This window comes from Pseudophryne corroboree, chromosome 4 (genome assembly GCF_028390025.1).
Source record: "Pseudophryne corroboree isolate aPseCor3 chromosome 4, aPseCor3.hap2, whole genome shotgun sequence".
Lineage (NCBI taxonomy): Eukaryota > Metazoa > Chordata > Amphibia > Anura > Myobatrachidae > Pseudophryne > Pseudophryne corroboree.
In genome coordinates, this window is record NC_086447.1 from 37,948,109 (window position 1) to 38,092,287 (window position 144,179).

The window sequence follows — 144,179 nt, forward strand, 5'->3', positions numbered from 1 at the left end:
CCCTGTGGCTGAAATGATGGGTTTGTTAAACTGTGCATGTCCTGTTTATACAACATAAGGGTGGGTGGGAGGGCCCAAGGACAATTCCATCTTGCACCTCTTTTTTTTATTTATCTCTGCATCATGAGATGTTTGGGGCTAATTTTTTTTAGTGCCATCCTGTCTGACACTGCAGTGCCACTCCTAGATGGGCCAGGTGTTTGTACCACCCACTTGGATCACTTAGCTTATTCATCCAGCGACATCAGTGCAAATTTTAGGACTAAACATAATATTGTGAGGTGTGAGGTGTTCAGAATAGACTAGAAATTAGTGAAAATTATGGTTATTGAAGTTAATAATACTATGGGATCAAAATTACCCCCAAATTCTATGATTTAAGCTGTTTTTGAGGGGTTTTTGAAAAAAAAAACACCCGAATCCAAAACACAACCGAATCCGGAAAAAAATTTCAGAGGTTTTGCCAAAACGCATCCGAATCCAAAACACGACCGCGGAACCGAATCCAAAACCAAATCACAAAACCCGAAAAATTTCCGGTGCACATCTCTTGTTAAAATAAAAGCACACTGGTCCTGTGTGCTGTAAAAATACTGGGGTGCTGGCCCAGTCTTGTATGCTGTAAATATTTACGGTTGCTTCTGTTTTTAAATTAATATTATACTGGCCCTGTATTCTGTAAAAAATCAGTGGTGCAGCTGTTGTTAAAATAAAAGCACACTGGTCCTGTATGCTGTAAAAATTCAGGGGTGCAGCTGTTGTTAAAATAAAAGCACACTGGTTCTGTATGCTGTATAAATACAGGGGTGCTGGCCCATTCTTGTATGCTGAAAAAATTCAGGGGTGCTTCTGTTGTTAAAATAATATTACACTGGTCCTGTATGCTGTAAAAATTCAGGGATGCAGCTGTTGTTAAAATAAAAGCACGCTGATCCTGTATGCTGTAAAAAGACAGGGGTGCTGGCCCAGTCTTGTATGCTGTAAAAATTCAGGGGTACTTCTGTTGTTAAAATTATATTACACTGGTCCTGTATGCAATAAAATTACAGGGGTGCAGCTGTTGTTAAAATAAAAGCACACTGGTCCTGTATACTGTAAGAATACAGGGGTGCCTTGAAAATAAAGGGGCACTGTTCTGTGTACTGTAATAAGGGGCATAGCGAGGGTGGTGCCAGTTGAGCTCCTGCTTTGCGAGGAAGATGAAATATGACAGCAGTCACCCTGTTGCAAAGTGGATTACTGAAGCCATAACAACTACTATATGCTGGTGTTAGACATGCATCAGGTATCCGCCAGTAGTTCAGTGGGATTTAGACAGTTGATGGACGTATGGACATTTGGATAAGTGGAATATTATGAATGATGATTAATACTGCGCTATTGTTATGTTTGTTTCAGCAGCTCCTATAAATTGTAATAATGAGTGATGCTAGGGAGCACTTAAATGAAAAGTTTCTGATTTGTTATAATAGGGAGCAGCGCGTTGTGGTTAATGGATCTTTTTCAACTTGGACTGAAGTGCTAAGTGGTGTGCCGCAAGGCTCAGTATTAGGACCGCTATTGTTCAATATTTTCATTAACGACCTAACAGAAGGTCTAGAGAGCATGGTGTCAATTTTTGCAGATGATACCAAATTGTGTAAGGCTATAAATACAGAGGAGGATGCCGAGTCTCTTCAGAACGACTTAGTTAAATTAGAAGCATGGGCAGCCAAATGGAGAATGCGCTTCAACACAGACAAGTGTAAGGTAATGCACTGTGGTAACAAGAACAAAAATAACACCTACCTACTAAATGGGGTAAAATTAGGGGATTCTGTACTGGAAAAGGACTTAGGTGTCCTCATAGATAGCAAACTAAGCAGTAGTACCCAAAGTAGGACTGCAGCAAAGAAGGCTAATAAGATATTAGCATTCATAAAACAGGGTATTGATGCTAGGGACGAGAGTATTATACTCCTGTTATATAAATCACTAGTGAGGCCACACCTTGAATACTGTGTACAATTCTGGGCACCGTACTACAAAAAGGATATCCTGGAGCTAGAAAAGGTTCAGAGGAGGGCGACCAAACTATTTAATGGCATGGAGACGATGGAATACAAGGAAAGGCTTGAAAGACTACGCATGTTTACATTGGAAAAGTAGAGACTAAGAGGGGATATGATCAACATCTACAAATATATAAGGGGACAATACACAGAGCTTGCGCGGGACCTGTTTTTGGTTAGATCAACACAGAGGACTCGTGGACACTCGTTCAGGTTAGAGGAGAGGAGATTCCGCACAATACGGCATAAAGGCTTTTTCACGGTAAGGACAATACGTGTTTGGAATTCCCTGCCTGAGGGAGTTGTAATGGCGGAATCTGTCAACACCTTTAAGAATGGGTTAGATAAATTCCTAATGGATAAGGATATCCAGGGGTATGGTGCATAGTCATGCATTATAGTTACTATAAATAGGGATAAAATGCAACGGCTGGCAGCAGCATCAGTCAGAAATTTTAGTCAAATCATCATGCATAGGAGACCACAAATAGGTTGAACTCGATGGACAATTGTCTTTTTTCAACCTCAGATACTATGTTACTATGTTAATGAATATTTAGATATTTAACATAAATAGTTTGTAGTAATTTTTAAATAAAAAAATCGTGGATGGTGTGAATATGGTGTAAATGCAGGGTTAATATTTTTTGCAATACCTGTAAAAAAGAAAAATTGTTAGATAAATGTTTAAGCTCCTTTTGGCATATTTTGTTGTAGCAGTTCGTTTAATGCAGTTAAGGGTCCCGGTAATTGCCGGCGGCTAGAGCCGCAAAGGTAGTGGCTGGGCGCAGAGCTCCCTAGCTGTCCCTGGCTAACTAACCTTTGTATGACGTCCTTAATCACTCCGGCTGGCTGGTTCCCTTGATGTCTCCGACGGGTAGTGCTTCACTGCACGTTCGTGGAAGCTGCGGCGGCGGTGGCGCTGTTCTTTGAAGTCACTTCCCTCTGTCTCCACTGCATCCACGGCTTTGCTAGGCGTCCAACGCTTTTCGGGCTATTTACAGCGCTTTGTCTAAACAAACTGCTATAAAAAAATATGCCAAAAGGAACTTAAACATTTATCTAAAAATTTTTTTTTAACAGGTATTGCAAAAAATAATAACCCTGCATTTACACCATATTCACACCATCCACGATTTTTTTATTTAAAAATTACTACATACTATTTATGTTAAATATATAAATATTCATTAACATTGCAGAAACTTATCATTTAAGCGCTCCCTAGCATCACTCATTATTTGGATAAATGGAGAAGGGCAAACTAAGGACTACATGTCTGTGACAGCACACTGGGTAGATGTATTGCCTCCCGCAGCAACAACAGCCGCGGCATCAGTAGCAGCATCTCACAAACGCCAACTCACTCCTAGGCAGGCTACACTGTATATCATCGGTTTCTGTAAGAGGAACACAGCTGACAACCTCTTACGGAAACTGAGGGACATCATCGCACAATGACTTAACCCACTTGGACTCTCCTGGGAATTTGTGATATCGGACAACGCCACCAATATTGTGCGTGCATTACATCTGGGCAAATTCCAGCACATTCCATGTTTTGCACATAAAATTAATTTGGTGGTGCAGAATTTTTTAAAAAATGACAGGGGCATGCAGGAGAGGCAGTTGGTGGCCCAAAAAATTGTTCCCACTTCTGACATTCAGCCACCACATGCCAAAGACTGCAGCAACAGAAAACACTCCTGAACCTGCCCTGCCATCAACTGAAGCAAGAGGTGGTAACGGGTTGGAATTCAACACTCTATATGCTTTAGAGGATGGAGGAGCAGCAAAAGTCCATTCAAGCCTATACATCCACCTACAATATAGGCAAAGGAGGGGGAATGCACCTGACTCAAGCGCAGTGGAGAATGATTTCCGTGTTGTGCAAGGTTCTCCAACCCTTCGAACTTGCCACACGTGAAGTCAGTTCAGACACTGCCAGCTTGAGTCAGGTCATTCCCCTCATCAGGCTTTTGCAGAAGCAGCTGGAGAAAATGATGGAGGAGCTAAGACAGAACGATTCTGTTAAGTATGTGGGGCTTGTTGATGGAGCCCTTCATTCGCTTTGCCAGGATTCAAGGTTTGTCAATCTGTTAAAATCAGAACACTACATTTTGGCCACCGTGCTCGATCCTAGGTTTAAAGCCTACGCTGTATCTCTCTTTCCAGCAGACACAAGTCTGCAGAGGTTCAAAGACCTGCTGGTGGGAAAAGTGTCAACTCAAGAAAAATGTGACCCATCAACAGCTCCTCCTTCATTTTCTCCCGCAACTGGGACTGCGAGAAAAAGGATAACATTTCCTAGCCCACCCGCTGGCGGTGATGCAGGGCAGTCAGGAGCAAGTGTTGACATGTCGTCTGGACTGATGGAGCTGCCAACAATTACTGACATGTTTACTGTCACTGCATATGATTGTGTCACCAATGAAAGAATGGTGGAGGATTATATGGGTGACAGCATCCAAGTAGGCATGTCAGACAGTCCGTATGTATACTAGGAGGAAAAGAGGCAATTTGAAGGCACAAACTGGCTTGATTTTACCTAAGTTGCCCCCCCCCCCCCCCCTCCAGTGTGTACTTCGAAAGAATGTTTAGTGCAGCCGGTAACCTTTTCAGCGATCGGCGTAGGAGGTTACTTTCATAGAATGTGGAGAAGATGATGTTCATTAAAATGAATTAGAAATTCCTCCAGGAAGACCTTTACCAGCAATTGCCTCCAGAAAGTACATAGGGACCTGTGATGGTGGATTCTAGTTGGGACGAATTACTACTCTTTGAGGATGAGGATGTACACACTGAAAGGGGTGAGGAATCAGAGGATGAGGACGACATCTTGCCTCTGAAGAGCCAGTTTGTGCAAGGAGAAATTAATTGCTTCTTTTTTGGTGGGGGCATTAATTGCTTCTTTTTATGTGTGGGCCCAAACAAACCAATCATTTCAGCCACAGTCATGTGGCATACCCTGTTGCTGAAATTATTGGTTTGTTAAAGTGTGCTTGCCCTTTGTATAAAACTTAAGGACGGGTGGGAGGAACAAGGATGTTTCCATCTTGTGCCTCTTTTTTTTCCTTTGCATTATGTGCTATTTGGGGCCTAGCTTTTAAAAGTGACATCTTGTCTGCCACTGCAGTGCCACTCCTAGATGGGCCAGGTGTTTGTGCCACACACTTGTGTCGCTTAACTTAGTCATCCAGCGACCTCAGTGCAACCTTTTGGCCTAAAAACAATATCGTGAGGTGTGAGATGTTCACAATAGACTGGAAATGAGGGTAAATTAATGTTATGGAGGTTAATTATACCATAGGATCAAAATTACACCCAAATTCTGTGATTTTAGCTGTTTTTATGTTTTTTTCAAAAATCATCCAGATCCAAAACCAAACCCAAAAGGGTGCCTTTGGCAAAACCAATCCAGATCCAAAACACGAGTGGAGATTCAGATCCAAAACACAAAACCCGAAAAGTGTCCGTCGCACATCTCTACTTTTTATTTAATTAGTACTGCAAATCCCTCTTTCCTTTTTTTTATTTGGACTGTTTATGGACACCTAAACACTTTATTTGTTGGAACTGATGTATTATTGAACAGCAAGTACCAGAATAAGAAGAATTTGATGTACTGTGAACCCTTTCCCAGCAATCCCCATAAGCTTTAGTAGTTAAACTCATGTGGAACATGGTGGAACGCATTAGAAGGAAATACGGAGGCCATCTACCAGTTACTGGACACCACAGAAATTTCAGGAATGGTGGCGGCACTGGGGGAGGAGAGAGGAGTGTTTGGTTTATTGATGTGGGTATTTATTAGAGATAAGCGGGTTCGGTTCTCAGAGAACAGAACCCTACCGAACTTTGCCTTCCGAGCCTAGATCCGAGTCAGGCTCGGGTTCTCCCGCCTGACTCGGAAACCCGAACGAGGCAAAACGTCATCATCCCACTGTCGGATTCTCCCGGGATTTGGATTCCATATAAGGAGCCATGCATCGTGGCCATTTTCACTCCAGTCTCGGAGACTTTAGTGAGAGGACGTGTCTCCGTCCTCCAGTGTCTGTGTGGGGGTGGGAAAGTGGGGTGGAAAGTCTTGTGCTGTGTGGTGCTGCTCTGTCCAGTCCAGTGTATTGTGCTGCATCAGTCCAGGCAGTCACAGTGTTGGTGTCCTCTCCAGCCAGTGTAGCTGTATAAAGTGTTGTTGACTGTGTTACGCTGCATCAGACCAGTGGTAGTGTCCTGTCTCATCAGTCATTCCAGTGATGATATACACTCCTGCGGTATGTCCACTGCTAACGTATAATAATAACAACCACAAGTCCCTTACAGTCTTGTTGTGTTTGTGCTGCATTAGACCAGTGGTAGTGTCCTGTCTCATCAGTCCTTCCAGTGACGATATACGCTGCTGCGATATGTCCACTGCTAACGTATAATAATAACAACAACAACCACAAGTCCCTTACAGTCTTGTTGTGATGTGCTGCATCAGACCAGTGGTAGTGTCCTGTCTCATCAGTCATTCCAGTGATGCTATACACTGCTGCTATATGTCCACTTCTGCTGTATAATAATAATAATAATAATAATAACAACAACAACCACAAGTCCCTTACAGTATTGCTGTGTTGTGCTGCATCAGACCAGTGGTAGTGTCCTGTCCATCAGTCATTCCAGTGATGATATACGCTGCTGCTATATGTCCACTGCTGCTGTATAATAATAATAATAATAATAATAATAACAACAACCACAAGTCCCTTACAGTATTGTTGTGTTGTGCTGCATCAGACCACTGGTAGTGTCCTGGTCATCAGTCATTCCAGTCATTCCTGTGAATATTGTCTCATATAACTCCCAAAAAATAATGGAGAACAAAAATTTTGAGGATAAAATAGACATGTGGACAAGTGGAACAGGGCAGACTAAAGACTATATGACTGTGACAGCCCACTGGGTAGATGTATTGCCTCCGGCAGCAACAACAGCAGCGGCACCAGTAGCAGCATCTCGCAAACGCCAACTAGTTCCTAGGCAGGCTACGCTATGTATCACTGCTTTCATTAAGAGGCACACAGCTGACAACCTCTTACGGAAACTGAGGAACATCATTGCACAATGGCTTACCCCAATTTGACTCTCCTGGGGATTTGTGATATCGGACAATGCCATCAATATTGTGCGTGCATTACATCTGGGAAATTCCAGCATGTCCCATGTTTTGCACATACAATTAATTTGGTAGTGTAGAATTTTTTGAAAAATGACAGGGGCTTGCAGGAGATGCTGTTGGTGGCCCAAAAAATTGTGCCCACTTCTGACATTCAGCCACCACGTGCCAAAGACTGCAGCAACAGAAAACACTCCTGAACCTGCCCTGCCATCAACTGAAGCAAGAGGTGGTAACGGGTTGGAATTCAACACTCTATATGCTTCAGAGGATGGAGGAGCAGCAAAAGTCCATTCAAGCCTATACATCCACCTATGATATAGGCAAAGGAGGGGGAATGCACCAGACTCAAGCACAGTGGATAATGATTTCCGTGTTGTGCAAGGTTCTCCAACCCTTCGAACTTGCCACATATGAAGTCAGTTCAGACACTGCCAGCTTGAGTCAGGTCATTTCTTTTGAAGAAGCAGCTGGGTAAATTGAAGGAGGAGCTAAGATGAAGCGATTCCGCAAAGTATGTGGAAATTGTGGATGGAGCCAGGATTCAAGGGTGGTCAATCTGTTGAAATCAGAGCACTACATTTTGGCCACCATGCTCGATCCTAGGTTTAAAGTAGAGATGAGCGGGTTCGGTTCCTCGAGGTCCGAACCCCCCTGAACTTCACCCATTTTACACGGTTCCGAGGCAGCCTCAGATCTTCCCGCCTTGCTCGGTTAACACGAACGTGCCTGAACGTCATCATCCCACTGTCGTATTCTCGTAAGATTTGTATTGCATATAAAAAACCGCGTGACGCCGACATTTTCACTCGTGCATTGGAGATGATAGCGAGAGGACGTGGCTGCGTTCTCTCAGTTTCTGTATTCAGTGTGCTGCAAATATCTGTGCTCAGTTTGCTGCAAATATCTGTGCTCAGTGTGCTGCAAATATGTGTGCTCAGTGTGCTGCAAATATCTACGTTCTCTGCCTGAAAATGCGCCATAACTGTGCTGCATTGCAGTATATAGTAGGAGGACAGTGCAGAATTTTGCTGACCACCAGTATATATATAGCAGTATGGTACAGTAGTCCATTGCTCTACCTCTGTGTCGTCAAGTATACTATCTATCCATATCTGTGCTGCATTGTAGTTGTGCGCAGTATATAGTAGGAGGACAGTGCAGAATTTTGCTGACCACCAGTATATATATAGCAGTATGGTGCAGTACTCCATTGCTCTACCTCTGTGTCGTCAAGTATACTATCCATCCATATCTGTGCTGCATTGTGTATGTGCGCAGTATATAGTAGGAGGACAGTGCAAAATTTTGCTGACCACCAGTATGTATATAGCAGTACGGTACAGTAGTCCATTGCTCTACCTCTGTGTCGTCAAGTATACTATCCATCCATATCTGTGCTGCATTGTAGTTGTGCGCAGTATATAGTAGGAGGACAGTGCAGAATTTTGCTGACCACCAGTATATATATAGCAGTACGGTACATTAGTCCATTGCTCTACCTCTGTGTCGTCAAGTATACTATCAATATCTGTGCTGCATTGTAGTTGTGTGCAGTATATAGTAGGAGGACAGTGCAGAATTTTGCTGACCACCAGTATATATATATATATATATATATATATATATATATATATAGCAGTACGGTACAGTAGTCCAATGCTCTACCTCTGTGTTGTCAAGTTAACTATACATCCATATCTGTGCTGCATTGTAGTTGTGCGCAGTATATAGTAGGAGCACAGTGCAGAATTTTGCTGACCACCAGTATATATATATAGCAGTACGGTACAGTAGTCCATTGCTCCACCTCTGTGTCGTCAAGTATACTATCCATCTATATCTGTGCTGCATTGTAGTTGTGTGCAGTATATAGTAGGAGGACAGTGCAGAATTTTGCTGACCACCAGTATATACAGGGTCGGACTGGCCCACAGGGGTACCAGGGAAACCGCCGGTAAGCCCCACTGCCTGAGGGCCCACTCCTTCCTCTAGGGATGAGGCTCCAGACTGTATACTTGTATTATACATGGTAGATATGTTGCATTATACTGCACTAAACTACTGTGTATTTCAAGCCTCTGTGGAGGCTGGTCACACCCCCTTTGTAGGCTGGCCTGACCCCTAAGTATGGACCCCTATAACTGCATTCCCCCGGTGGGACCTACATGCCCCAGTCCGACACTGAGTATATATATAGCAGTACGGTACAGTAGTCCATTGTTCTACCTCTGTGTTGTCAAGTATACTATCCATCCTTATCTGTGCTGCATTGCAGTTGTGCGCAGTATATAGTAGGAGGAAAGTGCAGAATTTTGCTGACCACCAGTATATATATAGCAGTACGGTACAGTACTCCATTGCTCTACCTCTGTGTCATCAAGTATACTATCCATCCTTATCTGTGCTGCATTGTAGTTGTGCGCAGTATAAAGTAGGAAGACAGTGCAGAATTTTACTGACCACAAGTGTATATATAGCAGTACGGTACAGTAGTCCATTGCTCTGCCTCTGTGTCGTCAAGTATACTATCCATATCTGTGCTGCATTGTAGTTGTGCGCAATATATAGTAGGAGGACAGTGCAGAATTTTCCTGACCACCAGTATATATATAGCAGTACGGTACAGTAGTCCATTGCTCTACCTCTGTGTCGTCAAGTATACTATCCATCCATATCTGTGCTGCATTGTAGTTGTGCGCAGTATATAGTAGGAGGACACTGTAGAATTTTCCTGACCACCAGTATATATATAGCAGTACGGTACAGTAGTCCATTGCTCTGCCTCTGTGTCGTCAAGTATACTATTCATATCTGTGCTGCATTGTAGTTGTGCGCAATATATAGTAGGAGGACAGTGCAGAATTTTCCTGACCACCAGTATATATATAGCAGTATGGTACATTAGTCCATTGCTCTACCTCTGTGTCGTCAAGTATACTATCCATATCTGTGCTGCATTGTAGTAGTGCGCAATATATAGTAGGAGGACAGTGCAGAATTTTGCTGACCACCAGTATATATATATATACATATATATATATATATATATATATATATAGCTCTACGGTACATTAGTCCATTGCTCTACCTCTGTGTCATCAAGTATACTATCCATCCATATCTGTGCTGCATTGTAGTTGTGCGCAGTATATAGTAGGAGGACAGTGCAGAATTTTGCTGACCACCAGTATATATATAGCAGTACGGTACAGTAGTCCATTGCTCTACCTCTGTGTCGTCAAGTATACTATCCATATCTGTGCTGCATTGTAGTTGTGCGCAGTATATAGTAGGAGGACAGTGCAGAATTTTGCTGACCACCAGTATATATATATATATATAGCAGTAAGGTACAGTAGGCCATTGCTATTGATATATTACTGGCATATAATTCCACACATTAAAAAATGGAGAACAAATATGTGGAGGGTAAAATAGGGAAAGATCAAGATCCACTTCCACCTCGTGCTGAAGCTGCTGCCACTAGTCATGGCCGAGACGATGAAATGCCATCAACGTCATCTGCCAAGGCCGATGCCCAATGTCATAGTAGAGAGCATGTAAAATTCAAAAAACAAAAGTTCAGTAAAATGACCCAAAAATTTAAATTAAAAGCATCTGATGAGAAGCGTAAACTTGCCAATATGCCATTTATGACACGGAGTGGCAAGTAATGGCTGAGGCCCTGGCCTATGTTCATGGCTAGTGGTTCAGCTTAATATGAGGATGGAAGCACTCATCCTCCCGCTAGAAAAATGAAAAGACTTAAGCTGGCAAAAGCACAGCAAAGAACTGTGCGTTCTAAATCACAAATCCCCAAGGAGAGTCCAATTGTCTCTGTTGCAATGCCTGACCTTCCCAACACTGGACGGGAAGAGGTGGCACCTTCCACCATTTGCACGCCCCCTGCAAGTGCTGGAAGGAGCACCCGCAGTCCAGTTCCTGATAGTCAAATTGAAGATGTCACTGTTGAAGTACACCAGGATGAGGATATGGGTGTTTCTGGCGCTGAGGAGGAAATTGACAAGGAGGATTCTGATGGTGAGGTGGTTTGTTTAAGTCAGGCACCCGGGGAGACACCTGTTGTCCGTGGGATGAATATGGTCATTGACATGCCTGGACAAATTACAAAAAAAATCACCTCTTCGTTGTGGAATTATTTTAACAGAAATGTGGACAACAGGTGTCAAGCCGTGTGTTGCCTTTGTCAAGCTGTAATAAGTAGGGGTAAGGATGTTAACCACCTAGGAACATCCTCCCTTATACATCACCTGGAGCGCATTCATCAGAAGTCATTGACAAGTTCAAAAACTTTGGGTGACTGCGAAAGCAGTCCACTGACAACTAAATCCCTTCCTCTTGTAACCAAGCTCCTGCAAACCCCACCACCAACTCCCTCAGTGTCAATTTCCTCCTTAGACAGGAAAGTCAATAGTCCTGCAGGCCATGTCACTGGCAAGTCTGACGAGTCCTCTCCTGCCTGGGATTCCTCCGATGCATCCTTGAGTGTAACGCCTACTGCTGCTGGCGCTGCTGTTGTTGCTGCTGGGAGTCGATCGTCATCCCAGAGGGGAAGTTGGAAGACCACTTCTACTACTTCCAGTAAGCAATTGACTGTCCAACAGTCCTTTGCGAGGAAGATGAAATATCACAGCAGTATAACTCAGGTCTTGGCAGCTGCGGTGGTGAGAAACATGTGTACGGTACCCACTGTTAATTCACAGGGAATTAGAGAATTGATTGAGGTACTGTGTCCCCGTTACCAAATACCATCTAGGTTCCATTTCTCTAGGCAGGCGATACCGAGAATGTACACAGACCTCAGAAAAAGAGTCACCAGTGTCCTAAAAAATGCAGTTGTACCCAATGTCCTCTTAACCACGGACATGTGGATAAGTGGAGCAGGGCAGACTCAGGACTATATGACTGTGACAGCCCACTGGGTAGATGTATTGCCTCCCGCAGCAACAACAGCAGCTGCGGCACCAGTAGCAGCATCTAGCAAATGTCAACTCGTTCCTAGGCAGGCTACGCTGTGTATCACCGCTTTTCATAAAGGCACACAGCTGACAACCTCTTACGGAAACTGAGGAACATCATTGCAGAATGGCTTACCCCAATTGGACTCTCCTGGGAATTTGTGACATCGGACAATGCCACCAATATTGTGCGTGCATTACATGTGGGCAAATTCCATTACGTCCCATGTTTTGCACATACATTTAATTTGGTGGTGCAGAATTTTAAAAAAAACGACAGGGGCGTGCAAGAGATGCTGTCGGTGGCCTGAAGAATTGCTGGCCACTTTCGGCATTCAGCCACCGCGTGTTTGGAGCACCAGCAAACACTCCTGAACCTGCCCCGCCATCATCTGAAGCAAGAGGTGGTAACGAGGTGGAATTCAAGCCTCTATATGCTTCAGAGGATGGAGGAGCAGCAAAAGGCCATTCAAGCCTATACATCTGCCTACGATATAGGCAAAGGAGGGAGAATGCACCTGACTCAAGCGCAGTGGAGAATGATTTCAACGTTGTGCAAGGTTCTGCAACCCTTTGAACTTGCCACATGTGAAGTCAGTTCAGACACTGCCAACCTGAGTCAGGTCATTCCCCTCATCAGGCTTTTGCAGAAGAAGCTGGAGAGATTGAAGGAGGAGATAAAACGGAGCGCTTCCGCTAGGCATGTGGGACTTGTGGATGGAGCCCTTCATTCGCTTAACCAGGATTCACAGGTGGTCAATCTGTTGAAATCAGAGCACTACAATTTTGCCACCATGCTCGATCCTAAGTTTAATGCCTACGTTGTATTTCTCTTTCTGGCAATCACAAGTCTGCAGAGGTGCAAAGACCTGCTGGTAAGATACTTGTCAAGTCAGGCGGAACGTGACCCATCAACAGCTCCTCCTTCACAGTCTCCCGCAACTGGGGCTGTGAGGAAAAGGCTAAGAATTCCGAGCCCACCCGCTGGCAGTGATGCAGGGCAGTCTGGAGCGAGTGCTGATATCTGGTCCAGACTGAAGTACCTGCCAACGATTACTGACATGTCGTCTACTGTCACTGCATATGATTATGTCACCATTGAAAGAATGGGGGAGGATTATATGAGTGACCGCATCCAAGTAGGCACGTCAGACAGTCCGTACGTATACTGGCAGGAAAAAGAGGCAATTTGGAGGCCCTTTCACAAACTGACTTTATTTTACCTAAGTTGCCCCCCCCCCTCTCCAGTGTGTACTCCGAAAGAGTGTTTAGTGCAGCTGTTCACCTTGTCAGCAATTGGCGTACGAGGTTACTTCCAGAAAATGTGGAGAAGATGATGTTCATCAAAATTAATTATAATCAATTCCTCCGTGGAGACATTCACCAGCAATTGCCTGCAGAATTGCCTCAGGGACCTGAGATGGTGGATTCCAGTGGTGACAAATTAATAATCTGTGAGGAGGGGGATGTACACAGTGAAAGGGGTGAGGAATCGGACGATGAGGAGGAGGTGGACATCTTGCCTCTGTAGAGCCAGTTTGTGCAAGGAGAGATTGATTGCATCTTTTTTGGTGGGGGCCCAAACCAACCAGTCATTTCAGTCACAGTCGTGTGAAAGACCCTGTCGCTGAAATGATGGGTTTGTTAAAGTGTGCATGTCCTGTTTATACAACATAAGGGTGGGTGGGAGTTTCCAAGGACAATTCCATCTTGCACCTCTTTTTTTATTAATCTTTGCATAATGTGCTGTTTGGGGCTAATTTTTTAAGTGCCATCCTGTCTGACACTGCAGTGCCACTCCTAGATGGGCCAGGGGTTTGTTCCAGCCACTTGGGTTGCTTAGCTTAGTCATCCAGTGACCTTGGTGCAAATTTTAGGACTAAAAATAATATTGTGAGGTGTTCAGAATAGACTGGAAATGAGTGGAAATTATGGTTATTGAGGTTAATAATACTATGGGATCAAAATGACCCCCAAATTATATGATTTAAGCTGTTTTTGAAAAGAAACACCCGAATCCAAAACACACCCGAATCCGTCAAAAAAATTTCAGGGAGGTTTTTGCCAAAACGTGTCCAAATCCAAAACACGGCCGAGGAACCAAAACCAAAACACAAAACACAAAAAATGTCCGGTGCACATCACTAGTTTAAAGCTTACATTCCAGCAGACACAAGTGTGCAGAGGTGCAAAGACCCGCTGATTAGTAATTTGTCAACTCAAGTGGAACGTGACCCATCAACAGCTCCTCCTTCAATTTCTCACGCCACTGGGGCTGCAAGGAAAAGGATAAGATTTCCTAGCCCACCCACTGGCGGTGATGCAGGGCAGTCAGGAGCGAAAGCTGACATATGGTCCGGACTGAAGGACCTGCCAACAATTACTGACATGTCTACTGTCACTGCATATGATTCTGTCACCATTGAAAGAATGGTGGAGGATTATATGAGTGACATCATCCAAGTAGGCATGTCAAACAGTCCGTACGTATACTGGCAGGAAAAAGAGGCAATTTGGAGGCCCTTGCACAAACTGGCTTTATTTTACCTAAGTTACCCCCCCTCCAGTATGTACTCCGAAAGAGTGTTTAGTGTAGCCACTAACCTTGTCCGTGATCAGCGTAAGAGGTTACTTCCACTAAATGTGGAGAAGATGATGTTCATCAAAATAAATTATAAATTCCTCCTGGAAGACCTTTATCAGCAATTGCCTCCAGAAAGTACACAGGGACCTGAGATGGTGGATTCCAGTGGGGACAAATTAATACTCTATGAGGAGGATGTAAACAGTGAAAGGAGTGAATAATCGGAGGATGATGATGAGGTCGACATCTTGCCTCTATAGATCCAGTTTGTGCAAGGAGATATTGATTGCTACTTTTTTGGTGGAGGCCCAAACAAACCAGTCATTTCAGCCACAGTCGTGTGGCAGACCCTGTCGCTGAAATGATTGGTTTGTTAAAGTGTGCATGTCCAGTTTATACAACATAAGGGTGTGTGGGAGGGCCCAAGGACAATTCCATCTTGCACCTCTTTTTCTTCTTTGCATCATGTGCTGTTTGGGGACTAGTTTTTTTTTTGTGCCATCCTGTCTGTAACTGCAGTGCCACTCCTAGATGGGCCAGGTGTTTGTGTCGCACACTTGTGTCGCTTAGCTTGGCCATCCAGCTACCTCATTGGACCTCTTTTTCGTCTTTGCATCATGTGCTGTTTGGGGCCTATTTTTATAAATCTGCCATCCTGTCTGCCACTGCACTGTCACTCCTAGATGGGCCAGGTGTTTGTGCCTCACACCTGTGTCGCTTAGCTTGGCCATCCAGCTACCTAATTGCACCTCTTTTTCTTCTTTGCATCATGTGCTATTTGGGGACTAGTATTTGAATAGTGTTATCCTGTCTGCCACTGCAGTGCCACTCCTAGATGGGCCAGAGGTTTGTGCCGCACACTTTTGTCTCTTAGCTTAGTCATACAGCCACCTCGGTGCAACTTTTAGGCCTAAAAACATTATTGTGAGGTGTGAGGTGTTCAGAATAGACTGGAAATGAGTGGAAATTATTGTTATTGAGGTTAATAATACCGTAGGAGCAAAATTAGCCCCAAATTCTATGATTTTAGCTGTTTTTATGTTTGTTTTTTTTGCCAAAACCAAAATCAAAACACGAAAGGGTGGTTTTGGCAAACCAAGCCAAAACCAAAACACGAAAGTGGAATAAGAACCAAAACAAAAACAAAAAACACAAAAAATGCCAGCCGCACATCTCTAGTATTTATAGGCAATCTGCATGCAGCTCACCACAGTGGAGGTCTGCTAACAAGTCTGACCGGCTCATATCCAGTGGTGTGCTAAATGGTTCCATAGACCTGATTGCTCACACTGACAGCATCTGGCCTGGTGAGAAGCCTGGTACCTTGAAGCAAAATACCTCAGAGATACTTCACTTGTTAGTGGTTTGATATGCTTTTAACTGTGTATAAAATGTGAGCGTACCGCATAAATAATATTGCACCTTACTATAAAAGGTGTTGCACTACTATTGCTGTTTACTAGTCACATTTGAGAGTAACTATTATTATTATTATTATTATTATTATTATTATTATCCTATATTTATATGGCGCCACAAGGGATCCGCAGCGTCCAGTTACAGAGTACATAAAGAAATAAGCAAAACAAGAAAACAGTGACTTACAGTTCAAAACAATATAGGACAACTACAGGGTAAATAAATATATCTGCATCAGCAGACGGCACTGAAATAAGTATTGGGGTGTAGAAAACCAAGAGATTTGGAGCCTTCATGGGGGGTATGGAGTAGAAGAAGGCTTAAGTTAGAGAAAGAAAGGCACATGAGGGAAGAGGGCCCTTCTCGAATCAGCTTACATTCTAAACGGGAGAGTCAGACAGAAAGGGGTGACACAGAAGGGATAGATAATCTATTTTGGGCAAATAATGACAAGTCTTGGAATCATGGGGCAGATGTATTAACCTGGAGAAGGCATAAGGAAGTGATAAACCAGTGATATGTGCAAGGTGATAAAGGTACCAGCCAATCATCTCCAATATGTAAATTAACAGTTAGGATCTGATTGGCTGGTGCCTTTATCACCTTGCACAGATTACTGGTTTATCACTTCCTTATGCCTTCTCCAGGTTAATACATCTGCCCCCATGGGCTGTGTAACATATATTAAACATTTATTTTAATATGTAATTAACTTGCATCTTTCATAACTGTATCAAATTCTATAACATACAACATATATAGAATTTTCCCAGAAGTATTATCATGATTTTGTTTTGTTTAATTATATTATCAAATCCAATCCCATAATCTTCACAATGATAAAATTTAGTATCTCTGATAATGATGTAGATGAGGATGATGATGATGATGATGATGATGAGGATGTTGACTATGATGATGATCCTCCCGTGGGATAGATGGTAAAGTCATCATTTTATTCACAGCTGTAGGAAACCGCCAATCCATCCACCTCTTCAGCTAAGAATACCTGAGTCCTCAATCTCATTTTTATAATTATGCTGCCAGAAAAACCCTCTTACAGATTACTTACATTTTGAAGCCCTTTCATTTTACTTTTTCACTTTTCACTCTTAATAAATTCTGGAGATGCATGTACTGTTAGTGGATGGATGGATGGATGGATATTTATTAATACTAACAGCCTCTCTTTCTCTACAGAATTGTGTAAGCTTATGATGGATTTATACTGTATGTAATCATTATAAAGTCTTGGGAAAATTTAAAAAAATTATTTGGTAAACCAGTTTCAACCTTGATCTAATTCTAATAAAATAAATAGCAACTGCTTATTCTCTCAGGAATATAAGAAATAAGTAATTTTTTTAGACAATGATCAGTATTGATTTTTTTCTTACAGATGTACAGTAGCCAGGCTTGTTTTTGCCACGATGTGTACACAAAGTAGTCATGCCATGTGTGCCCACAAATGCCCACATGTGAGCACATGCTCACGGCCATTGGCCATGTGCCGGGCATGAATAGTCACAGCCCAGTGCACAAAGTCGCATCTGTGATGCGTATTTCCATGCGGCTGCATTACAGGATAAACCAGCATGGCTATACAGATGGGTCCTCCATTATCTCGGCTGTTTCTCTGCTTAGACAAAGGTTTAGTTATGCCTAGGTGATAGCTTAGGTTGCTGAGTTTAATCACGGATCGGCGCGTTGATTCACAAGCATGCAATACACATCTCCATTACTGGGTAGCTAATAGTCCACTAATCCAGTACTTTAATTTGAACATCGGCAGATTGATCTATAGTACAAGCTCTGGCAAATGGTCAGTAATGACTGTAATGTTAATATACAGTCCTGTACTGCATAGTGTACACACAGATGGAGACCAATGGTCAGACAGAGAGAGAGCATTTATTTTTATTCAGATGCAAATGAACGTGTTAAAACACTTCTGTATGCAGACACAACTAATGTTTAAATGGAATAATGTAGCTCATTGACTTTAAATTATGTACATTGCACTAAATAAGCAATATCAGAGTCCTAATCACCTAACAGCATAAGCAAACACCAATGGGAAGGAATCACTGCTTGCATTACTTTTACACATGAACTTGTGTAACTTCCATGCAGCAATGTGGGTGAGCAAGTGGTGAAGGCTCCCACCTCCCACGCTGAAAGTCCCGGGTTCAATTCCCAAAGTGCCAATCTATATTTTTTCCCCTAACATTCATTTTATTATTATTTTTTATCTTTGTAATACATTCAATGGAAGGGTGCACACAGGATTTACATAAATCAGAGTAAAGCTGCAGGAGCGACTCATTCTACTATGTAAAATAAATAGTGGTAATGTGCACCAGTAGACATACAGTACCAGTTAATATAAATTAGTGTATTCTGATGCAACCAACTGTTCGAGCAACCCAGTACTGTAGATCATCGGTGTTAGAGAATCTGTATTGTACTTTATAAAACTCAGTAATTTACTATGAATATTTATTCTCAATCACTGTCAACAATAGCCAAACACTGCCGGGAAAGCATAGAATTCGTAAAAAAAAAAGAAGCTTTCAAATAGACCTGCTTTTTGCTGGTGTGTTCATATAGTCATGCATGTATCTGTGAGATCCATGCATGCTTCTCTGTGGAAAAGGGTCAGAAATAGTTAAAATTGTCCAAAAATTTTTTTTTGCGTGGGGTCCCTTCCTCTTAAGCATAACCAGCCTCGGGCCCTTGAGCCAGTCCTGGTAGTTTAAATTCTGGGGGGAAATTTACTGGGGACCCCCTGTATTTAAACAACCAGCACTGGACTCTTGGGCCAGCCCTGGTCCCAAAAATATGGGGGAACAAAAGACGTAGGGTTCACCCATATTTTTAAAACCAGCACTTGGTTCCACTAGCTGAGAAGATAAAGCCACAGCCAAGGGACAAATTAATGTAGGTCCCTGCAGCCATAGCATTACACCCCCAACAAGTCAGCCCTGGTTGGGGTACCCTGGGGGAGTGGGGACCCTTTAAATAAAGGAGTCCCCCCTCCAGACACCCAAGGGCAATCGGTGAAGCCAGAGGCTGTACCCCCAATCTCTGGGCGGTGGATGGGAGATGACAGTCTTTTTGAGTGTAAAAAAAGAATATTGTCTTTTGTTTGAGAACTGCAAGTCCCAGCAAGCCTTACCCACTTGCTGGAACTTGGAGAACCACAATTACCAGCATGCAGGGAAAATAATGGGCCAGCTGGTACCAGTAGTTCTACAACAAATGAAATACCCAAATAAAAACAAGACACACACACCGTAACAGTACAATTTTAATAAAACACACTTACACACTCGTACATACTTACCTACATCCCAAGCCGCCCAATCACGTCCCCTTCTTCATGTAGAATCCAAACATATAACCATATATCCAAAATTCCAATATACTCATCTATTATCCAATGATGATCGGTCCTCTTCTTTCCTGAAGTGATCCACAGACTTGTCAAAAAAACAAAAAAAACAAAGTCTGATTCATGTCAATAAATGTTCACCGAATGCCGGGACCCCCCATGACTCCTGTCACTGGAGATCCCAGCAGCCTATCAGGGAGTGCATGTCATGACACTCTCCTGCTTGGCTGTGCGCTTCTAGCCTGTCAGTCAGGAGTAGCGCACCAGCTAGAATGGAGCTTATCGCAGCTGCATTCTAGGTTATGATGGGAATTTTGCAGTCTGCAGCTAACCGCTGAGTTAATAGGGGTCACTCTTGTATAATGTATAATGAATAATGGAGAGAGATCAAAGCTCCTCCTTAAGTTCCTGGATGCAAAATCACTATCTATAATATCTTTGTACAGTATGTTCTATTTGACTACTAAATAGCACAAATAGCTTGTAATGTTCCTGGACATCAAATCACCATCCTTAGTATCTCTGTACAGTATGTTCTATTAGAGTATTAAATAGCACGAACAGCTTGTAATGAACAGCGGCAAGTGTAATATTTCAAAGTATAATGGATAGAGATAAAAGCTCCTCCCTAAGATCCTGGATGCCAAATCACTGTCCTTAGTATCTCTGTACAGTATGTTCTATTAGAGTACTAAACAGCACGAACACTTGTAACGTAAAGCTACAAGTGTAATATTTTTAAGTATAATGGAGAGAGATAAAAGCTCCACCTTAAGTTCCTGGATGCCAAATCACCGTCCTTCCTATCTCTGTACAGTATGTTTGATTAGAGTACTAAATAGAACGAACAGCTTGTAACATACAGCAGCAAGTGTAATATCTATGTGTATAATAGAGAGAGAGATAAAGCTCCTCCCTAAGTTCCTGGATGACAAATCACCATCCTAAGTATCTCTGCACAGTATGTTCAATTTGAGTTCTAAATAGCACAAACAATTGTAACGTACAGCAACAACTGTAATTTTTCTAAGTATAATGAAGAAAGATAAAAGCTCCTCCCTAAGTTCCTGGATGCCAAATCACCATCCTTAGTATCTCTGAACAGTATGTTTGATTAGAGTACTAAATAGCAAGAACAGCTTGTAACGTTCCTAGATGCCAAATCACCGTCCGTAGTATCTCTGTACAGTATGTTCTATTTGAGTACAAAATACCACAAACAGCTTGTAACGTACACCAGCAAGTGTAATATTTCTAAGTATAATGGAGAGAGATAAAAGCTCCTCCCTAAGTCCCTGGATGACGAATCACCTTCCTTAGTATCTCTGTATAGTATGTTCAATTTGAGTACTAAATAGCATAAACAGCTTGTAACGTTCCTAAATTCCAAATCACCATCTGTAGTATCTCTGTATTGTATGTTCTATTTGAGTACAAAATAGCATGAACAGTTTGTAACATTCCTGCATGCCAAATCATCGTCCTTAGTATCTCTGTACAGTATGTTCTATTAGAGTACTAAATAGCATGAACAGCTTGTAACGTACAGTGGCAAGTGTAATAGGAGACCACAAATAGGTTGAACTCGATGGACAATTCTCTTTTTTCAACCTTAGATACTATGTTATTATGTATTATTGCCAAGTATAATGGAGAGTGATAAAAGCTCCTCCCTAGGTTCCTGGATGCCAAAACACCGTCCTTATTATTTCTGTACTGTATGTTCTATTAGAGTACTAAATAGCACGAACAGATTGTAACATGCAGCGGCAATTATAATATATCTAATTATATTGGAGAGAGATAAAAGCTCCTCCCTAAGTTCCTGGATGCCAAATCACCATCCTTAGTATCTCTGTACATTATGTTCTATTTGAGAAATAAATAGCATAAACAGCTTGTAATGTTCCGGGATGCCAAATTACCATCCTTAGTATCTCTGTACAGTATATTCTATTTGAGTACTAAATAGCAAGAACAGTTTGTAATGAAAAGCGGCAAGTGTAATATTTCAAAGTATAATGGAGAGATATTAAAGCTCTTTCCTAAGTTCCTGGATGCCAAATCACCGTCCTTAGTATCTCTGTAACGTTTTTTCTTTTTGAATACAAATAATCAAGAACAGCTTGTAATGTTCCTGGATGCCAAATCACCGTCCTTAGTATCTCTGTACTGTATGTTCTATTAGAGTACTTAATAGCACAAGCAGCCTGTATTGTACAGTGGCAAGTGTAATATTTGTATGTATAATGGATAGTAAACCTCCTCCCTAAGTTCCTGGATGCCAAATCACCATCCTTAGTATCTCTGTAAAGTATCTTCTATTTGAATACTAAATATAACGAATAACTTGTAATGTTCCTTACTTTCTCTGTACAGTATGTTCTATTTGAGTACTAAATAGCAAGAACAGTTTGTAACATTCCTGTATTCCAAATCACAGTCCTTAGTATCTCTGTACATTATGTTCTTTTGGAGTACTAAATACATGAACAGCTTGTAACGTACAGAGGCAAGTGTAATATTTCTAAGTATAATTGAGAGAGATAAAAGCTCCTCCCTAATTTCCTGGATGCCAAATCCCCATCTTTAGTATCCTTTGTAAAGTGTTATCTATTTGAATACTAAATATCGTGAACAGCTTGTATTGTTCCTGAATACCAAATCACCGCCCTTAATATACCTGTACAGTATATTCTATTTGATTTCTAAATTGAACCAACAGCTTGTATCGTAAAGCAGCAAGTGTAATATATCTAAGTATAATTGAGAGACATAAAAGCTCCTCCCTAAGTTCCTGGATGCTAAGTCACCATCCTTAGAATCTCTGTACAGTTTGTTCTATTAGAGTACTTAATAGAACGAACAGCTTGTATTCTACAGTGGCAAGTGTAATATTTCTAAGTATAATAGAGAGAGAGTGTAAAGTTCCTCCCTAAGTTCCTGGATGCCAAATCTCCGTACTTAATATCTCTGTACAGTATATTCTATTTTAAAACTAAATATCATGGACAGCTTGTAATGTTCCTGGATGCCAAATCACCATCCTTATTATCTCTGTACAGCAGGGCCGGTGCCACCATTAGGCAGCTTTAGACAGCTGCCTATGGGCGCCGGCCACTGGAGGGCGGCACCGCACGCTGCAGAGAGAAGATTGCTTCCTTTATTGTTCATTCTCTTAGCTCCTCAGGGATGCAGCAGCCGCTTAACTGATGTCTGTGTGGCATGGGTGAGTCACAGTGTCGTGTAACCTATCAGGTGATAAGCAGGGCGGCTTTTGTAAAATTCTGTAGCACTGTCTGCTGATGCTCCTCTGTCTGCAATCCTCCTCCCACCCGCGATAGACCCCAGTATTTTCCTGCCCCCCACCACAACAGAACCCACGTTAATGCAGACTCCAATGTTACCTGGTGCCACCCCTACCGCGATTACATTCCGCTATTTATCTTCCCCCACCTCCCGTTATTGTCTTCGGCATGTTACCCACCTCCCGCAATTACACCCTGCTTTTTACCCGCCCCCACCTCCCGCAATGACATCTCGTGATTTCATCCCGCATATTACCCACCCGTGATTGTCTTCCATGTTACCTGCCCCACTCCCGCGATTGGATCCCGCTTTTTAGCCTCCCCAGCCTCCCGCGATTGCATCCAGTATATTACCCTCCTGCAATTGTCTGCCACATGCTACCCACCCCCTTCCAGCGATTGCCTCCCGCATATTACACACATACAAAACTCACTGCGACCTGCCTTCAGCATGTTACCTGCCCCCTCTGTGATTCACTGCTGCATATTCACCCCCTCCCTGCGAGTGCCTCCCACATGCTATCCTCCCCCATCCCTCATATTACAACCCCCACCAATTCATCCCACATATTAACACACATCCTACTACCCCCCTCCTCCCTTCCCCATAGCCTGATCATCCCACATATTGTACAGATGTTGCTAGCAAGCTGCCGGTACTGAGTGGTTAAAATCAATGATAGGTTTGTTACTTTCTCATAACTTGAGTGCCATTACAATGATACATGCATGTTCTTTTGATGCATGTAACAGTTTCTAAATTGAATGCCAATATAGCTATTCATAGATACTGTGTATGTGTATATGTATATGTGTATGTGTGTGTGTGTGTGTGTATATATATATATATGTGTGTGTGTGTGTGTGTGTGTGTGTGTGTATGTGTATATATATATTTATTCATGATTATATGTATAACAATAATATTTGCATGATTACTATATATATATATATATATATAATTATATATACATACATTGTGTATGTATATATATATATATATATATATATATGTGTGTATTTGATTATTTGCAGAATCTTCTTTGATGATAGAAGAATATTATTCACTTACAGAGGGACTTTAAAAAAAAGGAACAAATTGAGACAGGAAAAAATATTAATAGTTTGTATAAAAATATATATATATTTTTTAAACAGCAGCAATCACCTTGGGCTTTATGGAAAAAAGTAAAAAATTAGGCATGTAAAAGAACGCTACTGCCTGCTAAACATGGTGTTAAAAATACAGTATATCAAACGATAGCAATAAGAATTTGTGACAGCTGTTAGTACATTACATTGGTCACCTATCCTCTCAGCCGTCTACAGAGTCGGACTGGGGCATATAGGGCCCACTGGGGGAATACAGTGCTAGGGGCCCATGTTTAAGGGTATGGCTAGTCTCTAGAGGGCTAGTCTCTAAATGGTTTTCCTAACCATTTTGCAATTGTTGGTCCCCTAAAAAAGTATGTACAGTAAATACTGTAGTGCATGCATGATAAAGTACTAGATAAGTACCAGTATAGTCTGGAACCTTATCCCTAGAGGAGGGGGTGGGCCCCCAGGCAGTAGGGCCTATTGGTGGTTTCCCCTGTACCCCTGTGGGTCAGTCCAACCCTGGCCGTCTATGAGAAGAAATACAGTCAAGGGGATATTGTGGTATTTCTTGGCGCCACCAAACAGGAAGTATTTTTCATGATAGCTTTATTGGCACATTGCCAGAAACACCTCCTCAGCGGCAACAGGGGATTAGCGCGACGGAGAAGGGTAATACATCCCGGCCAATGGGAGACCCTCTTCAAATCAGTGAGTACAACTGCGGCCTACATACAGAGGTGTCCTGATATACCTCGTACAGATATAGCCATGCTCATCATTGCTGCTCACACCATTAAAGCTCTCTATACATTATGTTCTATTTGAGTATGAAATAGCACGAACAGCTTGTAATGTTCCTGAATGCCAAATCACTGTCCTTAGTATCTCTGTAGAGTATATGCATTTGATTACTAAATAGCATGTACAGCTTGTGATGTTCCTTGATGTCCAATCAGCATCCTTAGTATCTCACTACAGTATGTTGTATTTGAGTACTAAATATCAAGAACAACTTGTAACGAACAGCGGCAAGTTTAATGTTTCTAAGTATAATGGAGAGAGAAAAAAAGCTCTTCCTACGTTTCTGAATGCCAAATCACTGTCCATAGTATCTCTGTACAGTATTTTATATTTAAATACTGAATAGCATGAACAGTTTGTAACGTTCATGGATGCCAACTAACTGTCCTTAGTATCTCTTTACAGTATGTTCTTTTAGATTACTAAATAACACGAACAGTATGTAACATTTAGCGGCAAGTGTAATATTTCTAAGTGTAATGGAGAGAGATAAAAGCTCCTCCCTAAGTTACTGGATGCCAAATCACCTTTCTTAATATATCTCTTTACAGAATGTACTTTTTGAGTACTAAATAGCATAAACAGTTTGTAATGTTCCTGAATGCCGAATCACGGTCCTTAGTATCTCAGTACAGCATATTCTATTTGAGTACTAAATAGCATAAACAGCTTGTAAAGCTCCTGGATTCCAAATCACCATCCTTAGTATCTCTGTACAGTATGTTCTAATTGAGTACTATATTGCATGAACAGTTTGTAGTGTTCCTGGATACCAAATCACTGTCCTAAGTATCTCTGTACAGTATGTTTTATTTGAGTAATACATAGCGTGAACAGCTTGTAAAATACAGCAGCAAATGTAATATTTCTAACTCTAACGGGGAGAGTTAAAATCTCCTACCTATGTTCCTGGATGCCAAATCACCATCCTTAGTATCTCAGTACAGTATGTTCTATTAGAGTACTAAATAGCATGAACATCTTCTAATGTACAGCGGCAAGTGTAATATTTCTAAGTATAATGGATAGAGAATAAAGCTCCTCCCTAAGTTCTTGGATGCCAAATCACTATGCTTTGTATATCTGTGCAGTATAATCTATTTAAATAAAAAATATCATGAACAGCTTATTATGTTCCTGAATATCATATCACCATCCTTAGTATCTCTGTACAGTATGTTGTATTAGAGTACTAAATAGAATAGTCAGCTTGAAACATACAGCGGCAAGTACAATATTTCTAATTATAATTTAGAGAGACAAAAGCTCCTCCCTAAGTTTCTGGATGACAAATAACTGTCCTAAGTATCTCTGTACAGTATATTCTATTTGAATAGTAATTAACACGAGCAGCTTGCAATGTTCCTGGATGACACATCACCATTCTTAGTTTCTCTGCACAGTATGTTCTATTTGAGTACTAAATAGCACAAACAGCTTGTAAGGTAAAGCGGCAAGTATAACACTTCTAATTAATATGGAGAGAGATAAATGCTCCACCCTAAGTTCCTAGATGCCAAATCACCATCCTTAGTATCTCTGCACAGTATGTGCTATTTGAGTGCTAAATAGCACAAACAGCTTGTAACATAAAGCGGCAAGTGTAATATATTTAATTAATATGGAGAGAGCTTAAAGCTCCACCCTAAGATCCTAGATGCAAAATCACCATCCTTAGTATCTCTGTACAATATGTTCTATTTGAGTACTAAATAGTGCAAATAGCTTGTAATGTCCCTGGATGCCAAATAACCGTCCTTAGTATCTCTGTACAGTATGTTCTATTAGAGTACTAAATAGCACAAACTGTTATGCACACCAGTGCCTGCAGGAAAGTACTGGTGTCAGAACTGTTATGCACTCCAGTGTCTGCAGGAATGTACTGGTGTCTGAACTGTTATGCAAAACAAATGGACTCACAGACAAACTGGGGAATATGACATAACGTACACAGAAGGTAATAGGGCAACAAAACACACACAAAGTGAACAGAGAAGCCCAGAGGCTAAGGAACTGGGTATCTCCCTTGTATTAGAACTGCACAGATGGAAAAAGCAAGATGTTGTGTTTTAATACGTAGAGAACCCGAAATGCTGTTGCTAAGGGCAACAGCAAAACCCTAAAGGGTTACCAACGGGTGTGGCAGCAAACTCCTTGGTCAGAGATGGAATGATAGACACAAGGAGAGTCTCCACAATCCTATTTCTCACTTGCAGTGCACAGGTTTTAGCTTACTGCCACTAAACTGACCCCTGACACCTAGCACAGTGAGACAGGATTAGACAGGCAAGTCTTAGAATACAGCCACAAACTTGCTAAGTTCACAGAGTAGTAACAGAACCCCAGCAAGCCAAACGACTGACTCCAGTCTTACTGCTAGGTCTGGACTGGCAGAGTGTAATACCAAATCCCCAGGCCTATTTGCAGTAAGCAACAAACAAATACAAAGCTACACAGTACTGGCTAACTTTCATGAACTGACTAACCAACAAAGATTCAGCAGCATCTGCTTACCCTGAAAAGAGGCCTTATAAAGCAGGTGCTGTCCACGCCCCACTCAGACCTCACAGACTGTGAGCACAAAAACCAGCACCGGATCCCCTGCCGTGCACAGAGCCTATAACCACTGCACAGCAAAAGACCCGAACCGGAGTATCAGCTGCGCTCAGGTTACTTCACTAGCACTTGTCTCCCGGTTGCCATGACGACGTGGCAGCACAGGGCAGGAGACCCTAACAGTACCCCCCCTCTGACGAGGGGTCAAAGAACCCCTACCACCGGGTTTATCGGGGAACTGCGAGAAGAAAGAGCGTATCAGTCTGGGGGCATGAAGATCACAACTGCGCACGCACGACCGCTCCTCCGGGCCATACCCCTTCCAGTGCACCAAAAATGACAGCCGACCCCGAACCACCTTGGAGTCAAGAATCCTTTCAACAACAAACTCGCTCTGGCCACGTATCAGAAGAGGGGAAGGTCTTCCACTGGAAGAAGGATTACTAATCGCCCGTTTTAAAAGGGAACAATGAAATGTTTTATTGATACCCAAAGAACGGGGCAGATCTAACTGAAATGCCACCGGATTGATAACCCTGGTGATCTTATAAGGGCCGATGAACCGGGGCCCTAACTTATGAGATGGCTGTCTCAACTTCAAATTCTTGGTAGACAACCAGACGAAGTCTCCTAATTTGAAGCTGCAGGGTCTTTTCCGCTTATCAAAAACCCTTTTGGTCACTAATGACACAGACACAAGGGCTTTCTTCACTTTCCGCCAAATACCTCTAAGGACCGAAACCACAGAGGAACCACCAGGCGTGGAGTCCAGGGGGTCAAAAGAATTGGCCTTAGGATGATGCCCATACACACAAAGGAAGGGAGAGATCCCTGTAGCAGAGTGAGCCGCGTTGTTATAGGCAAACTCCGCCATGGACAGATGAGCAACCCAGTCAGTCTGACACTTGGAGACATAACACCTGAGGAACTGCTCCAAGGACTGGTTCACACTTTCAGTCTGCCCATTAGACTGCGGATGGTAGCCTGACGACAAGCTGACAGAAATCTGGAGATCGGAACAAAATGCCCTCCAGAATTTGGCCACAAACTGGGATCCGCGGTCAGAGACCACATCAAGTGGCAACCCGTGGAGACGCACAACATGCAGCATAAATAATTCAGACAGGCGTCTGGCTGATGGCAGCCCAACCAGTGGAACGAAGTGCGCCATCTTCGAAAACCTGTCAACGACAACCCAGATGGCTGTCATCCCCGAGGATTTGGGCAAGTCCACCACAAAATCCATTGAAATGTGGGGCAAAGCCTTAGATGGGATAGAGAGTGGATGTAATGGGCCAACAGGAACCCCTCTAGGAGTCTTATTTCGGGCACAGATGTCACATGCCCGAACCCACTGATCCACATCCTTAGCCACCGAGGGCCACCACACCGCCCTAGATAGCAACTCCCGAGTTCTGGCAATACCCGGGTGACCTGCCGACTTCTTGGCATGGAATTCCAGGAACACTCGCTGTCTTAACCTAGGAGGCACAAACAAAAAACCTACCGGAAGGTCTGGAGGAGCCTGCTCCTGTGCTCTAAGGACTAATGATAAGAGGTCCTGGGTAATGCCCACTTTAATACATGATGGGGAAACAATGGGCAACGGCTCCTCGGTGGTCTCCTGGATTGGAGCAAAACTCCGCGAGAGCGCATCAGCCTTGATGTTTTTTGACCCAGGGCGATATGTTATCAAAAAATTAAAGCGAGCAAAAAACAAAGCCCATCGTGCCTGCCTGGCATTGAGACGCTTCGCTGACTCTAAATATGCCAGATTCTTATGGTCAGTGAGAATTGAGACCACAAACTTAGCCCCCTCAAGCCAGTGTCTCCACTCCTCGAGTGCATCCTTAATAGCCAACAATTCCCGGTTACCCACGTCATAATTCATCTCGGCAGGCGAAAATTTACGGGAAAAGTAAGCACAGGGATGAAGGCGATTATCAGACACTCCCATCTGAGAAAGCACTGCCCCAATACCCATCTCAGAGGCATCCACCTCCACCACAAAAGGACGCTCTGGATCTGGGTGTCGCAGCACCTTGGCCGAAACAAATGCCCTTTTGAGACGGGCAAAAGCCGCTTTAGCCTCACAAGACCAGTGAGCAACATCCGCCCCTTTCTTAGTGAGTGCCACCAAGGGCGCCACTATAGACGAAAATCCAGCGATAAATCGTCTATAAAAATTCGCAAAGCCCAGGAAACGCTGAAGCGCCTTCAAACTAGTGGGCTGCACCCAATCCAGGACTGCCTGTACCTTGGAACCCTCCATTTGGAAACCTTCTGGGGAGATAATATATCCTAGAAATGCGATTTGCTGAACTTCAAATTCGCACTTCTCCAGCTTCGCCCCAAGCCGGTGGTCTCTGAGTTTCTGGAGGACTAAGCGTACATGCTTCCGATGTTCCTCCAGGGAATGGGAGAAGATTAGGATGTCATCTAAGTATACAACTAAGAATCTATCCAAATATTCCCTGAGCACATCATTCATGAAATCCTGGAAGACTGCCGGGGCATTACAGAGCCCAAAAGGCATCACCAAATATTCATAATGCCCTGAGTGGGTATTAAAGGCAGTCTTCCATTCATCCCCCTCTCTTATTCGGATTAGATTGTACGCACCGCGTAGGTCAATCTTAGAAAAAATGGTGGCAGTACGAAGCTGGTCAAACAAGACCGAAATGAGAGGCAGTGGGTATGAGTTTTTAATCGTGATACGGTTCAATTCCCTGAAGTCGATGCAGGGTCGCAACGAACCGTCCTTTTTACCCACGAAGAAGAACCTCGACCCAACTGGAGACTGTGAAGGTCTGATAAATCCCTTAGCCAAGTTCTCCTGAATGTACTCTGCCATAGCCTGAGTCTCAGGACGTGACAGGGAGTACAACCTGCTCTTGGGAAGCTTAGCATTTGGCAACAAATCAATGGCACAGTCATAGGGGCGATGGGGAGGTAGTACCTCTGCAACTTTTTTGGAGAACACGTCCGCAAAATCTGCATAACACCCTGGCAATCCTGGCAAACTTAGCTGCGAGAGCCTGACTGGAAGGCTCAAGCAACTCCTGAAACAATCAGTACCCCAACTAAGAATCTCCCCAGAGACCCAGTCAAATTGAGGATTGTGGGCCCTTAACCAGGGTAACCCCAACACCAATGGGGCAAAAGTACAGACAGTCACATAAAAGGACAATTTTTCAGAGTGTGTGGCTCCAATAAACAAAGAAATCTGGCTAGTGCAAGAGGTAATTTTACCTTGGGATAATGGTTCCCCGTTTAACCCACAAATCTCAATTTCCGATGCCAAGGGTACTAAGGGAACAGAGTGTTTCAGGGCGAATTGGCGGTCCATAAAAACCCCGTCAGCCCCACTGTCCACAAAGGCCTCAGTCTTGACAGTTTGACCGAGGATCTTCAAGGTCACCGGAATGATAAAAGTCTTCTTGGGAAATTCTGACTTCTGGCCTGACAGGATATTTCCCATCACCCTCAGGCCCTGAAGTTTTCCGGCTTTTCTGGGCATGATACTACCACATGACCTTTATTCCCACAGTACAAACACAACCCCTGCTGTCTCCTCCGCGTCTTCTCACGCGAGGAGAGGCGGGTAGCCCCAATCTGCATAGGCTCCTCAGAAAATTCCTCGGAGTCTGAGGTTCCCTTGGGAAGGAAGGAAATCTCAGTCTCCCTTTCAAGCCTACGCTCTCTCAGCCGTCTATCCACCCGGATGGATAACTGCATGAGCTGATCCAAGCTATCAGGCAAGGGATATTGTACCAGTTGGTCCTTTATCTGGTTAGAAAGACCTCTTCGGTACTGGTGTCTCAGGGCTGGGTCATTCCACTGGGTATCATGGGCCAACCTCCGAAACTCCGTACAGTAAACCTCAACTGGCCTTCGCCCTTGCTTAAGGATCGAAATCTGAGCCTCGGCTGAGGCCGTCTTGTCAGGGTCATCATACAACATGCCCAGTGCCGTAAAAAAAACATCAACACTTTTAAGCGACGGACAGTCAGGCTGCAACCCATATGCCCAGACCTGTGGGTCTCCTTGTAGCAAGGAAATCACTATGCCCACCCGCTGAATCTCCGACCCAGAAGACTGAGGCCTAAGCCGGAAGTATAGCTTGCAGCTCTCCTTGAAACAAAAGAACTGCGAGCGATCTCCAGAAAAACGATCCGGGAGATTTACTTTCGGCTCCTTAACCCCTGCAGGTGCTGCTGCTGCGGGAGCTCCGCCAGCAGCCTGGGAGGTGTGCATTTTAATGGACAAATCATTAAATTGTCGAGTCAGGACCTGCACCTGATCGACCACCTGTTGCAACGTATTTTGAGGGGTATGCTCCATATTCACACAAAATTTCAACAGGAGTATTAGGCTGCTGAATATGTTATGCACACCAGTGCCTGCAGGAAAGTACTGGTGTCAGAACTGTTATGCACTCCAGTGTCTGCAGGAATGTACTGGTGTCTGAACTGTTATGCAAAACAAATGGACTCACAGACAAACTGGGGAATATGACATAACGTACACAGAAGGTAATAGGGCAACAAAACACACACAAAGTGAACAGAGAAGCCCAGAGGCTAAGGAACTGGGTATCTCCCTTGTATTAGAACTGCACAGATGGAAAAAGCAAGATGTTGTGTTTTAATACGTAGAGAACCCGAAATGCTGTTGCTAAGGGCAACAGCAAAACCCTAAAGGGTTACCAACGGGTGTGGCAGCAAACTCCTTGGTCAGAGATGGAATGATAGACACAAGGAGAGTCTCCACAATCCTATTTCTCACTTGCAGTGCACAGGTTTTAGCTTACTGCCACTAAACTGACCCCTGACACCTAGCACAGTGAGACAGGATTAGACAGGCAAGTCTTAGAATACAGCCACAAACTTGCTAAGTTCACAGAGTAGTAACAGAACCCCAGCAAGCCAAACGACTGACTCCAGTCTTACTGCTAGGTCTGGACTGGCAGAGTGTAATACCAAATCCCCAGGCCTATTTGCAGTAAGCAACAAACAAATACAAAGCTACACAGTACTGGCTAACTTTCATGAACTGACTAACCAACAAAGATTCAGCAGCATCTGCTTACCCTGAAAAGAGGCCTTATAAAGCAGGTGCTGTCCACGCCCCACTCAGACCTCACAGACTGTGAGTACAAAAACCAGCACCGGATCCCCTGCCGTGCACAGAGCCTATAACCACTGCACAGCAAAAGACCCGAACCGGAGTATCAGCTGCGCTCAGGTTACTTCACTAGCACTTGTCTCCCGGTTGCCATGACGACGTGGCAGCACAGGGCAGGAGACCCTAACACAAACAGCTTGTAACGTACAGCAGCAAGTGTAATATTTCTAAGTATAAAGGAGAGAGATAAAAACTTCTCCCTAAGTTAATGGATGCCAAATCACCTTTCTTAGTATCTCTGTACAGTATGTTCTATTTGAGTACTAAATAGCATAAACAGATTGTATTGTTCCTGGATGCCAACTCACTGTCCTTAGTATCTCTGTACGGTATGTTCTATTTGAGTACTAAATAGCATGAATTGCTTGTAACAAACAGTGTCAAGTACAATATTTCTAAGTATAATGGAGAGAGATAAAAGCTCCTCCCTAACTTATTGGATTCCAAATCACCGTCCTTAGTATCTCTTTGCAGTATGTTGTATTAGAGTACTAACTAAAATGATCAGCTTGTAATGTACAATTGAAAGTGTAATATTTCTAAGTATAGTGAAGAGAGATTAAAGCTCCTCCCTAAGTTCCTGGATGCCATATCACCATCCTTAGTATCTCTGTACAGTATGTTGTATTAGAGTACTAAATAGAATAGTCAGCTTGAAATATACAGCGGCAAGTGCAATATTTCTAATTATAATTTAGAGAGACAAAAGCTCCTCCCTAAGTTCCTGGATGACAAATAACTGTCCTAAGTATCTCTGTACAGTATATTCTATTTGAATAATAAATATCATGAGCAGCTTGCAATGTTCCTGGATGACACATCATCGTTTTTAGTTTCTCTGCACAGTATGTTCTATTTGAGTACTAAATAGCACAAACAGCTTGTAAGGTAAAGCGGCAAGTATAATACTTCTAATTAATATGGAGAGAGATAAAAACTCCACCCTAAGTTCCTAGATGCCAAATCACCATCCTTAGTATCTCTGCACAGTATGTACTATTTGAGTACTAAATAGCACAAACAGCTTGTAACGTAAAGCGGCAAGTGTAATATTTCTAATTAATATGGAGAGGAATAAAAGCTCCACCCTAAATTCCTAGATGCCAAATCACCATCCTTAGTATCTCTGTACAGTATGTTCTATTTGAGTACTAAATAGCGCAAACATCTTGTAATGTCCCTGGATAGCAAATCACTGTCCTTAGTATCTCTGTACAGTATGTTCTATTAGAGTACTAAATAGCACGAACAGCTTGTAACAAACAACGGAAAGTGTATTATTTCTAAGTATAATGGAGAGCGATAAAAGCTCCTCCCTAAGTTCATGGATGCCTAATTACCATCCTTAGTATCTCTGTACAGTATGTTCTACTAGAGTACTAAATAGCACGAACAGCTTGTAACATACAGTGGCATGTGTCATATTTCTAAGTATAAAGAAGAGAGATAAAAACTCCTCCCTAAGTTCCTTGATGCCAAATCACCTTTCTTAGTATCTCTGTACAGTATGTTCTATTTGTTCTATTTGAGTACTAAATAGCATAAACAGCTTGTAATGTTCCTGGATTCCAACTCACTGTCTTTGGTATCTCTGTACAGTATGTTCTATTAGAGTATTAAATAGCACAAACAGTTTGTAACATACAGCGGCAAGTGTAATATTTATAAGTGTAATGGAGAGAGATAAAATCTCCTCTCTAAGTTCCTGGATGCCAAATCACCTTTCTTAGTATCTCTGTACAGTATGTTCTATTTGAGTACTAAATATCATAAACAGCTTGTATCGTTCCTGGATGCCAAATCACCATCCTTAGAACCACTGTACAGTACAGTATGTTCTATTTGAGTACTAAATAGCATGAACAGCTTGTACGAACAGTGCCAAGTTTAATATTTCTAAGTATAATGGAGAGAGATAAAAGCTCCTCCCTAACTTACTGGATTCCAATTCACCGTCCTTAGTATCTCTGTACAGTATGTTGTATTAGAGTACTAGCTAAAATGATGAGCTTGTAATGTACAATGGCAAGTGTAATATTTCGAAGTATAATAGAGAGAGAGATAAAAGCTACTCCCTAAGTTCCTGTATGCCAAATCACTGTCCTTAGTATCTCTGTACAGTATGTTCTAGTTGACTACTAAATAGCATGAACTTCTTGTAATGTTCCTGGATGCCAAATTACCATCCTTAGTATCTCTGTACAATATGTTCTATTTAAGTACTAAATAGCATGTACTTCTTGTAATGTACAGCGGGAAGTGTAATCTTTCTAAGTATAATGGAGAGAGATTCCCCCTAAGTTCCTTGATGCCAAATTACCGTGCTTAGCATTTCTGTGCAGATTTTCTATCTAGCCAGAAACCCTGCATCCCGTAAAAGCTGGGAAGACAACTGGAGGGGACCCGACACAAGGTTGCCTTCCATATCCTCTTTTGTATGGTACCAGCCCTGAGTCTTTGGAATACCCAGAGCCAGATATATCAGTATGCAAATTGGACCTATTTTCCAATAGACTATAATGGGCCCATTAATTCAGACCCACCATGGGTTCTGACACTTACCATGAGCCTTGTGGGGGTCACAGAAATGTAGCGTTGGTATTCTCCAGTAGCTAATTGTCTGCCCTTCCATACCAACCTTTTCCCGATCCAATTAGACCCTCAGAACTGGAGATATTGGTGGCAATTCTGAGTTGTTCGCTCGTTGCCGGTTTTCGCTATGCTGCGATTTGCTGCTAAATGCTCATGCGCATGGTACGCAGTGCGCATGTGATTAGTTATTTTACTAAAACATAGCAGTTTTGCTGTGGCTTCAACTGAGCTTTTCAGTTGCATTGCTAATCGGTGAATTATTGACAGAAAAGGGGCGTTTCTGGGTGGTAACTGAGCATTTTCCGGGAGTGTGCTAAAAAACGCAGGCATGTCAGGGAAAAACGCGCGAGTGTCTGGAGAAATGGGGTATTGGCTGGACGAACGCAGGTCGTGTTTGTGACATCAAAATAGGAACTAAACAGATTGAGCTGATCGCAATCTGTGAGTAGGTCTGGAGCTACTCAGAAACTGCAAAAAAAAAATTTAGTAGCAGTTTTGCTAATCTTTCATTCTCTATTCCGCTAAGCTAACATACACTCCCAGAGGGCAGCAGCCTAGCGTGTGCAATGCTGCTAAAAGCAGCTAGCGAGCAAACAACTCGGAATGAGGGCCCTTAAGCTTTAAGCACATTTTAATTTAATTTAATGTAATAGTTCACATAAACTGAACATCAATGGACCATTGCTTTAACACGTTTGTTTGTGTCTGTCCACACTACTTTTATTTATTGATTTATTTTTTTATTTTTTTGGGTCCCGACAGACAATTAATATTTTCGACAAAGTCTCTGACTTCCGCTGGTTAATCCCCAACTCCTACTCTCCCTTCCCCCTCCCCTTTAAACTGTTAGGATGCTCATATTTCAAAACACAGCAATTTTCACAGCCTCCCCTACCCCCATCCCCCTTCTCAAAACCTCCCCCTACCCCAATCCCCCATCATTGTGTTATGCCGGACATAACACAATGAAGCCCGGTGGATCCGTGTACAGTATTGAAAGTGTTAAAAGACTTAAAAGTGTTAAAAAATTGTGTGGGGTCCCCCCTCTTAAGCATAACCAGACTTGGGCTCTTTGAGCCAGCCCTGGTTGTTTAAATACTGGGAAGAAATTGGACAGTGTTTCCCCGTATTTAGACAACCAGCACCGGGCTCTGCATCTAGTACTGGTTCCAAAAAGAACGGGGGACAAAAGATGTATGGGTCCCCAGTATTTTTAAAACCAGCACCGGGCTCCACTAGCCAGAGAGATATTGCCACAGCCAAGGGACACTTTTATACTGGTCCATGTGGCCATGGCATTACCCCTCCAACTAGTCACCCCTGGCTGGGATACCCTGGGGGAGTGGGGACCCTTAAATTAAGGGGTCCTGCCCAAAAAGCACCCAAGGACCAGGGGTGAAGCCCAAGGCTGTCCCCCATCCCTGTGCGGATAGCCTTTGTTTGTGTAAAATAAAGAATATTGTTTTTTTGTCATAGAACTACAAGTTCCAGCAATCCTCCACCTCAAGCTGGTACTTGGAGAACCACAAGTACCAGCATGCGGGGAAATAATGGACTCTTGTTAGGTGACCCCAATTAACACCTCAGTTAGCAGACAACAAAGTTCCCATCATAGGCTAGAATGGAGCTGCGCTAAGCTCCATTCTAGCTGCGCTAAGCTCCATTCTAGCTGGTGTGCTACTCCTGATTGGCAGGTTTGTAGCACACAGACAAACAGGAGAGCGCCGGGATGTGCGCTCCCTGATTGGCTGATGGGACCTCCAGTGACAGGAGTCACAGGGGGTCCCGGAATTCGGTGAAAGGGGTTCCATGTGTAAACATGGAACCCCTTTAGTGACGTGGATCAGCCCCCCATCCACCGCCCAGGTATAGGGAGGACAGCCTTGAGCTTCACCCCTGGCCCTTGGGTGCCTAGAGAGGAAGACCACTTGATTTAAGGGGTCCCCACTACCTTAGGGTACCTCAACCAGAGGTGACTAGTTGGGGGCATAATGCCACGACCTCAGGGACCGACATTAATGTGTCCCCGGGCTGTGGCATTACTTCTCAGCCAGTGGAGCCCGGTGCTGCTTTTAAAAATACGGGGACCCCTGCACCTTTTGTCCCCCGTATTTTTGGAGCCAGGGCTGGCCCAATAGCCCAGTGCTGGTTGTTTAAATACACGGGGACCCCAGTCAATTTTTTCCCAGTATTTAAACTCCCAGGATGGCTCAAGGAGCCCGAGGCTGGTTCTGTTTAAGAAGGGGGACCCCACACACATTTATTTTTAACTTTTTAACTATTTCTGACCTTTTTCCACAAAGAAGCATGCACAGATATCACTGATCCGTGCATGACTATCTGAACACGCCAGCAAAAAGCAGGTCTATTTGAAAGCTCCTTTTTTTTGTTGAATTCTATGCTTTCCCGGCAGTGTTTGGCAGTGATAGAGAATACAGATTCTTAGTAAATTACCTAGTTGTATAAAGTACAATGCAGATTCTCTAACGCTGATGATCTACAGTACTGCGTTGCTCGAATAGTTAGTTGTGTCAGAATATACTAATTTATATTTACTGGTATGTCTACAGGTGCTCATTACCACTGTTTATTTTAGATAGCAGAATGAGTCGCTCCTGCAGATATACCCTGATTTATGTGAAACCTGTATGCACCATTCCATTGCATGTTTTACAATGGATTACACAGAAAAAATTAAAATAAAGTGACTGTCATGGGAAAAAATATATAGATTGTCATTTTGGGAATTGAAACTGGGAACCTCAGCATGGGAGGTGGGAGCCTTAACTGCTAGCCCACGTCGCAGCATGGAAGATACACAAGTTCATGTGTAAAAGTAATGCATGCAGCGATTCCTTCCCATTGGTGTTCGTTTATGCCATTAGGGGACTCAGACGCTCATTTAGTGCACTGTACATACTGTAAAGTCAATGAGCTACATCATTCCTTTCACACATTAGCTGCGTCTGCATATACAAGTGTTTTAACACATTAATTTGCGTCTGTATAAACTGTTCACACAGTGATTTGGCATCCAACAACTTAAGGAGGAGCTTTTACCTCTCCCTATTATACTTAATACTACGGGACTTGGATGCTCATATATCCCTAACATCAATAGGCCATACTGTACCTGTAACACGTTCATTTTCATCTGTATATGCTGTAGTATTTGCATCTGTTCTGTATATACTGTTATATACTGTATGACATACTGAAGCATAATGTAGCATAATGACACGCACAAGTAAAGTAGTTCTTACGCTGTAGTTCAGTATTGTATTCTAATGGAGACTACACACATGCACAATGGTGATTTTAAAAAACAGCATCTGGTGGATGATCTTTGGTATTATACTCAAAGGTAACTCCAAACGCTCTGTGCGCCTCCCTTCGACTAGGCGAACCTCCTTGCACCTAGGCACGCTGCGTATGCCCGATCACGACCAATGCCTCAGTCAGCCCAGATATCGGAGGACCCATCTGTATCTGAATGTTGTTGACTGTTAATGTATTTGGTTCGCTTCATCCTCTTGTGAATCATTTTGTGTTGAACCCCACTCTTATATTTTAAATAGTTCAGGTTGGTCATCAAATATTTCTCTAGGATCAGTTCCAAATTCTTAAAATTCTTAATTGTTTGCTTAGTAAAATATCTGGTTTCCTGTATTTGTATTGGTGGTCATTCCGAGTTGTTCGCTCGCAAGCCAATTTTAGCAGCATTGCACAAGCTAAGCCGCCGCCTACTGGGAGTGAATCTTAGCTTCTTAAAATTGCAAACGAAAGATTCGCAATATTGCGAAAAAACTTCTCTATGCAGTTTCTGAGTAGCTCGAGACTTACTCTGCCAGTGCGATCAGTTCAGTGCTTGTCGTTCCTGGTTTGACGTCACGAACACACCCAGCGTTCGCCCAGACACTCCTCCATTTCTCCAGCCACTCCCGCGTTTTTCCCAGAAACGGTAGCGTTTTTTCCCACATGCACATAAAACGGCCTGTTTCCGCCCAGTAACACTCACTTCCTGTCAATCTCACTCCGATCGCCTGAGCGATGAAAAAGCCGTGAGTAAAATACCAAACTTCTTAGCAAATTTACTTGGCGCAGTTGCAGTGTGGACATTGAGCATGCGCACTAAGCGGAAAATCGCTGCGATGCGATGAAAATTTCCGAGCGAACAACTCGGAATGAGGGCCATTGTTTGTACTTCCTAGCAGTTGGTCCTGTGCGTAGGAACTCATCATATGATGATCATGATTTCCAACCTGTTTCATAGCTAGCAATTTAGGCTTGGTATAAGTGATCTCTAGGACATATCCATGACTAATAGCCTCCTAGTTATAGCTTTCTGATTTTATTTGACAAGCACATATTTTCAGAATTGTTTTGACATTGTTTTTGACTTTTAGGTACAATGGATTCCATGGGGTAAATGTAAAAGCCTGGGAAATGGAGGTATTGGTGGGTTATCTGCAAGTCTATCCAGTGTTTTACTATAGCTATCATTTAATATACAAAACCAACATTTTACTCCTACTGTACTGTTTATACTATACTTACTGTAGTATTTGGTAAACATTGATTTCTCTTACTTAATGAATTCTCACCTAGTAATTTTTTTAAAATGAGATAAACACTTATTTATACCCCTAGGTTTGATGATACTGGCAAGCTACAAATGAAAATATATAATTGTAGGTACTACAATGGAAGAAAAAAATATTATTATTATTATTATTATTATTAATAATAATAATAATAATAATAATAGTCTTATTTAGCTGATAAATTATTAGTTTTAATTTTAGAAATGAGAAAAACACTTATTTAATTGTACCCATAAGATTGATGATACTTGCAAGCGACAATAAATAAAAATATATAATTGTAGGTACCACGATAGATGGAATAAATTAATAATAATAATAATATTTATTATTATTATTATTATTAATAATAATAATAATAATAATTTATTAATTCCATCTATCGTGGCACCTACAATTATACAATTGTATTAATAGATTGTAAGCTTGCGAGCAGTGCCTTCCTACCTCTGTATCTGTCTGTTTTTACCCAGTTTTGTTCTATTGCTGTTGTTCTAATTGTAAAGTGCAATGGAATATGCTGCGCTATATAAGAAACTGTTAATAAATAAATAAATAATAAATACATTTATTGTTGCTTGCCATTATCATCAAACTTAGGGGTACAATTAAATAGATGTTTACCTACTTTTAAAAATTAAAACAAAAAATTTATCAGCTAATTAAGACTATTATTATTATTATTTTTGTTATTAATAATAATAATAATGTAATTTAGCTGAAAATTACAGCTTTGGGTAGCTGATGCCAAATATTTCCAACAGTAACACAACTCTTATGTTGTTATTACAGATGTGTGTTGAGTACAGTAAATTGCAATAAACAACAGGGACCAAAATAGGCAAATCTCAATCACAAAGATAATGAACAAGGTAGATATCTAGTAAGTAAAAAGACAAGCTACAGATGCATGTGCTTCTAATAGTGACCTGTAACATGGAAATTGGGAACAAAACCATTGTGAAAGAATTCATCCTGATAGGATTTTCTCAGAACCTGCAGATTTGTATATTGATGTTTATCTTCTTCTTAATAATATATATTGTGATTATTTTGGGGAACAGTTTTATGATATGTATTATTATCACCAGTCCTTCATTACGCACACCTATGTACTATTTCCTTTGTAATTTATCCTTCATTGATTTGTGCTATTCTTCGATCACTCTGCCAAAAATATTGCATGATGTATTTTCTAAGAGAAGGAGAATCTCCATCATTGGGTGCCTGGTGCAGATGAACACTGGCCTGTTCCTAGGAAGTACCGAGGTAATATTACTGGCGGTGATGGCGTATGACCGTTATATTGCCATACGCTTTCCTTTACATTACATCATAATTATGAATTGGAGGACATGTAATATCATTACAGTTATTATGTGGTCAGGAAATTTACTTGTAACAACTATGCCCACTACTTTAAAGCCTCTTGTGTTCTGCAGAGAGAACATATTGGACCATTTCTCCTATGAGGTATTGGCCCTTCTAGAGCTGGCTTGTGGTGATCTCAGTTTCTATATAATATCTGTATGTGTTGGAAGTTTATTTACTCTATTACTACCATTAGTTTGCATTGTAGTTTCCTACATCTGTATCATTATTTCTATACTAAAGATCCGCTCAGCAGGTGCAAGAGCTAAAGTTTTTCAACTTGTGCGTCTCACCTGACCGTGGTGTTTATGCTCTATGGGACCAGTATGATCACTTATGTAGGACAATCAAAGAGTTCTTCATCTAACATGAAGTATTTAGCCTTGGTTTATGCTGTTGTGACACCAGTGTTAAACCCTTTGATCTACAGCCTGAGAAATCAAGAGGTGAAAGAAGCATTTAAGACAATATTGTCCAAGAGTTCTGCGCCATGGAGAGTATATCACTAACAACTCCAAAATATGTGACCTTCACATATACTCTTGTGTTCTAATAAAAGATTTATTACATAATTAAATCATAATAAACACAATAATGGCAGTTAAAAAAAACCCATAAAAAATAAACAAATGACACATCAGAAATACTGTATATAAAGACTCCGTAAGTGTACCAATCTGTACATTTTAGGAGCAACCTGTACATTTTAGGACTTTGATTGAGCAGCTACCACCATTTGTCTACATGTGTGAGAAGGCATTGAATGGGAGCAGCATTTGGAAGGCATGCTTGTACTTGTAGTGCTAATGGGATATCCAAGGTGTGGCTCTCAGGTAAGCTAGCCCTCAATCTGGATGCATTTTAGTTTGAGCCTTTATCATGAGGCCTTACTATAGACAAATCACATGGCACTGTGTGGGCAATGCTATTATGTAGTGTTAGGACTGCTGATATCGGAGAAGCCTTGACGTGGCTCAGCAGCTAAACATGTCTTTGCAAATGCATGTGACCAATATCTCTGAAATTCTATTACCAGATAGGTTCAGGTATTGTTACAGGTAATAAACAGTGTTTGGGGATACCAGGGGGGGTAAAACCCCACTTTCGGTCTGCAAGGTGTTGGAAGGACCCTGAAGCACAAAAGTGTAACACAGAACTGTCAGTAGAGGAATTGCTGTAGGATCGCTTGTTTGACTCTCTAGATCACTCTCTATTATTGAGAGAGTATCCAGGATGACATGAGTTGGCAGCCTATAACAACGCACCTCCTCATCATCAGGTAAACCAAATAGGGTGACATGGGTGTGATAGATCCTATCCCTTGCACACCTCCTTTGTCTTTGCCTTAGAGGATGAGGATTTTGTTGGGGTTGTCCGTAAAAGCGATAAACGAACACAGCTAAAGCAATCTAGAATATTTAAAAAAAAAGCAAATTGGAACAACAAATTGGGCCCAATATAAGTGTCTCATCACATAATTACAGGTGTTATGTTTTCAATGACGAAAACGATCTCAAACGGAGGGAATGGAAATACAAAATGTTATGGTATAAAAAAAAAAAAAACCATGCACAATACAAGAACAGACTTTATTGTTTTGCAACAACACACTGTGAGAACACCATGACACTGCATACAAACACATACTTACCAGTGAAGAGAAAAAGGACCCTTAAAAGGTAAACTCAAAAAAGCCAAATCTGGCATAAAGAAACGTAAATACACGCACCCTTTAAAATAAAAAACAAACAAATTTGTACTACAGTAATAACCCTTCACACTGTGCATGCACAACACACCAGTGCAAACAAACACATACTTACCAGCGAAGATAAAAAGGATGCAGATGGACACACTACGTAATAACACTACCAACCAATATGTAAAATAATATTTTAAACATTAGTCCACATGCATATGTGTTACGCACACCAGTGCTAACAGGAGTATACCGGTGTATGAACAGAGAGGGAAGCGAAGCAAACGAACTCACAGACAGTATAACATAACATACACAGGAGGTGATGGAATAACTAATAAACACAAAGTGAACGGAGAAGCCCAAAGGCTCAGGAATTGGGTGTCTCCCTAGTGTCAGGAATGCTCAGATGGAATAGAGCGGACAATGAAGCGAGATGTAGTGATTTAACATGTGGAGCACCTGAAATGATGTTGCTAAGAGCAACAGAAAAAACCCCAAAGGGTTACCAACGGGTGTGGGAATAAACTCCTTGGTCAGAGATAGAAATATAGACACAAGTAGAGTATCCACAATCCTAACCCCCACTTGCAGGGCACAGGTTCAGCTTACTGCCACTAAACTGACACCTGGACGCCCTGCACAGTGAGGGAGGATTAAGCAAGCAGGTCTGAGAGTACAGCCGCAAACCTGCTGGGTTCACAGAATAGCAAAAGAACCCTAGCAGGTCAAACAACTGACTCCAGTCTTACTGCTAGGTCCGGATTGGCAGAATGAAGTACCGAATCCCAAGGCCTATTCGCAGTAAGCAACAAGTAAATACAAAGTCACACAGTACTAGCTAACTCTCTGGAACTGACTAACAAACAAAGATTCAGCAGCATTTGCCTAGCCTGAGAGGATGGTTTATACAGCAGGTGCTGTCCACGCCCCACTCAGACCTCACAGACTGTGAGCACAAAACCAGCGCCGGATTCCCTGCCATGCACAGAGCCTGTAACCACTACACAGTAAAAACCCGGACCGGAGTATCAGCTGCGCTCAGGTTACTTCGCTAACACTTGCCTCCCGGTTGCCATGGCGACATGGCAGCACAGAGCAGGAGATCCTAACAGTACCCCCCCTCTGATGAGGGGTCAAACAACCCCTACCACCGGGTTTATCGGGGAACTGCGAGAAGAAAGAGCGTATCAGTCTGGGGGCATGAAGATCACAACTGCGCACCCACGACCGCTCCTCCGGGCCATACCCCTTCCAGTGCACCAAAAATGACAGCCAACCCCTAACCATCTTGGAGTCAAGAACCCTTTCAACCACAAACTCCCTCTGACACCGTATCAGAAGAGGAGAAGGTCTTCCACTGGAAGAAGGATTACTAACCGCCAGTTTTAAAAGGGAACAATGAAATGTTTTATTGATACCCAATGAACGGGGCAGATCTAACTGAAATGCCACCAGATTGATAACCCTGGTGATCTTATAAGGGCCGATGAACCGGGGGCCAAACTTATGAGATGGCTGTCTCAACTTCAAATTATTGGTGGACAACCAGACGAAGTCTCCTAATTTGAAGCTGCAAGGTCTTCTCCGCTTATCAAAAACCCTTTTGGTCACTAATGACACAGACACAAGGGCTTTCTTCACTTTCCTCCAAATACCCCTAAGGACCGAAACAACAGAGGAACCACCAGACGTGGAATCCAGGGGGTCAAAAGAATTGGCCTTAGGATGATGCCGATACACACAAAGGAAGGGAGAGATCCCTGTAGCAGAGTGAGCCGCGTTGTTATAGGCAAACTCCGCCATGGACAGATGAGCAAACCAGTCAGTATGACACTTGGAGACATAACACCTGAGGAACTGCTCCAAGGACTGGTTCACCCTCTCAGTCTGCCCACTAGACTGTGGATGGTAGCCTGACGACAAGCTCACAGAAATCTGGAGATCAGAACAAAATGCCCTCCAGAATTTGGCCACAAACTGGGATCCACGGTCAGAGACCACATCAAGTGGCAACCCGTGGAGGCGCACAACATGCTGCATAAATAACTCAGACAGGCGTCTGGCCGATGACAACCCAACCAGTGGAACGAAATGCGCCATCTTCGAAAACCTGTCAACGACAACCCAAATGGCTGTCATCCCCGAGGATTTGGGCAAGTCCACCACAAAATCCATGGAAATGTGGGTCCATGGCTTAGACGGAATAGAGAGTGGATGTAATGGGCCGACAGGAACCCCTCTAGGAGTTTTATTTCGGGCACAAACGTCACATGCCCGAACCCACTGATCCACATCCCTAGCCACCGAGGGCCACCACACCACCCTAGACAGCAACTCCCGAGTTCTGGCAATACCCGGATGCCCTGCCGACCTCTTGGCATGGAATTCCAGGAACACTCGCTGTCTTAACCTAGGAGGCACAAACAAGAGACCTACCGGAAGGTCTGGAGGAGCCTGCTCCTGTGCTCTAAGGACTAATGACAAGAGGTCCTGGGTAATGCCCACTTTAATACATGATGGGGACACAATGGGCAATGGCTCCTCGGTGGTCTCTTGAACTGGAGCAAAACTCAGCGAGAGCGCATCAGCCTTGATGTTTTTTGACCCAGGGCGATATGTTATCAAAAAATTAAAGCGAGCAAAAAACAAAGCCCATCGTGCCTGCTTGGCATTGAGCCGCTTCGCTGACTCTAAATATGCCAGATTCTTATGGTCGGTGAGAATTGAGACCACAAACTTAGCCCCCTCAAGCCAGTGTCTCCACTCCCCGAGTGCATCCTTTATAGCCAACAATTCCCGGTTACCCACATCATAATTCATCTCGGCAGACGAAAATTTACGGGAAAAGTAAGCACAGGGATGAAGGCGATTATCAGACACCCCCATCTGAGAGAGCACTGCCCCAATACCTATCTCAGAGGCATCCACTTCTACCACAAAGGACGCTCTGGATCTGGGTGTCGCAGCACCTTGGCCGAGACTAATGCCCTTTTGAGATGGGCAAAGGCCGCTTTGGCCTCACAAGACCAGTGAGCAACATCCGCCCCTTTCTTAGTGAGTGCCACCAAGGGGGCCACTATAGACGAAAATCCAGCGATAAACCGTCTATAAAAATTTTCAAAGCCCAGAAAACGCTGAAGCGCCTTCAAACTAGTGGGCTGCACCCAATCCAGGACTGCCTGTACCTTAGAACCCTCCATTTGGAAACCTTCTGAGGAGATAATATACCCTTGAAATGCGATTTGCTGGACTTCAAACTCGCACTTCTCCAGCTTCGCCCCAAGCTGGTGGTCTCTGAGTTTCTGGAGGACTAAGCGTACATGCTTCCGATGTTCCTCCAGGGAATAAGAGAAGATTAGGATGTCATCTAGATAAACAACTAAGAATCTATCCAAATATTCCCTGAGCACATCGTTCATGAATTCCTGGAAGACTGCCGGGGCATTAGAGAGCCCAAAAGGCATCACCAAATATTCATAATGCCCTGAGTGGGTATTAAAGGCAGTCTTCCATTCATCCCCCTCTCTTATTCGGATTAGATTGTAAGCACCGCGTAGGTCAATCTTAGAAAAAATGGTGGCAGTACGAAGCTGGTCAAACAAAACCGAAATGAGAGGCAGTGGGTACGAGTTTTTAATTGTGATACGGTTCAATTCCCTGAAGTCGATGCAGGGTCGCAACGAACCGTCCTTTTTACCCACGAAAAAGAACCCCGACCCAACTGGGGACTGTGAGGGTCTGATAAATCCCTTAGCCAAGTTCTCCTGAATGTACTCTGCCATAGCCTGAGTCTCAGGACGTGACAGGGAGTACAACCTGCTCTTGGGAAGCTTAGCATCCGGCAACAAATCAATGGCACAGTCATAGGGGCGATGGGGAGGTAGTACCTCCGCAACTTTTTTGGAGAACACATCCGCAAAATCTGCATAACATCCTGGCAATCCTGGCAAACTTAGCTGCGAGAGCCTGACTGGAAGGCTCAAGCAACTCCTGAAACAATCACTACCCGAACTAAGAATCTCCCCAGAGACCCAGTCAAATTGAGGGTTATGGGCCCTTAACCAGAGTAACCCCAAAGCCAAAGGGGCAAAAGAACAGACAGTCACATAAAAAGTCAATTTTTCAGAGTGTGTGGCTCCAATAACAAAGGAATTTGGCTGGTGCAGGAGGTAATTTTACCCTGGGACAATGGTTCCCCGTTTAACCCACAGATCTCAATCTCTGATGCCAAAGGTACTGAAGGAACAGAGTGTTCCAGGGCGAATTGACGGTCCATGAAAACCCCATCGGCCCCACTGTCAACAAAGGCCTCAGTCTTGACAGTTTGACCGAGGATCTACAAAGTCACCGGAATGAGAAAAGTCTTTTTAGGAAATTCTGACTTCTGGCCTGACAGGATATTTCCCATCACCCTCAGGCCCTGAAGTTTTCCGTTTTTTCTGGGCATGATACTATAACATGACCTTTATTCCCACAGTACAAACACAAACCCTGCTGTCTCCTCCGCGTCTTCTCACGCGAGGAGAGGCGGGTAGCCCCAATCATCATAGGCTCCTCAGAATATTCCTCAGAGTCTGAGGTTCCCTTGGGAAAAAAGGAAACTGTGGTCTCCCTTTCAAGCCTACGCTCTCTCAGCCGGTCTATCCACCCGGATGGATAACTGCATGAGCTGATCTAAGCTATCAGGCGAGGGATATTGTACCAGTTGGTCCTTTATCTGGTCAGAAAGGCCCCTTCGGTACTGGTTTCTCAGGGCTGGGTCATTCCACTGGGTATCATGAGCCAACCTCCGAAACTCCATACTATAAACCTCAGCTGGCCGTCGCCCTTGCTTAAGAACCGTAATCTGAGCCTCGGCTGAAGCCATCTTGTCAGGGTCATCATACAAAATGGCCAGTGCCGTAAAAAAAGCATCAACACTTTTAAGCGACGGACAGTCAGGCTGTAACCCATATGCCCAGACCTGTGGGTCTCCTTGTAGCAAGGAAATCACCATGCCCACCCGCTGAATCTCCGACCCAGAAGACTGAGGCCTAAGCCTGAAATATAGCTTACAGCTCTCCTTGAAACAAAAGAACTGCGAGCGATCTCCAGAAAAACGATCCGGGAGATTTACTTTCGGCTCCTTAACCCCTGAACTTGCCGCTGCTGCTGCGGGAGCTCCGCTAGCGGCCTGCGGGGTGTTCATTTTAATGGACATCTCATTAAATTGTCGAGTCAGGACCTGCACCTGATCGACCACCTGTTGCAAAGTATTTTGAGGGGTATGCTCCATATTCCCACAAAATTTCAACAGGAGTAGGGCTGCTGAATATGTTACACACACCAGTGCTAACAGGAGTATACAAGTGTATGAACAGAGAGGGAAGCGAAGCAAACGAACTCACAGACAGTATAACATAACATACACAGGAGATGATGGAATAACTAATAAACACAAAGTGAACGGAGAAGACCAAAGGCTCAGGAATTGGGTGTCTCCCTAGTGTCAGGAATGCTCAGATGGAATAGAGCGGACAATGAAGCGATGTGTAGTGATTTAACATGTGGAGCACCTGAAATGATGTTGCTAAGAGCAACAGAAAAAACCCCAAAGGGTTACCAACGGGTGTGGGAATAAACTCCTTGGTCAGAGATAGAAATATAGACACAAGGAGAGTATCCACAATCCTAACCCCCACTTGCAGGGCACAGGTTCAGCTTACTGCCACTAAACTGACACCTGGACGCCCTGCACAGTGAGGGAGGATTAAGCAAGCAGGTCTGAGAGTACAGCCGCAAACCTGCTGGGTTCACAGAATAGCAAAAGAACCCTAGCTGGTCAAACAACTGACTCCAGTCTTACTGCTAGGTCCGGATTGGCAGAATGAAGTACCGAATCCCAAGGCCTATTCGCAGTAAGCAACAAGTAAATACATAGTCACACAGTACTAGCTAACTCTCTGGAACTGACTAACAAACAAAGATTCAGCAGCATTTGCCTAGCCTGAGAGGATGGTTTATATAGCAGGTGCTGTCCACGCCCCACTCAGACCTCACAGACTGTGAGCACAAAACCAGCGCCGGATTCCCTTCCGTGCACAGAGCCTGTAACCACTACACAGTAAAAACCCGGACCGGAGTATCAGCTGCGCTCAGGTTACTTCGCTAACACTTGCCTCCCGGTTGCCATGGCGACGTGGCAGCACAGAGCAGGAGATCCTAACAATATGACTGTTAAATCAGATTAAACACACAATAAAAATAAAATAAAAGTACAATTACAAATGTGGGACAGCTCAAAAAAAATTTGCAACCTCTTCTCTCCTGCTCAACATTACCAACAATGCTCAGATGCAAACCACCTCCTTAAATAAGGCGACCAATTAGTTGGAGTTGTTAAATTATGCATGCACCACCTGCACAAGATCTCATTTAGGGTGCGTTCTCATATATTAAAGTGCCCCAATTCCGTCCGCATCATGCCATTTTACCATGGATCAGATTAGCAGAGATCTAACCAAAGTGACTGCGTGGATATGTGCAGATACAGAAAGGAGAAGAGTTGCAGAGAGAGAGGCAGCAGAGACAGCAGCTGCACAACAGCTGCAAGAACCTGGCCGTACAGATGAACAGGTACCAGGCCCAGTACCCAGTCTCAAGAAACCCATTCCAAGACAACACAGGTAACAGGGCCCAGGATGCATTCAATATCCCAGCTGTCAGGATCCCAGCGCTCAGCATACAGGCGCCAGGATCCTGACGGCTGGGATACCAACATCTATTCCCCCTCTTGGGGTGTCCACAACATCCCTGGAGGGGGAATAAATAGCGTGGCCCGCGTAGTGCACCACCTTGCCCACTAGGGGCTTTTTTGCGCTCACACCGCTGCGACATCCTGGTGCCCAGCATCCCGCAGTTGTGATTCTTACCACTGGGATAACGGGCATCGGATTTTAAATACCAACCCCCAGGGCCCAGTACCCAGTCTCAGCAATCCTATTCTTTGGTATTGCAGGAGAAGGAGATAAAGAAAAGACAGCCACCATTTGTCAGGAGGTAGCTGGACATTCTGGTCCCTCAAACAATGGACAAAGTACACCATGGGCCCAAACACATGGGTGCAGCGACGAAGGAGTGTATCTGACGAGAAATTACAGATGCAGTCAACGTAGAGATGCCCATCGTCTTCACATCACAGGAGAGTACTAATATACTTTCCTTGCCTTTTCCTACGTGAATATTCCCCTAGTGTTAAGTAATACTGCTCAGCTCATAAGGACAGTGCGTATGTGTTAGAGATGTGTAGCGGACACTTTTCGGGTTTTGTGTTATGGTTTTGGATCTGGATCTCCGTTCGTGTTTTGAATCTGGATTGGTTTTGCCAAAACCACTAGAGATGAGCTGGTTCAGTTCTCAGAGAACCAAACCCCCCTGAATGTCACGCTCCGATACCGGATCAGAGTCTGGCTTGGTACTTCCCTCCAAACAGGGAAACCAGAATGAGGCAAAAAGTTATCATCCCACTGTCAGATTCACGAAGGTTTTGGATTCCATAAAAAAAGCCGTACGTTGCCGCCATTTTCACTCCGGACTTGGAGAGTGAGGGAGACAGACCTCTGTCTCTCTGTGGGTGATGAAATCACGTGAGGTCATTGTGTGCTCTGTAGGGGTGGCACTTGATATCCCGGTGCTCGGGATCCCAGCACCCAGCATACAGGTGCCAGAAATCCAACCGCCGGGATACTGACAACTATCTTCACTCTTGGGGTGTCCACTCCACGACACCCCTGGAGGAAGAATAAATAGCGTGGTGCTCATATCACACCACCACAACTGCAGCATAGTGAGTGCAGCATGACCGCAAGGGGCTCCTTTGTGCTTGCCCCACTGCCGGCATTCCGAGCGTTGGGACATGTAGTACACCCCTCTGTAGGGGTGCTGTTCCTGTCACTGTGGTGTCCCTGTGATGTTAGGGGTGCTATCCTGGCTGTCACTGGTGTTTCATGTGCTGTTAGGGGTGCTGTAGCTGTACATGTCTGTTGCTGTCCTGGCTGTCACTGTGTTGTACAGGGGGCAGGGGCACTGTCCTCCTGTATGCTGTGAAAATACAGGGTTGCTGGCTCTAAAAACTCAGGAGTGCAGTGCAAATAAATGTACATAAGCCCTGTCTTGTAAGTTGTAAAAATACAGGGGTGCTGTTGTTAAAATAAATGTGCACTGGCCCTGTCTTGTATGCAGCAAACATTCTGGGGTGCAGTAAAATAAATTTACACTGGCCCTGTCTTGTATGCTGTAAAATTTCCGGGGTGCAGTTAAAATAAATGTACACTGGCCCTGTATTGTATGCTGTAAAAAATCTGTGGTGCAGTGAAATAAATGTACACTGGCCCTGTCTTTTATGATGTAAAGATTATGGGGTGCAGTAAAAATAAATGTACACTGGCCCTGTCTTGTATACTGTAAAAATCCTGGGGTGCAGTAAAAAAAATGTGCACTGGCCCTGTCTTGTATGCTGTAAAGATTCCTGGGCACAGTAAAAGAAATGTACAATGGCTCTGTCTTGTATGTTGTAAAAATTCTGGGGTGCAGTAAATTAAATTTACATTGGCCCTGTCTTGTATGCTGTAAAAATTCTGGGGTGCAGTGACATAAATGTACACTGGGCCTGTCTTGTATGCTGTACAAATTCTGGGGTGCAGTAAAATATATGTAAAGTGTCTTGGTTGCTGTACAAATTCTAGGATGCAGAAAAATAAATGTACACTGGCCCTGTCTTGTATGCTGTACAAATTCTGGGGTGCAGTAAAATTAATGTGCAGTGTCTTGTAGGCTGTACAAAGTCTGGTATGCAGTTAAATAAATGTACACTGTTTTGTATGCTGTAAAAATTCTAGGGTGCAGTTAAATAAATGTACACTGGCCCTGTCTTGTATTCTGTAAAAATTCTGGGGTGCAGTTAAAATAAATTTGCACCAGCAATGTCTTGTATGCTGTAAACATTCTGGGGTGCAGTAAAAAAAGAACACTGGCCCTGTCTTGTATGCTGTACAATTTCTGGGTGCAGTAAAATAAATGTACACTGGACCTGTCTTGTATGCTGTAAAATTTCTGGGGTGCAGTAAAATAAATGTACACTGGCCCTGTCTTGTATGCTGTAAAAAATATGGGGTACAGTATAATAAATGTACACTTGCCCTGTCTTGTATGCTGTGCAAATTATGGAGTGAAGATCAATAAATATACAGAGTCTTGTTTGCTGTAAAAATTCTGGGGTGCAGAAAAATAAATGTACACCGGCCCTGTCATGTATACTGTACAAATTCTGGGGTGCAGCAAAATAAATGTACAGTGTCTTGTATCCTGTACATCTGGCATGCAGTAAAATAAATGTACACTGTCTTGTATGCTTTAAAATTTCTGGGGTGCAGTTAAATAAATGTACACTAGCCCTGTATTGTGTGCTGTAAAAATTTTGGAGTACACTTAAAATAATTGTACACAGGCCCTTTCTTGTATGCTGTAAAAATACAAGGGTGCTGTTAAATAAATGTACACTTGCCCTGTCATGTATTCTGTAAAAATACAGGGGGCTGTTGTTAAAATAAAAGTACTTTATCCCTGTCTTGTATGCTGTAAAAATTCTGGGGTGCAGTTAAAATAAATTTGCACCGGCCCTGTCTTGTATGCTGTAAAAATCCTGGGGAGCAGTAAAATAAATGTACACTCGCCCTGTCTTGTATGCTGTAAAATTTCTGGGGTGCAGTAAAATAAATGTACACTGGACCTGTCTTGTATGCTATAAAAATTCTGGGGTGCAGTAAAATAAATGTACACTGGCCCTATCTTGTATGCTGTAAAAATTATGGTGTGCAGTTAAATAAATATACACAGGCTCTGTCTTGTATGCTGCACAAATTCTGGGATGCCATAAAATAAATGTACACTGGCCCTGTCTTGAATGCTGTAAAAATTCTGGAGTGCAGTAAAATAAATGTACATTAACCCTGTCTTGTATGCTGTAAAAATACAGGGGTGCTGTTGTTAAAATAAAAGTACACTGGCCCTGTATTGTATGCTGTAAAAATTCTGGGTTACAGTGAAAATAAATGTACACTGGCCCTGTCTTGTATGCTGTAATAATTCTGGGGTGCAGTAAAAATAAATGTACACCTGCACTGTCTTGTATACTGTAAAAATTATTGGGTGCAGTAAAATAAATGTACACTGGCCCTATCTTGTATGCTGTAAAGATTCTTTGGTGCAGTAATATAAATGTACTCTGGCTCTATCTTGTATGTTGTAAAAATTCTGGTGTGCAGTAAAATAAATGTACACTGGCACGGTCTTTCATGCTGTTAAAATTCTGGGGTGCAGTAACAAAAATGTACAGTGTCTTGTTTGCTGTAAAAATTCTGCGGTGCAGAAAAGTAAATGTACACTGGACCTGTAATGTATGCTATAGAAATTCTGGAATGCAGTAAAATAAATGTATAGTGTCTTTTATGCTGTACAAAGTCTGGCGTGCTTTAAAATAAATGTACACTGACGCTGTCTTGTATGCTTTAATAATTCTAGGGTGCATTTAAATAAATGTACACTGGCCCTGTCTTGTATGCTGTAAAAATTATGTGGTGCAGTTAAATCAATTGTACACTGGCCCTGTCTTGTATGCTGTAAAAATTCTGGGATGCAGTAAAATAAATGTACACTGTCCCTGTCTTGTATGCTGTAGTAATTCTGGAGTGCAGTGAAAATAAATGTACACTAACCCTATCTCATATGCTGTAAAAATACAGCAGTGCTATTGTTAAAGTAAAAGTACATTGGCCCTGTCTTGTTTGCTGTAAAAAATCTGGGGTACAGTGAAAATAAATGTACACTGACCCTGTTTTGTATGCTGTAATAATTCTGGGGTGCACTGAAAATAAATGTACACTGGCCCTGTCCTTTATGCTTTAACAACTCTGTGGTGCAGTAAAATAAATTTACACTAGCCCTATCTTGAATGCTGTAAAGATTCTGGGGTGCAGTAAAATAAATGTACTCTGGCTCTGTCTTGTATGTTGAAAAAATTCTGGGGTGCAGTAAAATAAATGTTAAGTGTCTTTTTTGCTGTAATAATTCTGGGGTGTAGAAAAGTAAATGTACACTGGACCTGTCATGTATGCTGTAAAAATTCTGGGGTGCAGTAAAATAAATGTACAGTGGCTTTTATGCCGTACAAAGTCTAGTGTGCAGTAAAATAAATGTAAACTGTCTTGTATGCTGAAAAAATTCTGGGGTGCAGTTAAAGTAATTGTACACTGGCCCTGTCTTGTATGTTGTAAAAATACTGGGGTGCTGTTAAATAAGTGTACACTGGCCCTTTCCTGTATGCTGTAAAAATACCGGGGTGCTGTTGTTAAAATAAAAGAACTTTGGCCCTGTCTTGTTTAATGTCGAAATTCTGGGGTGCAATTAAAATAAATTTGCACCGGCCCTGTCTTGTATGCTGTAAAAATTATGGGGTGTAGTTAAAAAAATACATTGGCCCTGTCTTGTATGCTGTAAAATATCTGGGGTGTAGTAAAATAAATGTACAATGTACCTGTCTTGTATGCTTTAAAAATTCTGGAGTGCAGTAAAATAAATGTACACTGGCCCTGTGTGAAGGTCAGGCCTAGAAAAAATTCTGGGGTGCAGGTAAAATAAATGAACACTGGCCCTGTCTTGTATGCTGCAAAAATTCTGGGATGACGTAAAAAAAATGTACAATGACCTTATCTTTTTTGCTGTAAAAATCCTGGGGTGCAGTAAAATAAATGTATACTGGTCCTGTCTTGTATGCTACAAAAATTCTAGGGTGCAGTAAAATAAATGTACACTAGCCCTGTCTTGTATGCTGTAAAAATTCTGGGGTTCAGTAAAATAAATGTATACTAGCCCTTTCTTTTATGCGATAAAAATTCTGGGGTGCAGCGAACATAAATGTACACTAGCCCTATCTTGTATTCTGTAAAAATACAGGAGTGCTGTTGTTAAAATAAAAGTACACTGGCCCTGTCTTGTTTGCTGTAAAAATTCTGGGGTACAGTGAAAATAAATGTACACTGGCCCTGTCTTGTATGCTGTAATAATTATTGGGTGCACTGAAAATAAATGTACACTGGCCCTGTCTTTTATGATGTCAAAAATCTGGGGTGCAGTAAAATACATTTACACTGGCCCTATCTTGTATGCTGTAAAGATTCTGGGGTGCAGTAAAATAAATGTACTCTGGCTCTGTCTTGTATGTTGTAAAAATTATGGGGTGCAGTAAAATAAATGTACACTGGCCCTGTCTTGTATGCTGTACAAATTCTGGGGTGCAGTAAGATAAATGTACAGTGTCTTTTATGCTGTACAAAGTCTGGTGTGCAGTAAAATAAATGTAAACTGTCTTGTATGCTGTAAAAATTCTGGGGTGCAGTTAAAGTAATTGTACACTGGCCATTTCTTGTATGTTGTAAACATACTGGGGTGCTGTTAAATAAGTGTACATTGGCCCTTTCCTGTATGCATTAAAAATACTGGGGTGCTGTTGTTAAAATAAAAGAACTTTGGCACTGTCTTGTTTACTGTAGAAATTCTGGGGTGCAGTTAAAATAAATTTGCACTGTCCCTGTCTTGTATGCTGTAAAAATTCTCGGGTGTAGTTAAAAAAATACACTGGCCATGTCTTGTATGCTGTAACATTTCTGGGGTGCAGTAAAATAAATGTACAATGTACCTATCTTTTATGCTTTAAAAATTCTGAGGTGCAGTAAAATAAATGTACACTGGCCCTGTCTTGTATACTGTAAAAATACTGGGGTGCAGTAAAATAAATGTACACTGGCCCTGTGTGAAGGTCAGGCCTAGAAAAAATTCTGGGGTGCAGGTAAAATAAATGAACACTGGCCCTGTCTTGTATGCTGCAAAAATTCTGGGATGACGTAAAAAAAATGTACAATGACCCTATCTTTTATGCTGTAAAATTCTGGGGTGCAGTAAAATAAATATACACTGGTCCTGTCTTGTATGCTACAAAAATTATAGGGTTCAGTAAAATAAATGTACACTAGCCCTGTCTTGTATGCTGTAAAAATTCTGGGGTTCAGTAAAAATAAATGTACACTAGCCCTTTCTTGTATGCTGTAAAAATTCTGGGGTGCAGCGAACATAAATATACACTAGCCCTATCTTGTATTCTGTAAAAATACAGGGGTGCTGTTGTTAAAATAAAAGTACACTGGCCCTGTTTTATATGCTGTTATAATTCTGGGGTGCAGTGAAAATAAATGTACACTGGTCCTGTATGCTGTAGAAATACAAGGGTGCTGTTGTTAAAATATATGTACACTGGTCCTGTATGCTGTAATAATACAAGGGTGCTGATTTTAAAATAAAAGTACACTGGTCCTGTATGCTGTAAAAATACAAGGGTGCTGCTGTTAAAATAAAAGTACATTGGTTCTGTATGCTGTAAAAATACAGGTGTTCTGTTCTTAAAATAAAAGTACACTGGCCTGTATGCTGTAAAATACAGGGGGTGCTTTTGTTAAAATAAAACTACACTGGCCCTGTATGCAGTATAAAACAAAGGTGCAGTTAAAATAAATGTACACTGACTTTGTTTTTTATGCTGTAATATTACAGGGGTGTTGTGGGAATACAGGGGTGCTGGGACAGTCCAAGGTTGCGATGTCTATGCCCGACCTTCATAACACTGTATGGAAAGAGGAGGCTCCTACCACCATTTGCATGCCCCCTGCAAGTGCCAGGAGGAGCACCGCCAGTCCAGTTGCTGATATTGAGATTGAGGATGTCACTATAGAAGTACACCAGGATGAGGAGATTATGGGTGTAGCTGGTGCTGAGGAGGAAGTTGACGATGCGGATTTTGATGGTGATGTGGTTTGTTTGAATAAGGCACCAGTGGAGACCGTTGTTGTCCATAGGATGAAAAAGCCCATTGTCATGCATGGGCAAAATACCAAAAGAGCCACCTCTTCGGAGTGAAAATGGCGGTGACATGCAGCATTTTATATGGATTCCAAAACCCACGGAAATCTAACAGCAGGATGATGACATTTTGCTTGTAATATGTTTTATATGGGCTAACTTCAAGTACCGGATGAAGGGGAAGATGGCTGCCCGCTGGTGACATGCAAGGGTTTCAGGTGGTGGGAGATTACCTGAGAGTTTGGAGTACACCACAATGGTGGATATGGCATTTGGGGGGGTGTGGCCAAAGAGGAGGTGGCAGGTGTGTTGGATATGGACACAGACATACCTGCCCTTGAGGCTCCGCATGATGACCGAGGTAATTATGAAAGTAAGATGAAAGTACATTTTAGAAACATGTAAAATGCCAAATGCTGATATCTGTTTGTGTAATTCTTAGTTGAGGAGAAGCAGCTCACGCAGACCGGGGAGGGAGCGTCAGAATCACACTTTGATGAGGATGCCCCAGAGTTACCATCACACATAAAGGATACTGCTGCCCCCCCAGCAACCAGAAACTCCTCTTAGACATTAGACAGCAAGGCGAGAGGACGGAGGAGACTCTAGAACAGATGCTCCTGGAGGTGCGTGAATTAACCTCAACCATCAGGCAAGGCATGCGGGAGTTAGCATTCCTTCAGAGCCAAACTCTCAGGTCCACCGCCTCATCTGCAACATCCCCCAGCCCTGGCCAGGATCGTAACACCTCTGGCCAGGGCACTCCCAGATTAAGCTGCCGAACGCACTCACCTGAAGGCCCCCTTCCGCCGGGAAAGAGAGGAACGTGACACTGTAATCTGTTGCCAGATGCACTTTTAAGTTGCTTGCCCCATATTCAGGGCCGGTGCAAGGATTCTCGGCACCCTAGGCAAAACTTCTGCCTACTGCCGCCCCCCCCCCCCCCCCCTCACACTACCCACACCCACCCGCCCCGCAGGTAAATGTGTGGCAGTGGCTTCTTAGAAGTTCCACAGCTGTCAAAAAGAGACCGTCCCCTAAAAAAAAACTATGTAAAAAAAAAAGTTTACTGACACAGATTCCGCTGACACAAACACACTGACACAGATAGACTACCACTACTTACTGATACAGACATCACTTGTTGGCACATACATACCTACTGACAGACCCCCCCTAAATGACATAGACACTAGTTACTGGCAGATACCTCTACTGATATAGATGCCCCTTACTGACAAATACCCCTGACATAGACACCAGTTATTGGCACATACATACCCAGACATACCTTACTGACACAGATACTTACTGACATATACCCTTTACTGACACACACACTACTTCAGATATACAGTACACCCCTTACTGACGCCACTTACTGGCATGTACATAGACACCCCTTGCTGACAAAGATACAACTTACTGACACACACTACACAGACACCACTTACCGACACAAACACACTACTTACTGACACACACACAGCACTTACTGACACAAACACACACACCACTTACTGACACAAATGCACATACTACACAGAAACCACTTACTGACACACACAAACACCACTTACTGACATAAATGTCACAAGACACCACTTACTGACACACACAAACACACACACACACACACACACACACACACACACACACACACACCACTTACTGACACATTTACCACATAGGTGAGACTAAGCGCTGTGTTAGTGTAGTGATGAATAAATAAATGAAAAAATTATGATATAATATAAATGAAAAGAATGAACAAAATAGAAAAAATATGGTGGTAAATAATGATGATAAAAAATAATAATAATAAAAAAATGATGAAAAAAATTGTGGCTTGCGGCAATGAATAGGAAAAAAGAGGAGTGTGCAGTGGGTGCAGCAGGAGAAGAAAGGAGAAAGATTGGAAAGAGGACACTAGGAATAATTAAAAAAATAAAAAATAAATAAATAATAAAATATAAAAACAATGGTCTAGTGGCCCGATGTTTACAGGCTCTTCTACGTGATTTGATTTGGTGTGGAGCTGGTTAGAGAAAATTATAGTCCCACTTTGAACGCTTGGTGGACACTGTCCCTGGCTTACCCTAAGTCAGGTCCCGCTCTGTGCGCTATGCGCTGTGACCTGAAGTTCGGGTCTCGGCTTCCGGTGATGGCAGATGCTGGCGGCGGTGCTTTCTCCTTCTCTTGTGTCTACTCCCACGCTATATCCAATGCTTTTCGAGCGGGACCTGACAAAAGGTAAGCCCTTTTTTCCTATTCATTGCCGCAAGCCACAATTTTTTTTTCATCATTTTTTTATTATTATTAGTTTTTATTATTATTATTATTATTATTATTATTATTATTATTTATCATTATTATTTACCACCATATTTTTTCTATTTTGTTCTTTCTTTTCATTTATATTATATCATCATTTTTTCATATATTTATTCATCACTGTGCCAGACATACACTAACACAGCGCTTAATCTCGCCTCCAAAAACGGATTCCCTGATCTATAAATTGAGCAGCTCACATCAAGCACAGCAAACTATTATCATTTACCCCAAACATTTACCACAGACACCATTTACTGACACACACACACACACACACACACACACACACACACACACACACACCCTACATAGACACCACTTACTGACACACACACCCTACATAGACATCACTTACTGACACACCCTACATAGACACCACTTACTGACAAGAATACAGACACCACTTACTGACACACAGACACCACTTACTTACACAAACACCACTTACTGACACAAATGCACACAGACACCACTTACTGACACAAACAGACACCACTTACTGACACAAACTCACTAAACAGACACCACTTACTGACACAAACTCACTAAACAGACACCACTTACTGACACAAACTCACTAAACAGACACCACTTACTGACACAAACTCACTAAACAGACACCACTTACTGACACAAACTCACTAAACAAACACCACTTACTGACACAAGGTGAGAGGGTAACCCCCGGGTGTGCGCTGCTTCTCGCAGATGTCCGCCCGCTCTGCCATCCACGGACCCGGCTGTCATCTTCTCAGTGCAGCCTCCTCCTCCATGCCCTGGTGTTGGTCCTTCTGGCAGGCGGGGGCCAGGTTCTCTGGGACACTCCGACACTGACGTATATCGCAGCGGAGCGGGGACAGGAAGGAGCCGGTAACAAGATGCAGAGGGAGCAGGAGGCAGCGGGTACCAATCGTGAGCGGGAGTCCAATTGCGGGGGGAAGGGGGGGAGCTTGTGACAACATGCAGTAGGGCAGGAGCCAATCGCGGGATTGCGTGAAGGCGGGGGGGGGGTAACATTCGGCTATACAATCACGGGGGGGGGGGGGGCGGATTACATTCGGGGGAGCCCAATCACAGGGACGGGGGAAGTAGCCAACATCCAACATGACGTGGGAGCCAAACGCGAGTGGAGCTGCCGGCTGGTAATTTCTTCAGTGTGCTGTGCCGCCCTCCAGTGGTCGCCGCCCATAGGCAGCTGCCTAAAGCTGCCTAGTGGTAGCGCCGGCCCTGTGTGAAGCTCCTTCCTGCTAAATTGGTAGTGTGTTGCCTGAGATGGGGCACTGGGCCCTGTGACCTCTTCCTCTGCACACCAAGGTGATTGTTGGTGTGATTGCAGAACTGATGCTTCACCCTCTGTTTTTCTTTAGTTTTTCTGAATGTATGAATTATACTATATTATTGTCTGATACATTCACATATAATGGTGTTTTTCTCAAAATAAAAGGAAACAAAATAAAGATAATAATATCTTCCTGTGTAGTGTTCCTTTTTCTGTTACTGCAGCATAAGTGCTGTGCATTACGCAAACACTGGCTGTATGCAGGCCTACCTCCCAACATGACCCTCTCTAAAAGGAATAGTTTAGAAAACATGGCATGTTGGTGCAATACCTGCATACAGTAAGTGTTTTTAAAATGCACAAGCCTGTTTAAGGTACAGCACAATTTAATGTGAAAACACAAACAGGGTTTTTTAAATGAGTAAATATGCTGTAATACTGTAATGTTAAGAATGTTGCTAATACACACACATGTATAATGTGTTCATAATAGTAGGAATTGAGAACAAACAAAATTAAAGATAGAATGTTGCACATACAGTACTGTACTATGGTGGTCATTCCGAGTTGTTAGCTAGCTGTTTTTAGCAGCCGCGCAAACGCTATGCCGCCTCCCACTGGGAGTGTATATTAGCTTAGCAGAAGTACGAACGAAAGGATCGCAGAGCGGCTACAAAATAATTTTGAGCAGTTTCAGAGTAGCTTCAGACCTACTCAGCGCTTGCGATCACTTTAGACCATTCAGTTCCTGTTTTGACATCACAAAAACGCCCTGCGTTCGGCCAGCCACGCCTGCGTTTTTCCTGGCACGCCTGCGTTTTTATGATCACTCCCTGAAAATGGTCAGTTGACACCCAGAAACACCCACTTCATGTCAATCACTCTGCGGCCAGCAGTGCGACTGAAAAGCTTCGCTAGACCCTGTGTGAAAGTACTTCGGCTGTTGTGAAAGTACATCGCTTGTGCGCATTGCGCCGCATATGCTTGCGCAGAAGTGCCGATTTTTTTGGCCTGAACACTGCGCTGCGACTGAAAACAGCTAGCAAACAACTCGGAATGACCCCCAATATCAAGAGAACTACAGGCTACATACCATTCCACACAGAACTAGTGTGTAATGATGTTTTCAGGTAATTAGCTATGATTCAGCTGTGTGTGATTTTGTGATTGTGCTATTATCTGAAGAAACATTGATAGTCGAGCACCTATGTTGAGCGTTCACAAGCTGTGCGCAGCCCTATACTTACTCAGCACCTGCGATCGGTTTGTGTGCAGTAACAGGGCATTTATTTTCAGACATGCAAAAACTCCGCCTGCAGGCCTGGCGTCACACCCCCCTGCACACCCAACTTCACACCCCTCTTCACAGGGCTGCGATGCCAAACCCCCACACCACCTTTGACTTGCCTCTTTTCCATTGCCTATGTGCGTTTGGATTTGTAATCGCATGTCTGCAAACTTTTTGCACTTCGCGTTCTGGCAAATGCACAATGGCCCTCATTCCGAGTTGTTCGCTCACAAGGCGATTTTAGCAGAGTTACACACGCTAAGCCGCCGCCTACTGGGAGTGAATCTTAGCTTCTTAAAATTGCGAACGATGTATTCGCAATATTGCGATTACAAACTACTTAGCAGTTTCAGAGTAGCTTCAGACTTACTCGGCATCTGCGATCAGTTCAGTGCTTGTCGTTCCTGGTTTGACGTCACAGTAAAATAAATGTGCACTGGCCCTGTCTTGTATGCTGTAAAGATTCCTGGGCACAGTAAAAGAAATGTACACTGGCTCTGTCTTGTATGTTGTAAAAATTCTGGGGTGCAGTAAATTAAATTAACATTGGCCGTGTCTTGTATGCTGTAAAAACTCTGGGGTGCAGTGACATAAATGTACACTGGGCCAGTCTTGTATGCTGTACAAATTCTGGGGTGCAGTAAAATATATGTAAAGTGTCTTGGTTGCTGTTCAAATTCTAGGATGCAGAAAAAGAAATGTACACGGCCCTGTCTTGTATGCTGTACAAAGTCTGGTATGCAGTTAAATAAATGTACACTGTTTTGTATGCTGTAAAAATTCTAGGGTGCAGTTAAATAAATGTACACTGGCCCTGTATTGTATTCTGTAAAAATTCTGGGGTGCAGTTAAAATAAATTTGCACCGGCAATGTCTTGTATGCTGTAAACATTCTGGGTGCAGTAAAAAAAAGAACACTGGCCCTGTCTTGTATGCTGTACAATTTCTGGGTGCAGTAAAATAAATGTACACTGGACCTGTCTTGTATGCTGTAAAATTTCTGGGGTGCAGTAAAATAAATGGACACTGGCCCTGTCTTGTATGCTGTAAAAAATATGGGGTACAGTATAATAAATGTACACTGGCCCTGTCTTGTATGCTGTACAAATTATGGAGTGAAGATCAATAAATATACAGTGTCTTGTTTGCTGTAAAAATTCTGGGGTGCAGAAAAATAAATGTACAACGGCCCTGTCATGTATACTGTACAAATTCTGGGGTGCAGCAAAATAAATGTACAGTGTCTTGTATGCTTTAAAATTTCTGGGGTGCAGTTAAATAAATGTACACTGGCCCTGTATTGTGTGCTGTAAACATTTTGGAGTACACTTAAAATAATTGTACACAGGCCCTGTCTTCTATGCTGTAAAAATACAAGGGTGCTATTAAATAAATGTACACTTGCCCTGTCATGTATTCTGTAAAAATACAGGGGGCGGTTGTTAATATAAAAGTACTTTATCCCTGTCTTGTATGCTGTAAAAATTCTGGGGTGCAGTTAAAATAAATTTGCACCGGCCCTGTCTTGTATGCTGTAAAAATCCTGGGGAGCAGTAAAAAAAAGTACACTGGCCCTGTCTTGTATGCTGTAGAATTTCTGGGGTGCAGTAAAATAAATGTACACTGGACCTGTCTTGTATGCTATAAAAATTCTGGGGTGCAGTAAAATAAATGTACACTTGCCCTATCTTGTATGCTGTAAAAATTCTGGTGTGCAGTTAAATAAATATACACAGGCTCTGTCTTGTATGCTGCAAAAATTCTGGGATGCCATAAAATAAATGTACACTGGCCCTGTCTTGAATGCTGTAAAAATTCTGGAGTGCAGTAAAATAAATGTACATTAACCCTGTCTTGTATGCTGTAAAAATACAGGGGTGCTGTTGTTAAAATAAAAGTACACTTGCCCTGTATTGTATGCTGTAAAAATTCTGGGTTACAGTGAAAATAAATGTACACTGGCCCTGTCTTGTATGCTGTAATAATTCTGGGGTGCAGTAAAAATAAATGTACACCTGCCCTGTCTTGTATACTGTAAAAATTATTGGGTGCAGTAAAATAAATGTACACTGGCCCTATCTTGTATGCTGTAAAGATTCTTGGGTGCAGTAATATAAATGTACTCTGGCTCTGTCTTGTATGTTGTAAAAATTCTGGTGTGCAGTAAAATAAATGTACACTGGCACGGTCTTTCATGCTGTTAAAATTCTGGGGTGCAGTAACAAAAATGTACAGTGTCTTGTTTGCTGTAAAAATTATGTGGTGCAGAAAAGTAAATGTACACTGGACCTGTAATGTATGCTATAGAAATTCTGGAATGCAGTAAAATAAATGTATAGTGTCTTTTATGCTGTACAAAGTCTGGCGTGCTTTAAATTAAATGTACACTGTCTTGTATGCTGTAAAAATTCTGGGGTGCAGTAAAATAAATGTACACTGACGCTGTCTTGTATGCTTTAATAATTCTTGGGTGCATTTAAATAAATGTACACTGGCCCTGTCTTGTATGCTGTAAAAATTATGTGGTGCAGTTAAATCAATTGTACACTGGCCCTGTCTTGTATGCTGTAAAAATTCTGGGATGCAGTAAAATAAATGTACACTGTCCCTGTCTTGTATGCTGTAGTAATTCTGGAGTGCAGTGAAAATAAATGTACACTAACCCTATCTCATATGCTGTAAAAATACAGCAGTGCTATTGTTAAAGTAAAAGTACATTGGTCCTGTCTTGTTTGCTGTAAAAATTCTGGGGTACAGTGATAATAAATGTACACTAACCCTGTTTTGTATGCTGTATTAATTCTGGGGTGCACTGAAAATAAATGTACACTGGCCCTGTCCTTTATGCTTTAAAAACTCTGTGGTGCAGTAAAATACATTTACACTAGCCCTATCTTGTATGCTGTAAAGATTCTGGGGTGCAGTAAAATAAATGTACTCTGGCTCTGTCTTGTATGTTGTAAAAATTCTTGGGTGCAGTAAAATAAATGTACAGTGTCTTTTTTGCTGTAATAATTCTGGGGTGTAGAAAAGTAAATGTACACTGGACCTGTCATATATGCTGTAAAAATTCTGGGGTGCAGTAAAATAAATGTACAGTGGCTTTTATGCCGTACAAAGTCTAGTGTGCAGTAAAATAAATGTAAACTGTCTTGTATGCTGAAAAAATTCTGGGGTGCAGTTAAAGTAATTGTACACTGGCCCTGTCTTGTATGTTGTAAAAATACTGGGGTGCTGTTAAATAAGTGTACACTTGTTAAAATAAAAGCACTTTGGCCCTGTCTTGATTAATGTAGAAATTCTGGGGTGCAATTAAAATAAATTTGCACCGGCCCTGTCTTGTATGCTGTAAAAATTATGGGGTGTAGTTAAAAAAATACATTGGCCCTGTCTTGTATGCTGTAAAATTTCTGGGGTGTAGTAAAATAAATGTACAATGTACCTGTCTTGTATGCTTTAAAAATTCTGGAGTGCAGTAAAATAAATGTACACTGGCCCTGTGTGAAGGTCAGGCCTAGAAAAAATTCTGGGGTGCAGGTAAAATAAATGAACACTGGCCCTGTCTTGTATGCTGCAAAAATTCTGGGATGACGTAAAAAAAATGTACAATGACCTTATCTTTTATGCTGTAAAAATTCTGGGGTGCAGTAAAATAAATGTATGCTGGTCCTGTCTTGTATGCTACAAAAATTCTAGGGTGCAGTAAAATAAATGTACACCAGCCCTGTCTTGTATGCTGTAATAATTCTGGGGTTCAGTAAAATAAATGTATACTAGCCCTTTCTTTTATGCGATAAAAATTCTGGGGTGCAGCGAACATAAATGTACACTAGCCCTATCTTGTATTCTGTAAAAATTCAGGAGTGCTGTTGTTAAAATAAAAGTACACTGGCCCTGTCTTGTTTGCTGTAAAAATTCTGGGGTACAGTGAAAATAAATGTACACTGGCCCTGTCTTGTATGCTGTAATAATTATTGGGTGCACTGAAAATAAATGTACACTGGCCCTGTCTTTTATGATGTCAAAAATCTAGGGTGCAGTAAAATAAATTTACACTGGCCCTATCTTGTATGCTGTAAAGATTCTGGGGTGCAGTAAAATAAATGTACTCTGGCTCTGTGTTGTATGTTGTAAAAATTATGGGGTGCAGTAAAATAAATGTACACTGGCCCTGTCTTGTATGCTGTACAAATTCTGGGGTGCAGTAAAATAAATGTACAGTGTATTTTTTGCTGTAATAATTCTGGGGTGCAGAAAAGTAAATGTACACTGGACCTTTTGTGTATGCTGTAAAAATTCTGGGGTGCAGTAAAATAAATGTACAGTGTCTTTTATGCTGTACAAAGTCTGGTGTGCAGTAAAATAAATGTAAACTGTCTTGTATGCTGTAAAAATTCTAGGGTGCAGTTAAAGTAATTGTACACTGGCCATTTCTTGTATGTTGTAAACATACTGGGGTGCTGTTAAATAAGTCTACACTGGCCCTTTCCTGTATGCTTTAAAAATACTGGGGTGCTGTTGTTAAAATAAAAGAACTTTGGCACTGTCTTGTTTACTGTAGAAATTCTGGGGTGCAGTTAAAATAAATTTGCACTGTCCCTGTCTTGTATGCTGTAAAAATTCTCGGGTGTAGTTAAAAAAATACACTGGCCATGTCTTGTATGCTGTAAAATTTCTGAGGTGCAGTAAAATAAATGTACAATGTACCTATCTTTTATGCTTTAAAAATTCTGAGGTGCAGTAAAATAAATGTACACTGGCCCTGTCTTGTATACTGTAAAAATACTGGGGTGCAATAAAATAAATGTACACTGGCCCTATGTGAAGGTCAGGCCTAGAAAAAATTCTGGGGTGCAGGTAAAATAAATGAACACTGGCCCTGTCTTGTATGCTGCAAAAATTCTGGGATGACGTAAAAAAATGTACAATGACCTTATCTTTTATGCTGTAAAATTCTAGGGTGCAGTAAAATAAATATACACTGGTCCTGTCTTGTATGCTACAAAAATTCTAGGGTGCAGTAAAATAAATGTACACTAGCCCTGTCTTGTATGCTGTAAAAATTCTGGGGTTCAGTAAAATAAATGTACACTAGCCCTTTCTTGTATGCTGTAAAAATTCTGGGGTGCAGCAAACATAAATGTACACTAGCCCTATCTTGAATTCTGTAAAAATACAGGGGTGCTGTTGTTAAAATAAAAGTACACTGGCCCTGTTTTATAAGCTGTAATAATTCTGGGTGCAGTGAAAATAAATGTACACTGGTCCTGTATGCTGTAGAAATACAGGGGTGCTGTTGTTAAAATATATGTACACTGGTCCTGTATGCTGTAATAATACAAGGGTGCTGATTTTAAAATAAAAGTACACTGGTCCTGTATGCTGTAAAAATACAAGGGTGCTGCTGTTAAAATAAAAGTACACTGGTTCTGTATGCTGTAAAAATACAGGGGTTCTGTTCTTAAAATAAAAGTACACTGGCCCTGTATGCTGTAAAATACAGGGGGTCCTTTTGTTAAAATAAAAGTACACTGGCCCTTTATGCAGTATAAAACAAAGGTGTAGTTAAAATAAATGTACACTGACCTTGTTTTTTATGCTGTAATATTACAGGGGTGTTGTGGAAATACAGGGGTGCTGGCACAGTCCAAGGTTGCGATGTCTATGCCCGACCTTCATAACACTGTATGGAAAGAGGAGGCTCCTACCACCATTTGCATGCCCCCTGCAAGTGCTGGGAGGAGCACCGCCAGTCCAGTTGCTGATATTGAGATTGAGGATGTCACTATAGAAGTACACCAGGATGAGGAGATTATGGGTGTAGCTGGTGCTGAGGAGGAAGTTGACGATGCTGATTTTGATGGTGATGTGGTTTGTTTGAATAAGGCACCAGTGGAGACCGTTGTTGTCCATAGGATGAAAAAGCCCATTGTCATGCCTGGGCAAAATACCAAAAGAGCCACCTCTTCGGAGTGAAAATGGCGGTGACATGCAGCATTTTATATGGATTCCAAAACCCACAGAAATCTGACAGCAGGATGATGACATTTTGCTTGTAATATGTTTTATATGGGCTAACTTCAAGTACCGGATGAAGGGGAAGATGGCTGCCCGCTGGTGACATGCAAGGGTTTCAGGTGGTGGGAGATTACCTGAGAGTTTGGAGTACACCACAATGGTGGATATGGCATTGGGGGGGTGTGGCCAAAGAGGAGGTGGCAGGTGTGTTGGATATGGACACAGACATACCTGCCCTTGAGGCTCCGCATGATGACCGAGGTAATTATGAAAGTAAGATGAAAGTACATTTTAGAAACATGTAAAATGCCAAATGCTGATATCTGTTTGTGTAATTCTTAGTTGAGGAGAAGCAGCTCACGCAGACCGGGGAGGGAGCATCAGAATCACACTTTGATGAGGATGCCCCAGAGTTACCACCACACATAAAGGAGACTGCTGCCCCCCCAGCAACCAGAAACTCCTCTTAGACATTAGACAGCAAGGCGAGAGGACGGAGGAGACTCTAGAACAGATGCTCCTGGAGGTGCGTGAGTTAACCTCAACCATCAGGCAAGGCATGCGGGAGTTAGCATTCCTTCAGAGCCAAACTCTCAGGTCCACCGCCTCATCTGCAACATCCCCCAGCCCTGGCCAGGATCGTAACACCTCTGGCCAGGGCACTCCCAGATTAAGCTGCCGAACGCACTCACCTGAAGGCCCCCTTCCGCCGGGAAAGAGAGGAACGTGACACTGAAATGTGTTGCCAGATGCGCTCTTAAGTTGTTTGCCCCATATTTTTTACACACATAGGGGGTCATTCCGAGTTGTTCGCTCGCAAGCTGCTTTTAGCAGCTTTACACACGCTAAGCCGCCGCCTACTGGGAGTGAATCTTAGCTTCTTAAAATTGCGAACGAAAGATTCTCAAAATTGCGACCACAAACCTCTTAGCAGATTCTGAGTAGCTCCAGACTTACTCGGCATCTGCGATCAGTTCAGTGCTTGTCGTTCCTGGTTTGACGTCACAAACACACCCAGCGTTCGCCCAGACACTCCTCCGTTTCTTCAGCCACTCCCGCGTTTTTCCCAGAAACTGTAGCGTTTTTTCGCACACACCCATAAAACGGCCTGTTTCCGCCCAGAAACACCCACTTCCTGTCAATCACATTACGATCACCAGAACGAAGAAAAAACCGTGAGTAAAATACCTAACTGCATAGCAAATTTACTTGGCGCAGTCGCAGTGCGGACATTGCGCATGCGCACTAAGCGGAAAATCGCGGCGATGCGAAAAAATTTACCGAGCGAACAACTCGGAATGACCCCCATAATGAGTTCATATCATTGCCTGAGGGTTTGGAATGTGAAGCTCCTTCCTGCTAAATTGGTAGTGTGTTGCCTGAGATGGGGCACTGGGCCCTGTGACCTCTTCCTCTGCACACCAAGGTGATTGTTGGTGTGATTGCAGAACTGATGCTTCACCCTCTGTTTTTCTTTAGTTTTTCTGAATGTATGAATTATACTATATTATTGTCTGATACATTCACATATAATGGTGTTTTTCTCAAAATAAAAGGAAACAAAATAAAGATAATAATATCTTCCTGTGTAGTGTTCCTTTTTCTGTTACTGCAGCATGAGTGCTGTGCATTACGCTAACACTGGCTGTATGCAGGCCTACCTCCCAACATGACCCTCTCTAAAAGGAATAGTTTAGAAAACATGGCATGTTGGTGCAATACCTGCATACAGTAAGTGTTTTTAAAATGCACAAGCCTGTTTAAGGTACAGCACAATTTAATGTGAAAACACAAACAGGGTTTTTTAAATGAGTAAATATGTTGTAATACTGTAATGTTAAGAATGTTGCTAATACACACACATGTATAATGTGTTCATAATAGTAGGAATTGAGAACAAACAAAATTAAAGATAGAATGTTGCACATACAGTACTGTACTATGGTGGTCATTCCGAGTTGTTAGCTAGCTGTTTTTAGCAGCCGCGCAAACGCTATGCCGCCTCCCACTGGGAGTGTATATTAGCTTAGCAGAAGTACGAACGAAAGGATCGCAGAGCGGCTACAAAATAATTTTGAGCAGTTTCAGAGTAGCTTCAGACCTACTCAGCGCTTGCTATCACTTCAGACTGTTCAGTTCCTGTTTTGACATCACAAAAACGCCCTGCGTTCGGCGAGCCACGCCTGTGTTTTTCCTGGCACGCCTGCGTTTTTATGATCACTCCCTGAAAATGGTCAGTTAACACCCAGAAACACCCACTTCATGTCAATCACTCTGCGGCCAGCAGTGCGACTGAAAAGCTTTGCTAGACCCTGTGTGAAAGTACTTCGGCTGCTGTGAAAGTACATCGCTTGTGCGCATTGCGCCGCATATGCTTGCGCAGAAGTGCCGATTTTTTTGGCCTGAACACTGCGCTGCGACTAAAAACAGCTAGCAAACAACTCGGAATGACCCCCAATATCCAGAGAACTACAGGCTACATACCATTCCACACAGAACTAGTGTGTAATGATGTTTTCAGGTAATTAGCTATGATTCAGCTGTGTGTGATTTTGTGATTGTGCTATTATCTGCAGAAACATTGATAGTCGAGCACCTATGTTGAGCGTTCACAAGCTGTGCGCAGCCCTATACTTACTCAGCACCTGCGATCGGTTTGTGTGCAGTAACAGGGCATTTATTTTCAGACATGCAAAAACTCCGCCTGCAGGCCTGGCGTCACACACCCCCTGCACACCCAACTTCATGCCCCTCTTCACAGGGCTGCGATGCCAAACCCCCACACCACCTTTGACTTGCCTCTTTTCCGTTGCCTATGTGCGTTTGGATTTGTAATCGCATGTCTGCAAACTTTTCGCACTTCGCGTTCTGGCAAATGCACAATGATCGCTTATTTGCAGCAGCGATCAGGTTTGAATTAGGCCTCTAGTGCACTATGATAAAGTAGGGTTCATCCCAGGCCAAAAGGCCAGGGACAATACCAGGAGATCAATTGACCATATTCAAATCATAAACCGTAGGTGATCCCTGGTGAATATTGTGTCCGTAGACACAGAGAAGGCCTGGACTGAATATCTTGTTTTTTATGTTTAATGCTGTATACTGTAGGTGCTCATAGGTCTATTAAGATGTTTGGTATCTTTGCAGAATTCCTTGTGGATATAGTTGCTTTTCATTTCTCCCCTACTGCTAGAGTCCTTGGCAATAGCTCCCTCTATGAGCCCCTAGCTTTTTTTACTGGGACTAGGCAGGGTCATCCTTGGTTTTTGCCCTGGTAATTGAACCTCAGGCTGCTATGATCAGGCATGCTGCTTCCATTCGTGGGGTGGAGGTGGGAGCCAGGGAATTTAAAGTCTCCTTGCCTGCAGATGATGTTTTTCTGTCCTTTACTTATCGCAAATCTTTTTGACCATCCCTTTCTCAGCTGATGGATGAATATGGTATTATTATTATTATCCTTTATTTATATGGCGCCACAAGGGTTCCGCAGCACCCGATTACAGAGTACAAATGCACATAAAAAATAGGAAAACAGTGACTTACAGTTGAATACAATATAGGACAAGTACAGGGCAACTAAGCATAACTACACCAGTATACATAGAGATAAGTTCCAGGTGGTCAAAAAACTGTGTGATCTGGGCAGTTGAGGATTATTAAAGTAAGAAAAGTATAAGCACATGAGGGAAGAGGGCCCTACTCGTGAGAGCTTACATTCTAAGGGGATGGTATCATTTTGACTTATCAAAAATCAAATTCTCCAAGCCCGAGGCTATGCTACTACATGTTTCTCCCAAGTTCATAGGATAAAATACATTGAGGTGTATATCACTTCCCACTATAATTATTCATATCAAGAAAATTTTCCCAATTTTCTCACTTAGCTTGACCTTGCTACTTGGAAAGGATATATCACCTCTGGGCTGTGGAGGATTATTGCTATTAAGATGAACCTGGTTCCTAAATTCTCATCTGTTCCAAATGCTTCTTGGTAAACTCCCAGAGATGATGTTTAAAGACCTTCAGTCCTCTTTTTTGAGATTTACTTGGAATGAAAAGGCCCCTAGAATTTTCTTGAAATTAGCCTAGATGTTGAGGTGGCAGAGGGTTCCCTGATATTAAATTCTACTACCTTGCAAGCTAGTTGAGCCAAATAGTGAATACTTCAACATACTATAGTACATTTTATACCTGTCAGATGACTTCATTTTATACCGGTCAGGTGACTTGTACCCTAAGCAGGCAAAATATCCTGGCTTGAGAGATATATATTTCCATGTACATATCTATATAGAATGAAGAAATACACGTTGCCCTCCAGTAAATGGGGATCACATGTTTTGCTGCATTTTTAAAATGTTTCAGTAAAGATTTCTTGTATTTTGAAATGGGCCAGTCAATGAGATTAAGTAACCAGAACTTAGAGTCAGATGGAGTGCTACCCCATACCATAACCATATACTTTGTTATCTCTCCCAAAGTCCTAGATCTTAGTTCATTCACACCAATTGTGGTTTGTGTTCACTGGTGATGTACCACAACACCAGCAAGAATCTAAAAGGGTTGGGTATGAAATCCATTAAGTCGGGATCCTGGCGGTCAGAATGCTGACAGTGGTATACCAACGGTCAAAATCCTGATGGATCACATTAGGTATTTTAACACTACCCCTAATCCCAAACCTATTGAAACCCACATCTACTGCAGCCCAACTGTAACTGTCCCTTCACTCAGCCTATCCCTAATTTTTCCCCCTCCCTGCAGCCTAACTCTATCCTCCCCCAATGCAGCCTAGCCCTAAACCTCCCCCTAGTGTATAACCTTTAACCCAACCGGTATGTACAGTACCTTTGGGATCCATTGAGATTCTGACCATCTTGATTCCACTAGTATTCTGACTGTCGGGATCACAACTGACAGGATCCTGACCACATCCCATCTGGAAGGCCCAGAAAGAATTTATAGGCTATACATATTAATTATACCACTTCGGGAAATGTAAAGTAGGTTTCAACTACTGAAACTACTGAAACACTCTACAATCATTATGTGAATAAGAAGATATTTTACCATTGATGGTCAGAAATGGTAAGGATTTGTTATTATGCCAGGTCAAAGTGAATTTGGACAGGAAGCTAAACTGATCCTTAGCTTGCAGTTTTATATGAATATTGAAGAGAACATATAATAGGACCCCAGAGTCAGTGTACATTACAGTAATTAAAACTGATTGATGAGCTGTTGTAAGAGGAACTCACAGATGAGCATACGCATGAAATGCTGCACCTGCATATGTAAGAGAAGACATACTGTATGTTAGGAAATCTGATTAAGTAATTTGTGATGTTTCGAGCAGGACAGCATCATTGGGCGAGTCGAATTTGGAATGACTGTAATTCAAGAAGCATCCTTGATAGGCACAGTGGCGTCGAGAGAAGGGGGGAGAGGGTACAAATTACCTGGGCCCAGGTCTGATAAATTGGCCCAGTGGGGGCCCAGGTCCACACCTCCTTTGTTTAGGCCATGCCCCCTGAAAAGTCTTTGGTCTCAGCCAGTCTCTCAACTACCCTGGCTGGGAGGCATGCCATGCTCTTGTGAGTGGGTGCTTCTGATGTGCTACACCCCCCCCCCCCCCAAAGAGGAGTAGCCATGACCTCAGCATGCTGCGGTCACACCCCCTCCAGTGGGGGCAGGGGGTCCAGGAATTTGTTGTACCGGGGCCCCGAATTTCTCTTGGCAGCCCTGGATAGGCACCTTCAGGATTATTTCTTTAATTGAAATTCATTGTTTTATCTTCAAACCTCTACACCAATTCATTATTCTACTTAGAACTGCATGATAGTAACGCTAAGAATTCATGAGCTACTTTAGGGGGAACAATTGTGTTTGCATTTGTAGAGGACATGGTGGTTGAACTTAGGTCCTTTTACTGCCTCAAAATTTCTATGAAGATCCCTGGAGAAAGGATGTGGTATGTGTATAGGCAATTGGGTAAATGTAATAAGGTACAATAAGCCAGAGGTGTGGGACTTTGTGCGAGAATGCCCATATTTTTAAAGCTACAGTCATTTACAAGGCAAAACCAAATTCTGTAACAAATAAAGTATCGTGGGGAGGACCGTCATTTAATTATAGTAATTTGACCTAACCATTAACCATTAGAGAAGCCAAGCATTGCAAGTTCACCAAAATTTTACTAAGGATGGGGCAAAAATTAAATTTAACAAGGATAGTTTTGTAATGAGTCAAAAACACTGTCCAATGGGTTGCGAATCCAACTGAAAAGCATGCATCAAGCCTTCCATAATAGATCAAGAGGGATTACTATATAATGCAACATACAGTACTTGGAATGCTTAGTTTTGAAGTTGGACAGAACACAAGTCTCTTAAAGTACTCATCGAGACATGGGAGATATATCATAAGATTAAAGATTATGGATAAGAGGTCATCATGTTATGATATGTTTGAAAACCCAATCTGCCTACCACCTATATGTAGGTTGTCTGGATTTACCTAACCAATGCCTCCATGCACAAAATAAATACCAGAGTGAAAACAGGACATCCTGCCTCATTCCATTGGAAATGGAAGCGGGTTGTGAGAGTGTCATTCCCCCTAATTTTAGCAAAGCTTGTTTGGTAAAGGGGTGAATCTTGGAGAGATAGGAAGGGTAAATCAATGCAATACTTTATTCATAATCCACCAGTCAACATGGCCAAATCATTTCTCTGCATCTGTGGACAAAAACCATTGTTGGAGCCCTGGAGAACCTGGAAACCTTGGTGGTGTTGTCCATGGTTTCATGTCCCTGGAGAAACTCCACTTAATCCTTATAGATTATACCTGGGATAAGTGGTTTAAGGCAGATAAATAAATTTTTGCCAAGAGTTTTACGCTAATATTTAGCAAAGATATTGTCCAATAACTGGAGCAGAGTATAAGATGCTAAGTCTTTTTCAGGATGACCATTACATGTGCTTCCATGGATTGTTGAGACAAATGACAGGTGTCCAAAATCTGATTCTAAGCTTGGAGCAGAAGTGATCTCCTTAATTGCTTTGTAATGCATGATGCTGAAGCCACTTTATAATACATGATGCTGAAGCCTTGCCATGATGAGGAAGAAGTAATTGCAGCTCTAATTTAGATAGGCTGAATAGGCTCTCTATGGAAGGCCATATCTCTATTGGCACTCTAGGAAACCTACTCATGGAAGGAAGGGGTGGGAGATAAGTAACCAACACAGGTTGAGGAGAAACAGCTCCATCAGCAGCACCTTGTCTAATGGCCCACTACCCAGCAGGTAAAGCAAAGAACAATTAGGAGCACACCACAGATTACTATGGAGACTCAAAAAAGTATAAAATGTGCAGCATCAAACTAAAAAGAGGAGTGACATAAAGACTGCTTTCTTTTACTACTGGGAGCAAGCAGGTGCTAGGATCAGCAATGCCTTCAGTGAGGGGATATATATGCACTCTCACTCTGGCTGGACCATTATCAGACCAGCATCTTTTAGTCAAAAACCAGTGTGGATGATAAGGGAACCCCAGCCAAGGATAAAATAGAAACATCTGCTCACATTGTGGCCTAATATATCTGATATAAACAGCTTAGAATGGGATAGTGCAATTGTTAAGATGGCATGGTAGAGGAGCAGGTTGGATATAGGGTATGATGGGGCAGAAACTGTCATGACCCGCCGGGCGGGCAGTCTCAGATGCAGGTCGAGGTCATTGCCAGGTGACCGGGATGCTTGCCCCTTCCAGCCACTCCTGCCCAGTATCTGACACGGCCGCTCGGCATTCTGGGATGCTGGACGCAGGTGGCATTCCTGGTTGTTAGGCAATCAGGAGAACAGCACCAACACACAGTGAGGACATGCAGCAGCGCAGCTGCACATCCTTTATTAATCATAATCCTTTCTGGACTTTGTGAGCTGGCTGGAGTAGCTACCCTATATATCCTCTACATGCCACTCCCTCAGTGCTGGTTATAGTTTACCCAGCTGTGTAAACCACTGGTCCCTTTTACCTGTCCTGATCACTGTCCTGTGGAAACTCTGCTAGAATCCCTGCTTTTCAGTATCCTGTATCCTACCTAAGCCTGCTGCCATCCAGGTTTAGTGTGGCAATCACCATCTGCCAACTCCAGCTCCTACGGGTGGATGCTACATACAATCTGCACTATATAGTCACATGCCAAGACTGAGGTTAATCCATATTGTGCCTCATACCTTGGGCAGCAGGGTACCTCATTCTCATCTGCTACCCAATGCAACTCAGGGTTCACAGTCTATTGGGTGAGCTTCTACTGCTGGAGGTATTAAGTCAAGGGGGCCTCCTAAGTATTGGTGAGCAGAACAAGCACCAATGGAACAGCAGGGAGTTGATATTGGTAGAAACCCTCTTAAGGGCTCTAGGAGTCTCACCCCAATAGTACTGAGTTCCGTATAACATCAAGCAAGTCCAAGAATCTTCACATCTATCAAGTCCAAGCATCTGTACACTTATCAAGTCCAAGTATTTTCTTGTTTATCAAGTCCAAGTGTATCCACTCTCATCATGGCCAAGAATCACTATTCTAAATAAGTCCAATAGTCTCAATGCCAAGTAAGTTGGAATTTCCTAACAGAAACTTTGTATAAAAATGGGAATGAATGGCAAAGTATTGAGAAATACTGTAAAGCAATCAAGGGGGTTGAGTACAAGTGCATTCTATAACATGATATGTTGACTTGCTATGGGTAACTTTTTGATACAATTGCCCCATGTAGGGAACATGTACAAGAAAAAGAGGAAGAAAGTTAAAAAAGATAGAGGGCAGAAGAATAGGCAGTCAGAAAAAAAACACATAGAAGGAAGACAAAGACTACAAGACCCTCAGGATAATGTGACTGCAGGAATTAAATAAATACAGTTGGCAAATATGATGCAGATGGAGTGATACGAACTTCACCAATAGCCCCAACATACTGTACAGGAACACAATGGAACAGATTCTGAGTCTGTAGTTGCAGGCAACTGTGGTAACTTGGGTTACTGCCTTATGCTAATGAAATAATGCTTAGGTGCAATGTGGGGTGCATCTGTCTGTGAGCGGATACCCGTGCTAACCATTGATTTCACACCAGCTGCCACAACCACCATCATTACTATAAACACTTGCACCAGCCCCAGGCTAATCACAGGGAGCTTTATACACACACACATTAATCTCCCATTACACTCCCACAAGACAAGACAGGGTAGTTTAGTGTAATTGCATTGCTGTCTTCCTGAAACACCCAATATTACAGATAGTCAGATCCAGCCATGTACCATACCATTCTCAGTAGCATGGAAATATGCAAAAACTTGCTATATGCACATAGATCTGAACAACTCAGGCCCAATGGGGAGGGGGTCATTCCGAGTAGATCGTAGCTGTGCTAAATTTAGCACAGCTACAATCATCTTCCCTGACATGCGGGGGGACACCCGGCACAGGGCTAGTCCGCCCTGCATATCAGTGCCGCCCCCCACACAAATATAAAAGCATCGTACAGCAGCGATGCTTTTGTATTTCTGGAGTAACTCCTGGCCAGACCAGCTCCTGCAGCTGGCCTGGAGTTGTCCGTCACTGCCGCTGGCCGCAGAGGCAGCGTGAGACGTCAAGCAGCCGCCACGGCATGCTCCCCCAATGGTACGGCCACGCCTGCGTTGGCTGGACCGAGCCCCCTAAATGATGGCATAACGCAGCGGTCCAGCACCCTCCTGCCCAGCGACCACCTCTGTCTCAGAGGTGATCACTAGGCAACGACAACTGCCATGCGCCGGCGCACTGCGGCGCTGGCACATGTGCAGTTCTAACCCGATCGCTGCGCTACGACAAACTGCAGCGAGCGATCGGGTCGGAATGACCCCCAATGTACGGTAGCTGGAGAGGAAATTAATGAGGAATGGTGCAGTATTACACTGCCTATAGCTGCAACCAATCAATCCTAAAGAGCTTTGTTAAATATGCATGGGTACAAAAAGTAGTTACACAAATATTTTCTAGTCCATTAACCACTTGGTCACATCAGATGCAACCAGTCAGAAATGCTCAATGGGCGGCTCTTGGAAAAAAATCTTCCAGCAGCCGCCAATCTCAGAGGGACCTCCTGGCCTCTCTGTACCCATGGCTCTTCCACATATGGTGTCCCATCAACTGTGGCCAGCAGTGATAGAGCATCTTGGAGGTATTTCCCCCCCCCCCACTCCTGGCAGCTGCAGAGAGGAGCAGCCACTAGGGAAAGCCAGCAATGCATGTCTGTCCCCATTGTATATATCCAGCAGCTGCAGAGATGCCAGTGCTACATGTTTGCCTCAATTGTTGATATCCAATGAGTGCATGGATAAGCAGCTGGCAGGTAAATCCATTCCTGCCCTCATGTATTATTATTACATTTTATTTATAAGGCGCCACAAGTGTTTCACAGCGCCGTACAAAGGACAGTACAGGGAGACAAAACTTAGCATTACAGTAAATAAATAACAAAAATAGAGTACAGGTAACAAGGAGCACCACAATTCTCAAAACATAATACAGCTAAGATGTTAGTAGCGAGGGAGTAATCATCGTACTACTAGGGGCTGGTGGCCATAGATAGAGATGAGACTTTACCAGCAGGAGAAAAAGCGGGTAAAGATGGTCGCTGAGTAGGAGAGAGCTGCCAGTGAAATGTGTCGAGAAGACGTCTTTGACAACAAGAGGAAAGAGGGCCCTGCTCTGAAGAGCTAACAATCTAGTGGGAAGGGGAGACAGACATATGACATGAGGTGCAAGCAAGTGGGAGGTAGCCTGATTGCAGTATGAAAGCAAAGCCGAGATGTTCAAGGCATGAGGCAGGGGGATATAGGAGCGGCCTCAGGGCTAGGTTATGCATCGGAATGATACACTTTGATGAATAGGTGGGTTTTTAGTGCCCGTTTGAAGCTTTGCATGGTCAGGGAGAGTCTAATAGAGCAGGGGAGTGCATTCCACTGATGTATAAGAGGATCTTCCGGGGAAATAAAAGCAGAGTAGTGCCTCTTTCCCCAAGCTAGCCTAGATTAATGATATTTATTGATTTCTTTATATATCTTTTTTTATCAGTATTAAAGTATAAAATTATTTGGATTATGGCAATGCCATGTCAGGTAAGACTATTGGTATGGGGCCTATGAGTAGGAATGGGCAGCTGTTTCAGTAGTTTTACACACAACACAATATGTTAGGGATGGACATTGACAATCCATGGTTTGCAACCATTGTTGGTCTTTGTCCAGTGGCAAAGTTTTTTTTTTTACCATCGATGGTAGCTCCAATGTCAAGGGAACATCAGCGGTGCCAGCCCCATGATCACGGTCTGTGCCTGCGGAATAGCCAACCACTGTTCCTAAATCATTAGTGTTCTAAACCATTGGCCACCAAATGTGCAGCCGTTGAGAACCATCACTACAATATACCATAAAAACTGCTATTTTCATGGTATACTGTGCTTAAAAAATATTTGTTTCAATAAAATCAAGTTAGATATGTTTTCAATTTTAAATACATGTTCTTGACTAGAGATGAGCGGTCCCGGTTCTCATAGAACTGAGCCCACCTGAACTTCCAGGAACCGAGACACAGCTCTGATCTCTCTGCCTGCCCCAGATCCTCACCTGAGGCAAAACCATGACATCCCACTGTCGGATCTTGTGGTTTTGAATCGGGCAACAATTTTCAAAGTCCCATTGAATTCAATTGGCTTACCGCTGATTGGTTGAGAGAGCTGCCTGTCACAGCTCTCAGCCAATCAGCGGTAACCCTTTGAATTCAATGGGACTTTGAAAAAAGAAAGTGCCGCGATTGCTGCCCATCATCCCACAGAGACTCTGCCTCCGCTGCTGACGGCAACCCACTGAGGACACCTCCAGCACCTCCACACTGCTGACACCACCGGCAACATTGAATGAAGAACACTGATGGCATCCCCGCATTGATGCCCCCCTGCACTGAGGGCACCAGCAGCAACCCTACACTGCCAACACCTCTTGACCCTGCACTGCCGACACCAATGGCACCCCCACACTGAGGACACCAATAGCAGCCCCAAACTAAGGACACCGATGGCACCCATGCACCAACACCACTGGCAATGCTGGCACCCTCGCTCTGCTGACACCAGCAGCAACCCTGCTATGGCAAATCCGCCTGCACCCCGCACTGAGGACACCGCTGGCATTGCCGACATTACCGTCACAGTATGTGCACTATTGGTGTATCAAACCCACACTGTTTCCAACCTGCACTTTATCCAACATGCACTGTAGCTGACCCACACTGTATCCAACCCACACTGTATCCAACCCACACAGTATCCAACCCACACTGTATCCAACCCACACTATATTCCGCAATGTATTTGACATACTCTGTGACCTGCACTGTATCTGACCTGCACTGTTTTTATGGTTGGGAATATTTTGGGAAACTGCTTAAATTTAGCCACCCAGCTTTTGGCCTATGAGCTGTGAGGTGGTTAAAATGGAAATGACTGGAAATTAATGTTATTGATGTTACTAATATTGTAGGAACAAAAAATGCCCAAATTATGTGATTTTAGTTGTTTTTATCATTTTTTTTAAAGAATTACAGATCCAAAACGTGCAAGGAACGGTTTTGTCAAAACCAAATACAGATCCAAAACATGAAGGAGATACAGATTCAAAACCAAAACCCATGTCGGGGGCCGGTGCACATCCCTATTCTTGATCTAATTCAATCATAACAAAACAGTCAATCTCTGAGCAATTTTTTGAAAAAATATCAGCCAGTTACATGGTTAATACATCCTAACAAGTTATCTCTCATCACAAATTACTAATTATTCTTCTGTTTCTCCGTAGGGTCACCTGGGGACATTTTTTTAATTCCATGTACAAGGGGGAAAGAATTCATTGCGGACAGATAAATGCATGCGACCGAAAATAATTCTGACTCTTACAATAATTAATCTCTGAAGATTGTTTTCTTTCTTTAAAATCCCTTCTATAAAAGTACTTCAGAATTCATAAAGATAGAAAGAATGGACTGAGAAGTGACATTGTGCATAAGGTATTATCAATATAAATTATATATATATATATATATATATATATATATATATTATATATATATATATATATATATGGAGTAATTTTGTCTGCAGGATCATCTTCCCTCATCAGGAACCGCTTTGGACTTCATGCACTTATCATTACTGCTCTAGATAATGTAGAGGCACCTCTCTGTGTAGGTTAAGATTCCACGTTGCTATGAATGGAGGGTGACAGTAGGACAAGCAGTAGGACAAGATTAAAACAAAGGTTCTAGCTAACCAATGGGATTATACATACTAAGGAACAGATAATCACTATGCTAATATAATAAACTACTGTAAATGCATTGCTTTCATAACTAAGCATGTGTGTACTGACAGGTCTGCCCAATTTAAATGTTTGCTGGGGATTTCACGTAGTCAGCTATCCACGCCACAAACCTGCACTTACATACCAGCTATAGAGGCTTATCACTGTGTAACCCCTCGTTTACTACAGTTGAGAACTGGACAATTTTGACATATGACTCCATCCAAGCTAAACTGTATGTACAATGTCATACTGTTCCTATGGTGATTTGCTGTTTGCTCATGTAAGAACATGTTAGCAGAGGCTCTGCTACATGCTGCAGTGATATTTGTATTAGAATAGGTAATCTACACTCATTTGGAGTTTGGCTCTTCTAAGAATATACATGCTGCACTGATATTTGTATTAGAATAGGTAATCTACACTCATTTGGAGTTTGGCTTTGCTAAGAATATACATGCTGCAGTTATATTTTTATTAGTATAGGTAATCTACACTGTCAATTTTTATATCATAAGATATATTGTATTCTAGGATGATACTTTATTTTAACTTTTAAATAGTTGGTAAACTCCTATCTCACTGTTTGTTTTAGTTGAGTTTTATGGCATGATCTGTAACTGGGGGTGGGGTGTTAGGGCTTGATTGCAATTATCAGACACACATGGATACTTACCATTCATAAGGAAAGATGCTAGGCTGATCAGCCAGGCTGATCTGTGTTGTTTTAAAAGGGTTAAGAAAATATTACAATACAGACTTACCTAGGACTTAAACAGGAAAAAAACAGACGGAAACATCCCACCAACATTGCAGAAAAAAAACACCCTTCCTTTCTTTCTCAATCAAAATCATCTGTGCATTTAAGAGTATGTATATATCTTTCCAATTATAATCCTCATGATCTCTAAGAACAGAATGCAACCAATTTTGTATAAAACCAATTACATTGTGATTTGCATGTGACTGTACATACCTGTTTGTCACTTTGCTCTATCATGCTCAGTTAACATACAGCGGAACAACACCAGTAAATAGGAACCTGAACTTTTAACTCTAACAAGTGAAATCTTACACTCTCAGCCTAGATAACTGTGGTTTAATCTCAAACGAACTATGTACCACAAATTGATTTTCTGCATTGCTCTTCATGGAGTATTCATAAACACCATTACATCATTCAGTCTCCCAGCAACTCGCCCCTCTGTACATGTTGCCCCTTCAATTTTACACTCCCCTCTTATTAGCACTCATGAGCTTTTTACTTCCCTATAGTCATTGACAATAACATCTACAACCTGTCACCATAAAAACTTTCACAAACCTCTGACACCCACATTTATCTCTCTCGTCTACTTCTGATAGCTGGTGACATTTCACCAAATGACTAGACAGGGGGCGATCGGGCACCAGTCAGATTAATACAGTATCGATACGAGAGAACCAAAAATTGGACAATTAGACACTCCAAAATAGGAAAAAGAAAAAAACACCTGGTTTTTTACTTAAATGGATGGCATTGTCCTAGTTGGTGGTGCGCCCAGAGCCAGAGAGTACATGTACTGGGAAAAGGGAGAGAAAGAAGGCTCTTGTGTGGGCGCACTCTTTAAAAAAGAAGGAAAATTCATATGACATATGAAAAGAAATACTTAAAACATAACTTTTAATGTTGACATTTATAACGAAATTACCCATGTAGCTGATCCAGCACTACCAGCACTTATTGATTCGGGGCGGATTTCCCTGATGACAGATATAATTTCAATCTTACCTTAACTTAATTCCTTATCGGCAATTCTTCACTGACTATTTAACCAAAATCACAGATTTTATATCTCTTGCTCATGCTTTACTATTTTTTCGTGGACTCTCATCCGCGATCCACGGAGCACAATACCACAGATGTGGGATTTGATGAGCCGTGTCTAACGCAGAAAGCAGATCCACTTATTTGTACTTTACTAATTCATCTCTTTTCCTGTTAAACTGTCCTCATTCCTCTTTCTCTTATTTTCGTATATAGGTGCACTCTCATTGGTGTACTTTCATATAAATTCTCTACTATCATACCACGCTGCCAATGCCCGATCTCGTCCGATCTTGGAAGCCAAACAGCGTTGGGCCGGGTCAGTACCGGGAGAGGAGACCTCCTGCGAAAACCCGGTGTTGTAGAGCAGGGACTATTTCCCGTCTTATGTGAGTTGCGACGCCAACAGCATTATCACCACTCATTCTTACTTCTATTCTTTCATATTTGAGGCCTACGACCAATCATTGTGGCTTACCTCAGAAAGTCAGGTCCTTTTGAATGAAGAAGACTATCTATCTTTGAATCTAAGTAGCCCTATTGGGACGTACTTATCAAATAATCCTTATGACCACTCCTTGGTCCCATTAATACAGATATTCTGTACTGGTCAGGGGAAATGGGGGTAAGACGATCAAATGTCTACAACCATTCCAATCACACATTGTGATTAAACAGACCAGAACATTTTAAAATCTTTATCATTATACCTTTTTTCTATATGGATCTAGCTGGGTAATTTCGTTATAAATGTCAACATTAAAAGTTATGTTTTAAGTATTTCTTTTCATATGTCATAGGAATTTTCCTTCTTTTTAAAAGAGTGCGCCCACACAAGAGCCTTCTTTCTCTCCCTTTTCCCAGGACATTTCACCAAATCCAGGACCCAGCCACTTGCATCGCTCACATTCACCTGATTCACAGCAACATAGAAATACAGTTAACCTCATAAACATCACATGTCTTCCGTCACCCTCCAGAACACTAAACTGTGCCTGATGGAATGCACGCTCTGTTTGTAACAAATTAACATCCATCCGTGACCTCTTCATATCTAACAATTTAATCTGCTGGCTATAACAGAAACATGGCTCACACAATCAGACACAGCCTCCCCTGCAGCACTGGCACATGGTGGTCTCCACATTACACACACCTCCAGGCCTGGTAACCATAAAGGAGGAGGAGTTGGACTTTTACTTTCCCAATCTTTCGCATACACTGTTCTACAACAGGTTCCATCACTCACATTTACATCATTTGAAGTACATTCCATTAGGGTTTACTCTCCTTTCTCTCTGCGTGTTGCAGCTATCTATCACCCACCTGGACATCCCAAACAATTTCTGGAAGATAATTCTGCCTGGCTCCCTCACTTCCTATCCTCTGACATCTCCACCATTATCATGGGTGATTTCAATATTGCTATTGAGTGTCCAAAATCTGCTTCTCACGCCTCCAAACTACTCTCTCTAACATCCTCTCTTGGCATCTCCCAATGGACTGACTCCTCTACTCATCAGGAGGGCCACTGCCTTGATCTAGTATTCACCAGACTATGCTCCGTCTATGAACTCACTAATACTCCTTTCCCCCTCTCAGATCACAACTTATCATCTGCATGCTCTCCTCTGTTAATTCAAACTCTGTGTTGCTGAAGTCCTCCAATCCTCCTGAAACCCGCAGAAATATTAACACAATTAATCTTCAAGAACTTCTCACCTCGCTCCAACAATTGCTTTCATCTATTTATGCATTCACCTATCCCAAGATGGCTGTATCACACCTGAACGAGACTCTAGAACTAGCCCTTGATTAAGTGGCTCCAGCTACCCATCACACTCCACGTAGGCCTAGATGTCAACCGTGGCACTCTAAATTAACAAGACAACTACAAAAACTCATACATAAACTTGAACGTCACTGGCGTACAATAAATCGCATTTCAAGTGACTTCCTCACATATAAGACTGTCTACCACTCTTATAGAAATGCTCTGTACACTGCCAAAAAAACATATTTCCAAACTCTTATCTCTGCTCAAGCCTCAAACCCCAAATGACTCTTTAATACATGTAAATCACTTCTGAATCCTCCCTCACCTACCCCACCAGCCACTATCAAGGCACAGGATCTTGGTTCCTACTTCAATGAGAAGATTGATAAGATCTGAGATGAAATGGTATGCTCTTCGGCAACCAGTGACCTGCTCCATTCTTTACCTGAACCTTCTGGCATTCTCTCTTCATTTGATCCCACAAATGAAGATGAAGTATCATCACTCTTCTCATCCTGCTTCTCTACTACCTCTCCTCTTGATCCTTTACCCTCACAAATTAGTAAAGCTCTGCCTCTGATGCTCATCCCTACCTTAACTAACATCTGTAATCTCTCTCTCTCTAATGGTATTTTTCCTTCACTCTTCAAGAATGCAGTGATTACTCCCATTTTGAAAAAACAAAATTCTGACCCTAATGCTCTCTCAAACTACCATCCTATCTCTCAGCTCCCTTGTCTCTCTAAGCTACTTAAGAGACTTGCCTACACTCGACTCACACACTTTCTTAACTCACACACTTTATTGGACCCACTTCAGTCAGGCTTTCATTCCCAACACTCCACAGAGACAGCACTGACTAAAGTGGTTCATGATGTGGTCACTACGAAGTCTAAAGGCCATTACTCACTAATTATTCTTCTAGATCTTTCTGCTGCATTTGACACTGTTGACCACTCTCTTCTCATACAAACACTACAATCCCTAGGTCTTAAAGACACAGCCCTTTCTTGGTTCCTATCCTACCTATCTAATCGCTCCTTCAGTGGCTCCTTCAGTGTTCGCTTCTCTGAATCTACCTCCTCTTCGCTACCTCTTTCAGTTGGAGTACCGCAAGGCTCAGTCTTGGGTCCTCTGCTTTTCTCTATCTATACCTCATCTCTTGGTAAACTAATCAGCTCTTTTGGATTTCAGTATCATATGTAAGCAGATGATACTCAAATCTACCTATCCTCCCCTGATTTGTCCCTATCTGTACTGGGCTGTATCACTGAATGCCTTTCTGACATTTCATCTTGGATGACATCTCGCCACCTCAAACTTAAGTTAATTATATTTCCACCAGCCAATAGTAGGTACCAACCTGATAGCTATATCACTGTTGAAAACTTGACAATCTACCCTACCCCACAAGCTCGCTCCCTAGGTGTGATCCTTGACTCTGATCTGTCCTTTGTTTCCCACATTCAATTGTCTCAAGATCATGTTACATGCATCTAAAAAAAATATCCAAAATATGACCATACCTTACACAAGACACTGCTAAAACTCTAATCCATTCTCTCATTATCTCCTGCATTGATTATTGCAATAGTCTCCTAACTGGTCTTCCCAAAAAGAGACTCTCACCACTACAATCCATTATGAATGCAGCTGCGAGGCTAATCATCCTCGCTAGACAAACATCGTCTACAGATCCACTCTGTCAGTCCCTCCATTGGTTACCTGTATTCTACCATATTCAATATAAAATTATTTTACTGACACACAAGGCTATTAACCTAACTACACCAACGTACATCACTTCACTCATCTCATAATATCTCCCAATCCAACCTCTTTGCTCTTCACAAGACCTGCATCTCTCATCCACACTCATTACTTACTCCCACTCACGATTGCAGGACTTTCATCGGGCTGCACCCACTCTGTGGAATGCCCTACCACGCACAATTAGACTCTCCTCTAGTCTCCAAACCTTCAAGCATTCCCTGAAAACTCAACTCTTTAGGCAAGCTTATCAAATTCCAGAACCGCCCACATAACTTTCATAAACCTTCCTATCAAATTGCATCCACTCTGCACAGTCCACATATATCCTCACATGTTTTCTCATTCTTCACTTTCCCTTCCTCTCGACCCCGGTTCATCATTGCTGTAAGACCATATCATACAGCCCACCGAGAACCTTTGCAATCTGGCAACTATGCAATAGATGGCACCTATCCTTGTGTATCAATGCCTATTTCCTTATAGATTGTAAGCCTGCAAGCAGGGCCTTCCTACCTCTATGACTTATTGTTATTATCCAGTTTTGTTATATCATTGTTATTTCCAATTGTAAAGTACAGCGAAATTTGCTGTGCTATATAAGAAACTGTTAATAAATAAATAAATAAATAAATGTACTGTAATCCCTATTTTAGTCCAAATTGCTTTGTTAACAATCTCTTGTATGTATAACATTGGTAATGTCCCAGACAATTCAATGTGTCATTAAATAGAACATTTACTTTTCTTACAGATATCTCCGACCTCCTCTATGGATGGTTCTATGGTAGGGAAATGTAAAAGTACAAGTAAGTATTACAACATCAGTATAACAATTATACAGTACAATTTCCACAAAGATCTCTAATCCCTCTGACAATAACATTCCCTTACAGTACATGTATTAAAGTATCTGTGGATGTACTAGGTACTGCACTCATTGAAACTAATGTAAAACTTACATTGCTACTGACAAAAATTTAGTTTGTTAGCCTATAACTGTTCTACTAAAGTTCCTGTAAATTGTGCTGTATACATGCATATACCGTACTGTATATAATTCCTGCTGTTATACTTTTTAATCCAGAATACTCATGAAAAAAGAGTCCATCTTCAGAAGTAATTGGAACATCTTGAAACAAGACCCTGTTATAGGTGACAAAATGGCTGACGTCCATGTTTTATCTGTAGGAAGGCTCCTTTCTGGAAAGAAAACTTAGGGGGTTATTCCGAGTTGATCGCTCGCTAGCTGTTTTTAGCAGCCATGCAAATGCATAGTCGCCACCCACAGTGGAGTGTATTTTCGCTTTGCAAGTGTGCGAACGCCTGTGCAGCCGAGCTCTGCAAAAACATTTTGTGCAGTTTGTGAGTAGGTCTGAACTTTCTCAGCCCTTGTGATCACTTCAGCCTGTCTGACGTCAGACACCCGCCCTGTAAACGCTTGGACACGCCTGCGTTTTTCAACCACTCCCAGAAACCGGTCAGTTGCCACCCACAAACACCTTCTTCATGTCAATCTCCTTCTTCATTAAATCCATCGCTCAGCAACGTTCAGCTTTGAACCCGTACGATGCGCCTGTGCATTGCTGTGCATACGCATGCGCAGTAGTTACCTGATCACTGTGCTGCGAAAAACAACAGCGTGCGATCAGGTCAGAATGACCCCCTTAGTGAGGAGCAGTATTGAAGATAAGACAAGTATTCGTAGCCAAGGCTTCCATCGATGTGGGTAATGGTTTACGTGAAGGGCAGTCAGTGGGAACACTAAGATCAAATATAGGATAAGGGATCCACAGTGCCCAATTACAGAGTACATAAAGAAATAAGCAAAACAAGAAAACAGTGACTCACACTTCAAGACAATATAGGACAAGTGCAGGGTATATACACATATCTGAGTCAGCAGACGACACTGACATAAGTAAAAGGATGGCAGAAAACCAAGGGACTTGGTGCCGTCGAGGGGGCTATGGAGTATAAGATGGTTTAAGTAAGAGAAGATTTCAAATTAGAGAAACTCCCGCACCAGGTTTTTGATTAATAGTATTATATAGGGAATATTAATGGCGTGACAATTTGTGTTGACAAAACAAATATTTCAACACAAGTCCATATGAGTGGTGCTGCTTGTTGATTTAAATATACATATGCAAATAGAGCAAGAAAAAAGGAAATCAACTTTAATTAGCAGCACTCTTTCCCTTCCACAAGAAAATTAATTCTTCTTTAATAAAATATCATATTTATAATTTTATTAGTATTCTTATAAAAATAAAGGAGTTCCAATACCCATATGTGATGTAGATATCTTTATTGTCATCACATATGATGTATTATGTGTCCCCTTATTTTAAGGTGTCATGTAGAGGGAAATATAAAATTATTAGAGACAGAAAAACGTGTGAAGAAAAAATAAATAAATTTACGTGAATAGAGATATTTAAAAGAAATTATTAAAAGCAAGTGCGCTGTCTTAATTCTGTAAATTAATCTAATACCTGTGATTTACATTGATGGGGGGTCATTCCAAGTTGTTCGCTAGCTGCTTTCGGTCGCTGCGCGGCAATTAGGTGAAAAAGCGGCATTTCTGTGCATGCGTATGGTGCGCAGTGCAAACGCGCGACGTACTTTCACACAAAACTATGCAGTTTCACACAAGGTCTAGCGTCGCTTTACAATCGCACTGCTGATCGGTGAGTGATTGACAGGAAGTGGCTATTTCAGGGCGGAAACTGACTGTTTGGGGAGTGTGTTTAAAAACGCAATCGTGCCCTATAAAAACGCAGGAGTGGCTGGGGAAACGGGGGAGTGGCTGGCCGAACGCAGGGCGTGTTTGTGACATCAAATCAGGAACTAAACAGTCTGAAGTGATCGCCTGCTAGGAGTAAGTTTCGAGCTGCTCAGAAACTGCACAATCTTTTTTTGGAGCAGTTCTGCGATCCTTTCGTTCGCACTTCTGCTCAGCTAAGATACACTCCCAGAGGGCGGCGGCCTAGCGTTTGCACCGCTGCTAAAAGCAGCTAGAGAGCGATCAACTCGGAATGAGGGCCGATGTTCCTTAGATAACCACTGGCTGCTTTTGCCAGTGATGTTTTAGGAGGGTTACAAATGTATCAATGTTTGCATGTTGTAAACACAATTCTTAGTTCAATGATCAGAATGCAACATTTGTTGCTACTGGATGATATAATTAAAGTGTCTAACACAAAAATATACTGTGGACTATGTTCCTGTTCTAAATTACTAAATATTAAATGTTCCTGCTTTCTATATATACGATGATGCCAGCTAAATTATGCACTGATAATCTCTATTGTCAGCTTCTTCCAGCTAGGTTTTTGAGGAATAATGCCTAAGAAGCATGTCAAATTTCTTGACACTTTAAGAGCTCCCCACAGTAATTGTTTTGAGCAGACTCAAGTATTCAATATTATTTCTTCCTCATATATCCAGATGCTAGGGATATTTAATCCAATATTGCAATATGAAGTGTATTCCTACTTTAAATAATATATATTGGACGCTGGACAAGGCCGTCTTTTCATATGGGCTCAATGGGCTCTTGCCCAAGGGCCCCAGGAGTTTAAGGGCCATAGGCTGATAGCTGAGTGTCCCCTCTTTCCAGGGGTACCAGATTTTTGAAAATCGGCCATGGGGAACCGGAGATATCCGACGTGAAACCAGTGGTCCCCATCCAAACCTGTTAATTGCTCTTCCCAGCCAGATATCTCAGGTTCTGTCTGACTTAGAGTTTTTCTGAGGATATAATCCAAAATCTGTGACTCTCCCCTTTCAGTGAACACTGGCAGCTTGTCTCTGCTATGCCCATAACCAGAGATATCAGCCTTCAAGCAGATGATCCCTGCTCCAGCTCCACACGCCTAATATGCAGTTTTAGATTTTCGTTGGTGAATTGCTCTGGCTCCTGAACTCTGAACCCCAAGTCCCCAGAACCATCTGAAAGGTGGAACTCTCTAGTTTTTTATCACATAAAACTAAGAAATATATTTTCAGGAACTTGAGATATCTGCAGTCAATCAAGCTGCCCTCCCACAAAAAAATAATAAATATTAGGCCCACTCCACTATCCACCCCTTCCCTATATATTAAACACCCCATACCACCCTGGAAGTAATGTACCAGGGCCCCTTCATTCAGCCCAATGCCCCTTCTACAGTTTAGCCCCATCTGTGCAGTAAAGGCAAAATTAGCAGAAATTACTGCTCCATGTCCTACATGCTGAGAGGAAGATAGAACGCGCCCTACCACCCGCAGGACATCAAAGCTGCCGCTGATAGCACCCCCCACCCCTACCTCTGAAGGATGGGTAGGGGCCCAGCGCATTCCTGTGCCCAGGGGCCTACACTACTGTTAAGACGGCCCTGACGCTGGATGATCTCCGCTTATCTTAGGCTGCTGTTGTCTCTTATTGAATTATTCACACTTTATTATTCACCTGGTAAAGGGACAATGTCAGTGTAGGTCTCTTTATTCGTAGCACAAGCCAGGCTGAGTTGCTGTTATATTGTGTTTTTTACATCCACAGATAGCAATTTGAATGCCTGTTCTAATTTATATATCTGGTTGATATTACCTTAAGCAGTGCAGGTATACACTTGTAATGCTTCAAAAGGAATTTTTGGTTTTACTCAAAAAATTCGATGTGAGTTACCTCTTTTGAATGTGGATAATTATCTTAGCAGGGAGGAGAACCATAAATGTTGGCATATTATAAATCTCCTCTTATGGATACTGCAATATGAAATGTATTCCTGCCTTCAATTCCTAGATAGTGATATATGTTCAATGCTGAATAGTCACTTCCAATATTATAGCTGCTATTATCTCATGCTGAATTGCTCAGGCTTTATTGATCAGGAATAATATAAATATGGACCTCTATATTCCTAGCACTGTTTGATTGATAATGTAACAGATTCAGTTGCTATTATCTTGTATTTTATCATATACATAGATATATAAGTAAGAGAAGGAAAGGCATATGAGGGAAGAGGGCCCTGTACGGAAGAGTTTACAATCTAAAGGGGAGTGGCAGATAGACGGATGACACAGATGGGGTAGACAGTGAGAGTGGAACAGAAGGTTAGGATGACATTTGGCTGGATTTGGTGTAGAAATGGGTCTTGAGAGCCTGTTTAATGTTTGTAGAGAGGTGGAGAGTCAGAGGGATAGATGTAAAGTATTCCAGTTACAGGTACCAGCACGTGAAAAATCTTGGAGGTAGGAGTGGGAAGAGGTAATCAGTAGGCAGGAGACAGTGGTGCAAGTGTGTGGGTACGGGTGGTACGGCATACCCGTAAGAATGTAGCCGTGGGTACGCCGTACCCACACCGACAGGCCGCCGCTCCTCTTCCCTCCCTCCCTCTGCTGCTCCCCGCCGTCCCCGCCGCACCGCCGCTGATGTGAGGGAAGGAGAGCGCAGCCTTCGCCTCTCCTTCCCCTCAGTCTCCGGCGGCTGTCTCAGTTTAATTCAGCGCCGATCCGTGATCCAATCAGAGCTCGCGGGTGCGAGCTCTGATTGGCTCACGGATCGGCGCTGAATTAAACTGAGACAGCCGCCGGAGACTGAGGGGAAGGAGAGGCGCAGGCTGCGCTCTCCTTCCCTCACACAGACAGGACGGCGACGGCAGCGGCAGCGGTGAGCAGGGGAGGGGGGGCATGTATACCTAACACTGGGGGATATCTGGCACTGGTGGGGGGCATGTATACCTGGCACTGGGGGATATCTGGCACTGGGGGGGGCATGTATACCTGGCACGGGGGGCTATCTGGCACTGGGGGATATCTGGCACTGGGGGGGGCATGTATACCTGGCACTGGGGGATATCTGGCACTGGGGGCATATCTGTCACTGGGGGGGGCATGTATACCTGGCACTGGGGGATATCTGGCACTGGGGGGGCATGTATACCGGGCACTGGGAGCATATCTGGCACTGGGGGACTTGTGTACCTGGCACTGGGAGCATATCTGGCACTGGGGGACTTGTGTACCTGGCACTGGGGGATATCTGGCACTGGGGGCATATCTGGCACTGGAAGGACATGTGTATCTGGCACTGGGGGCATATCTGGCACTGGGGGGCATATCTGGCACTGGGGGGACATGTGTATCTGGCACTGTGGCCATATCTGACACTGAGGGCATATCTGGCAATGGGGGCATACTTGTGTATCTGGCACTGGGGGCATTTCTGTATCTGGCACTGGGGGCATATCTGGCACTGTGGGCATATCTGGCACTGGGGGCATACTTGTGTATCTGGCACTGTGGGGGCATTTCTGTATCTGGCACTGGGGGGGCAATGTATATTTGACACAGTGGGGGCATTTGTGTATCTGGCCCTGTGGGGCAATGTGTATCTGACACTGTGAGGCAATGTATATCTGGCACTCTGGGGGCATTTGTGTATCTGGCACTGTGAGGCAATGTGTATCTGGCACTGTGAGGCAATGTGTATCTGGCACTCTGGGGACATTTGTGTATCTGGCACTCTGGGGGCATTTGTGTATCTGGCACAGTGAGGCAATGTGTATCTGGCACTGTGGGGCAATGTATATCTGGCACTGTGGGGCAATGTGTATCTGGCACTATTGGGGTCATACGTGTATCTGCCCCTCCCCCCATATGTGTATCACGCCCCCATTTTCATTGGCAACGCCCCATGTGGCATTTGGCCACACCCATTTTTTTTTGCGCGCGCGCCACACAGTACCCGTAAGACATTTTTTCTACTTGCACCACTGGCAAGAGAGGCAGCGTCATTAGCAGAGGATGGAGAGGAGTGTAAAGGCAGATAAGATGAGCGATGTAAATGGAAGAGGAGTGGGTGAGGGCTTTGGAAGTGAATGTGAGAAGCTTGAGTTGGATTCTGAAAGGGAAGGGGAACCAGTGATGGGCTTGTAAGAGAGGGGAGGTGGATGTAGTACATTTGGTGAGGAAGATGAGCCTGGCTGCAGCATTGAGGACAGATTGGAGATGTGAAATGCATTTGTCAGGGATGCCAAATAGTAGGAGATTACAGTAGTCCAGTCTGGAGATGACCAGAGAGTGGATAAGGGTATTAGAAGCATACTGGGCGAGAAAGGGTCAGACCCTGGAAATATTTTTTTAGATGAAAATGTCAGGTTTGTGAGAGGTGCTGAATGTGTGCTTTAAAGGGGACGCAATTGTCAAGGGTTACACTGAATAAGATGTGTGGAGACTGTTAATATGGGGTATTGGTGCTGAAAAAGAAAATAACTCTCCTGTCTCATCTGTGGGAATAAGGAGGTGGAATAATTCTGTCTTGGTGTGAGTGCATTGCCACACAGACTGTAATGTACCTTCCTAAATACTTGCCCATCCCCCACCCCCTTTAAGAATTGGGATTTCACATGTGAGGTCAGACTTTTTTTATGTTGTTTTATTAATCTGTAAATTTCCTGGGTTAGCGCCACGGTGGAACAATTATTGCTTAAATCATGTTTATTTCTGGATTATTGGTGAAAACCTCTGGTGTACCCACACGCTGCCATTCCAGGTGTTTTGTGCTCTTTTTGTGATCCTTTTGTTAAACATTCTATGGAAGCCCAAATATATTATTTATAATATATTATTATATTAATAAATAAAATAAACTTGCAACTGCTTTTCCTCTTAGGAATATAAGAAATAAGTATGTTTGTTAGACAATGTTCAGTATTGATTTGTTTTTACAGATGTACAGTAACTAGAGATGAGCGGGTTCGGTTCCTCGAGATCCGAACCCCCCCCGAACTTCACCTATTTTACACGGTTCCGAGGCAGCCACGGATCTTCCCGCATTACTCGGTTAACCCGAGCGCGCCCGAACGTCATCATCCCACTGTCGTATTCTCGCAAGATTCATATTCTATATAAGGAGCCGCGCGTCCCCACCATTTTCACTCGTTTTTTGGAGATGATAGTGAGAGGACGTGGCTGCGTTCTCTCAGTTTCTGTGTTCACTGTTCAGTGTGCTGCAAATATCTGTGCTCAGTGTGCTGCAAATATCTACGTTCTCTGCCTGAAAACGCTCCATATCTGTGCTGCACTGTAGGAGGATAGTGCAGAATTTTGCTGACCACCAGTATATATATATTTATATATATTTATAGGTAGCGGTAATAGGTTCGGCACTCAGTGTGGGTATGCTGGAATACTTGCTGCGGTGCCCTCTGTGATCTATAGCCAGATCAATATAGCAAAGGAGGAATCAGCGGCACTCAGCAGACTGTGTTGCAAGGTGAAAAAATTCTTTAATGCAGTTCTATGGCGTTTCGGGGACAAAGTGCCGAACCTATTACCGCTACCTGTATTGAATACCCTGTACGCTACTATGCTGGTAGTGTAATACAGGGAATATTCTGGTTAAGGCACCAAAGGGACTCTATCCACTGACTTTGCTTACATACTCCCGGAACAGAGACTCATTGCTTTTGAGTGTGATTATTATTTTTAAACACTTTGAGTGTTATACCCACAGTCCATTGTGGCCCAGTCACCATCAGTATCCAGCAAGAAGTGTGCAATATGTCAGTGACAGATTCGGATGTTGAAGCAGCCTGGGAACTGGCGCAACTTGATGCAAAAGAACGCTACAGTTACTCAGATGCAGAGGCCCAAGCTATTCTAATCAAACAAAAGTTGGATGATGATCCCACGACCTCTACGACAGAGGAGCTATACCGCCAATGGCAGAGATTAAAACAACGCGAATGTGATTTCATGTATCATGGGATTACTTTATCGGACTATTACCGCAGTAATCAAATACCCAGGGGGTTTAGGATTCGGAACACCCCCACTATTGGGCGATATAGTATATCCTTCTGTAGGCGCTGGGTGGCAATATTACTCAAATGTTCCATGGACCTGATGCTATTGGTAGTAGAAGAGTCTACCCGCGAATTGACACTGATTAAGGAGCAATTAACAGCTTTTGAAAGTGCTCACAAAGCAACATTGTCAGCGGATACAACTACTAATTGGCTCAACAAAATCCAGGTCCAGATGGAGCAATATAGGAGTAATCTGATCAAGTATAAGAAAGAAAAACTTCATAAAGTTCAAGCAGATTACTAACAAAGGAGGGTTTATGCATGGCTCAGCAATACCAACTCAGCCTATGAGCGGCCATTGCAGCATAGGAGACATCGACAACGTAAATAGTTGTTTGATCATACTGATTCCAGCACGTCAGTGAGTGAAAATGAGCAACCCAGCACTCCCTCCACATCCACCACAGCGACCTACCCTTTAGGGGTAGCTACCCGATCTGGCAATCGCCCCATCCCCGGACGAGGCGGTCGGTGCAGAACAAGAGGATACAAAACGCGATGACCCCCACGCCGTTGACGGATTTAGTGATTAATCTATCATCAACCCCTCTTATACCTGTTAAGCTCAAGGTTTTATCAAGAGGGCTGTCATTTGTGCCAACCACAAAGCCGGATGCTTTTTCTGCACAAGTGGAAAACTACGAATTTAACAGGACATTGCACCTTAAAGAACATTTTGGTGACACAGTAGAGCCTAAACGGGTTGTTGATATTCCTGATAAATTAAGAAAAGTGGCACCTAGATCTAAGTTTGATCCAAATACCAATAACCCGTCTATCAGGACTTTTTCTAGGATGAGGGAATATTCATATGAATAGGCCTCCACCGTCACACGTTATCCTAACCTTACTGTCCAAGAGTTGACTGCCTTGAAAGACTTGTCCCTGAGGACGGATCTTATAATAAGAGAAGCTGACAAGGGAGGAGCTGTTGTTATACAGGACTTATCGGAGTATAAGTGGTAAGTTTTTGCGAACGAGAAACCCTGGTTAAACTCCGAAGTCCGTTCATTGCTAAAGTCAAGGGACATAGCTTTTAAAATAGGGGATAAGGAAGCATACTCAATTGCTAGAGCGGATTTGAGGAGAGGGATAAAAAAGGCTAAAAGGGAATTTTCAATTAAAATGGAGGATAAGTTAAAGCAGTGTAATGACCCTAAGAGTATGTGGCGTAGTCTGCAAGATATTACGGATTATAAACCTAGGAAGGCGGCGTCAAGTGCAGTAAATAGCACTATGGCGGAAGATTTAAATGTCTTTTACTCAAGATTTGATAGACATGATTCAACTAGTGTTGAAGCGGTTGGGATTAGACCTGGCGAGGCCTCGTTAGTCTTGGATGAGCAAGAGGTGCTGAAGTGTCTCAGAGGTGTTAGTACGGGCAAATCTGCTGGCCCAGACGGGATTCAAGGAAAAGTTCTCAGAAAATGCTGTAATGAATTAGCTGGAATTTTTACAGTAATATTTAATATCTCTCTGCAGGTCTGTAAAATACCAAAGTGTTTTAAGTATACAGAAATTATCCCTATACCCAAAAAGGGTGTACCAAAGTGTTTAGATGATTATCGGCCCATTGCGCTAACATCATTAGTTATGAAATGCTTCGAACGGCTGGTGTTAAAACATATTAGATCCCACTTTCCTGCGAACTTTGATCCTTTTCAATTTGCATATCTGTAGAACAGGTCTACAGAGGACGCAGCCCTGACTGTTTTACATCAGGCACAGACCCACTTAGAGAAGAAAGGGACTTATGTGAGAATTTTATTTGTGGATTTTAGTTCCGCGTTTAATACTATTGTACCAGCATCTTTGGTCTCTAAGCTTTTTAACCTAGGCGTAAATGGGTTCACGTGCAATTGGATTTTAAATTTTTTGACAACTAGGCCGCAAGTAGTTAGGCTTGGTAAATTTATGTCTGGTGAGATCTGTATAAGTACGGGGGTCCTACAAGGGTGTGTCCTGAGCCCGCTACTATATTCTCTATTTACGTATGATTGTTTTTCAACTTTTGATTCCGTTAAAGTGGTGAAATTTGCAGACGACACGGCGGTTGTCGGTTTGATAAGTGGTAACGATGAGTCATTTTATAGATCCGAAATTTTACGCTTACTGGAATGGAGTAAAGCAAACTGTTTGGTTTTAAACATGTCTAAAACAAAGGAGATGGTTGTTGATTTTAGGCGGGGTTGTAATAGACCAATATTTCCCGTGTCTTTGGACGGAAAGCCAATTGAGGAGGTGGTCTCTTTTAAATTTTTGGGCACATATATTACAAATGACTTAACTTGGTCTTTGAACAGTCTTTTTTTGATTAAAAAGGCGCAGCAACGCCTTTTCTTTTTGAGGAGGCTTAGAGCTGTTTGTTTAAGCACAAGCACTTTAGTTAGGTTCTATCATAGTATTGTAGAGAGTGTTTTAACGTACGGGATGATAGTGTGGTTTGGAAATTGCACTGTAGCGGAACGAATAGCTTTCGAGAGGGTGGTTAAAACTGCCAGTAGGATCACTGGGGTGCCTCTGCCAAGTATAAAGGACTCGTATACTAGAAATGTATTAAGGAAAGCTAGGAGTATATTCACTGATGAGAGTCATCCAAATTGTTTGATCTTCAAAAGATTGCCATCTTTAAAACGGTTCAGGAGTATCCGCGCTCATACAAACCGCATGTCAAACAGCTTTTTTCCAACTGCTGTCCGGCTATTAAATGATCATTAGGTTGTGTGCAAATGTTTTCCAAAATGTGGCATAATGTTACTGTTACCTTATGGCATTGTGAGGCTCTGATTGTATTTTCATTGACATTTCGTTGTTGATTTTGTTAATGACAAATAAAGTATATTATTATTATTATTATTATTATTATGTGGCAGAGAGTATTCGACAGCTTTCGGACTCAGCTACATATAAATGCTTAACGTTTGATACCACTGCACAATATAAGAGGGAACTTGATTTACTCTTGTCACATTCTTTAACAGCTGGTATATTGTCTTACGAGCAGGTACAGGCTATGACAGTGGATTGTCCCACTGTGCCTTTATTTTATACTGTGCCAAAAGTACACAAGTCCTTATCTAATCCTCCGGGCCGACCCATTGTGTCGGCTAGAAATTCATTATATCATCCTGTTTCTATCTTTTTGGACGCATACTTGAATCCATGTATTCAAGCAGTACCCTCGTATTTGAAAGATACCACTGCATTGTTGATACTTTTACAACAGATTGCTATACCCTCGGACCAATTATCTTTGTGTTGTGCAGATGTTACCAGCCTCTACACCTGCATCCCACACGATGCAGGTGTGGAGGCAGTACGGGCCTTAATTAGCAACAATCCTTTGTATCTGGGTCCAGCAATTGAAGTATTTTTGCAGCTATTAACTTTAGTATTGACCCGTAATTACTTCACGTTTAATGGTCGCATATATCTCCAGCTGGCGGGCTGTTTGATGGGGTCCCCAGTGGCTCCATCGTACGCCAATGACTACATGTATACCATAGAAACCAAATTATTTGGCTCTACACTTGGATCATATATGTACTTCTATAAGAGGTACATAGATGACCTGTTGATCTTTTGGCATGGGCCAGCATTGACGCTATCGAGGCTTTTAGATGAACACAATGCCTCGGATGGCGCCGTGAAGTTCAGCTATCAGATTTCAGACCATGAAGTTCATTTTTTGGATGTGGCCATTACCCTAGAGGTCGGGGTCATACAGACTAATCTATACGAATAGCCCACTGATAGGAACTCTGTGTTGCACCATGAGAGCTTTTATCCTCTCTCTACTCATAAGGGCCTCCCATATTCCCAGTTATTGTGGGCAAGGAGAATTATCTCCAACCCACAACAGACAATTGATACGATGGACCAGATGGTAACCAAATTCGAAGAGCGAGGTTACCAAAGGTCAGAACTTTTGGCTAGCAAAATCTAAAGCTCTGATCCACACGAGGGAAGCCTTACTGAACAATACAACCGTTCGAGCAACGGACAAGACCCAAGAGATTCCAAGAATCCCGTGGGTTAATAGGTACACGATAGCCACTACTACATTGGTAAGTCAGGCAAAAAAACTGTGGCCGATGGTTAATACTGACAAGACGTTACCAGCCTTAGTAGGAACCAAATTACTCCCTAGTTACACCAGGGGGAAAAGCATTGCAGATAGAATAGTTAAATTAGATATTTACCCTTTAACTAAATCTGTGCAATCACACTTTCTGCGGCCCAAGGTTGGGTGTTTTCGATGCTTAGGCTGCTCTACTTGTAATACTCTTATGACGGGCTCCACATTTAGCCACCCTCAGACAGGGAAGAAATTTAAAATCCGGCATAGAGTAACGTGTACCACTACTCATGTAATCTATATGCTAAAGTGTCCCTGTGGACTTGCCTACATTGGCAAGACCCAGAGGCAGTTTTGGGAACGTATGGCACTCCATTGTAGTGCCATCAAACAGGCTATCGAGAAGGGGGCCAGTGAGCAACCGGTGGCCCGGCACTGCATGCTGGCTAGGCACACGGTAGCCAGTATGCGGGCTATCATTATAGATCATGTCCCTCTGTCGCATCGGGGTGGGGATCGGAACAAAATCCTCCTGCAACGTGAAAGCAGGTGGATTTTTGTCCTTAATACCCAGTCACCACGGGGTTTGAATGAGACCCTGGGCCTTCAATGCTTTTTATGAATACAATGGTCTTAAAGTATATATACATTCATGATGTTAAGTACTATACTCCCATTGCATTTAGTGACCAGAGTGTTTAGTTTGATATCTACTGCTGGTACCTACTGCTGGTACTGCTGGTACCTCGATACTATTATGCAATAGGTCACTTACGGAGGGTTTGCACTTTAATATTATAGCATTTCATTATTATTACGGCAACGGTGGTGCTGACCGCTATCTAGTACTTGTGGGTTCAACTTATTCACTTTATGTCTTCTCTTGTTGTTTGTGATTGTTTTGTTTAAATATAGGCACTGTCTATAATGGTTTTAAAATTGTGTCTTGTTATAGTAGTTGCTTAGAAACAGGGGTTCGACTTCCGGGATCGGCTCCCTGCCCGGCGCTGTCTGCTGACATCAGTGCCCGGTGACCCGTGCGCAGCGCGGACGGACGCAACGCTGGCGGTGGCGCTGGACAGGTGAGTTGAATCCTTGCAATGATTACTTGTTTTGTTGGGTATAAATATGTTCAATGTGTGTGTGTACTTGTATATGATTTGTCCGTGAAGACGGGGCTTTGTCCCCGAAACGCCGTAGGACTGCATGAAATAATTTTTTTACCTTGCAACACAGTCTGCTGAGTGCCGCTGATTCCTCCTATGCTATATATATATATATATATATATATATATATATAGCAGTACGGTACAGTAGGCCATTGCTCTACCTCTGTGTCGTCAAGTATATAATCCATACCTGTGCTGCATTGTAGTTTTGCGCAGTATATAGTAGGAGGACAGTGCATAATTTTGCTGACCACCAGTATATATATATAGCAGTATGCTACAGTAGTCCATTGCTCTACCTCTGTGTCATCAAGTATACTATCCATATCTGTGCTGCATTGTAGTTGTGCGCAGTATATAGTAGGAGGACAGTGCAGAATTTTGCTGACCACCAGTATATATATATATATATATATATATATATATAGCAGTACGGTACAGTAGCCCATTGCTCTACCTCTGTGTCGTCAAGTATACTATCCATATCTGTGCTGCATTGTAGTTGTTCGCAGTATATAGTAGGAGAACAGTGCAGAATTTTGTTAACCACCAGTATATATATATAGCAGTACGGTACAGTAGTCCATTGCTCTACTTCTGTGTCGTCAAGTATACTATCCATATCTGTGCTGCATTGTAATTTTGCGCAGTATATAGTAGGAGGACAGTGCAGAATTTTGCTGACCACCAGTATATATATATATATAGCAGTACGGTACAGTATTCCATTGCTCTACCTCTGTGTCGTCAAGTATACTATCCATATCTGTGCTGCATTGTAGTTGTGCGCAGTATATATTAGGAGGACAGTGCAGAATTTTGCTGACCACCAGTATATATATATATATAGCAGTACGGTACAGTAGTCCATTGCTCTACTTCTGTGTCGTCAAGTATACTATCCATATCTGTGCTGCATTGTAATTGTGCGCAGTATATAGTAGGAGGACAGTGCAGAATTTTGCTGACCACCAGTATATATATATATAGCAGTACGGTACAGTAGTCCATTGCTCTACCTCTGTGTCGTCAAGTATACTATCCATATCTGTGCTGCATTGTAGTTGTGCGCAGTATATATTAGGAGGACAGTGCAGAATTTTGCTGACCACCATTATATATATATAGCAGTACGGTACAGTAGGCCATTGCTCTACCTCTGTGTCGTCAAGTATACTACCATATCTGCGCTGCATTGTAGTGTGCGCAGGATATAGTAGGAGGACAGTGCAGAATTTTGAAGACCACCAGTATATATATATAGCAGTATGGTACAGTAGTCCATTGCTCTACCTCTGTGTCGTCATGTATATTATCCATATCTGTGCTGCATTGTAGTTGTGTGCAGTATATAGTAGGAGGACAGTGCAGAATTTTGCTGACCACCAGTATATATATATATATATATATATATATAGCAGTAAGGTACAGTAGTCCATTGCTCTAGCTCTGTGTCATCAAGTATACTATCCATATCTGTGCTGCATTGCATTTGTGCGCATTATATTGTAGGAGGACAGTGCAGAATTTTGCTGACCACCAGTATATATATATATATATATATATATATATATATAGCAGTATGGTACAGTAGTCCATTGCTCTACCTCTGTGTCGTCATGTATACTATCCATATCTGTGCTGCATTGTAGTTGTGCGCAGTATATAGTAGGAGGACAGTGAAGAATTTTGCTGACCACCAGTATATATATATATATATATATATATATATATATATATATATAGCAGTACGGTACAGTAGCCCATTGCTCTACCTCTGTGTCGTCAAGTATACTATCCATATCTGTGCTGCATTGTAGTTGTGCGCAGTATATAGTAGGAGAACAGTGCAGAATTTTGCTGACCACCAGTATATATATATATATATATATATAGCAGTAAGTTACAGTAGTCCATTGCTCTAGCTCTGTGTCATCAAGTATACTATCCATATCTGTGCTGCATTGCATTTGTGCGCATTATATTGTAGGAGGACAGTGCAGAATTTTGCTGACCACCAGTATATATATATATATATAGCAGTACGGTACAGTAGTCCATTGCTCTACCTCTGTGTCGTCAAGTATACTATCCATATCTGTGCTGCATTGTAGTTGTTCACAGTATATAGTAGGAGGACAGTGCAGAATTTTGCTGACCACCAGTATATATATATATATATATATATATATATATATATATATATATACAGGTTGAGTATCCCTTATCCAAAATGCTTGGGACCAGAGGTATTTTGGATATCGGATTTTTCCGTATTTTGGAATAATTGCATACCATAATGAGATATTATGGTGATGGGACCAGTCTAAGCACAGAATGCACTTATGTTTCATATACACCTTATACAAACAGCCTGAAGGTAATTTCAGCCAATATTTTTTTTAACTTTGTGCATTAAACAAAGTGTGTCTACATTCACACAATTCATTTATGTTTCATATACACCTTATACACACAGCCTGAGGGTCATTTAATACAATATTATTAATACATTTGTGTATTAAACAAAGTTTGTGTACATTGAGCCATCAAAAAACAAAGGTTTTACTATCTCACTCTCACTCAAAAAAGTCCGTATTTCGGAATATTCCATATTTCGGAATATTTGGATATGGGATACTCAACCTGTATATATATATATATATATATATATATATCAGTACGGTACAGTAGGCCATTGCTCTACCTCTGTGTCGTCAAGTATACAATCCATACCTGTGCTGCATTGTAGTTGTGCGCAGTATATAGTAGGAGGACAGTGCAGAATTTTGCTGACCACCAGTATATATATATACATATATATATATATATATATATATATATATATATAGCAGTACGGTACAGTAGCCCATTGCTCTACCTCTGTGTCGTCAAGTATACTATCCATATCTGTGCTGCATTGTAGTTGTGCGCAGTATATAGTAGGAGAACAGTGCAGAATTTTGCTGACCACCAGTATATATATATATATAGCAGTATGGTACAGTAGTCCATTACTCTATCTTTGTGTCGTCAAGTGTACTATCCATATCTGTACTGCATTGTAGTTGTGCTCAGTATATAGTAGGAGGACAGTGCAGAATTTTGCTGACCACCAGTATATATATTTAGCAGTACGGTACAGTAGTCCATTGCTCTACCTCTGTGTCGTCAAGTATACTATCCATATCTGTGCTGCATTGTAGTTGTGCGCTGTATATAGTAGGAGGACAGTGCAGAATTTTGCAGACCACCAGTATATATATATATATAGCAGTATGGTACAGTAGTGCATTGCTCTACCTCTGTGTCGTCAAGTATACTATCCATATCTGTGCTGCATTGTAGTTGTGCGCAGTATATAGTAGGAGAACAGTGCAGAATTCTGCAGAACACCAGTATATATATATATATATATATATATAGCAGTACGGTACAGTAGTCCATTGCTCTACCTCTGTGTCGTCAAGTATACTATCCATATCTGTGCTGCATTGTAGTTTTGCGCAGTATATAGTAGGAGGTCAGTGCAGAATTTTGCAGAACACCAGTATATATATATATAGCAGTACGGTACAGTAGTCCATTGCTCTACCTCTGTGTCATCAAGTATACTATCCATATCTGTGCTGCATTGTAGTTGTGTGCAGTATTTAGTAGGAGGACAGTGCAGAATTTTGCTGACCACCAGTATATATATATATATAGCAGTATGGTACAGTAGTCCATTGCTCTAACTCTGTGTCATCAAGTATACTATCCATATCTGTGCTGCATTGTATTTGTGCGCAGTATATTGTAGGATGACAGTGCTGAATTTTGCTGACCACCAGTATATATATATATATATATATATATATAGCAGTACGGTACAGTAGTCCATTGCTCTACCTCTGTGTCGTCAAGTGTACTATCCATATCTGTGCTGCATTGTAGTTGTGCGCAGTATATAGTAGGAGGACAGCGTAGAATTTTGCTGACCACCTGTATATATATATATATATATATATATAGCAGTACAGTACAGTAGGCCATTGCTCTACCTCTGTGTCGTCAAGTATACAATCCATACTTGTGCTGCATTGTAGTTGTGCGCAGTATATAGTAGGAGGACAGTGCAGAATTTTGCTGATCACCAGTATATATATAGCAGTACGGTACAGTAGTCCATTGCTCTACCTCTTTGTCATCAAGTATACTATCCATATCTGTGCTGCATTGTAGTTGTTCGCAGTATATAGTAGGAGGACAGTGCAGAATTTTGCTGACCACCAGTATATATATATATATATATATATAGCAGTACGGTACAGTAGGCCATTGCTCTACCTCTGTGTCGTCAAGTATACAATCCATACTTGAGCTGCATTGTAGTTGTGCGCAGTTTATAGTAGGAGGACAGTGCAGAATTTTGCTGACCACCAGTTTATATATAGCAGTACAGTACAGTAGTCCATTGCTCTACCTCTGTGTCGTCAAGTATACAAATTATACCTGTGCTGCATTGTAGTTGTGCGCAGTATATAGTAGGAGGACAGTGCAGAATTTTGCTGACCACCAGTATATATATAGCAGTACAGTACAGTAGTCCACTGCTCTACCTCTGTGTCGTCAAGTATACTATCCATACCTGTGCTGCATTGTAGTTGTGCGCAGTATATAGTAGGAGGACAGTACAGAATTTTGCTGACTACCAGTATATATATAGCAGTACGGTACAGTAGTCCATTGCTCTACCTCTTTGTCATTAAGTATACTATCCATACCTGTGCTTTATTGTAGTTGTGCGCAGTATATAGTAGGAGGACAGTGCCAAATTTTGCTGACTACCAGTGTATATATATATATATATATATATATATATATATATAGCAGTACGGTACAGTAGGCCATTGCTATTGATATATTACTGCCATATAATTCCACACATTAAAAGATGGAGAACAAAAATGTGGAGTGAGGCTGGCCACTTGGGTCGCTTAGCTTAGCCATCCAGCGACCTTGGTGCACCTATTTTTTTCTTTGCATCACGTGCTGTTTGTGTACTGTTTTGTAAATATGCCATCCTGTCTGGCACTGCAGTGCCACTCCTAGATGGGCCAGGTGATTGTGCCGGCCACTTGGGTCGCTTTGCTTAGCCATCCAGCGACCTTGGTGCACCTCTTTTTTTCCTTTGCATCATGTGCTGTTTGGTTACTATTTTTTTAAGTGCCATCCTGTCTGACACTGCGGTGCCACTCCTAGATGGGCCAGGTGTTTGTGTCGGCCACTTGGGTCGCTTAGCTTAGCCATCCAGCGACTTTGGTGCACCTCTTTTTTTTCTTTGCATCATGTGCTGTTTGGGGACTATTTTTTGAAGTGCCATCCTGTCTGACACTGCAGTGCCACTCCTAGATAGGCCAGGTGTTTGTGTCGGCCACTTGGGTCGCTTAGCTTAGCCATCCAGCGACCTTGGTGCACCTCTATTTTTCTTTGCATCATGTGCTGTTTGGGGACTATTTTTTTAAGTGCCATCCTGTCTGACACTGCAGTGCCACTCCTAGATGAGCCAGGTGTTTGTGTCGGCCACTTGGGTCGCTTAGCTTAGCCATTCAGCGACCTTGGTGCACCTCTTTTTTTCTTTGTATCATGTGCTGTTTGGGGACTATTTTTTGAAGTGCCATCCTGTCTGACACTGCAGTGCCACTCCTAGATAGGCCAGGTGTTTGTGTCGGCCACTTGGGTCGCTTAGCTTAGCCATCCAGCGACCTTGGTGCACCTCTATTTTTCTTTGCATCATGTGCTGTTTGGGGACTATTTTTTTAAGTGCCATCCTGTCTGACACTGCAGTGCCACTCCTAGATGAGCCAGGTGTTTGTGTCGGCCACTTGGGTCGCTTAGCTTAGCCATTCAGCGACCTTGGTGCACCTCTTTTTTTCTTTGTATCATGTGCTGTTTGGGGACTATTTTTTAAGTGCCAACCTGTCTGACACTGCAGTGCCACTCCTAGATGGGCCAGGTGTTTGTGCAGGCCACTTGGGTCGCTTAGCTTAGTCATCCAGCGACCTCAGTGCAAATTTTGGGACTAAAAATAATATTGTGAGGTGTGAGATGTTCAGAATAGACTGGAAATGAGTGGAAATTATGGTTATTGAGGTTAATAATACTATGGGATCAAAATGACCCCCAAATTATATGATTTAAGCTGTTTTTTGAGGGTTTTTGAAAAAAAACACCCGAATCCAAAACACACCCGAATCCGACATAAAATTTTCAGGGAGGTTTTGCCAAAACGTGTACGAATCCAAAACACGGCCGCGGAACCGAATCCAAAACCAAAACACAAAACCTGAAAAATTTCCGGTGCACATCTCTAACAGTAACAATGCTTGTCTTTGCCACGATATGTACACAAAGTAGTGATGCCACATTTGCCCACAAACGCCCAGATGTGAGCACATGCACGCCATAGGAAATGCATTGGTCCTGTGCAGGCACGAATAGTCACAGCCCGTGCTGTACAGTAATTCACATCCGTGATGCATATTCACATGCGGCCACACAGTCCCGTTTCTAGCGGCGGGCGAGCCGTGCAACCGAACGGGGCGCCCGCCGCGGCACTTTGTGACTACTCCTCTCCTCCCTCTCTCTCCCCCCGAGCGCTCCTGCTCGGGGGGCGGGGCTTCGCGGAATGACGCGTTTGCGTCGTGACGTCACGACGCAAACGCGTCATTCCGCGAAGCCCCGCCCCCCGAGCAGGAGCGATCGGGTGGAAGAGAGAGGGAGGAGAGGACTGGAGATAACCATCGACGGAGGAGGCGGCCGGCGCGCGGGACCCGAAGAGCGGCAAGTTGTAAGTACTCTCTCTCTCTCTCTCTCTCTCTCCCCCCCCTACCCCCCACCCCTCACTTGACACCTGCCGCACTGTGTAAAATGGGGATACCTGCCGCACTGTGTAAAATGGGGATACCTGCCGCACTGTGTAAAATGGGGACACCTGCCGCACTGTGTAAAATGGGGACACCTGCCGCATTGTGTAAATTGGGGGCACCTGCCGCACTGAAAATGGGGGCACCTGCCGCACTGTGTAAAATGGGGATACCTGCCGCACTGTGTAAAATGGGGATACCTGCTGCACTGTGTAAAATGGGGGCACCTGCCGCACTGTGTAAAATGGGGATACCTGCCGCACTGTGTAAAATGGGGACACCTGCCTGCGTACTGTGTAAAATGGGGATATCTGCCTGCGTACTGTGTAAAATGGGGACACCTGCCTGCGTACTGTGTAAAATGGGGATATCTGCCTGCGTACTGTGTAAAATGGGGACACCTGCCTGCCGCACTTTGTTAAATGGGGACACCTGCCTGCCGCACTTTGTTAAATGGGGACACCTGCCTGCGTACTGTGTAAAATGGGGATATCTGCCTGCGTACTGTGCAAAATGGGGACACCTGCCTGCCGCACTTTGTTAAATGGGTACACCTGCCTGCCGCACTTTGTTAAATGGGTACACCTGCCTGCCACACTTTGTAAAATGGGGACACCTGCCTGCCGCACTTTGTAAATGGGTACACCTGCCTGCCACACTTTGTAAAATGGGGACACCTGCCTGCCGCACTTTGTAAATGGGTACACCTGCCTGCCACACTTTGTAAAATGGGGACACCTGCCTGCCGCACTTTGTAAATGGGGACACCTGCCTGCCACACTTTGTAAAATGGGGACACCTGCCTGCCGCACTTTGTAAATGGGTACACCTGCCTGCCACACTTTGTAAAATGGGGACACCTGCCTGCCGCACTTTGTAAATGGGGACACCTGCCTGCCGCGCTGTGTAATATGGGGACACTTGCCTGGTGTAATGTGTAAAAAGGGGACTTTTTTATTTTTATTTTTTTCCCCTGTAGTGGGTGTGATATCAGACGAGGCCACGCCCACTGTAATGAGACCACGCCCATTTTAATCAGGCCACACAGCCTTGTCGGGAGCGCGCGCGCCTTCGGCGCGCGCATGCTTTTTTTCTGGCTATATGGGGGGGACGCAATTTTTTTTATAGCAATGGGGGGGGGGCGCATTTTGAAATCTCGCACTGGGAGCCAAATTGTCTAGAAACGGCCCTGCGGCCACATTACGGGATAAACCAGCATGGCTATATCTGTATGTTGCTTACTATTAAGTTATTTCTGAGCTTCTTTGGTTTGCTTCATCCTCTTGTGAATCACCTTGTGTTTAACTCCACTATTATATTTTAGGAGGTTCAGGTCGGTCATCAAATATATCTCTAGAGTCAGACCCAAATTCTTAATTGGTAGCTTAGTTAATTGTCTGGTTTTCTGTAATTGTATTGTTTGTAGTTCTTAGCAGTTGGTCCTGTGTGTAATCATTTCTATTTCATAGCTAGTAATATCGGTTTGGTATAAGCAATCTCTAGGAGCATATCCATAAATAACAGCCTCCTGGTAGCCATCGGCGGTGATGATTGACGATTCTTGGAGAACACCTCCTGCTTAGACCATTTGCCATAAGGCAAAGGAAAATTGTTGATGCTGTTTAAAATGTACAATGCTTCAGATTTTAATTTGCAAACAAAAAAATAATTTTATGCTTTATAGCTTTCTGATTTTATTTGACATTAACATATTTTCAGAATTGTTTTGAAATTGTTTTTGACTTTTAGGTACAATTATTAGAGATGAGCGGGTTCGGTTTCTCTGAATCCGAACCCGCCAGAACTTCATGTTTTTTTTCACGGGTCCGAGCGACTCGGATCTTCCCGCCTTGCTCGGTTAACCCGAGCGCGCCCGAACGTCATCATGACGCTGTCGGATTCTCGCGAGGCTCGGATTCTATCGCGAGACTCGGATTCTATATAAGGAGCCGCGCGTCGCCGCCATTTTCACACGTGCATTGAGATTGATAGGGAGAGGACGTGGCTGGCGTCCTCTCCATTTAGATTATAAGAGACTGAGAGAGATTTACTGGAGCTGACTAGGAGGAGTACTGTTACTGTAGAAGTGTAGAGACTGAGTGGAGAGAGTTTACTAGTGAGGACAGTGCAGTTTACTTTATAATCCGTTCTCTGCCTGAAAAAAGCGATACACAGCACACAGTGACTCAGTCACATACCATATCTGTGTGCACTGCTCAGGCTCAGGCCAGTGTGCTGCATCAACTATTATCTATATATAATATTATATATATCTGTCTGACTGCTCAGCTCACACAGCTTATAATTGTGGGGGAGACTGGGGAGCACTACTGCAGTGCCAGTTATAGGTTATAGCAGGAGCCAGGAGTACATAATATATTATATAGTGAGTGACCACCAGACACACAGTGCAGTTTATTTAATATATCCGTTCTCTGCCTGAAAAAAGCGATACACACAGTGACTCAGTCAGTCACATACCATATCTGTGTGCACTGCTCAGGCTCAGGCCAGTGTGCTGCATCATCTATATATATTATATATCTGTCTGACTGCTCAGCTCACACAGCTTATAATTGTGGGGGAGACTGGGGAGCACTACTGCAGTGCCAGTTATAGGTTATAGCAGGAGCCAGGAGTACATAATATTATATTAAAATTAAACAGTGCACACTTTTGCTGCAGGAGTGCCACTGCCAGTGTGACTAGTGACCAGTGACCTGACCACCAGTATATATAATATTAGTAGTATACTATCTCTTTATCAACCAGTCTATATTAGCAGCAGACACAGTACAGTGCGGTAGTTCACGGCTGTGGCTACCTCTGTGTCGGCACTCGGCAGCCAGTCCATAATTGTATATACCACCTAACCGTGGTTTTTTTTTCTTTCTTTATACATACATACTAGTTACGAGTATACTATCTCTTTATCAACCAGTCTATATTAGCAGCAGACACAGTACAGTGCGGTAGTTCACGGCTGTGGCTACCTCTGTGTCGGCACTCGGCAGCCCGTCCATAATTGTATATACCACCTAACCGTGGTTTTTTTTTCTTTCTTTATACATACATACTAGTTACGAGTATACTATCTCTTTATCAACCAGTCTATATATTAGCAGCAGACACAGTACAGTGCGGTAGTTCACGGCTGTGGCTACCTCTGTGTCGGCACTCGGCAGCCCGTCCATAATTGTATATACCACCTAACCGTGGTTTTTTTTTCTTTCTTTATACATACATACTAGTTACGAGTATACTATCTCTTTATCAACCAGTCTATATTAGCAGCAGACACAGTACAGTGCGGTAGTTCACGGCTGTGGCTACCTCTGTGTCGGCACTCGGCAGCCCGTCCATAATTGTATATACCACCTAACCGTGGTTTTTTTTTCTTTCTTTATACATACATACTAGTTATGAGTATACTATCTCTTTATCAACCAGTCTATATATTAGCAGCAGACACAGTACAGTGCGGTAGTTCACGGCTGTGGCTACCTCTGTGTCGGCACTCGGCAGCCCGTCCATAATTGTATACTAGTATCCAATCCATCCATCTCCATTGTTTACCTGAGGTGCCTTTTAGTTGTGCCTATTAAAATATGGAGAACAAAAATGTTGAGGTTCCAAAATTAGGGAAAGATCAAGATCCACTTCCACCTCGTGCTGAAGCTGCTGCCACTAGTCATGGCCGAGACGATGAAATGCCAGCAACGTCGTCTGCCAAGGCCGATGCCCAATGTCATAGTACAGAGCATGTCAAATCCAAAACACCAAATATCAGTAAAAAAAGGACTCCAAAACCTAAAATAAAATTGTCGGAGGAGAAGCGTAAACTTGCCAATATGCCATTTACCACACGGAGTGGCAAGGAACGGCTGAGGCCCTGGCCTATGTTCATGGCTAGTGGTTCAGCTTCACATGAGGATGGAAGCACTCAGCCTCTCGCTAGAAAAATGAAAAGACTCAAGCTGGCAAAAGCAGCACAGCAAAGAACTGTGCATTCTTCGAAATCCCAAATCCACAAGGAGAGTCCAATTGTGTCGGTTGCGATGCCTGACCTTCCCAACACTGGACGTGAAGAGCATGCGCCTTCCACCATTTGCACGCCCCCTGCAAGTGCTGGAAGGAGCACCCGCAGTCCAGTTCCTGATAGTCAGATTGAAGATGTCAGTGTTGAAGTACACCAGGATGAGGAGGATATGGGTGTTGCTGGCGCTGGGGAGGAAATTGACCAGGAGGATTCTGATGGTGAGGTGGTTTGTTTAAGTCAGGCACCCGGGGAGACACCTGTTGTCCGTGGGAGGAATATGGCCGTTGACATGCCAGGTGAAAATACCAAAAAAATCAGCTCTTCGGTGTGGAGGTATTTCACCAGAAATGCGGACAACAGGTGTCAAGCCGTGTGTTCCCTTTGTCAAGCTGTAATAAGTAGGGGTAAGGACGTTAACCACCTCGGAACATCCTCCCTTATACGTCACCTGCAGCGCATTCATAATAAGTCAGTGACAAGTTCAAAAACTTTGGGTGACAGCGGAAGCAGTCCACTGACCAGTAAATCCCTTCCTCTTGTAACCAAGCTCACGCAAACCACCCCACCAACTCCCTCAGTGTTAATTTCCTCCTTCCCCAGGAATGCCAATAGTCCTGCAGGCCATGTCACTGGCAATTCTGACGAGTCCTCTCCTGCCTGGGATTCCTCCGATGCATCCTTGCGTGTAACGCCTACTGCTGCTGGCGCTGCTGTTGTTGCCGCTGGGAGTCGATGGTCATCCCAGAGGGGAAGTCGTAAGCCCACTTGTACTACTTCCAGTAAGCAATTGACTGTTCAACAGTCCTTTGCGAGGAAGATGAAATATCACAGCAGTCATCCTACTGCAAAGCGGATAACTGAGTCCTTGACAACTATGTTGGTGTTAGACGTGCGTCCGGTATCCGCCGTTAGTTCACAGGGAACTAGACAATTTATTGAGGCAGTGTGCCCCCGTTACCAAATACCATCTAGGTTCCACTTCTCTAGGCAGGCGATACCGAGAATGTACACGGACGTCAGAAAAAGACTCACCAGTGTCCTAAAAAATGCAGTTGTACCCAATGTCCACTTAACCACGGACATGTGGACAAGTGGAGCAGGGCAGGCTCAGGACTATATGACTGTGACAGCCCACTGGGTAGATGTATGGACTCCCGCCGCAAGAACAGCAGCGGCGGCACCAGTAGCAGCATCTCGCAAACGCCAACTCTTTCCTAGGCAGGCTACGCTTTGTATCACCGGTTTCCAGAATACGCACACAGCTGAAAACCTCTTACGGCAACTGAGGAAGATCATCGCGGAATGGCTTACCCCAATTGGACTCTCCTGTGGATTTGTGGCATCGGACAACGCCAGCAATATTGTGTGTGCATTAAATATGGGCAAATTCCAGCACGTCCCATGTTTTGCACATACCTTGAATTTGGTGGTGCAGAATTTTTTAAAAAACGACAGGGGCGTGCAAGAGATGCTGTCGGTGGCCAGAAAAATTGCGGGACACTTTCGGCGTACAGGCACCACGTACAGAAGACTGGAGCACCACCAAAAACTACTGAACCTGCCCTGCCATCATCTGAAGCAAGAAGTGGTAACGAGGTGGAATTCAACCCTCTATATGCTTCAGAGGTTGGAGGAGCAGCAAAAGGCCATTCAAGCCTATACAATTGAGCACGATATAGGAGGTGGAATGCACCTGTCTCAAGTGCAGTGGAGAATGATTTCAACGTTGTGCAAGGTTCTGATGCCCTTTGAACTTGCCACACGTGAAGTCAGTTCAGACACTGCCAGCCTGAGTCAGGTCATTCCCCTCATCAGGCTTTTGCAGAAGAAGCTGGAGGCATTGAAGAAGGAGCTAAAAGGGAGCGATTCCGCTAGGCATGTGGGACTTGTGGATGCAGCCCTTAATTCGCTTAACAAGGATTCACGGGTGGTCAATCTGTTGAAATCAGAGCACTACATTTTGGCCACCGTGCTCGATCCTAGATTTAAAGCCTACCTTGGATCTCTCTTTCCGGCAGACACAAGTCTGCTGGGGTGCAAAGACCTGCTGGTGACAAAATTGTCAAGTCAAGCGGAACGCGACCTGTCAACATCTCCTCCTTCACATTCTCCCGCAACTGGGGGTGCGAGGAAAAGGCTCAGAATTCCGAGCCCACCCGCTGGCGGTGATGCAGGGCAGTCTGGAGCGACTGCTGATGCTGACATCTGGTCCGGACTGAAGGACCTGACAACGATTACGGACATGTCGTCTACTGTCACTGCATATGATTCTCTCAACATTGATAGAATGGTGGAGGATTATATGAGTGACCGCATCCAAGTAGGCACGTCACACAGTTCGTACTTATACTGGCAGGAAAAAGAGGCAATTTGGAGGCCCTTGCACAAACTGGCTTTATTCTACCTAAGTTGCCCTCCCACAAGTGTGTACTCCGAAAGAGTGTTTAGTGCCGCCGCTCACCTTGTCAGCAATCGGCGTACGAGGTTACATCCAGAAAATGTGGAGAAGATGATGTTCATTAAAATGAATTATAATCAATTCCTCCGCGGAGACATTGACCAGCAGCAATTGCCTCCACAAAGTACACAGGGAGCTGAGATGGTGGATTCCAGTGGGGACGAATTGATAATCTGTGAGGAGGGGGATGTACACGGTGATATATCGGAGGGTGAAGATGAGGTGGACATCTTGCCTCTGTAGAGCCAGTTTGTGCAAGGAGAGATTAATTGCTTCTTTTTTGGGGGGGGTCCAAACCAACCCGTCATATCAGTCACAGTCGTGTGGCAGACCCTGTCACTGAAATGATGGGTTGGTTAAAGTGTGCATGTCCTGTTTTGTTTATACAACATAAGGGTGGGTGGGAGGGCCCAAGGACAATTCCATCTTGCACCTCTTTTTTCTTTTCTTTTTCTTTGCATCATGTGCTGATTGGGGAGGGTTTTTTGGAAGGGACATCCTGCGTGACACTGCAGTGCCACTCCTAGATGGGCCCGGTGTTTGTGTCGGCCACTAGGGTCGCTAATCTTACTCACACAGTCAGCTACCTCATTGCGCCTCTTTTTTTCTTTGCGTCATGTGCTGTTTGGGGAGGGTTTTTTGGAAGGGACATCCTGCGTGACACTGCAGTGCCACTCCTAGATGGGCCCGGTGTTTGTGTCGGCCACTAGGGTCGCTTATCTTACTCACACAGCGACCTCGGTGCAAATTTTAGGACTAAAAATAATATTGTGAGGTGTGAGGTATTCAGAATAGACTGAAAATGAGTGTAAATTATGGTTTTTGAGGTTAATAATACTTTGGGATCAAAATGACCCCCAAATTCTATGATTTAAGCAGTTTTTTAGTGTTTTTTGAAAAAAACACCCGAATCCAAAACACACCCGAATCCGACAAAAAAAATTCGGTGAGGTTTTGCCAAAACGCGTTCGAACCCAAAACACGGCCGCGGAACCGAACCCAAAACCAAAACACAAAACCCGAAAAATTTCAGGCGCTCATCTCTAACAATTATGGGATAAATGTAATAGCCTGGGAAATGCAGGTATCGTTGGGTTTTCTGCAAGTCTATCTGGTGTTTTAATATAGCACTCATTTAAAATACAGTGATTGCTATATCAAAGTTCAACCTTTTACTCCTACTGTATATAGTATACTTACAGTATTATTTGGTAAACATTGATTTCCCTTCCTTAATGAATTCTCACCTAGTCATTATTAATTTAAATTGTTAAAATTAGGTGAACAATTATTTATTTATTTATTTATACCCCTAAGTTTGATGATACTGACAAGCTACAATTTAAAATATAGAATTGTAGGTACCACAATGGAAGGAAATAAATTATTATTATTATTATTATTATTATTAATAATAATAATAATAATAATAATAATAATTTTATTTAGCTGATGAATTATTAGTTTTAATTTTAGAAATATGGAAAACACTTATTTAATTGTAAAGTTTGATGATACTGGCAAGCAACAATACATAAATATGTATAATTGTAGGTACCATGATAGATGGAATAAATTGAATTAATAATAATAATAATAATAATAATAATAACTCATTTATTCCATCTATTGTGGTACCTACAATTATATATTTATTGTTGCTTGCCAGTATCATCAAACTTAGGGGTACAATTAAATAGGTGCTTACCTCATTTCTAAAATAAAAACAAATAATTTATCAGCTAAATAAGACTATGATAATAATAATAATAATAATAATAATAATAATGTTATTTAGCTGATAAACACAGCTTTGGGCAGTTGAAGTCAAACACTTCCAACAGTAACAAAACTCTTGTGTTGTTATTACAGATGTGTGTTGAGAACAGTAGATCACAATAAACAACAGGAACCAAAATAGGAAAATCTCAACCACAAATATAATGAACAAGGTAGATATCTATTCTGTACAAAAACAAGCTACAGATGATTGTGCTTCTAATAGGGACCTGTAACATGGAATTTGGGAACAAAACCATTGTGAAAGAATTCATCCTGACGGGATTTTCTCAGAACCTGCAGATTTGTATATTGATTTTTATCTTCTTCTTTATAATTTATACATTGATCATTTTGGGAAACAGTTTTATGATATGTACAATTATCACCAGTCCTTCATTACACACTCCTATGTACTATTTCCTTTGCAATTTATCCTTCATTGATTTGTGTTATTCTTCAATCACTCTGCCAAAATTATTGCATGATGTATTTTCTAAGAGAAGGAGAATCTCCATCATTAGGTGCCTGGTGCAGATGAACACTGGCCTGTTCCTAGGAAGTACTGAGGATATATTACTGGCGGTGATGGCGTATGACCGTTATATTGCCATATGCTTTCCTTTACATTATACCATAATAATGAATTGGAGGACATGTAATATCATTACAGTTATTATGTGGTCAGGAAATTTCCTTGTAACAACTATGCCCACTACTTTAAAGCCTCTTGTGTTCTGCAGAGAGAACATATTGGATCATTTTGCCTGCGAGGCATTGGCCCTTCTAGAGCTGGCTTGTGGTGATCTCAGTTTCTATAAAATATCTGTATTTGTTGGAAGTTTATTTACTCTATTACTACCATTTGTTTTCATTGTTGTGTCCTACATCTGTATCATTAAATCTATACTAAAGATCCGCTCAGCAGGTGCAAGAGCTAAAGCTTTTTCAACGTGTGCTTCTCACCTGACCGTGGTGTTTATGCTCTATGGGACCATTATGATAACTTATGTAGGACAAACAAAGAGTTCTTCATCCAACCTGAAGTATTTAGCCTTGGTTTATGCTGTTGTGACACCGGTGTTAAACCCTTTGATCTACAGCCTTAGAAATCATGATGTGAAAGAAGCATTTAAGACAATATTGTCCAAGAGTTCTGCACCATGGAGGGTATATCACTAACAACACCAAAAGATGTGACCTTTCCATTTACCATTGTGTAAAAGATTTATTAAATAATTAAAACAAAATAAACACAATAATGGCAATAAAAAAACATACAAAATAATTAAATGACACATCACAAATACTGTATATAAAAACTTGGTAAGTGTACCAACCTGTAAATTTTAGGAGCAACCTCTACATTTTAGGACTTTCACAGTTAATTCTGGAACTTATGTCTGCAGATAACATTCCACATTATAAGATCAATAGTGCTTCTTCTCCATTATATTTTTGCCTTTAGCGGTTTGGTGCTACTATATGTTCCCTTATCGCTGGAAGTTGAAGCGATGAGAACTAGCTGGTTGATTCCTACAGCACTGTTGATAGAAAGCAGGTAAGTGCCACATCAGGTATATTAATGGTCTGCTGATCTGTGCACTAAATTCTCCTAGGTACCTATAGAAGTTCCTTGTAGTGTGCACTGACTGCACTTCTGTTAACTTGCAGACAGCTGGTGCCTTAAGCTTTGTGAGGTGGTATTCAGCCTGACGTGCCCATAGTTGAATAGTAACGTATTCAGGCAGATGTTGGTCGACAGTGCCACTGCTGGAGTGCAAACAGCCAGCTCTCCAGCCCCTAAGTTTAATGTGAATATCTTAAACTCATAGATTTTGAATGCTATGATGTGCAACACACTATCAGGGCACTATAAGGGCACCCCAACAAGCCTAAAAACAATGACAACATATTTTGAAAACATACAAAAATTGAAAAATACTTGAGTCAAGGAGTAAAGCACTAAGAAAATATATATTATAACTTATTATAGTGGAATAAGCCTTCTTTATAATAAGTTTCCCCCATTCAAGTTACAGTACTGGCAATGGTTACCGCTGGTGTTAGCAGTGTTACTGAGATCAGTAAACCTTTAAGAAAGGACTTACCTGCCATTCTTAGGTTCTGCTGTGTAGCGTTGAACACGGTTGTGCTTACAATCATCCATGCCACTTCTGATAGGCAGCCACTAGCATTGGCACTACCGCCAACATCTAGAAGAAGAGGAAGCTGTTGCAGCAGACCTAGTAGAGGAGGTGGCAGAATCCATGGGGGGTGACACATAGGGCAGGTGTGAGTGCGCTCCACTGCCTGCCTCTAAGGCAGCAGCAAGTGCACTTGTTGCAGCGGGCTCTCCTCACTCAGGGGGCCCAGAAAAGGAGTAACAAGTGCCTACTTCATCTAGCTGTTGTTGTAGGGTGACATTTTAGTGCCAAATATCAAAGTATAAACGTTAGTACAATATACAGTATGTACATGTTAATATATCTGATGGGCAGACAAGCCCAAGATATGTGGGTAAGTAGGCCACAAGCATTGAATCATTACAAAGTCTAGCAGAATGTATACAAATGACTAAGGATTGTATTGATTATTGAATATTAACAATTAAACTGAGTAAATATAAGAGAAAATGGGCCTGACTCATGTTTGTAAGTAAAAGCAAAAAAACAAGCAACTGGGTAAAACCATGATATCCTGCAGGTGGGGAAGATGTAACTTGTGCAGAGACTTAGGGGTAAATTTGCTAAGCTCCAGCATTTCTGCCGAATCCAAGCGAGATAAATCTCGGCTGACCTCTGCGTTTTTTATATCTATTTTTCAGCAAGCATATCTGGTAATTTACTAAGCTCCCGTGTTTCAATCTTTTGTGTTTTCCGATGTCGCTGTCATTCGCAATGCAGAGCAGTGTTTTACCGGGGGAGTTTTGTTAAAGAAAACTGCCGAACATGAAGGCATGTAGCCCGGCCAGATCTGTGAGATCCATGCAGAAGTTCATTGTGTTAATTAATGAAAGAGTTAAAAATCAGAAAAAAAACTGCATGAGGTCCCCCCTTCTAAACAAAACCAGTCCGGGCTCTTGGACCAGTCCTCAGAGCCGGCCATAGGCATAGGCAACCTAGGCAATTGCCTAGGGCATTTGATATGCCTAGGGGCATCAGCAGCTTCTGCTGATTAAAATGATATGCGGCATGCCTATATTCTGTGTGTAGCATTTCATATGCAGATACAGCCACAGTCTCACACAGTATATAGGCATGCTGCATATCATTTTAATCAGCAGAAGCTGCTTGTGCATCCTAGCCACATAGCAATGCAAATACGATGCATTTTCATTAAAAAATGTGCCAGACTTTAGCAAGATTATGAGGACACATCTGTATTCAAGCAGAGACAGAGGTCACAGTGCTAGTGGTAGTGTGAGTGTTGTGTGCATGTGAGTAGGTTGGTTGGGCAGTAGTGTTCGGAATATGTGTAAGGAGCATTATGTGTGTCATTTAAAAATGCATTAATAATGTGCAACATACAGTATGTGTAAGGGGCACTATGTGTGTTATTATGTGTATAAGGGCATTAATAATGTGCGGCATATGTGTAACAGGGTACTACTGTAAGTGTGTCATTATGTGTATAGGGGCACTAATAATGTGCAGCAAATGTGTAGGGGGCACTATGTGTGTCATTATGTGTATAAGGGCATTAATAATGTGCGGCATATGTGTAAGGGACATTACATGTAATAGGGCATTAATAAAGGTTGTCATAATGTGTAAGGCGCATTATGTTTTTAAGGACATTAATAATGTGTCTCATATGTGTAAGGGGCATTACTGTGTGGCATTATGTGTATAAGGTGCTCTACTATGTGGCGTTGCATATAGAAAGGGCACTACTGTGTCGTCTAATATGAATAAAGAGCAATATTGTGTGGTGTAATGTGAATAAGGAGCAATTCAGTGTTATGTAATGTGAATAAGTGGCTCTACTGTGAGGAGTAACGTTTATAAGGTAAAGTGATACTACTGTGGGATGTAATATGAATTATGGACACTATTGCATGATCAAATGTGAATAAAGTTGCAGTACTGTGTGGCGTAATTGGAATTGGAGTTACTATTGTGTGGCCATGCCACTTTCCAGCAAAAACACACCCCTTTTTGGGCTGTGCGCCAAATGTGCGAACTGTTCCTATTTAAAATATAGGGGGTACAAACCCCAAAATAAGGACTGTTATGGATGAGGGGTGATGGTTCTGGGAAATAGGTGCAAGGTCAGAGGCGGAACCAGCGGTGGTGCTAGGGGGCACCAGCCAAAATCTTGCCTAGGGCATTATATTGGTTAGGGCCGGCTCTGCCAGTCCTGGTGTTAGGGTCTCCTGCCCTGTGCTGCCACGTCGTCATGGCAACCGGGAGACAAGTGCTAGCGGAGTAACCTGAGCGCAGCTGATACTCCGGTTCGGGTCTTTTGCTGTGCAGTGGTTATAGGCTCTGTGCACGGCAGGGGATCCGGTGCTGGTTTTTGTGCTCACAGTCTGTGAGGTCTGAGTGGGGCGTGGACAGCACCTGCTTTATAAGGCCTCTTCCCAGGTTAAGCAGATGCTGCTGAATCTTTGTTGGTTAGTCAGTTCCTGAAAGTTAGCCAGTACTGTGTAGCTTTGTATTTGTTTGTTGCTTACTGCAAATAGGCCTGGGGATTTGGTATTACACTCTGCCAATCCAGACCTAGCAGTAAGACTGGAGTCAGTCGTTTAGCTTGCTGGGGTTCTGTTACTACTCTGTGAACTTAGCAAGTTTGCGGCTGTATTCTAAGACTTGCCTGTCTAATCCTGTCTCACTGTGCTAGGTGTCAGGGGTCAGTTTAGTGGCAGTAAGCTGAACCTGTGCACTGCAAGTGAGAATTAGGATTGTGGAGACTCTCCTTGTGTCTATCATTCCATCTCTGACCAAGGAGTTTACTGCCACACCCGTTGGTAACCCTTTAGGGTTTTGCTGTTGCCCTTAGCAACAGCATTTCGTGTTCTCTACGTATTAAAACACAACATCTTGCTTTTCCCATCTGAGCATTTCTAATACAAGGGAGATACCCAGTTCCTTAGCCTCTGGGCTTCTCTGTTCACTTTGTGTGTATTTTGTTACCCTATCACCTTCTGTGTACGTTATGTCATATTCCCCAGTCTGTCTGTGAGTCCATTTGTTTTGCATACCTATCCGTTCAGACACCAGTACATTCCTGCAGGCACTGGTGTGCATAACAGTTCAAACACCAGTACATTCCTGCAGGCACTGGAGTGCATAACAGTTCTGACACCAGTACTTTCCTGCAGGCACTGGTGTGCATAACATATTCAGCAGCCTCATACTCCTGTTGAAATTTTGTGGGAATATGGAGCATACCCCTCAAAATACGTTGCAACAGGTGGTCGATCAGGTGCAGGTCCTGACTCGAGAATTTAATGATCTGTCCATTAAAATGCACACCTCCCAGGCTGCTGGCGGAGCTCCCGCAGCAGCAGCACCTGCAGGGGTTAAGGAGCCGAAAGTAAATCTCCCCGATCGTTTTTCTGGAGATCGCTCGCAGTTCTTTTGTTTCAAGGAGAGCTGCAAGCTATACTTCCGGCTTAGGCCTCAGTCTTCTGGGTCGGAGATTCAGCGGGTGGGCATAGTGATTTCCTTGCTACAAGGAGACCCACAGGTCTGGGCATATGGGTTGCAGCCTGACTGTCCGTCGCTTAAAAGTGTTGATGCTTTTTTTACGGCACTGGGCATGTTGTATGATGACCCTGACAAGACGTCCTCAGCCGAGGCTCAGATTTCGATCCTTAAGCAAGGGCGAAGGCCAGTTGAGGTTTACTGTACGGAGTTTCGGAGGTTGGCCCATGATGCCCAGTGGAATGACCCAGCCCTAAGACACCAGTACCGAAGAGGTCTTTCTAACCAGATAAAGGACCAACTGGTACAATATCCCTTGCCTGATAGCTTGGATCAGCTCATGCAGTTATCCATCCGGGTGGATAGACGGCTGAGAGAGCGTAGGCTTGAAAGGGAGACTGAGATTTCCTTCCTTCCCAAGGGAACCTCAGACTCTGAGGAATTTTCCAAGGAGCCTATGCAGATTGGGGCTACCCGCCTCTCCTCGCGTGAGAAGACGCGGAGGAGACAGCAGGGGTTGTGTTTGTACTGTGGGAATAAAGGTCATGTGGTAGTATCATGCCCAGAAAAGCCGGAAAACTTCAGGGCCTGAGGGTGATGGGAAATATCCTGTCAGGCCAGAAGTCAGAATTTCCCAAGAAGACTTTTATCATTCCGGTGACCTTGAAGATCCTCGGTCAAACTGTCAAGACTGAGGCCTTTGTGGACAGTGGGGCCGACGGGGTTTTTATGGACCGCCAATTCGCCCTGAAACACTCTGTTCCCTTAGTACCCTTGGCATCGGAAATTGAGATTTGTGGGTTAAACGGGGAACCATTATCCCAAGGTAAAATTACCTCTTGCACTAGCCAGATTTCTTTGTTTATTGGAGCCAAACACTCTGAAAAATTGTCCTTTTATGTGACTGTCTGTACTTTTGCCCCATTGGTGTTGGGGTTACCCTGGTTAAGGGCCCACAATCCTCAATTTGACTGGGTCTCTGGGGAGATTCTTAGTTGGGGTACTGATTGTTTCAGGAGTTGCTTGAGCCTTCCAGTCAGGCTCTCGCAGCTAAGTTTGCCAGGATTGCCAGGGTGTTATGCAGATTTTGCGGACGTGTTCTCCAAAAAAGTTGCAGAGGTACTACCTCCCCATCGCCCCTATGACTGTGCCATTGATTTGTTGCCAAATGCTAAGCTTCCCAAGAGCAGGTTGTACTCCCTGTCACGTCCTGAGACTCAGGCTATGGCAGAGTACATTCAGGAGAACTTGGCTAAGGGATTTATCAGACCTTCACAGTCTCCAGTTGGGTCGGGGTTCTTCTTCGTGGGTAAAAAGGACGGTTCGTTGCGACCCTGCATCGACTTCAGGGAATTGAACCGTATCATGATTAAAAACTCATACCCACTGCCTCTCATTTCGGTCTTGTTTGACCAGCTTCGTACTGCCACCATTTTTTCTAAGATTGACCTACGCGGTGCGTACAATCTAATCCGAATAAGAGAGGGGGATGAATGGAAGACTGCCTTTAATACCCACTCAGGGCATTATGAATATTTGGTGATGCCTTTTGGGCTCTGTAATGCCCCGGCAGTCTTCCAGGATTTCATGAATGATGTGCTCAGGGAATATTTGGATAGATTCTTAGTTGTATACTTAGATGACATCCTAATCTTCTCCCATTCCCTGGAGGAACATCGGAAGCATGTACGCTTAGTCCTCCAGAAACTCAGAGACCACCGGCTTGGGGCGAAGCTGGAGAAGTGCGAATTTGAAGTTCAGCAAATCACATTTCTAGGATATATTATCTCCCCAGAAGGTTTCCAAATGGAGGGTTTCAAGGTACAGGCAGTCCTGGATTGGGTGCAGCCCACTAGTTTGAAGGCGCTTCAGCGTTTCCTGGGCTTTGCAAATTTTTATAGACGATTTATCGCTTGATTTTCGTCTATAGTGGCGCCCTTGGTTGCACTCACTAAGAAAGGGGCGGATGTTGCTCACTGGTCTTGTGAGGCTAAAGCGGCTTTTGCCCGTCTCAAAAGGGCATTTGTTTCGGCCAAGGTGCTGCGACACCCAGATCCAGAGCGTCCTTTGGTGGTGGAGGTGGATGCCTCTGAGATGGGTATTGGGGCAGTGCTTTCTCAGATGGGAGTGTCTGATAATCGCCTTCATCCCTGTGCTTACTTTTCCCGTAAATTTTCGCCTGCCGAGATGAATTATGACGTGGGTAACCGGGAATTGTTGGCTATTAAGGATGCACTCGAGGAGTGGAGACACTGGCTTGAGGGGGCTAAGTTTGTGGTCTCAATTCTCACTGACCATAAGAATCTGGCATATTTAGAGTCAGCGAAGCGTCTCAATGCCAGGCAGGCACGATGGGCTTTGTTTTTTGCTCGCTTTAATTTTTTGATAACATATCGCCCTGGGTCAAAAAACATCAAGGCTGATGCGCTCTCACGGAGTTTTGCTCCAATCCAGGAGACCACCGAGGAGCCGTTGCCCATTGTTTCCCCATCATGTATTAAAGTGGGCATTACCCAGGACCTCTTATCATTAGTCCTTAGAGCACAGGAGCAGGCTCCTCCAGACCTTCCGGTAGGTCTTTTGTTTGTGCCTCCTAGGTTAAGACAGCGAGTGTTCCTGGAATTCCATGCCAAGAAGTCGGCAGGTCACCCGGGTATTGCCAGAACTCGGGAGTTGCTATCTAGGGCGGTGTGGTGGCCCTCTGTGGCTAAGGATGTGGATCAGTGGGTTCGGGCATGTGACATCTGTGCCCGAAATAAGACTCCTAGAGGGGTTCCTGTTGGCCCATTACATCCACTCTCTATCCCATCTAAGCCATGGACCCACATTTCAATGGATTTTGTGGTGGACTTGCCCAAATCCTCATGGGATGACAGCCAACTGGGTTGTCGTTGACAGGTTTTCGAAGATGGCGCACTTCGTTCCACTGGTTGGGCTGCCATCGGCCAGATGCCTGTCTGAATTATTTATGCTGCATGTTGTGCGTCTCCACGGGTTGCCACTTGATGTGGTCTCTGACCGCGGATCCCAGTTTGTGGCCAAATTCTGGAGGGCATCTTGTTCCGATCTCCAGATTTCTGTCAGCTTGTCGTCAGGCTACCATCCGCAGTCTAATGGGCAGACTGAAAGGGTGAACCAATCCTTGGAGCAGTTCCTCAGGTGTTATGTCTCCAAGTGTCAGACTGACTGGGTTGCTCATCTGTCCATGGCGGAGTTTGCCTATAACAATGCGGCTCACTCTGCTACAGGGATCTCTCCCTTCCTTTGTGTGTATGGGCATCATCCTAAGGCCAATTCTTTTGTCCCCCTGGACTCCACGCCTGGTGGTTCCTCTGTGGTTTCGGTCCTTAGAGGTATTTGGCGGAAAGTGAAGAAAGCCCTTGTGTCTGTGTCATTAGTGACCAAAAGGGTTTTTGATAAGCGGAAAAGACCCTGCAGCTTCAAATTAGGAGACTTCGTCTGGTTGTCTACTAAGAATTTGAAGTTGAGACAGCCATCTCATAAGTTAGGCCCCCGGTTCATCGGCCCATATAAGATCACCAGGGTTATCAATCCGGTGGCATTTCAGTTAGATCTGCCCCGTTCTTTGGGTATCAATAAAACATTTCATTGTTCCCTTTTAAAACGGGCGATTAGTAATCCTTCTTCCAGTGGAAGACCTTCCCCTCTTCTGATACGTGGCCAGGGGGAGTTTGTTGTTGAAAGGATTCTTGACTCCAAGGTGGTTCGGGGTCGGCTGTCATTTTTGGTGCACTGGAAGGGGTATGGCCCGGAGGAGCGGTCGTGGGTGCGCAGTTGTGATCTTCATGCCCCCAGACTGATACGCTCTTTCTTCTCGCAGTTCCCCGATAAACCCGGTGGTAGAGGTTCTTTGACCCCTCGTCAGAGGGGGGGTACTGTTAGGGTCTCCTGCCCTGTGCTGCCACGTCGTCATGGCAACCGGGAGACAAGTGCTAGCGGAGTAACCTGAGCGCAGCTGATACTCCGGTTCGGGTCTTTTGCTGTGCAGTGGTTATAGGCTCTGTGCACGGCAGGGGATCCGGTGCTGGTTTTTGTGCTCACAGTCTGTGAGGTCTGAGTGGGGCGTGGACAGCACCTGCTTTATAAGGCCTCTTCCCAGGTTAAGCAGATGCTGCTGAATCTTTGTTGGTTAGTCAGTTCCTGAAAGTTAGCCAGTACTGTGTAGCTTTGTATTTGTTTGTTGCTTACTGCAAATAGGCCTGGGGATTTGGTATTACACTCTGCCAATCCAGACCTAGCAGTAAGACTGGAGTCAGTCGTTTAGCTTGCTGGGGTTCTGTTACTACTCTGTGAACTTAGCAAGTTTGCGGCTGTATTCTAAGACTTGCCTGTCTAATCCTGTCTCACTGTGCTAGGTGTCAGGGGTCAGTTTAGTGGCAGTAAGCTGAACCTGTGCACTGCAAGTGAGAATTAGGATTGTGGAGACTCTCCTTGTGTCTATCATTCCATCTCTGACCAAGGAGTTTACTGCCACACCCGTTGGTAACCCTTTAGGGTTTTGCTGTTGCCCTTAGCAACAGCATTTCGGGTTCTCTACGTATTAAAACACAACATCTTGCTTTTCCCATCTGAGCATTTCTATTACAAGGGAGATACCCAGTTCCTTAGCCTCTGGGCTTCTCTGTTCACTTTGTGTGTATTTTGTTACCCTATCACCTTCTGTGTACGTTATGTCATATTCCCCAGTCTGTCTGTGAGTCCATTTGTTTTGCATACCTATCCGTTCAGACACCAGTACATTCCTGCAGGCACTGGTGTGCATAACAGTTCAAACACCAGTACATTCCTGCAGGCACTGGAGTGCATAACAGTTCTGACACCAGTACTTTCCTGCAGGCACTGGTGTGCATAACACCTGGTTACAAAACCACGGGGGAATACTACGTCCTTTTCCCCCAGGACTGGTCCAAGAGCCTGGTTATTGTTCTTAAAACTCTGGGGGACCCCTACACAATTTTTTCCCCAGTATTTTAAGAACCAGGACTGACTCACAGAGTCTGGGGCTGGTTATGTATCGGAGGGGGACCCCACACAGTTTTTTTCTTATTTTTAACTCTTTCAGACACATGTACACTGAGAAGTATGCACGGAACTCACTGATCCATGCATAATCTCCAAGAACGCCATCCAAAAGCATGTCTATTTGAAAGTTCTATTTCTGTACATCCTTTTCTGGCAGTGTATGTGTAATGTTGCCAGTGATTGAGAATATGAATCCTTGGTAAACTTCCCTGTTCTATGATGTGTACGTGAAAATCCAACCATGTTTGTCTGATGGTTTACTGTATGTGTTCATACATGTATGGCCAGCTGTAAACCGCAATACGAATTGGTTAAACTCTGCCGACAATTGTGATAAGTAAATTAATGAATTCTCAAATAAACTTGGGTGCTTGGTAAATTTACTCCTTAGACTTGTATTGGGTGTGTTCAAACTGAAATCTTTATCGCAGTGTAAAAATAAAGTATACCATGTGTGGTCTATGTGCAAAAGCAGCTAGTATTTACCCTGCACAGAAAAAATATGTATTTGCTCCACTTGCAAAAGCAACATGGTTTATTTCAGAAAAAAGGTTACTTGATTTTTTTGCTTTACTTGCAAATATGAATCAGGCCCAATGTTACATGGGGCAGAGGAGGAACTCTGGGAGACAATGGAGTCATTTGCCGCCGGGCTCCAGGCCTGAAGGGGCACTTCCTCATTGTCTCCCTATTCCATGTCCTTGCTACTTTAACGAAGAGCCATTACAGTACAATGGTGAGGGCAAGCTTTTGTAGGGGGTGGGTTTCCTTGCCGGTAGAGGATTCAGCAGTGCGGGCATGTGATCCTAGTACAGTCCTGCAGGGCTACAGAAGCTCTGTGTGTTCATACTTTGGCTCATAGCAGAGCGAAAAATATGCAGATTGTTTTATGCGTGGCTGACAGGGCAGCCGTCCGGGAGCCCTCACACATTTCTCCCGGCTCACTCTGCCCCTGCCTGGCTGACTCCCGAGTCCCGGCAACAACCAGCAATGCAATGCAGTGCCGCAATTGTGAATGGGGAAGGGGGCAGGTCAGTGGTGAACTGGCAGGGTGTTAAATGCCCCCCCCCCCCCGCACCGCCCTACTTTCATCTCCTCGGTCCGGCTACCGCCACTGAAATACACTGTCACACTTGGCTGCCACTAACTATTGCCATAATTAGGCAGCGCGCAGCCACATTACATTACACAGCCCCAGTTTCAACTCTGTTTCATTCAGATGCCCAGTCCCAGCCATTGACTCCACCCCTCCTCTCTCTCTGATTAGCTGGACTGTATAACGACTCCTACACTGCTGCTGTGCTTGCCCAGTATGCTGCTCTGATGGGAGCTGCACAGGAGGCGTTACCAGCATGTGCAGGTAAGTGATCTCCACAATTGCTCCCAGCATAGCCACACATTGTCCTAACTGCATTGCCTCTCACTGTCTCTGCCTTTGTTTTCCCCCTATATCATTGCCCTAACGACGTGTGCCTCTCCCTACCAAGTGTGCCTCTTCCCGTCACCCATGTGTGCCTTTACCCATACTCATGTGTGTGTATCCTTACCCATGTGTGCCTCTGCCTGTAACCAATGTGTGCCTCTCCCTACCAATGTGTGCCTCTTCCCGTCACCCATGTGTGCCTTTACCCATACTCATGTGTGTGTCTCCTTACCCATGTGTGCCTCTGCCTGTAACCAATGTGTGCCTCTGCCTACCAATGTGTGCCTCTTCCCATCACCCATGTGTGCCTTTACCCATACTCATGTGTGTGTCTCCTTACCCATGTGTGCCTCTGCCTGTAACCAATGTGTGCCTCTGCCCATACCCAAGTGTGCCTCTGCCCGTAACCCATGTGTGCCTCTGCCCGTAACCCATGTGTGTCTCTGCCCATAACCCATGTGTGCCTCTGCCCATACCATTGCGTGCCTCTGCCTGTAACCAATGTGTGCCTCTGCCCGTAACCCATGTCTGCCTCTGCCCATAACCCATATGTGCCTCTGCCCATAACCCATGTGTGTCTTTGCCTGTACCCATGTGTGTGTCTCCTTACCCATGTTTGCCTCTGCCCCTACCTACTGTATGTGTGTACTTGCATTTTTGTATGTCAGGTTTAAATTTGTTTTACGAAGTTGAAGTTGGCAGAGGAGGGGCACTGACATTTATCTTGCCTCCGGGAAACTGGGATACAGTTATGCCACTGACATGGAGTGTTATGTTTAGAACTCCCAAAATGTCTCTAATTGCTGCCAAAGAGCGTGTCTACTGTATGTAAAGCCTAAATAACTGATCCCAATCAATATGGCTAATTTGCTAGGGACAACATCTCCACTTCTATAAACCCTCACTTTAGTAAATATACCCCTATGTCCACATCTGAACCAGGCTTATAGTTTGGAATGTTGCAGTTTATTTACTAAGTGGCGGCTATAAAAGCTGCCAATTATTGGCACGTTGAAGCACAAAATATAAAAGGAAAATACGGTACTTTCAGTAGCAAAACATGAGAGTTAAACATGCCAGGAATTTTCATCTTTTACAAGCATTTGGAGAAAACATACATTTGACCCCTTATACCAGTGTTGGACTGGGGCATGAAGGGCCCACCGGGGAAATGCAGTGGTAGGGGCCCATGCTTAAGGGTGTGGTCAGGCAATAGTGGAGGGGTGGCAACCACCGCAGAGGCTTGGCTAACCTTTATGATAATGTACCAGATTAAGCAATGCACTGTAGACAATACACCATAGTCCTGTGCAGTATAATGTAATATATGTATAAAATATAATTAAAGTACACTGGGATAGAGTTTTGAACCTAATCCCTAGAGGAGGAGGTGGGCCCACAGGCAGAAGAGGTGGTTCCACAGGCTACCGGCGGTTTCCCTTGTTCTCCGGTGGGCCAGTCCGAGCCTGCCTTATACTGAAAGTCAAGAAGGTAAAAATTTCCAAAGTACCTGTATATAGAAAGTTTTCAAACATATGTCCATAGAGTGGATGAATATAGTATAAAAAACTCCTGAAAGATGTAGTTGGTATCGAGCAATCTGAAAGTAATACAGTTACTTCAATGATTGCCCCAAGATGAAATCCTCTGCACTTTTCTTCTAATAAAGGAATGTTCGAACTTTCAACTTCTAAATTGTCCCATACTGTCACACCAGCACCAAGGTCCTTACTGTAAATATAACATACCTGTACAAGGGTGATTAAGCAAAACAAAAAACAAACAAAAAACAATAATTAAGGTATGGGGAGAGTGTAAGCTATAGAAGAAAAGCAACGTAAAGGAAGTAGCAGAAATTAAAGTTTGAGCCACCTTTTATGTTTAGACTGAAGACAGTCAATAAAAGTGTTCCATCCACCCCTCTATGTAAATGATATACCCATCAGAAATAGGTACCTACAGTATCTATGTACACACATTGCCCTCCAGTAAATGTGGATCACAGAACTTAGAGTCAGATGGAGTGCCAATCCCTACCATGTACTTAATTATCTGTCGCAGAACTCCTGGATCTTAGGTCATTCACACAAAATTTTGGATGGGGTCCCTGGTAATGCACCACAACACTAGCAGGAGAATGGAAGGGTTGGGTACAAAATCCAAGCAGTCAGGATCCCAATAGTCAGAATGCTAACAGCGGCATCCTGACAGTCAAAATCCTGAGGGATTCCATTAAGAAGGTAACCCTAATCCTAACCCTAACTCACCTCTCCTGCAGCTTTACCCTAATCATTCCCTCCTTCAGCCAAATCATAACCACCCGCATTCAGGGCCATCAAGAGTTCTGATGGGTTCAGGTACAGAAGGGAGGGCGTGGCCAAATCCATGAAGGTGTGGCCTTGCCTCTTATTTAATAAAGTACTATTACCTTTACTTAATAAAGTACTATTACCTTTACTTAGTAGAGTACTATTTGTAGGTGGATGGATCCAGGGGAGTGGGAAGTGGCTGTAGTGCACATCCCTCTGCCCGCTACCACCAGCCATGCCTGTACAGCAGCGCAGCCCGCAATGCACCAGTAGTCGATTCTGCTGCAACATCATTTTCCTCTCTCTTACTGGCTAAAGTGCCGTTCGGCTGTGCTGCTATACAGGCACAGCTAGCGTTAGTGGATAGAGCAGAGGGAGAGAATGGAGATCATTATCCCATGTCAGGATAAATAGTACCTGCTCGCCCCGCTCTCAGTGCCACTGCCAACTGCAGCCTAACCCTACCCCTATTGCCTAACCTTAACCTCAACCCCAGTAATTACCTTCAGGATTCCTCTGTTGGGATCCGCTGGCTTCCCAACTGATGGGATACTGACTGTATCCTGTCTGGAAGACCCACAAAAAATCCACAGGCTATACTTGCTCAGCCATACCACACTGAGAAATTTAGGGGTATATTTACCAAATTACAGGTTTTTAGAAGTAGAGATGTTGCTTATAGAAACCAATCAGATTCTACTTATTATTTATCTAGCACCTTCTACAAGATAATAGTAAAAATGGAATTTGATTGATTGCTATGGGCCAGATCTCCACTAAAACGCTCTACAAGCATTGTATGAATAAAAAGATTTTTTACCAGTGCTGGTCAGAAATGATCTGGACTTGTTCGCTATGCCAGGTTTAAGTGAATCTGAACAGGGAGCTAAACTGATCCTTAACTTGCAGTTAATGTACTGTACAGATGTAAACAACTGACAGAGACATGGGCGATATATCATAAGATTCAAAATTATGGATAAGAGGTCATCAACATAAATGCTGTGATATGTTTGAAAACCCAATCTGCCACCACCTATATCTGGGTTTTACCTAACCAATGTCTCCATGCACAAAATAAATACCAGAGGTGACACAGCACATCCTGCCTCATACCATTGGAAATGGAAGAGGGTTGTGAGAGTGTCATTCACCCTAATTTTAGTAAATATAGTATGGTGAAGGGGTAAATCTTGGAGAGACAGGAAGAGTAAATCTATGTAATACTTTATTTATAAACCACCGGTCCACATGGCCAAATGCTTTCTCTGCATCTGTGGACAAAACCACTGGAAACATGGTAAATTAGGTTAATGACCTTGGTTGTGTTGCCTGTGGTCTCATGTCCTGGGAGAAACTCCACCTAAACCTGACGGATTATACCTGAGATAAGTGGTTTAAGGCAGATAAAATTATTTTTGCCAAGAGTTTTACACTACTGTTTAGCAAAGAAATTGTCCAATAACTGGAGCAGAGCTTAAGATCCTTAGTCACTTTTAGGATGACCATGACATGTGCAAGATGAGGAAGAAGTAATAGTAGTATCTACTTTAATATAATTTAGTTAGGCTGAATAGACTCTAAAGGGGGGTACTCACGGAGCGATATTCTAAGCAATCTGACTAGATTGCTTAGAATTTCAGCATTATCGCTCTGTGTGTACCCCCTACAGCGATAGCGATGCGCAGCCCCGCGCATCGCTATCGCTGCTGCTAGATTGGCCTGCATGCAGGCCAATCTAGCGGGTCGCTCACTTCACCCGCTGGGTGAAGTGAGCGCCCCCCCCGTCTCCCCCCGCACGCTCAGCACAGATCGCGCTGTGCTGAGCGGCGGGAGAGATGTGTGCTGAGCGGTTCGCTCAGCACACATCTCTCCTGCATCGGCCCGTCTATATGAGCCTTAAGGAAGGCCATATCTCTATAGGTAGTCTAGGAAACCTAACAGGGGAAGAGGGGGGTGTCAGTAACCAATACGGATTGAGAAGAAACAGCTTAATCAGCTGCAGCTTGTCTAATGGCCACAGATTACTATGGAGACCCAAAGAAGTATTGGATGTGCAGCACCAAATCAAAGAAGGAGTGGCATTGGAACTGCTTTCTTTCTTGTTGGGAGCAGGCAGGGGATGTATTAAGGGGGATGTATTAAGGAGCTAGTTGCCAGCAAGGGACTATGCATACTTACTCTGACAGGACTAGTGGTGGCTGCAGAGGTAGGGCTGCAGCACAGTCCAAAATTAAAATAGGAGCCACAACAACTGCCAGTGAGTCCGGGCAGGCGATGTGTGGCAGTATTTGATATGCCAGTTGGTTATTCTCCTATTTGAGTTTTGAACTGCACTGCAGCCCCCCCTCTAGAGCCGCCACTAATTCTGTCGGAGTAAGTATGCATAGTCCCTTGCCGGCAACTAGCTCCTTAATACATCCCCTCACTTATGGCATTGCGGATCCTGCCACCTGCCTGCTCCCAACAAGAAAGAAAGCAGTCCCAATGCCCCTCCTTCTTTGATTTGTTGCTGCACATCCAATACTTCTTTGGGTCAGGACCATTATCAGACCAGCATCTTTTGGTCACAAACCAGCATGGGTAATAAGAAACCCCCAGCCAAGGATAAAACAGAAACAGCTGCAAGAGCAGGGTCATGCCCCAGATCACATTGTGACCTAACGTACGCTATGTGATGTAAGCATCTTAATAGGCTAGGAAGGTAGAGGAGCAGGTTGGGTATAGGGCATGTTGGGTCAGAGACTTTGCGTAAAAATAGAAATGAAGGGCAAAGTGTTGAGAAATAAAGCAATCAAGGGGGTTGAGTACAAGTGCATTCTATAACATGATAGGTACTGTAGAAGATGGCTTGAGTAACTTTTCCACTGTTTTGAATGTTTGATACAATTGCCCCATAATGGAAACATGTACAAGAGAGAGAGGAAAAAAGGTAAAAAAGAGAGAGGGCAGAAGAATAGACAGACAGAAAAGAGAACACATAAGGGGGTATTCAATTGTTTGAAAAAAAGTCAGTTGGGAGTCTGTTATTTCCTATCTAATAGACAGGAAAAAACAGACACTCAAACGACTTTTCAAACAATTGAATTCCACCCATAGAAGGAAAAGAATACAAGTCCCTCAGGTTAGTGTGACTGCAGGATGGAAAAAAAACAGCTGCAATTAAGATGCAGACGGAGTGATATGAACTTCACCAATACTCCCAACGTAAAGTAACACAATGGAGCTGATTCTGAGTCACACACAAAGTGGCTGCAGTTGTGGGCAGCCGTACTAGCTTGGGTTACTACCTTAAGCTAATGCAATAATCCTTAGGCTCATCTGTCTGTGAGCGGATACCCAAGCTGACCATTGATTTCACACCAGCTGCCACAACCATCATCATTACTATAAACACTTGTACCAGCCACAGGCAAATTGGGTGTGGATCATTAAATCGACAGTGTCAAGGTCAACAATGTTTAGGTTGGCCACTATAGGTCGACAGTCACTAGGTCGACAGGGTTGGAAGCTACCGCTTCGCTCGGCACAGATTACCATTCCAATCGTAGTCCACGTGGATCGCTAAGTATGAAAAAGTTCTAAAAAATAAAAAATGTGAAAAACTCATGTCGACCTAGAAACCCTGTCGACATTCCAACCCTGTCGACCTAGTGACTGTCGACGTATAGTGGTTGACCTAAACATTGTAGACCTAGACAGTGTCGATCTTCAGACCGGAATCCAGGCAAATCACATGGTGCTTTAGACACACGCACTAATCTCCCATGACACTCCCACAAGGCAAGACAGGGTGGTATAGTGTGATTGCATTGCTGACTTCCCAAAACACCCAATTTCACAGAAAGTCAGATCCAACCAAGTACCATACTATTCTCAGTAGCATGGAAATATGCAAAACTGGGGAAATTCAAAGTTCAAAGTTTATTGTTTATTATCATCAGCCAACACGTTGACAGATGAAATTACATATGTACAGTACATCAGCATCCCAATCGCAATATGACTGCAACCATTGTTTAGGAACAACAACATTTGTATGCAAAACCTTGCTACATGCACAGAGGTCTGTACAACTCAGAATCAGGCCCAATGTACTTTAGCTGGAGAGGAAATGAATAAGGACTGGTGCAGTATCACACTGGCTGTAGCTGCAACCAATCCAGTACAAAGAGCTGTGTTAAATATTAGAGATGAGCGGGTTCGGTTTCTCTGAATCCGAACCCGCACGAACTTCATGTTTTTTTTCACGGGTCCGAGCGACTCGGATCTTCCCGCCTTGCTCGGTTAACCCGAGCGCGCCCGAACGTCATCATGACGCTGTCGGATTCTCGCGAGACTCGGATTCTATATAAGGAGCCGCGCGTCGCCGCCATTTTCACACGTGCATTGAGATTGATAGGGAGAGGACGTGGCTGGCGTCCTCTCCATTTAGATTAGGAGAGAGAGAGAGAGATTGACCTGAGGCTGATACTGTAGAAGAGAGTGCAGAGTTTAGTGACTGACCACAGTGACCACCAGCAGTGCAGTTGTTTTATTTAATATATCCGTTCTCTGCCTGAAAAAAACGGTACACACAGTGACTCAGTCACATACCATATCTGTGTGCACTGCTCAGCCCAGTGTGCTGCATGCCTGCATCATCTATGTATATATTATATATCTGACTGTGCTCAGCTCACACAGCTTATAATTGTGGGGGAGACTGGGGAGCACTGCAGTGCCAGTTATAGGTTATAGCAGGAGCCAGGAGTACAAGACAGTCACATACCATATCTGTGTGCACTGCTCAGCCCAGTGTGCTGCATCATCTATGTATATATTATATATCTGACTGTGCTCAGCTCACACAGCTTATAATTGTGGGGGAGACTGGGGAGCACTGCAGTGCCAGTTATAGGTTATAGCAGGAGCCAGGAGTACATATTATATTAAAATTAAACAGTGCACACTTTTGCTGCAGGAGTGCCACTGCCAGTGTGACTGACCAGTGACCTGACCACACTGACCACCAGTATAGTTAGTAGTATACTATATTGTGATTGCCTGAAAAAGTTAAACACTCGTCGTGTGACTTCACTTGTGTGGTGTTTTTTTTTTTATTCTATAAAAAACTCATTCTGCTGACAGACAGTGTCCAGCAGGTCCGTCATTATATAATATATATACCTGTCCGGCTGCAGTAGTGATATATATATATTTTTTATATCATTATTTATCATCCAGTCGCAGCAGACACAGTACGGTAGTTCACGGCTGTAGCTACCTCTGTGTCGGCACTCGGCAGTCCATCCATAATTGTATACCACCTACCCGTGGTTTTTTTTTCTTTCTTCTTTATACATACATACTACTACATCTCTTTATCAACCAGTCTATATTAGCAGCAGACACAGTACAGTACGGTAGTTCACGGCTGTGGCTACCTCTGTGTCGGCACTCGGCAGTCCGTCCATAATTGTATACCACCTAACCGTGGTTTTTTTTTCTTTCTTCTTTATACATACATACTACGACATCTCTTTATCAACCAATCTATATTAGCAGCAGACACAGTACAGTACGGTAGTTCACGGCTGTGGCTACCTCTGTGTCGGCACTCGGCAGTCCGTCCATAATTGTATACCACCTAACCGTGGTTTTTTTTTCTTTCTTCTTCATACATACATACTACGACATCTCTTTATCAACCAGTCTATATTAGCAGCAGACACAGTACAGTACGGTAGTTCACGGCTGTGGCTACCTCTGTGTCGGCACTCGGCAGTCCGTCCATAATTGTATACCACCTAACCGTGGTTTTTTTTTCTTTCTTCTTTATACATACATACTACGACATCTCTTTATCAACCAGTCTATATTAGCAGCAGACACAGTACAGTACGGTAGTTCACGGCTGTGGCTACCTCTGTGTCGGCACTCGGCAGTCCGTCCATAATTGTATACCACCTACCCGTGGTTTTTTTTTCTTTCTTCTTTATACATACATACTACTACATCTCTTTATCAACCAGTCTATATTAGCAGCAGACACAGTACAGTACGGTAGTTCACGGCTGTGGCTACCTCTGTGTCGGCACTCGGCAGTCCGTCCATAATTGTATACCACCTAACCGTGGTTTTTTTTTCTTTCTTCTTTATGCATACATACTACGACATCTCTTTATCAACCAGTCTATATTAGCAGCAGACACAGTACAGTACGGTAGTTCACGGCTGTGGCTACCTCTGTGTCGGCACTCGGCAGTCCGTCCATAATTGTATACCACCTAACCGTGGTTTTTTTTTCTTTCTTCTTCATACATACATACTACGACATCTCTTTATCAACCAGTCTATATTAGCAGCAGACACAGTACAGTACGGTAGTTCACGGCTGTGGCTACCTCTGTGTCGGCACTCGGCAGTCCGTCCATAATTGTATACCACCTAACCGTGGTTTTTTTTTCTTTCTTCTTCATACATACATACTACGACATCTCTTTATCAACCAGTCTATATTAGCAGCAGACACAGTACAGTACGGTAGTTCACGGCTGTGGCTACCTCTGTGTCGGCACTCGGCAGTCCGTCCATAATTGTATACTAGTATCCATCCATCTCCATAGTTTACCTGAGGTGCCTTTTAGTTGTGCCTATTAAAATATGGAGAACAAAAATGTTGAGGTTCCAAAATTAGGGAAAGATCAAGATCCACTTCCACCTCGTGCTGAAGCTGCTGCCACTAGTCATGGCCGAGACGATGAAATGCCAGCAACGTCGTCTGCCAAGGCCGATGCCCAATGTCATAGTACAGAGCATGTCAAATCCAAAACACCAAATATCAGTAAAAAAAGGACTCCAAAACCTAAAATAAAATTGTCGGAGGAGAAGCGTAAACTTGCCAATATGCCATTTACCACACGGAGTGGCAAGGAACGGCTGAGGCCCTGGCCTATGTTCATGGCTAGTGGTTCAGCTTCACATGAGGATGGAAGCACTCAGCCTCTCGCTAGAAAAATGAAAAGACTCAAGCTGGCAAAAGCACAGCAAAGAACTGTGCATTCTTCGAAATCCCAAATCCACAAGGAGAGTCCAATTGTGTCGGTTGCGATGCCTGACCTTCCCAACACTGGACGTGAAGAGCATGCGCCTTCCACCATTTGCACGCCCCCTGCAAGTGCTGGAAGGAGCACCCGCAGTCCAGTTCCTGATAGTCAGATTGAAGATGTCAGTGTTGAAGTACACCAGGATGAGGAGGATATGGGTGTTGCTGGCGCTGGGGAGGAAATTGACCAGGAGGATTCTGATGGTGAGGTGGTTTGTTTAAGTCAGGCACCCGGGGAGACACCTGTTGTCGGTGGGAGGAATATGGCCGTTGACATGCCAGGTGAAAATACCAAAAAAATCAGCTCTTCGGTGTGGAGGTATTTCAACAGAAATGCGGACAACAGGTGTCAAGCCGTGTGTTCCCTTTGTCAAGCTGTAATAAGTAGGGGTAAGGACGTTAACCACCTCGGAACATCCTCCCTTATACGTCACCTGCAGCGCATTCATAATAAGACAGTGACAAGTTCAAAAACTTTGGGTGACAGCGGAAGCAGTCCACTGACCAGTAAATCCCTTCCTCTTGTAACCAAGCTCACGCAAACCACCCCACCAACTCCCTCAGTGTCAATTTCCTCCTTCCCCAGGAATGCCAATAGTCCTGCAGGCCATGTCACTGGCAATTCTGACGATTCCTCTCCTGCCTGGGATTCCTCCGATGCATCCTTGCATGTAACGCCTACTGCTGCTGGCGCTGCTGTTGTTGCTGCTGGGAGTCGATGGTCATCCCAGAGGGGAAGTCGTAAGCCCACTTGTACTACTTCCAGTAAGCAATTGACTGTTCAACAGTCCTTTGCGAGGAATATGAAATATCACAGCAGTCATCCTGCTGCAAAGCGGATAACTGAGGCCTTGACAACTATGTTGGTGTTAGACGTGCGTCCGGTATCCGCCGTTAGTTCACAGGGAACTAGACAATTTATTGAGGCAGTGTGCCCCCATTACCAAATACCATCTAGGTTCCACTTCTCTAGGCAGGCGATACCGAGAATGTACACGGACGTCAGAAAAAGACTCACCAGTGTCCTAAAAAATGCAGTTGTACCCAATGTCCACTTAACCACGGACATGTGGACAAGTGGAGCAGGGCAGGGTCAGGACTATATGACTGTGACAGCCCACTGGGTAGATGTATGGACTCCCGCCGCAAGAACAGCAGCGGCGGCACCAGTAGCAGCATCTCGCAAACGCCAACTCTTTCCTAGGCAGGCTACGCTTTGTATCACCGGTTTCCAGAATACGCACACAGCTGAAAACCTCTTACGGCAACTGAGGAAGATCATCGCGGAATGGCTTACCCCAATTGGACTCTCCTGTGGATTTGTGGCATCGGACAACGCCAGCAATATTGTGTGTGCATTAAATATGGGCAAATTCCAGCACGTCCCATGTTTTGCACATACCTTGAATTTGGTGGTGCAGAATTATTTAAAAAACAACAGGGGCGTGCAAGAGATGCTGTCGGTGGCCAGAAAAATTGCGGGACACTTTCGGCGTACAGGCACCACGTACAGAAGACTGGAGCACCACCAAAAACTACTGAACCTGCCCTGCCATCATCTGAAGCAAGAAGTGGTAACGAGGTGGAATTCAACCCTCTATATGCTTCAGAGGTTGGAGGAGCAGCAAAAGGCCATTCAAGCCTATACAATTGAGCACGATATAGGAGGTGGAATGCACCTGTCTCAAGCGCAGTGGAGAATGATTTCAACGTTGTGCAAGGTTCTGATGCCCTTTGAACTTGCCACACGTGAAGTCAGTTCAGACACTGCCAGCCTGAGTCAGGTCATTCCCCTCATCAGGCTTTTGCAGAAGAAGCTGGAGACATTGAAGGAGGAGCTAACACGGAGCGATTCCGCTTGGCATGTGGGACTTGTGGATGGAGCCCTTAATTCGCTTAACAAGGATTCACGGGTGGTCAATCTGTTGAAATCAGAGCACTACATTTTGGCCACCGTGCTCGATCCTAGATTTAAAGCCTACCTTGGATCTCTCTTTCCGGCAGACACAAGTCTGCTGGGGTTGAAAGACCTGCTGGTGAGAAAATTGTCAAGTCAAGCGGAACGCGACCTGTCAACATCTCCTCCTTCACATTCTCCCGCAACTGGGGGTGCGAGGAAAAGGCTCAGAATTCCGAGCCCACCCGCTGGCAGTGATGCAGGGCAGTCTGGAGCGACTGCTGATGCTGACATCTGGTCCGGACTGAAGGACCTGACAACGATTACGGACATGTCGTCTACTGTCACTGCATATGATTCTCTCACCATTGAAAGAATGGTGGAGGATTATATGAGTGACCGCATCCAAGTAGGCACGTCACACAGTCCATACTTATACTGGCAGGAAAAAGAGGCAATTTGGAGGCCATTGCACAAACTGGCTTTATTCTACCTAAGTTGCCCTCCCACAAGTGTGTACTCCAAAAGAGTGTTTAGTGCCGCCGCTCACCTTGTCAGCAATCGGCGTACGAGGTTACATCCAGAAAATGTGGAGAAGATGATGTTCATTAAAATGAATTATAATCAATTCCTCCGCGGAGACATTGACCAGCAGCAATTGCCTCCACAAAGTACACAGGGAGCTGAGATGGTGGATTCCAGTGGGGACGAATTGATAATCTGTGAGGAGGGGGATGTACACGGTGATATATCGGAGGGTGATGATGAGGTGGACATCTTGCCTCTGTAGAGCCAGTTTGTGCAAGGAGAGATTAATTGCTTCTTTTTTGGGGGGGGTCCAAACCAACCCGTCATATCAGTCACAGTCGTGTGGCAGACCCTGTCACTGAAATGATGGGTTGGTTAAAGTGTGCATGTCCTGTTTTGTTTATACAACATAAGGGTGGGTGGGAGGGCCCAAGGACAATTCCATCTTGCACCTCTTTTTTCTTTTATTTTTCTTTGCGTCATGTGCTGTTTGGGGAGGGTTTTTTGGAAGGGACATCCTGCGTGACACTGCAGTGCCACTCCTAAATGGGCCCGGTGTTTGTGTCGGCCACTAGGGTCGCTAATCTTACTCACACAGTCAGCTACCTCATTGCGCCTCTTTTTTTCTTTGCGTCATGTGCTGATTGGGGAGGGTTTTTTGGAAGGGACATCCTGCGTGACACTGCAGTGCCACTCCTAAATGGGCCCGGTGTTTGTGTCGGCCACTAGGGTCGCTTATCTTACTCACACAGTCAGCTACCTCATTGCGCCTCTTTTTTTCTTTGCATCATGTGCTGTTTGGGGAGGGTTTTTTGGCAGGGACATCCTGCGTGACACTGCAGTGCCACTCCTAAATGGGCCCGGTGTTTGTGTCGGCCACTAGGGTCGCTAATCTTACTCACACAGTCAGCTACCTCATTGCGTCTCTTTTTTTCTTTGCGTCATGTGCTGATTGGGGAGGGTTTTTTGGAAGGGACATCCTGCGTGACACTGCAGTGCCACTCCTAGATGGGCCAGGTGTTTGTGTCGGCCACTAGTGTCGCTTAGCTTAGTCATCCAGCGACCTTGGTGCAAATTTTAGGACTAAAAATAATATTGTGAGGTGTGAGGTATTCAGAATAGACTGAAAATGAGTGGAAATTATGGTTTTTGAGGTTAATAATAATATGGGATCAAAATGACCCCCAAATTCTATGATTTAAGCTGTTTTTTAGTGTTTTTTTTAAAAAACACCCGAATCCAAAACACACCCGAATCCGACAAAAAAAATTCGGTGAGGTTTTGCCAAAACGCGGTCGAACCCAAAACACGGCCGCGGAACCGAACCCAAAACCAAAACACAAAACCCGAAAAAATTAAGGCGCTCATCTCTATTAAATATGCATGGACAACAAAAATATTTTCAAAAATAGTTTGTAGTCAATTAACCACTTGCCTGCCATTGTCACATCAGATGCAAGCACACTAGGCTGGGCTTTCCATGACATGGTCACATTTGATGCATCCAGTCAGAAACACCCACAGAGCAGCTCTCAAAAGATAATCTTCCAGCAGATGCAAATCTCAGGTGGACCTCCTGGCCTCTCTGGTCCATGGCTCCTCCTCAAAGTGTGTGCTGATCACTGTATCCAGCAGTGATCAAGCAGCCCAGTGGCATCTTCCCTTCCGGCAGCTGTAGAGCAGAGCAGCCTCCTGGGAAATCCAGCAATATGTATACCCAGCAGCTGCAAAGAGCAGCTGCCACTGGGAAAGCGCTACCAATGGCCATCAATGGTGCAGCTGTCAATTACTACAGTATGCCATATACTGTAAACTGCTATTTTTATGGGTTGGGTTTGTGTGACCCCCAGCAGTCACGATGCCGATGCTGAGATCCCAGTTTTTGGATGAATGTCGGGGGTGGGCGCTGATTCCTCAAGCCCCTTGCGGGCTCACTGCGCTCGCCACAGGTTCTATTCCCACTCTATGGGTACCCTACGGGTGGGAATAGTCCTGGTTGGCTGGCATAGCGACCGTCGGGCTATTCAGCATTCGAGATTCCGGCATCAGTATTGTGACCGGTGGTCTCTCAACCACCGGTCACATTACCGCATCCCATTTTTATGGTATACTTGGCGTTTATTTATTTTTTATAAAATTGTGTTAGATCATTTTCAATTTTAAATATGTTCTTGGCCTAATTCAATCATAGAAACCAGACAATTGGAAAAAAATATATTAGCCAGATACATGGTTAAAACAACCTAAAAATGTATCTCTCATCACAAATGACTGATTATTCTTTTGCTGTTCTGTGGAGTCACCTGGGGAGCTTTTCTTCATTCCATGTACAATGGGGAAATAATTCATTGTGGAAAGATAAATAATTGCATGTGGCTAAAATTAATTCTGACTCCTACAATAATTAATCTCTTAAGATTATTTTCTACCTCTAAAATCCCTTCTATAAAATACCTTCAGAATTAATAAAGATAGAAAGAATGGACTGACGAGTAAGTTTGTGCTTAATGTATTACCAATATAAAAATATACATTTATGTAACATGTGGTGCAATATTTATTATTTGTGAGTCATTTTGTCTGCAGGATCCTCTTCTCTCATCACACACCGCATTGGTCTTCATGCACTTATCATTACTGGTATAGATGATGCGGATGCACCTCTCTGGGTAGATTAAGAATCCTATAATTTTTCTTTCAAAGAAGGAACCTTCCTATAGATAAGACTTGGATCATCAGGTATTTTTCACATACAGTATGACAGGGTCTTTTTTTCAAGATGTTCTATTTTCATCTGAAGATGGACTCTGCTCTGTATTTTTCTAATTTTATTTTAAAACGTGCGCAACTGAAGAATAGCTAAAATGCCCAGGTCATTAAAAAGGGTGGTCTTCTGTTTGCCGGCGGTCGGGCTCCCGGCGCTCAGTATACCGGCGCCGGGAGCCCGACAGCCGGCATACCGACAATTATTTTCCCTCGTGGGGGTCCACGACCCCCATAGAGGGAGAATAAAATAGTGTGGCGCGCGTAGCGCGCCACCGTGCCCGTAGCGTGGCGAGCGCAGCGAGCCCGCAAGGGGCTCATTTGCGCTCGCCAAGCTGTCGGTAAGCCGGCGGTCGGGCTCCCGGCGCCGGGATGCTGGTCGCCGGGAGCCCGACCGCCGGCCAGCCGTAGTGAACCCATTAAAAATGCTCAAGACAAAGTAGAGAAGACAGATAGACAAGAATTATTGATGGAGAAAACAGCCTCTAATTCAAGCAAAAATCATTTTTGAATGGTAATTTATTTCTGAATATAATCCACAATTTAGAAAGAGAGTGTCCATCTTCAGAAGGGATTAAAACATCTTGAAAAAAGGCCCTGTAATAGGTGAAAAAATATCTGTTAGTCCATGTTTTACCTGTAGGAAGGCTCCTTCCTTTAAAGAAAAATGAATGAGGAGCAGAACTAAAGATTTTGAAAAAACACCCTGTAATAGGTGAAAAAATTCCCGATGATCCATGTTTTATCTTTTGGAAGGCTCCTATCTTTAAAAAAAAAAATAGAGAGTAGCAGTAATGAAGATAATAAGGGGACACATTTTCGTAGCCAAGGTTTCCATAGGTGCGGGTAAGGTTTTATGTGCAGGGCTGTTGGTGAGAACAGTAAGATCATTGAATTTCATGTGAATAAAGCAAACAAAAACTACTAACCTCAGTCCATAGTGGACTTAATGGAGAGTTTGAATTCAAATATTTCCTATGATTCATAGTTTTACACTGTTCTTTTATATACAGTTACTTTTTATATACTCTTTGTAGGTTGCCTTTTTATTTAATTGCAATGCTTTTAATATATGCCTCTTTATATTTTTGTATTTTTTCTTTGGACTGTTTATGGACAAAACATTTGCAAAATAAACATTTTGCTTAAAGGTTTACCAGCAAATGCTTATCAGATACTTTCAGTCCCGGCACTGGTAAAAAGATTTAGGGGGTGTATAACAATACTTTTTTGTATACAGTATACTTATAACTTAGTACCTGTCCAGCTGCTTGTCAAATATGTCAGTAACTTGTCTGACAAATATAGATACAATAAAAAAGAAATAAATGTGTTGACTGAACTTAAACTTAATACTGAGGGGGGTATTCAATTAGCCGCAATAATGTGTTCCACAATCTCAGCTAAAGTTATTGCACCTATCACCTAAAAAAAAACAGATTATTACCGACTCTGGGGTATATTTACTAAAATTCATATTTTTCAGAATGAGGTTAAAGATCTAGCAAGAATGACATCGAAAGTGTAAATTGGCAACCTTTTGAATTTATTACGACTAATTTACTAAGTTGTCGTATTTTTCATTTTCATATTTACCCATGTCGATGTCATTCGTAGTTTTGTAAGGTAGAATGCGGCCGATTTAGTGGTTTTGCGGCCGTGTTATGGGTTTTTTTTACGACTGCGTCACATTTTAGTCACGGCAGTGTTTCTCCGTTCCCGGCCGCGTTTTTTCCTAAGTTTCGTTTTTGTCACT

The 144,179-nt window shown here is 43.2% G+C and overlaps 1 pseudogene; it reads left to right on the forward strand.

The window, feature by feature from the left end:
- Positions 1 to 83,132: 83,132 nt before the first annotated feature.
- LOC134913727 (5S ribosomal RNA) lies at positions 83,133 to 83,251 on the forward strand (annotated as a pseudogene).
- The last annotated feature ends 60,928 nt before the right edge of the window (positions 83,252 to 144,179 follow it).